This window comes from Fringilla coelebs (genome assembly GCF_963513975.1).
Source record: "Fringilla coelebs genome assembly, chromosome: 11".
Classification (NCBI taxonomy): Eukaryota; Metazoa; Chordata; class Aves; order Passeriformes; family Fringillidae; genus Fringilla; species Fringilla coelebs.
Genome location: NC_140037.1, coordinates 15,323,942 through 15,464,772, shown reverse-complemented (window position 1 = coordinate 15,464,772; position 140,831 = coordinate 15,323,942). Strand labels below are relative to the sequence as shown.

The 140,831-nt window shown below is 46.1% G+C and overlaps 9 protein-coding genes across 16 annotated transcripts; 5 read left to right on the top strand and 4 right to left on the bottom strand.

Annotated features, from left to right (window-relative positions):
• Window positions 1-34,390: 34,390 nt before the first annotated feature.
• Window positions 34,391-39,885, top strand: PGRMC1 (progesterone receptor membrane component 1). The gene is made up of 3 exons (XM_084213144.1): window positions 34,391-34,785; window positions 36,633-36,788; window positions 37,932-39,885. The coding sequence occupies exons 1-3, from the start codon at window positions 34,464-34,466 to the stop codon at window positions 38,030-38,032; spliced, it is 579 nt and encodes a 192-aa protein (XP_084069270.1). The 5' UTR covers window positions 34,391-34,463; the 3' UTR covers window positions 38,033-39,885.
• A 2,747-nt stretch (window positions 39,886-42,632) lies between these two features.
• Window positions 42,633-49,159, bottom strand: LOC311157907 (A-kinase anchor protein 17B-like; the record flags this gene model as incomplete). Its single annotated transcript, XM_084212957.1, is given in 5 exon segments — window positions 42,633-43,871; window positions 44,367-45,876; window positions 46,703-46,909; window positions 46,915-46,939; window positions 49,074-49,159. Coding segments are annotated over 5 exon segments (1,965 nt in total). The 3' UTR covers window positions 42,633-43,734.
• Window positions 49,160-56,579: 7,420 nt separating this feature from the next.
• Window positions 56,580-72,262, top strand: SLC25A43 (solute carrier family 25 member 43). The gene is made up of 5 exons (XM_084213165.1): window positions 56,580-56,949; window positions 59,353-59,594; window positions 60,606-60,778; window positions 70,701-70,835; window positions 71,897-72,262. The coding sequence occupies exons 1-5, from the start codon at window positions 56,678-56,680 to the stop codon at window positions 72,098-72,100; spliced, it is 1,026 nt and encodes a 341-aa protein (XP_084069291.1). The 5' UTR covers window positions 56,580-56,677; the 3' UTR covers window positions 72,101-72,262.
• Window positions 72,263-75,021: 2,759 nt separating this feature from the next.
• On the top strand, window positions 75,022-77,049 carry SLC25A5 (solute carrier family 25 member 5). Its single transcript, XM_084212908.1, has 4 exons — window positions 75,022-75,209; window positions 75,326-75,812; window positions 75,928-76,068; window positions 76,660-77,049. Exons 1-4 carry the CDS (start codon window positions 75,099-75,101, stop codon window positions 76,815-76,817), a joined length of 897 nt encoding a protein of 298 aa, XP_084069034.1. The 5' UTR covers window positions 75,022-75,098; the 3' UTR covers window positions 76,818-77,049.
• Window positions 77,050-82,379: 5,330 nt separating this feature from the next.
• Window positions 82,380-85,902, bottom strand: STEEP1 (STING1 ER exit protein 1). The gene is made up of 7 exons (XM_084213236.1): window positions 85,713-85,902; window positions 85,402-85,519; window positions 85,213-85,254; window positions 84,963-85,101; window positions 84,356-84,445; window positions 84,152-84,244; window positions 82,380-83,434 (listed from the first exon to the last, which is right to left on the bottom strand). Exons 1-7 carry the CDS (start codon window positions 85,834-85,836, stop codon window positions 83,372-83,374), a joined length of 669 nt encoding a protein of 222 aa, XP_084069362.1. The 5' UTR covers window positions 85,837-85,902; the 3' UTR covers window positions 82,380-83,371.
• Window positions 85,903-86,804: 902 nt separating this feature from the next.
• Window positions 86,805-95,681, top strand: UBE2A (ubiquitin conjugating enzyme E2 A). The gene is made up of 6 exons (XM_084213284.1): window positions 86,805-87,108; window positions 87,397-87,477; window positions 87,587-87,612; window positions 92,706-92,795; window positions 93,784-93,872; window positions 94,256-95,681. The coding sequence occupies exons 1-6, from the start codon at window positions 87,065-87,067 to the stop codon at window positions 94,382-94,384; spliced, it is 459 nt and encodes a 152-aa protein (XP_084069410.1). The 5' UTR covers window positions 86,805-87,064; the 3' UTR covers window positions 94,385-95,681.
• Window positions 95,682-97,573: 1,892 nt separating this feature from the next.
• NKRF (NFKB repressing factor) lies at window positions 97,574-106,907 on the bottom strand. The gene is made up of 3 exons (XM_084212811.1): window positions 106,465-106,907; window positions 102,356-102,477; window positions 97,574-100,310 (listed from the first exon to the last, which is right to left on the bottom strand). Exons 1-3 carry the CDS (start codon window positions 106,665-106,667, stop codon window positions 98,323-98,325), a joined length of 2,313 nt encoding a protein of 770 aa, XP_084068937.1. The 5' UTR covers window positions 106,668-106,907; the 3' UTR covers window positions 97,574-98,322.
• A 735-nt stretch (window positions 106,908-107,642) lies between these two features.
• Window positions 107,643-134,009, bottom strand: SEPTIN6 (septin 6). Of its 8 annotated transcripts, none has more exons than XM_084213217.1 (11): window positions 133,882-133,925; window positions 127,659-127,773; window positions 120,625-120,820; window positions 119,319-119,505; window positions 118,937-119,098; window positions 116,474-116,570; window positions 116,040-116,208; window positions 115,005-115,137; window positions 114,292-114,482; window positions 112,354-112,397; window positions 108,163-109,591 (listed from the first exon to the last, which is right to left on the bottom strand). In XM_084213217.1, exons 1-10 carry the CDS (start codon window positions 133,912-133,914, stop codon window positions 112,394-112,396), a joined length of 1,287 nt encoding a protein of 428 aa, XP_084069343.1. In that variant the 5' UTR covers window positions 133,915-133,925; the 3' UTR covers window positions 108,163-109,591; window positions 112,354-112,393. The 8 variants fall into 8 exon arrangements, with proteins under 8 accessions (XP_084069342.1, XP_084069343.1, XP_084069340.1 ...); XM_084213218.1 differs by lacking the exon at window positions 108,163-109,591 and adding an exon at window positions 110,115-110,636; XM_084213216.1 differs by lacking the exons at window positions 108,163-109,591; window positions 112,354-112,397 and adding an exon at window positions 107,643-108,153.
• Window positions 134,010-136,676: 2,667 nt separating this feature from the next.
• SOWAHD (sosondowah ankyrin repeat domain family member D) lies at window positions 136,677-137,687 on the top strand (the record flags this gene model as incomplete). The annotated part of the gene is made up of 1 exon (XM_084212995.1): window positions 136,677-137,687. The coding sequence occupies one exon, from the start codon at window positions 136,677-136,679 to the stop codon at window positions 137,685-137,687; it is 1,011 nt and encodes a 336-aa protein (XP_084069121.1).
• Window positions 137,688-140,831: the final 3,144 nt, after the last annotated feature.

The window sequence follows — 140,831 nt, the reverse complement described above, 5'->3', positions numbered from 1 at the left end:
ACACAAGCTTACCAGATTGCTGGGATAGCACCAGACTGTGTGACAAACTAGACTGTAAATCTAAGAAACCAGAGAGTGCTGAGCATCTGTCATTACACTTTCTTCACCTCTATCCATCTGCCAAGCAGAGTTCAACTAAGAGTCTCTTTGCCATTTGCTTATCTCTTCTAACAATATTTTGATAGTGGCAAATGCATTTCTAAAGGATAAAGCAAGATGACCTTTAAAACACAAACATTTAAGATGATTGCAAAACATTAGCCAAAGAAAAGACAGAAAATTCAAATGGTGTGACAGCCACTTCTCCAGAGATGCTCCAGACATGATGCCATTCCTCATATTCAAACTGGCAAAGGGGATATCCTTTAATGTAGACAAGTCTGGCATAAGATATTTTACTTTCTTGCCTATTATTCCATCCCCTCACACTGTTTGCATCAGACCATGGCAGCAGATTAAAGAATAAGTAACAAATGGCTGCCTGTGGCCAGAGGCAGAGAAAGAGAGAGGCTGCTGGGGGTCTGATACAGCTCCCACAGACAGAGGATTGTTCACAGGCTCACCTCCCAGCTCTGCAGGATCCACCAATGCAGGCACAACGATCAGCCCTTCCAGCTCTAACACCCTGCTTTCAAAATCCAGGGCAGAATCAAAAGGAATATCCTCCAACAGGATATGTCACTCCAGCACTGCACATTAAATCATCTTTTCCATAACACTGACAGCTGACAGAGACACACAGGATTTTCTTTACACTACAAGAGAAGCCCCCCAAAAACAGCACTGCAAAGCAGGTCACTACAGACCTGACTAATTGAAGAAAACAAATCTTCCAAATCAGCTGTACATTCAGAGAACATCTGCTTACCTGTGCACTCTTCCACTGTGTCTCCAGGTGACTGTGTGACCTCTGTGGGCCTCGTGGCCATTATATACTCACTGAAACAGAGACGAAAGCAGAAGTTTAATTTAAGTCCATCTCCCCAGCAGAATATGGTCCCACCCAGCATGAAGAAAGAGCACAGCTGAATCTTTTCTAAAACTACATGCCCAAATGTCTATCATAACCATGCCTTGCACACTTTTGTGCACTTTGGCCACAGAACTTTTCGTTTTCCAGTGACACTTACTTCTCCAGCCACAACTAACAATCCAGTCTAATCACTGCCAGCACCTCTGTCTTGCTAAGAGACCAGAATCAAAGCTTGCTTTCAGGAAAGATGCCATTACACTTGCCCAGCAAACACTGCAATGCTTCCCAGTCTTAGAATGATGAACCTTTGCTAGGGAGTGACAGCTCCACACTACTGTAAAAAACAGAAGGAAGTGCTCAGCTGCCCAGGGTTCATGCATCACAGTGTCCTCACAGCAGGCACCAGTCTAGTCTGTCATCATTACTAAAACCAGTTAAGCATCAGCACTGAAACATCATTCCAGGCTATGCTACATTTGTGGAAACCAATAGATCAAATTTATTTTGGATGCAGTGCAATCAGCTTTTAACCACGAGCTCTGAAACCTTATCGCCAGCAGGGCTATTGATCAACCAAATTAGCTGATGGCATCATCTTCCTCCCTGATGAAAACAGAAGTTCAGCCTAGTTTTAAGATCATTCAGTGGTAACTGGCTCCACTTTGTATTTTCCAAATGGGTGTCTGTCACAGACAAAGGAATGAAGCAGCAGACCACAGGAGCTGTGGTACAAATGTCAAGCAGCAATGGAAATGTGACAGTTTGGCAGGGCAGCTCATAAATGCTGTCCTTTGTTCTGGAAGGTACCTCAGTGATACTTTTATATAAATAGGGGCTCCCATGTGCTGCCAGGACTCAAAGAGTAAGAATCTTTACAACCAAATCCTGCTCTCTTTTCTGCATAGATCACATCTAACAGTTTTCCACACTTAATTGGTGTAACAATACAGCCAAGTCAAGTATCTCAACAGCAAACAAGACTGGGGCTCTGTACCCATTTGGCCAATCACTAAACTCTTCCATTTCTTCTGCATCACCCACATATTCTAAAATCTGCCATGCCCAAAAGCACTGGGACCTTTCTACGAGCCCACATCCTCAGAGAGCCTTAAAAGACGAGGTGCACAAACCCAGGGGCAGAGGTGTGTGTCGGAGGAAAGAAAGGAGCAGCTCATGGAGCGAAAAGAGGAGGGCTCCTGTGACAAAAGAGGCCATGGAGTCAAGAATTCCCTGCACTGGCCACACAGACATGGCAACTGCAAAGCTGCTGCGCTCTGGGGAGGAATTGGGGAGGTACAAAAGAGAAGCAAAGTGCAGTCAAACAGATCCCCTGGGAGCACTGGGCACAGGAGAGCATCAACACAATCTAGCTCCAAATAATCTCACTTCTGCTTGTTAAAAACCAAGGAAAAAGTCACTGCAACGACCAGGACCGATTACACTTTTCCTAACTGAGATGCACTGAGGTTGTTCTTGAAACAATCATCAGACAATATTGACAAGAATAAAAAATAAAATTTCTACGTTTCCTTCGGGGTGATCATAACCATTCATCCTTTCTTCCCCTTGTGTCATCAATTATCTATGAAAATGTTTGCATTTCCTGCATACTTTCTTTAAAGCAGTAATCAGCAGACTTTCTTATAGACTCTTTATATTACAAAGAAATTTGGTTCCAATTTTTTCTTTCAACTTTATACACCATGCACATTCTATCAAATTTTTCTGAGGTAAAGGGAAATGCATTTGAAAAAAAATATTGAGAAAGCATTCAGCAAATTTAAAAGGACAAACTGATAAGTCTCCAGACTTGAGTTTATTTTCACAGAATGTGAATGGACCTGGAATTTGGCTCATCTAGATATCTAACTTCTGCTTTTTCCACCTTCAGTGAAACCAAAGCAAGAAAAAATTGATGCTTTCAGGTCCAGATTTGTTTGCATCAGTTCAACATTTATTTAACTCAATGATCTCAGCTGCTCACTCAGAATCCTTCCAGTCTTTGAAGATGTTTTGACTGCAGTGTTTATTGTAACTGCAAGCATGTATTTACAATCTTTTATACAAGTAGAGCTTCAGCTGCAAAGCAGTTCAGCTCTGAGGCAGTTTCTTTACAGTCACGTCAGCTCCAGCATTAACTCAATTTTATAGTTGAGTTCTCTGGGGCACATGGAGCTCAAATGTCAACTACAAGGGTGCCCCATTTAGGACCTAATGGTTTTGTGCCTTTGTATACCTCATGAGCTTTTTCCAGTGAACTGAGCATCACAGATTTTCTCAAGCTTTGAGTCAGTTGAAGTAGCTGAATTATGGGGGAAAAACCCATATAATATATGGTGTATATATTCCAGCAGCAAAGTGGAGTTTCCATCATTAAAAACCTGATGACATACCTGGAGGAAAGTTAGCAATTAGGTGACATTTAGACTTCAAATTCTGGTGGCAGCGAGTTGCACTTTACAGAGAACAGTTAGCAAATGTTCTGAGCCACAAACCCTAGCCTGGAGGTCAGTGTAATGGAGAAAAAGAGGACAAAACCCCATCAATACAAATCCACATGAGTGCACAGGCATTAACCAATCGAACCTCCAGACATTCAGCACTGCCAGGCCTCAGTCCCAGCAGACAGACACAGGGTCAGGATGTATCAATACCCTGTGCACCCCGTGCAATCAGCTGTACTAACCCCCCCTGAGCTCTCCCACAGCATTACACCATTAGAGACAAAGTTTTCAACGAATACTGTCTGTGTATTGATTTCCAGGGACAAAAATATCAGGTTGAATATCAGGATCATTTCTGATCCTCCTGAGGTGCCCCAGGACAGCTGGGAGGAGATGCTCGCAGAGGGATGCAGGAGGCTTCTCCTCCACGTGGAACAGTGGGTGCATTTCCCCAGTCTGCACCTTGCTCATATGTTCTTAATCCTCTCTCAAACAGCATTTGCAATCCCTGCATGTGCACAGACCTCCTGCTGCAGAGGCACAGGGCACACAAGGTGTTGAATCTGCCACACCCCTCAAAAGCCAGACTGAGCCACAGCCAGTAAATCCACAGCATCAATTCCTATGTAGGGCCACGGAAAAGACTGAAAGCTTACCAAAGCACAGTGTTTGCCTCTCCCTGCACAGCATGATGGGCTGATTACCACAAATGTGAATTAATTAACTGCTGGCAAAGAGTGGCTTCCTATGTAGATGCAATCACAAAAATAATACTGACATTGTTAGACCCCATTCACTTTGCTAGGGTGTGCTTTAAAGCAATTAAACTCCTACAAAGTTGCAGGGTTTGCTTTGCCTTCAAAACAGAGAATGGAACTTAGCAGTCACCACTAGCCTCACTTGGTTTGATGTTTAAGTTCTGGGCTCTCTCTGCTACCCCATGTAACATTTCCATTGATAACCCCACTGTGCTGCACTCACTCAGAGCTCCTCAACTCATTACAGGAACTAATGAGGCTGAAAAGCAATAAGAAATCTCCAGGAACAGGAGAATGTCCTTGTCTCCCCTTTGCAAACTGAACCAACTGGACAAATATTTGGAGTACTCTATAGGAGGGCAGTGATAGGGCAAAAGAAATAAAGTTCCAGGATGGTGTTCAGACCATTTGCTTTGCTGAGCTGAACACGACTTAATATGTACATGGGGGGTAGAGGGGTGAGAGAATCTCACCAAATGGATAAAAGACAATTCCCTTTCACTGCTTGGTTTGTGTATTTAAGGACTCCTGGGAAGTTAGCTTTGTACAGGACTCAAGTTTCTGTCATTCACCAAAGGTCCAAGAGAAATGCTCTCAGAAAAGGGACAGAGCCTCCTTGCTGTCTCTGCAGTGGAGCAGAAGACTTGGACACTGCACAGCAGGCAAGCTCCTAGCCCACCTTCAGTGCTTCTTCAGCTTCAGTCGTGGTTCTGCATGAGCATTCCACAAGGGCTTATGACAGAGAGATCAAAGGAGATGCTGAACCCTGAACAGCCTCTTTCTTATCAAATAAATGCCTGAGGAAATAAAGCCTCAGGAACGCAAGGCGCTGCATTCAGTCAGCATCTTCATGGCATATAGAACACAGACAGTGGCAAGCAGCCAAGAGAAAGAGGTGAAATTTTTGCCTGGGGCGTTTAAAGACCAATTTCCTCCACGCTACAAAAATTATTTGAAATCAAGCTTATGCTCCAGATTTCAGGGCACACACTTTCCACAGCAAGAGGCATCAGCACAGGGAAATGGAGCCTGTGGACCCCATCTGGTCCTCCAGGTCACCACCCTGCAGCCAGCCTCCCCCAGAACACACTTCAAGCTACTGCAGGACCTCAGAGAAAGCCCCTCTATTTCTCCTGAAAACCAAGGTTCAAAAAAACACAGAATGCAGGATGGTTTCATATTCAGATTACATTCTACAGCAAAAGGTGAATGAGAGGGTAAATTTTCTTCTCTCTTATTAAAACACATTAGAGGACTTTGTTCTGACAAAATGCAGTTGATGGCTTTCCTCTCTGGGAGCCCAACAAGCTATCAACGAACTCATTAATCCAATAACAGCTAAGTGAAGTAAAGTTTACCCTCTGCAACTTCACTGAACAGGATTTCAGAGTCAATCATAGCAATAGCAAAGCCCGATTTCAATTCCATTTTCACATCCCTTGAGCATATCAGAAACTCAGCAACCAAAGCTCCCTTTGCTCTCCAGGAGACGGGTGACCTGCACTTCAAGGCCCACAGTCACAGAACATGCTGAACAGTGTGGGATTCAACAAAACAGCTTTGTTGAAACAGGGTGCAATCCAACATGAGAGGGGGAACCAGGCTCTGACCTTGTGCAGCTGATCTCACTGTGCTCCTCTACAATGGAGTGTTTCTAGGAAGGAATTCCCAGGTTTTTTTGCCAGTCCCTGGCTGGTATCTCCCGTGGGGTCCCCCCCATGTGGTCCTTCCCATGACTGTTTAATGTGAGTATAAAAGAGTGGCACAAACAGCAGTTTACACCAGGATTCTTGCTACTTTCTCCACTGGTAGTGGGGAGGGGAAGAGTTTATGAAGTTAAAGAATATTGATCTTGTAATTTTCACTGAAGGAGGGACAGTTCAAGAAAGTTTAAGATCCTTTTACAAGGACCACAAATAATAAATACAGCAATAGTACCCACCAGGACGTCTGGACAAGCATTTAGATAACATTTAATATCAAAAAAATACTCTCTCAGAATCAAGCAGGGGGTCATAATTCCCCATAGCAACAGACAACATTCAGCTCCTAACCTTGAGAAAATATCCAGAGCAACAGCCATCTACATGGAGAGATCTGTTCCCAGCCCTCACACCTTGCATTCAGACAATGCCCCCGACCCCCCTCTGTCCCCACACCTTGGCTCCTCCGTGAAGACTCTCCAGAAGACAGGTCCCAATGTGCTGAACTCTTGTTTGCTACAATCTGCTTTGAGAAGCCTCTGCCTGACAGCAATTCTGAAGGATTTCTGCTGTTCACCAGTGCCTGAAGCATTATGTTCTGCCCTCCTAGTGAGTGTGTGTGCAACACTAATGGAAAGCAGCTGGTGGGCTGAAGCAGACTTTAAAAAAAAAAAGTAAGAGGAGGAAATGCCTTTCATACAGTCACACAGACTCATTCTGTAATTGTGTGAGAAGCCAAGAGGATAAGAAGGGGGAAGGGTAAATGGGAAAAATTCATATGCACTCAGTTAGCAGTCCAGAAACTGAGAGAGTCAATTCCTCTGTGCCCTGCTGCCCCATCTCCCCTCCCTGCACTCCTGCCACTTGCTGATGTAGCACTGGGGAAATGTGTCCCTGCATGTGGGGACTGACTGCAGCACACACCTGGTGCCCTAAACCCGAGGCAGGTACCAGCAGCAGGGCAGCTCTGGTTTGTACTCAGCTCAGGAGGACAAACTCAAATCCCAGCTACCAGAGCTCTGGAACACTTGGCACCCACACCAGACAGATGAACTTGGTTTGGTTTGGTGCCACTTGGAGCTGTCCTCACACACCCAATTACTCTGCTGTGCTTATTAGCAGGATCTTGGGGAGCTGCTGTCTGTGCAAGATCTCTGCTGCAAGTTTGCATCAGCTCAGACAGTACAGCAAATATCTGTGTACCTGCTAGCCAAAAGCCAAGGAAAATGGTTCTTGTAAGCCCATCCCTAAAAAAAATTTATCACAGATTTTACAGTGCATTTGCAGGTCAGTACCAATCAGGAGAAATGTGACAGAAATTTGCCCAAATCAAGACTGGCTCTAACAAATTCACAGCAAGATTTTGGCCCCAGACTGTCTCCATTTTAAAGAAATGGCCAATAAATGACCCAGTTAAATTCCACCACTTGGCATTAGCATAGGAGTAAGCTTTTCCCATGTAGTAATTCTTTTTCTTCACACCAACACACTGGGGAAATTTCAGGAAACAGCTGGAATGAGGATCTTCTCCCACTCTTCCTAAAAAGAAGAAAAAGAATAGCAAAGCCTTCCAGCAACCACACCAAAGGAACCATTTGCCAGCAGCAGGAGATACCCTTGACAGGGATGTATTTGAAGTAGTTGTGGAGGAGGAGGAACATGCATTTAAAAATCATCAGGGATGTAACCAAAGGCTGCCTTTGCCAGCTGGGAGCTGCTCCCAGAGAGCATCACTGCCTCTGGAAATGGTCTCAAGGCAAAGCAGCAGGAAATGTCCAGCCACTATCACTGAGCAGCAGAAAAGCCTCATGCCAGCAGAGCCAAGGTGTCAGAGAGTCAAGTATGGGAATAAAAGCCAAGCTCACTGTCTCTGCCTCTCCAAGTGGTAAATTCAACAAGTAAGTGTAATCTTCCATCCCAGATTTGGAGGTGGGCATATTTCCAGCTTGTGTATGTGCTTTTTACCCTCTCTCCCAATTCCTAAATAATTTTGTTTTCCCTGGAGCCTTCAAGCATCAGTGACTGGGATGTGACCTGGGGTGTGCAGAGCCCTGGGAGTCTCTGGGCTGCTTTGTAGGGATCAGCAAAAGGTGGCAAAGAAAAGAGGTTTGCCATCAGCTGGCTTCAACATGCTCTACAGGGGCTTGAAAGACTGTGAGCCTGAGAAAAATGGAAATTCTGAAGGTGACAAGTATTAGTTTAGACAGCAAAATCTATGAGACTAAGCTTGTCTTTTAAACACATTCTAGCAGATGGAGACTATTGGGCTGGGATTTGGGTAAATTCACTGGTTTCCCTGGCTCTGTCATTGAATAGCAGGGCAAATTAGTGGATTTCTAACCAGAGCCAGGTTATTAATCACTCAGCCATGAGCTTCTTTACCTGTGGAATCACCATGGTCACACTGAACTCCTGCAAAGCTTCATGAGCCCTGTGGGAGAGTTAAGTATCACCTCTGCTGCAGGAAACCAGCATGCTGGAGCTCTATGGGCTGACACAAGTGCTAGAAACACACAGAAGGTAAATCACAAAAAACCCCTAAATTTCACAGAAGGAATCTGCATGTCTGCCTTGCCCCCATATTTGAGTCACAGTGATTTCCAGGATGTTATTCTCAGAAACTGGGAAGGATCATTACACCCTGGGCCTGAAAGAAAAGAGTCTGGAGACATTTTCACCAAATTAAGCTGTCTGACTATTGCAGGAAAAATAAGGCTGAAACAATAGAGAACTGAACACCAAAATTGAAACTTTATGGAACTTCAGTCTATATCTAAAGCTTTCTCTTTTTTTAATGTTTTTCCAAAACACTTATCCCTCAACTTTTGGTTAAAGAGCTGCTTAAAAATGGGGGGGGAAAATTTTCAGATACAATGAAACTTCTCAGGACAAGAGATAATAAAGACATTTAATGGCCTAGAATTCAAAATGCATTAAAATAAAAAAAAAAGGGAGGCAAACAGAAAATTCTGAGAGAAACTGTTACAATTTTTCTCTGAAGATCAAAATGCCATAAAACCAGCCAGCCATCTTTTGGCTATAAAGAAGCAAATAAAACACAGGCTTTGTGGTCTCAGAAGCTGCCTTTGGCAGGAAGCTCAGGAAATCTCTCTTCATGTGAAGTCCCAAATCCTATTTGTCAGTATCTACTGCCTGCACACACAACAAATAAAAACAAGGCCAGCTCCTTTCCAGTTGAAACACAGTGTCTGGCTGGCTCACCCCGAGTTCCCACTGCCCCTGGGCATTTCTGCAATTCTGCAATTCTGACTCCTGATCAGGGAAGGCCAGAGGCAGCCTCTGTGCTTGCAGAGGGAGCTGTGTGTGAAGTTTGATGGTTTCCCTCCCTTCTCCCATCCTAAAGGAAACCTCCTGCTCTCCCTGCTCTGCTCTCTCTAGAGCCTCGAGTTTGGCAGCTCCTGAAGTGAAATGGTCTTGAAGCACAGGGAGAACTCTTGGAGCCAAGGGAGATCATCCACGTGCTCAGAGCAGTTCCTGAGCCATTTCTGTCCCTAGGGCAACTCCTGACCTTTTGCTCTAGCATGAGCAACTACTAAAAAGGGATCCTACTTCTCTGGGATTCCAGACACAAATACCTCTCTAAAACAGGATCATCTAAAATAAGATTATCTGAGCTAATGCTGTTTTGCACCAATGGGGTATCAAGCTGAATTCCACTTTTTCAGGCAGTGGTACAGCAGCATCAGAGAGCAGAGATGGCACATGACAGCAGAAAATGACACCAAAGACAACAAGAACTGCAAGATGGGGTGGTGACAAGCAGGCACATGAGGGAGAGAATCAGATGAGGATCTTCACAGGCCAAGGCTGCAAGAAAGGAAGCAATAAGACAATTGGCATCTTTTTAATTTAAGCTTTTGAAACATTCTTTTCACTGAACTGAAATGATGGAAAGCAGTTTGGCTGCTGGAGTGAACCAGCAAACAATTCCTCCACACCTCTGTCAGGTGTGTACATAGATAGCTTGATGGTTACCACCATGTCTCCATCCTAACTCTGAGCTGGACCACTCAAATAATCTCATTTGCATCAGAGCTACTGTGGGGATCACAAGTGCCTTGTTAGATGAGTGATACCTCAGCAGCAGTGCACAGTTACATATTCCTGAGAATGCATAAGCATAAATGAATTCATCATGAATACAAGTCAGACATTTAGTTCACTAATTAACACCAGATTCTTGAAACTCAAGGCCAAAAGGAACCACCACCACAAAATTTTGAAGCTGGAATGTCGCCGTGGCTCTGGATGGGTGGTTAGAAAACAAAATCAGGCAGCTTTGTATGCACAGCCAGGTTTCCCTGCTCGGGCTGAGAGTGCTACAATGCCCTCCAAGAGCACCCTGCTCTGGGCTGAGGTAGAATTAATTTTCATCCTAGCAGCTGGTATAGAGCTGTGGTTTGGATTTGTGCTGGGTGCAGTGCTGATAACTCAGAGATGCTTCCCTTAGCACTGAGCAGGTCTTACCCAGAGCCTTCCCTGCTCCTCAGCCCACCCCAGCAGCGAGAGGCTGGGGATGCACAAGGAGCTGGGAGAGGACACAGCCAGGACAGCTGACCCCAACTGACCCCAGGGATGTCCCAGACCATGGGGCCTCATGCTCAGCACAGAAATCTGGGGCAGAAGGAGGAAGGGGGAGCATTTGGAGTGATGGTGTTTGCCTTCTTGTCACCACCACATGTGACAGAGCCCTGCTGTTCTGGGGATGCTGAACACCTGCCTGCCCTGGGGAATAAATTCCTTGTTTTGCTTTGCTGGTGTGCATGACATTGCTTTAGCTATTAAATTGTCTTGATCTCAACCCACGATTTTTCTCCCATTTACCCTGGGGTTCTCTGTGCAAGTGAGGGAGTGGCTGCTGTAGGGCTGAATTGCTGGGGCTACAGCACAACAGGCACAAAGATACCAACATGCTACAGCATGGAGACAGGACACCACAGAGCACAGAATGCCCTGGCACCTGGACACTTCTCCAAATGCAGCAGCACACACAGGTGTAACAGTACAGCTAAAGAAATGAATAATGATGTGTGTGGCCTTTTTCACACACTTTGTGTTGGAAACACTGGGCTGTTGGCACAACCTTGACTTTTGGCACAGTGATGAGCAGTGACAGCTCAGCATCTGCAAGCAAAATCAGACAGGATATCAACTGACTGGGGTTTTTTTCTTTGTTTATACAGTAACTCCCCCAATGGAGGCCAACTGCAAACTTGAAAAAAAAAATTGTTAACAAAATAATAAGATAAACAAAATAAAAATATGAGAGTTTGCAGTTCGTATTTGCTGTATTCAAAATAATATTTAAAACTACCCAATCCATAATAGTTTCACAAACCTGGAGACTGTAACAGATGTAATGCAGAACTATAAGCTTGAACCACATTAATGTAGAACACTTTGTGCTCAACTGTTTTCTTACAGCAGGAGAAATATGGGGGGTGGAAGGGAATCAAGCATGGAATTACCTTAGGTTTTTCTCCTGTTTCCCCATGGACAGACTTATCTCAGATTTCCTCAAATCTGGCTGGTAATCAGCTCCAGCTGCCCTACACCAGCTCAGGTAGGTTATCTACCGGAAGCACAACCTGAACCCACTGCATTTTTGTCCCATGTATCATCAGATTTCAGCTTTTACATCCAATTCTAGGCCTCCACATCACAGCAGATGTGAAAACCTAAAACTTTGTAGAACTCTGCACAAGGAGGAAATGACAAATTAATCTCTCCAACTGGCTCTAGGGGTACAAAGCTAGACACTTGCAGCAGCAGAAGTTTCTGTCTAAGAAGAGAACACAAGGGGAAATTATGACAAGATGTTTTCATGGCTCAGTCTGGCAAAATCATATAGACAAAAAACCTGATGGTCAAAGGATGCAGAAGAGCGAAAATCACATTTAGGAGATTGTCCCAGCCCAAACTTCTGCTCCACTGCAAGTGATGTAGGACAAGCAGCAGTGGAGCTTGATTTGACAGCAAATCAGCCAAATACTCAGAACCTTGGTGATAGCAAAAGGGCTGAAACCAAATAAACAGGCCTGCTTGGAATTCCTCTGCCTACAGCCAGCAAACACACTGCACCACTGTGGCTGCAAAAACAAACACCATCCAGAGAGGAGCACGAAGAGAATGAGGAGATGGGAGTGACTCACTGGTGCACTAAAGCAGAATTGAACTTCTTGCACAAAGATGAGTCAAACAGAGCGAATCACAAAGAGAAGTAGTTGATTTTTTGGTTAATAATACAGCACCATTGTACTAACAGTGCCCAACTGCCTGCAGTGCCACGGCTCTGACACCTCCTAACTGCTTTTGTTCACCCTCTCTGCTATTTTTGAATAAGCAAACAGGAGTTAAGTCTCTGTACATTTAATACCAGGCAGAGCCCTGAATGACTCCTGTGGGCTGAAGACGAAATGCTCACAAGTATCCAAACACTGTATAATTGCCTAATACAGGAACATGCTCATAGGTTGTGCACAGATTCCTCCAAGAGACTCACGACACCAGAGGAGTCTTTCTACCTCAGCTCACACTCCCTGATTTGGCTTAGTGGGGAGAGCTCTCACCTGTTTCTTGAAACTGATCCAAGGATTGTCTCTGCACAGGTGAACTTGCTTTGCTGGGCAGAAACCACCTATCATACTCAGTTTCATCTCAAAATGCCCCAAGACTGAAAAGCTGTTAATGAGGGATTCTTGCTCTTGTTGTGAAATAATATGCTAAAGTGATGTACAATAAAAAGACATGTAAACAGACATATTTAGGAATACCAAAGTGTTTATGGGAAGCATTTCACCTCTCCTGAATTCATCAGCCACACAGACAGATCCCAGATCATCACAGGGGCAGTGCCTCTGCCACAGCTCCCAGGAAGCCTGCATGATTCCAAAACTGCCCAGCCTTCTGCCAGCTGGGGGATGCCACGGGCAGGGATGGCCAGGGAATCCAGGGTCTGACTTTAAACAGCCCTGGACTGTTGGAGAGATGCCTCATGTCTAAAACAGTGCCAAAGAGCAAAGCATCATTCCCTGCAGTCAGTCATCCCTCCTTGCAGTCAGGCTGCAGCAATGCATCCCTCCCTGCAGGCAGTCAGGCAGCAGCAATGCATCATTCCCTCCCTGCAGGCAGCAGCCATGCATCATTCCCTCCCTGCAGGCAGCAGCCATGCATCATTCCCTCCCTGCAGGCAGCAGCCATGCATCATTCCCTCCCTGCAGGCAGCAGCCATGCATCATTCCCTCCCTGCAGGCAGCAGCGCCGCTCCTCAGCCCTGCAGCAATCACAGCCTCCAGAAGGGAGGCAGGGGAGGCCGATGAGCTGCTGACAGAGAGGAGCCAACAGGCTCAGCCTGCCCCGGGCCAAGTTGCTCCTCCAGTAGCAGTTGGAGGAGCTTTAAAGCACTTCCCATCCACTTGTCACTGTCCCAGCTACAGCAGCCGCTGCTGGCTGCGGATGGGGAGCCAAAGGCTCGAAGGACCACACAAACATGTGAAAGTTGTAAAAAGTGTAACTGGCTGCAAGGACAAAGGGATTTTTGGGATTTCCACCACCCCCTATGAGCCTCTTCAACAAGAAGGCTGGGGTGAAGGTGCAGGGGCAGTGAACCTATCCATCAGGTGGGCAGCTCTGTACCATCTTCAGAATAAACCCAGCAATCACTACAATCTCCTCCTGACACTCATCTGAACAGGCAACTACACAAAATACAGCAACAGCACCTAACCCAGAGAACACATTTTACTCAATTTCATGGTCACAACATCATTTTAGACTGGCAATTGCTTTCATCTCAAACAATCTAGAAATATATTGAAAATCCTACTGATACGTTCCTTGATCAACTTGCTTTACCCAAATGCTGAACTTTGCAGGATAAAAGTGCACATCAGCATTTTTGACAATTATGGAATATAAGAAAAGAACACAATACCCCACTGGAAGTGCAAAGCTTGGCAAAGCAGAAGACACTCAAGCTGAAATGTCCATAATTCTGGGATTGTTTGTGAAAAGCACCATGAAATCCTGAGTGACCACATTAAATACAGTTAAATACATTTTCTTATAGTCTGCTATAGAAACCAGACTGAGCTGGCACATAAAGCCTTCAGCCAAATATTTTATATAGCTTCTAACACACTATATTTATCTTTGGAAATTGGCAGTTTGCATTGACCATCAGTGAACCTTACTATTCAAGCAACCACATTTTCAGCTCATAACAACATACTTGGCTAGTCCCAAAAACTGAGGAGCACATGAAAAAGATTCCTCCACAAGCTTTAAGAAACTTTATCATATTTGTTCAGGTTTAATATTTTTTTCTGGCACCATGCTTGGGGCAAGAAAGAAACAGAACTCTGCAACAAGGGTGATGATAAACTTAGCAGAACAATTCAAGATTACTCAGGTTGCATATGCTGGCTAAAGAGAAATATGAAATCAATTTAGAAGTTTTATTTCAGTGAAATAGCAGCCAAGACTGAGACTGTGATGAAGAATTACCTGGATTAAGCTTTGGGTTCTTTTTTTTTCATTTCATAAGAGGTCATTAGCAAAGTACAGGGACAAGACTACGTGTATGAAATCAGATTCAGCCACACATTATTACAGTGCACCAAGGCAGAGTCTTTACTTCCTCTTGCAAAATGGGGCAGTGGGGTAAACGTGCCAGCAGCAGAGGAGAGCACTCCCTAAAGCAGATTTTAAAACACTCCAGGTGCTTTAGCTGGACTCAGCAGCTCAAAGCCCTGGAGGGAACCCTTCCCCAAAGTCCATGGCAGGTTTCCTGGCAGGCACTGAGCTCCAAGTCACTTTGGCCAAATTCCTACTGGTATCCAAACCAATTGCTTAAAGCATAAAAGTAATTTCATTCCAAAAGAACTTTCATTCAGAAAGCAAATTAACTTCTACAGGTCAAATGACCACGCGAGAATTTGGGGAAGTTGTTCCAAGGACACGTTTGTCCAGAAAGACAAATACTCCATGTTAAGCTCCAAACAAATTTCATTGAAAATTAATCTCAGGCTAAAAACATCACTATTTCTGCAACTGGTGTCTTGAACTCTTTTAAGTGCCAATAACCACAGCCAAATCAGCACATAAAATCTGTGAAGACTGCAAAGGGTTAGTAGTTGTATTAATTCACCTGGGAACACATCACAGGGCTGAAATAACAGGCTGAGGAATATAACCTGTGCATATATATCAAGTGTAGAGACCTAACTGAAGAATATAAAAAAAGAAGAATCTGTTGAATTAAAAAAAACCTGCTCCTCATAAGTCAGATGGAGATTGACCAGGAAAGAAGAGATGGTTTACCACATGTGTCCAGCCTTTATAGCCTCTCTCTGAATTTCAAATTTGTCTTAAGTGCTTTAGATTCTGAAGGACTTGGTGGGGGGGGGGGGAAAATCAAACAATGTAAATTTACTACTTTTTGTCAATTCAAGTGTCAATCCACCTACCTTCATCAGGACTCACTCACAGCCCTTTTGCTAGTTCTGATGGCCCACCCTCCCTTTATCTAAAGCAAACTTCTCTGCCGAACATTAATTCCCTGTCACAAATTTCAAAGGAGGAAAGGAGGCAATATGGGATGGAAATGCTAACAGAAATCCAGTAGGAGCTGTGTGCCTTTGAAAATGCACATTTCCATCAGAGTAATGTGAGACAAACTTGGTGTGAGGGATCAACCTTTGGGAGAAGGAAAAGGAGTCAACTGCCAGCTGCACTTTTGAGCTATTTTCCTCCCTCTGCTATCCAGGACTTACCCACACATTTAACTATCAGTATTCACATCTTAAGCCTCAAGACACAATTTCACTTGCCTTCCACTGAGCATGTTCCCTGTCTGTAATCTCCCACTGGGTGCAAGAATAGAGCCCTCTGCAGTCTGCTGGTGCAAAACATGATTTAACCACTCCTCAGGTTTGGCAGCAGGAAATTTTGTTCCATTCCTCAGCAGGGAGAATGTCAAAGGAAAAGCAGAATGCATCTTCATGGTGGCTTAAAGCACAAATACTAACATGCATTCTCTCATTCTCTTTTCCCTTGACAGCCTACTCCAAGAGAACATGCCAGCAAAGCAATTAAAAAAATATTTTTTTAAAAATACAACCAAATCTCTCAACAGGGAGCAATTACAGAAATAAACCTCAGATTGCTTATAGAAAAACTGAGCTCATCAAGTTCTCAAAGAGCATTTACTGCCAGACTTCTAGCTGAACATTTCTTAAAAGCCAATGTGAATTTCTGTATTTCTCCTTTTTATGTGTTAATATAGAAACAATACAGCTAATCTCTAGGGAAGAGGGAATTTTCCCCCTTGCTATAATTAAACAGGAAAGAGTTCTTAATGCCTTTTCCAATATTTCATGTTTATACCTCTGAAGGAGAAAAAAAACCATGACCAATTTTCACCAAACTAATATTTTAGCCAGGACTTATTTTTTGCACTTTTGTGCTCAGGCTGGCACTTCAGACCCCAGGCAAACCCACTTTGTTCAACTCTGCAGCTGCAACACAACAAAGACAGAATTTCAAAGTACCCACTAGGCTCAGCTCCCTTTGGGAAGGTGCAGGGGAGGGCTCAGCATGGCACTTACTTTTTACTTTTCAGGCACCTGTAGAACCCAGCCATGGTGCTCCCAGGGAGGTGTGTGTGCATCTAATTCATTCCAGGGTGGGGATGCCAGCCCAGGGAATCCGTGCAGAGCTCCCCACTCGCCCACGGGCGCACGCCAGAGCCCCGGCGTGCTGCAGCAACCCCGGCCACACAAAGTTCCTGATCTGAGGCACTCAGACTCTGCTGAACTGGGTCCAAGGAGGGCTGTGCCTCCTCCATAAATGGATATGAATTGTTAACTCCCCCTTTTCCTGTCTCCTTCCAGCTACTGGTACGCACAGCATCCGAAGTGTAAAATACCATATGGCATTGGATTCCGTCTCCCTGTGGGACTAATGAGGGGCTTGGCTATAATTAGGATGTGAAGAAGCCCTGAGGAGATTAATTGTTATTTTTCAGACAGAGGAAAGCTGCAGAAAATACTTGCAACACCTTTGAAATAACGACTAAAAGCTGTAGCTGTTCTCCAGCACAAAAGGGGTGCACAGGATCTTTTAAAACAGCCATTCTCCCATTCACTGTAAATCACAATCCATTCTAACCAGCTATTCTGCACATTAACAGGAATAAAAACCCAAACAGCTGCATCCCTGCAATATTGCAAGGTCAGGCAAAAAGCTCTAGAGTTTAAATTAGCCAGAATGGCAGAATGACTGCCTGGTGATGACCTCTGCCAATTTACCAACACTTGTTACTCACTGTCACAGCTAAGGAGGCACTCACTGGCTGTGGGAACAGGTAAATGCTGGGGAACACAAACCTCAAGGAGCCTCATTCACAGGGGTGACCCAGGTCCTGGGGACAATATAGCTGTACACATTTCTAGCATTACATTGCATTAAATTCATATGGAAATGAATTTGCATCGTGGCTATCAATGGCCTCTGTTGGGGCAAAAGCAAAGAGGAGGCAGGACATTGCTGGTGCTGCCTTCACACAGGGAGGGAGCAGCAGCAGCCTGAGCCTGTCCTGCAGTCACACGGCCTGCTAAGAATATCAGCTCCTAATTAAAAATTGCACGGCTATTTCAAAGTAGGAGGTTCATAGCTCTCATAATTGCAAAGCAAAGATTTACAGTCATTCCTAGAAGATCAGAAGAAAACCACATTTATTTGTATTTCTCAGCTGGTACAGAGTGTTTAAATACTTGGGTCTGGCAAGCCAGTAGGAGGGAGTTTTATTAAGTATTTTTATATGAGTTTCTTAAAGACATTTAGTAGAAATACCAGATCTACAGTGGAGAAGTCCTTTCTGAACACTTGGAAAAAATGCTTTAATACCTTTTTCATGAGAGACACATGTAGCTTGAGTAATGGACCTCTGGTGAGGAGTCCCATCAGTGGCTCAGCTACAGCAGTTCTCTCACAGTGCAGAAGTTTGACATGTGTGAATGGACAACTCCATTTCTCAATTTTCTATAAAGGCCCCTAGACAAAGGAAATCTGTCACAGAAATATCAGGTGACAACAAGTGCAAGGGCCATCACAAACAGGAAACAAATCATTCTCTTCTCTAGTTTCCCACTTAGCTGGAAAGCAAAAGCCTCTACAAGCAGCCAGCTTCAATGCCATCATCAGAGTGCATTTGCATTTGCAGATCAAAGCTGACCTCAAGCAGATACAACACATTTTCTGTCTCTTGGGAAAAGACAAAGCAGTAAAAATACAGTAGCACTAGTGGAAGTTGGACTGGAACGAGTTTCACTGTTGGGAATTACTGCACTTGTCACGATGACTTCACACTGAACCCTTAATCCCAGCAGAAAAAGGATCGCTAGAGAGCCTTAATCTCCATCCATCAGACAAAGCCCACAGCAAAAAAAAAAAAAAGGGTAAAATCAAGGCTTCAGTTATTGGGCAACCACCACCAGGAAGGAATTCCTGGAGATTACTGGAGAAACATTCTGACTGGCTTAAAGCACAAAACCTTGGATGCAGGACTGCATCTGAGATCTGCCTGGCATTTTGCTCAGAAAAATGCTGCCAACAGAAACATTTGTACTACAGTAAGAAATGAAGGAGACCTCATGAGAAATTCACATTTATTTTTAAAATCAAGAAAGATCAAATGGCCTTCCAGTGGGAAGGCACAGTCCCTAAAGCTAGTGGAAGGGTGTAATCCTGATGATTTTGGAAGAATTTCATCACTTTAACCGGCATAGAACACAGCCTGGAAGCTTAAAAAAATCTGCATTTTTGCTAACATAAAGCAGATTTCCTGCCTCCAAATCTCCTCAGATGGCTTGTCTTTGCTTCCTTTCAATATTGTTTTTTCTTTCATGCATTTTTGTCTCAAAGTTACTTACCTGAACATGCAAAACTTCATCTGTTGGCTTCCATTTAGGTCAAACATAGTCCTGTTCTCAGCAACCAGCAGCTAGCAACACACATTGCACCACCTCAAAACCCCCTTACTTTCTAAGAAGCACAGACTAGTAAACATTCATTAAAAATAATTATCCCACCTCAGGATTTAATACTTTTTGATTCTATATCTTCATATCATCCTCCAAGGCACATCATGCTAGATTTATTATTCATTCCTCTGCCTCTTTATCACCAGCATGGCTTCAAATGGCTCCACACTGAGAGTTTTGGGTACAGCCCTGAAATCTTAGATGTTGATAAACATCACATCTCTGTGTCCACAGGCAAACCAGTGCAAGCAAGCAGGCATGAGCTGTACCTGCTCTGAGAAGCAGACATCACTGCACTGACATTTCCTCCTCTCTTGTCAAGTGCTGAAGTGAATGGGCTGCTCTACTGCCAGGTAATTATTTGAAGCTGTTTTCAGCTGGGGGGCAGAAGAACACCAAACAACCACAGACTTTGGCAGAGTAAAGATGGTTCTTCAAAGATACGGAAGGCAGCAGGTCTGAACACCTGAAATTTCAATCAGATCTGGATTTCCTCTAAAGTCTGTGGCTTGGCTTGATTGAAATAGACATAATTTTCAAATGAAAGTAAGCCTAGGCTGGGCTTTCTTCAAACTCACTGTCATGGATTTCCCTCAACAGCCCAACATTGCGCAAGCCCCCTGCCCATCCAAATCACTGCAGATCCAAATGATTGTCCATCCAAATCACTGCCCATCCAAATCACTGCAGATCCAAATCATTGCCCATCCAAATCACTGCCCATCCAAATCTGCCTCACTTTCCCTGCAGGGAGAACAAGCAGTCCCAGGGGCAACCTGCCCTCCCACACTGGTACCAGCAGCAAGCTCCCAGAGCCTGGTAAACTTCCCAACAAGTTGCTTAATTTCTCTAAAGGGAATAAGGGAGGCAAGACTGAGCAAGGTGCAGCCAGCCAACAATTGAGAAATCCCTGCACCAAAATACAGCTCCCAAAATCATCAAGCTCTTTGTTTCACATGCACTTCAGTCATTGCAAAAAGGCCTCCTCAACTGAAGTAACCAACAGCAATCACTAATCCAATGGAGGAAACTCAAACACACAAATATTACAAATACCCAGGATACATGCCAACAGCCTGAGAGCTGAGGTGTAAGGAGCTACACACACAACCAGCAATCCTGAATATATTTCATCCAACAGAGGTACAGTGTTTCTTGCAGCCTCTTGCCACTGGATCTCTAAGGGCAAACCCCTCCCCAGCTCCCTGACTGCAAACACTTCACGTTTGCAAAGTGCTCATCCAAAGCTTGCACGGCAGCAGGAAGGGACCAGAGGTCACACAGTAAGGAAATCACACATTTCACAAACTGTGTTTAAGCAGGGGTGTTTGGCTTACATTTTTAAAAATTTATTTTCAGAAAGGGACAAAAGTTTTGTTTGAGAATTTCACTAAACAAATTTAGGGGTAGGAGTAAAAATCCTACACCAAAGTGATGACTGTAGCATTTCAGATTTCCATTATATTTGGATGTCTCTAAATTGACTTCTTAGCAAAGTAAATGCCACATTGTGATAGGGTGAGCCCTCATACACTGATCCTTGAGCCACTTGGGTTTTATGGTATGAAGATTCTGTGTGTTCCTTAGAGCACCTTGCATTTGTACCCCTAGCAACACTATGCAGCAATGTGCCAACACAAATGTGGCTCTCAAGAACACTTTGCTGAAGAAGAAAGGGATTCAGCTTTCCAACAAGTGAAATTTACAGGCTGGCAAATTGGCCAGGCTTGGAAATTTTCTGTGAAAACACTCCAGTTCTAAAGAAACAACTAAACACACATCACTGTTAAAAGCTGCACCATCAGAGCTTTAAACGAACACAGTAGTCTGCAGACAACAAAGAAGTGGAGATAAGAGGATTTCTGCCTTGCAGAGTTTGTACATCCATCTGTGATTAATATTCTGAGGAAAATGAGGGTCAAAGCCTACCTCTGAAACTGAAAGTAGAGAGTGCAGTCAGAGGCATCCAAATATGCACTATTTCAGCTTTTTATTCATGCATTTGTTTATTTATGTACGAATAAATTCTCCATGCCAGAGGAATTTGCCATGATACTTGCTCTGGAGTCTAATTACTCTCTGTGGCTCTAATAATGTGTGTTTTCACACTTTGTGTATAACGTGGGATTTGGGGGATTTTTGTTGTTGTCATTCCCTGTTAGAGGGACTTCCTGCAATCTCCTTCAATAATAAGAATATTTCAAAGACTGCAGCAATAATAAAATCTCTTTGATTCCAGTATTTGGTAATTTTGAGTCTGCATTGTTTCTTGCAGTTTATCACAAACACACTGTCTTCTCCTTTGAGAAAGAAGTGAAGAAAAATTTTGGTATGGGGTATCCCAGTGCATTACTGAATTCTAAAATATAACCAGAAAAATACTGGCACTCTAAATCTATCCTTTATGTCCCCCCAGCCAAATATGAGCTCTTCCTGGATTAACTGGAGATGAAGGTCAGGCCATGTGTCATTCAAAAGGTAATTTCCCCTAGATTTGCAACAGGATCACAGATGTAACCTCAGACTTCAGTGACAGAAAATATCAATTGCCTAACAAATAATACAGATCCAGAAATAGAATTGTTTGTTTGACATTTTACAATCTACAAGGATTTATTTGCATATAAATATGCAATTTATTTTTAGATAAGTAACAGCATCCCTGTATATACAGACCAGACCTCTCACATCTCTGCTTTTTTTATCCAGGACCATAAATCTAAAATCTAAGATTTTAAATAATCTGAATGAAAAACAGATTGTTTTTGACACAGAGGAAGAGATGGTATTTCCTGTGAAAATACTAGCATGGTCAATATTTTATATACTGAGAAACTGTGGTTCTTTTGTCCTGGTGGGGTTGGTGCAGAAGTTGAACAAAGGAGCTCTATTTCTGCACATTCTGACTTAAAAAAATACCATGTTAGAGAATATTAAGTTCCAACAACACAACTTTTCCTTCTCGGTGTCCAGGCAGGCACCAACACACGAGACCATCTGGAAAGAAATGTGAGAACACAGTGTGTAGCTACAGGCACATGGAGCACTGCCTGCTCTGAGTGTGAAACATCAGAGGTAACAGTTACTGAGTCCAAACAAATATCCTGAGATGATGTGAGTAATGAATTGAGTTTTCTACACACCATTCTTCCCAAATTCCCCTCTAGGGATAGACCCAGTCAATGTCCTCCAAACACTCTTGCCAAGCTCCCTTGGACACAGATCAGACCAAGGCTGCCACTAATGCCTGCACTGTGAGCAGCAATCAGGCTTAATGACTTCCCATGTATATTAGTTTAACACCAATGTAGGCCCACCTCCTCAACAGACTTATTTCTGATTTGTTTGTACAGGTATAAGCAAGAGGAGAACCATGGGCTCGCACATCTGGAATAATATTCCTAAAACCATCAACATTCTGGATTCCAGCTGCCACTGAAATCAAACCTCAGAAGCAGAGGTCATCTCTGATACCATCTCAGCAATAATGCAGGAAAGCACGGAAGCACAGCTCTGGGGAAAAGGCTGGTTGGCTCCAGTGCCTGCAAACACAAGGCTAAAGATAAGGTGACCATTAACCTTCAGAGAAAGGCAGGGAAGTCCCACAATGTCCTGCCTGCAGGCTTTATTTCTCCAAGGGGAAATAAACAGAAAAATAAAACTCAGAACTGCATACTCTTGACATTTAACTCAAATGAGTATGCAATGGTAACATACAGTGTTTTCTCTGTTACCTTTCTTCTGTATAAAGGCATGAATACAGTACCTGGTTCATTCCTCAATCAGCAAAATAAGTGAAAATATTGAGTAACAATAAATTTATTCCTGCCACTTGATATCTGTGAGATATCAGACCTGTGCCCCTCTGTACAAAATGTATTTATTATTCCATATTGCAGATACAGTGGGGAGAGCTGAGGACAAGTAATTCAGTGGCTGCTCCAGAATCCATAAACTGCAACTGAACTCAAAAGTTTCTGGTGACTGAAATTGTATTTTAGAGCCTTTCCCCATGATTCCTTGCTCAATAAGGACAGCCAGAAAGACCCTACAGGAATAGCCACCCTATAAATATCCAATATAACTTTAAGTTCACTAGCCAGCCTTCAGCCATGGGAACTCCTACAGGAATACTGGCATCAAAATGCTGAGTTCAATTAGAAATCAGTGACTGCACAACATGATTTGGCCCCGGATGTTGAGAGTTTTAAAATCATCACATAATAAAAAATACCTCATACTGAGCCAATTTCAGAGTATACACATAGCACATCAGAGTTCTTACACAGCAGCCTAACACATTACTCAGACAAGTTCTGGCAATCTTTAAATATCCCATTGTGCTCCCAATTGTCTCTTAAATACGCTGGCACTGTCCTCACAGTAGTGGGAAGGGAAAATATCTAATATATACCCAGAGGCAGGAAATAAGCTAATTGCAGAAGAATTTTACCTTAAACTGTTGAATAAACCACAAGTCTGTGTCACTAAGTCACATCATCCCATGTTTAAACTGAATCTCTGCTTGGTGCTTCCCAGCCACAGAGCCTGGCACACATTTTAACTATTTGCTGAGCTGATGGGTGTGTCTGATGTGTGATCATCCCAGGATCAGTGGTGGCCAAAAAAGCTGCAGTTAAGAGATATGTCAAATTTAAGTTCATTGTTGTGGTATCTCTCTGCTTTACCATGGAGTTCAGGGAATACCCACAGCTTTCCTAGGATAAATGCCACTGTCAGCCTCACCACTCCAGCCCCTACAGCTAACCTTTAAACAGAACATACTTGAGGTCTACTGCTATTGGCATCAGGTGTTAAATTATCCTTGCTACTAAGTGGATCTTTCCACCCAGGTGCTCATGCAGCCAACACTGCAGGTCCAAACAGAAAGTGGAGCAGCTGTCACCATCCACCACGGAGCTGAAAAGTCACCTACCCCTTCTACAGATTTTATCAACACCCACCCAAGAACACAAACTCAGCTTCTCTCATGGAACAGTTGCTTTGGACATAACGCAGAGGCCAATATAACTGATCCTTCCTGGCAGGGTACTGATTGAGTCCCCAAGGGACTCTATATATTGCCTGGAGATAAACACTCCCTGCTCTTAACAGGTTTCTGGGAAGTTATACTATGGGTCTATAGTTTAAATTTATAGAGAAACTCTTGGATCATTTCTCAAATGTCAAGCAAACCACACAGCCTACCTCTACTGTTTCCTTTCACTTGTCCTTTCACTTCCTCCTCCTCAGATAATGAAATCATTATCATATAAAAAAAACAGGGTAAATTCAGGAAAGCTCAGAAATCCTGACACTCTTGGAGACACAACAGGACCAGAGAATGCATCCTCTCCAAAACTTCCCCTTCCTGTCATTATCACTACTTAGGAAAATACAAATAGCTTCTTGAACAATGGGATAAAATTTATCCTGACATTGTGAGGAAGAGCCTTAGATCTCTGTTACCTGGCTGCAGCCATGTGCAGTGAGTGACAGAACTGGGAAAAAAGATCAGTTTGGGAGACACAAATGTCCCCATATTTCCTGGTAAGGGCTGCAGCTCAACTCTACCAAGCTACACATCTTTTAAAAAGAAAAAAAAAATCACAAAAAAAAGTCTTGGCACTCAAAAGAGCAAAGACAGGCAATGGGCCAGCCAAATCCAGCAGCTTTAACCCTCTGTTTGCTGGCAATTACCCTTCCCACTTAACCTAGTGGTATACAAAAATGGCCTCATGCAGCATTAACTGGGAGACAAGAAAGGACACATTTGACCACTACAGGCACCATAATGTGATTTGCTGCAAATTATACCAATAATATTTAACAGACTCCTATGAATGATGGCAGCCTTTTTTTATGGGCAAATATCTGTTAATTGTAAGAAAAGCACGTTCAGCAGAAAGAAAAACAAGTGGAACAGCAGATGACAAGAATGGCAGTAAATGACAGGATGGGCTGTGTGATTCCTGGACATGCCATTTTGCTGAGGTTAGCCCTAAAGAGGGTGTCAAAGTTGTAAGCAAAATGAGTATGCACACTAAGCTCCATTTCCCCCCACAGGCTTTTAAGCAGCAATTTCAAGAAGATCCTCATTCCTTCCTACAGTTTTAAGAGCTTAGAATAGTGCAGCCACCCCAAATTCAGCATTCCCAAGTCAGCTAAATGAGGAGACAGCTTAAACAAGTGGGTATATTGGAAATAATGTCTGGTGATCTTTTCATTTTGCGCTTCTGAATCATTAAAGATCCTGCTTTCAAGCTTTGTGACTGAGTATGTATTTTGGCAGTTTTACTGCACTTTTGGTTACTCAGAATAATGTTCAGAGCCTTGCATGATCACTTGGCTGTGTGAGCTATGGCCTGATGAGATCTTACGAGATTTTGGGGGAGAACTGCAATAGTCAGCAGGAGTCAGAGATGAGTAGCAGTTGAAACAATCCTTGTTAATAACATCAGTGAGTGTCTGCTGCTCGCCAAAGAGGTGGTTTCAAGTTCTAACCTGTAGCACTCCTTCCCATTACACACAGAAGCTGTCAGCTGAAGACACAGAGATAAACCTCTCCAAATGGAGAGGAATCTGTTTATGTTTAAACTACACAATAGATTGAACTTAGACAGAAGAACTGGCATAGAAACTCATCTGAGGGAATGATGGGAACTGCCATTTCCACTAAACCCAGTGTCAAGTACCAAAATCTCATGCAACGTGTTTGAATTCACTTAGATGAAAATGATGAAATACAAATGGCATCTCTGCTTGTGGCATTGGCACTCCTTTCAAACTTTAAGAGGATGTCTATGTACCTGTGCACACATGACTCAACATGATGCTGGTGCCACTCCAATAAAACCAAGCCACTGATTCCTGAGTTTGGGCCATATCCAGAGCTCATTAAAATCAATGACACCCTTTCCACTAAACTCAACTCTTCAGATCACAGCTGTCAGCCTGCAGACTGATGTACCACAGAGGCTGCAGTCACACTGCTTTGTCCCCTGTTTGACTTACAGCACAGCTTGATGTTTATGTTACATAACTAGAGATATTGAGACCAACCACACCACGCACACTGTCCACAGCACAAACATAAGGATTACTGAAAATCCTCAGCAGAAAAAAAAAATCAGCTCTCCAGTTTAACATATACCATGTGTACTTCCTTTTCATTTATATACAGAGAGACTTCATCCAAATCAATAAATATCTATGAATGAATGCCTAACACACTTCAACAATATCAGATACAGGAAACATTCCAGTCAAAGTTCTGGAGGATTTTACCAGATATTAAGCAGGAACAGCTAAAGATGTGATTGTTTTTATTAAATGTATCAGAGTCACACACACACAAATTATTGTTCCCTGAGTACCCATTTTCACAGCTGTTCAAAACTGAGTAACATCTTAGCCCTTTTCTTAATGCTTATGCAAGATTTCAGTATTTGCACTTGCAGCTACTGCTTTCTTGTGAAATATTCTAAGTACCCAGTGATCTCTAAATAAATGTATTTAGGATTTAAATTAATGGGCCTGTATTGAGCAAGTCTTTGGACCAAGTACAGCTTCTTGTTTCTTCTCTGACTGCCACACATCATCTTCTGGAGAAAGAAAACATAGCTGTGCATTTGTGTGAAGTAAATTCCCTGACCAGCAAATTAAGAACCATTACAAGTGGAAAAAATATTAACTTTGAAACAGAAACCAGTGCCAATAAAACTTCTTAAGTGATAAAATTTAACTTTGGATAGTTGTCTGCACTTAATTGCTCCCAGAAAAACTAAAAAGAAGTCTAAAGGAGGATCTACTTCCCAAATGTCTGAATACAGTCAAAACCCCTGGACTATAGGTTCCAAAGGACAAAGAGTTTTGAATCATCAAATCTGCATTAGGCATGTCTCCATTTCTGTGGTCACAGGAATCTGACATTTCATTTTCTGAAAACTTCCATCAAATCTTTGACAGAATCATAAGCAAACAGCTTATGTAGAAAAGTCTTCCAACTCACAGTGATCTGGAAAAAATTGAGGGATTTATTTTTTGTTCATATAACATCCAAGTAATTTGGGTTTGCATATTAGAAAAAAAAAATTATATACATAAATAAATCCCCTAAATATCTAAATATATTCTAAATTTGAGTCAAGTCAGGTCAAGTCCAAGGTAAGAAGTGCTTTGCACTTTCTTATACTATAGTGAGAACCAAGTCAACTTTTAAGTTTGCAGATATGTACCAAAATTCTACATTGGACTGGACAGTTCTGGAATCCTTGCAAACCTCACACTGCCTGTGTGATAAGGCTGCATTTCCTTGTGACCAAATAGGAGCTCAGTCTGGAGAAGTGTAGCTTCTTTTATGTAGTGTGCTAATCTTGATAAGTCATCTATTTATGACAGGTCTTCTACTGACATCCTTTGGAAACAGATGAGCAATTTCACTAAGTCAACATAAATTTTCTGGTACAATATTCTTCAGGAACTGGCCTGAAGCATCAGCAATGTCCTGGTCCATGTATTATAGAGCTAGAGGTCCAAACTATAAACAACCAACTGAACAAGCAGTGCAAAAATTTATGCCATGCTGGATAAAGCTTTCATTGTATTTGTTGTTCAGCAGCAAGATAAATATAAATTTGCATTTTCTATCTTACAATGGATCTGCAAAGGTATTGGAGTTCTAATTATCATCTATTATATTGTGCGAGAGAAAAAGAAATAATAAACTCACATTAATGAAGCTGTTAATAAAAGATAAGGCCACCAAGCTTGCCTTTCTGTTTTAAAGGTTTCAGACAGTACACTTCAAGTTACCTGTAACTGCTTTCAGTTTCTGTCAAATACCAGAAAGACTGCATGAAGTGTAAAAGATCCATAGTGGCTGTAATCCCAAGTGGACCAGAATGTGTGGGTACTAATCCAACTCTTAATTCCTCCAGTCTGCTACACTAGGTCTGACATGAGTAAGACTCCATCCAAATGTGCATCAGACGAGCTCTGCTCAGCACACAGCTCTAGGCAGAGAAGTCCACTCAGACAGCTCTCCACAGGATGTGCTGTAAGGACAGCACAAGGGCTGGAAGGGAAAAGGGTCCCTTTGAATGGCATTTTCAAAAGAGGAGTTGAACTAGAGAATGGAAAAGACTGCAGGTGGTTTGCTGGGGTTCTCAGATATTTTGTGCTCATAGCCTGTCTGCAGCTTGTCACCTGGGTGAAAGCACTTGCCCTTACCTCAGCCACTCTGACTTGTACAAGTGCAGTTATCATAGAAAATTCATCAAAGTTGTTACACGATTAAGGCTTTACTCCTGCTGTTTGTTAATATCAAGCAGTTAAGTGTATCAGCAAAATAATAATGAAAGAAATGGCACAATGCCTTTTCATTCTACGACACTTTATGGATCTGACTCTTTACAAGACCCTGCTACTTCTCTCACGTCACTCCTGCACAGAAGCTCTGAGATCACAGGGATTCCCCCAGTCCCCCACACCAGTGCTAAGTCCTCACACCTGGAAGACAGCCACAAATTCCAGCAATTCTACCAACGACGGTAAGAGACAAAATAAAGTCCAGCTCACATTCACAACCAGCTACCTAACTCCAGCTACCTAACATAGGTTAAAAACCTGATTTGGAGCATAAAACGTAGAGATCCGACACTGGAAGACTGAAAGCCTGTGAGTTCGGGATGAGGATGCCCATGTAGCCGCCAGCCTCTGTGTTCGCAGCCGTAGGGAGCCGAGACTGCAGCGCTGGAACCAAGAGTTCCGCTCTGCTGCGCCGGGAGCAGCCGCCGGCGTTATCCCGGCCCCGCCGCCGGCCGGGGCTCCGCGGGGGCAGCGCCCGCCCCAGAGCTGCCCCGGCACGGCGGCTGCCGAGGGGCCGGCCGGGCTGCAGCCTTGCCCGTGCCGGGAGCTGAGCCCGTGCCCGGCCCGGTGACCGCCCGCCCTGCCCGGCCCCCGGCCCCGCCGCCACTCACCGGCCGCCGCCCGCGCCCCGCGCCGCGCCCGCCGCCCCGGGCGGCCCCGCCCGCCGCCGCCCAGCGGGCACCGGGCACCGGGCACAGCTCCCGCCGCCGCCCAGCGGGCACCGGGCACCGGGCACAGCTCCCGCCGCCGCCCAGCGGGCACCGGGCACCGGGCCCACCTGTCGCGCCCCGCGGTAGCACACACACCCCGGGCCGGCCCGAACCCCGCTGAGAGCGGCTCTGCCCGGTGGCCAGCACCGCTGGGACGCGCTGCCTCCGCCCGAAGCTTGCGCTGGCCTGGGAGAGCACCTGAGACAAAACACTTTGCCTTTGACGCTGATGGAATTTTGGCTCTTTCTCAAGTCTTTGTGGCCTGGCAAGTCCCTGCTGCCTCCAAGGCTTCCTACTGGTTTGTTGTCCATGGAATCGTACAGGCTCCAGTCTGAGACACCTGTAACAAGCCAGCTGTGAAGGCACAACCATGGTGTGATTACAGAATCACAGAATGTGCTGAGTTGGAAGGGACCCATCAAGATCATCGGGTCCAACTCCTGGCCCTGCACAAGACAGCCCAAGAATCACATCCTGTGCCTGAGAGCATTGTCCAAACACTCCCTGAGCTCAGAGAGCCTTGGTCCTGTAACCACTTCCTCGGAGAGGCTGTTCTAGTGCCCAACCACTCTCTGGCTTTTCCTGGTATCTAACCTAAACCTTCCCCGACTCAGTTTCATGTGATGGTAGTGACAGTTTTTGGGGCTCAGCTCCTGAGACACAATGTCTCAGGAAAACATTCAGCTTGACCTAAGTCAGCACTCAGCACATTACCTGGAGGGCTCAAGGCACAGTGAGAGGCATCCTCTCAGCAACGTGATTCAGGTAACCTTGTTCAGGCTGTGGGATGACTTTGAGGGTCTGAAAGATTTCCCCACTGAGGGCATTGGATAATAGAAATGCATCAGGCTGGGAAATGAATGGGGAGCTTCCTTAGCCTGTTGAAAACTGGATTCTACCGGATCACTATGTAGTGTCTTCGTTTGTGTTAAATCAAGTTTGGTGACTAAACCAATTTCAGCTAAATAAACTGAGATGAGAATCCATCCATCTTGTTGCATTTCTGCAATAAAATGCTGCAAGGTTACACCTGGGAAAATGCAGAGTTTATTGATAACTCCCACCTTCTAACCTTCGAATCTATCACTGTTGAAGTTGGTTACCAATTCCCATTGAAACAGACTGACCTGCTCTGTTGCAGAAATGGCACAGAAGTAACAGGCCCTCCTTCAGGGATGCAGTGACACAAGTGAAGACAGCTCATGTGTTCCCAAATGCAAAGTGAGTGTCTCCAGTGTAAATAAAAATATATGCTTGTGAACAACACGTGTACATGCCAGGAATAGCATTTCCACATCCAACACTAATGGAGCAGAGACAACATTTCCTAATCCCTCTAACAGTGCTGCTACTGGTTTGACCTGATCTGGGCATGCATCAATTTTCCTTCACATCATCCAGTTACTTCTGATATATAAAATCCTTCTGGTTCATTAGACCTGGAAGGAAATCCAAGTTGTTGTTTTCAGGAAGTCAGGGATTTAATTTATTTACTCTTTCAGTGTCAATGAGTGTGCTTCCTAGGGATACTAAGACTCTTACACTGCAAGATTCACATGTGGATTTATATTTTCTTTTTTCTTCACCTCTTCCAGAAGTATCTGTAGCTTGTGCAGATTGGTTTTGACATCTGCTGCCTTTCAAAAAAAGGAGCCAATACTGAGAATTCACACTTGGATTTTCTTCTGTAGTTAAAATACACCTCCAAAACCTCCCAGTGAGGTTGCTGTACATACTGATCAACCAAGCTTTCTTGTCACAGTGACTGTCAGTCCTGTTTGACATGATTGAACTGAAACCAATAGTCCTGGAAAGGAGGAAGATGAAGCCAGCAAGGGAAAGATTTCAGCTGCAAGTTCACAACAGGATATTTCTGAGGAAAGCAATTCCCCAGCACAAACAGTCTGTCTTTCCAATACCCCTTGCAGACACATTTCTGAAATTTGGTTAAAAGTCCCGTCTGGAGCTGTTTTGTGCTGCAGATGTTTACACACTTATCTCCAGGAATGACAGGATCTTGATAGCCTTCAGTATTGTGTCTTCTTCACATTCCACAGCCCTTTCTCCTGGCACATTACTCGATGGAGAGCAAAGCTAGAAACTCAGAAGATGCAACTGAAAAAAGAAACAGAAATGTGATGGAGATGGAAATAAAAGCTAATTTAAAAAGCAAGTCCAGCAAAAAGGTGTTCTGTGTTTTTGATGTGAGGACTAGGTGTAATTCAGGGCATTGTTGGGTCAGGTGCCTGTTCCACACCTAGAACAGACCCACTCCATGTAAGAAGGCCATTGGACCACAAGGCAAAAACTGGCTCCCTTTGGCTACATGGTATCACAAACTGTTTGTAATGCAATCCTACAACATGTTCCTGAAGTCTCAAATAGGAGTTACAAATCAGACTTCAGTGTGGGCAGCAAAGATCTAACTTGCCAGTGATTTTATTCATCACCAGTTCTCAGTAACTTAAAAGACTGAGGTACCTTCTCTCTGCTTTGGAAACCCTGGGTCCTTGCAGGTCAAATAAAACCAGCAATGGTTTTATTTGTTTAGACAACCACTTTGTTTAGAATCATTACATTTGCTCTAAAAGATGCACTAAGTCTACCAGACAAGATACAAAGTGGAAATAGTGCAGTAGGAAGAATTGTGAGGTGTAGCAGAGCTGATTTTTCTTCATCTCTAACAGCTCTATGCTGTTAATTAAAAAATACAAGCAGGAGTATTTTAAAACTGTTTTAACTATCCTGACTTGCAAGGATACAAAAGCTGTCAGAGTTTCAGTGTTTTCTTCAATGAATAAGAAGAGAGCATTATGCTAGAACACTGTGCTGGAGGCTATCAACCCCTCTCATAGATGCAAGCAGAATAGTTTCAAGGAGAAAGGTATTGTTGTCTACAGAATGGAGAGGGAAACCTGTGTGGGAGCATAGCTAATGCCAGTGGTGTTTAACTAGAGCTGGGACCAGCTCCTCTCTGACTAGAAACCTCAGTTCTGTTTAAAGGAATTACCAAGTAGGCTTGCTAGAAGGAAATGTATAACAAAAGGTTCATGAATTTAGGTATTTCCAACCGATGTATTATCATTTTATTCACACCCTTTTATCTCTAAATATATGGTCTTATTTTTTGCTTAAGATGCATTCTAAAGCATATGAATTTTTTTTATAAAGGGCTGAAAAGTTGGGCCACTTCCAGTAGCAGCACTAGCATGGCAAATAACTTGAGATTCTATCAATCTTGGCAGTGTTTCCTGCCCCTTCTTAATCTTAGAATGAACTGTTCTTGAATCGTTTCTCTTGGATATTAGGCATAAACAAAGCTTCTTTTCCCTGTCTTAGTGTCTGTTTCAAGGTCAGATTCAGGGCTGGGGTTGTTTTGGAATCTTGGGGTTTTTCCCCCGCTGTTGAAAAAAAATGTAAAATATCCCTCCAAATTTCTGCTTTTTTTCTACATCTATTCCTCTACAATGTAATATCAACACAATGTAGTGTAACAGTGTCATATCTACACTGAGCAGAATTAACTAGGTAATACAGCTCCCAGTCTGAATAATTCTGAAGTTTCAGAGATTTCTCTAGTATCTGAAATAGGGTCAAAATGCAGACCTACTTTATTAACAAGTACAAATCTCAGCTGTCAGATCAATGAAACAAGGAGTCGTTCAAGTTACACAGCAGGTGGAAGCAAAAGTCGGTGCATACCACGACAGGAGAGATCTAAGTGCTGATCTATAAAACAAGGAGCTTCCCAAAGGAGACAGCAGGTGGAACCAAACACCAAGAGCCAACGTGTGTAAACATCTTAGCACTAAAAGTCCTCGCATGTATCACAAAAGGCAAAGCTTTATCCATATCTGCAGTGACCCACTGGGTTCAAAATATTCCTGGGAAGAACTATTATTATTATTGTTGTTATTGTTTGTTATTGTTATTGTTGTTATTGTTGTTGTTGTTATTATTGTTGTTATTGTTATTGTTACTTCTGAGAACTAGAAAGTAAACGAAATGCACTTCTTTCAGTTTTCTGTAACTACACGTCCCAGGGCTGGGTTCAGTAAAAGCTGCCTGCTTACCCTGAAGCAGAGATTTGAACCATCTGCCAAGCTATAATGGGAGATCAGGTTGGCACGTGGTGATCTCAGCGGTCTTTTCCAACCTTAATGATTCCATGATCAAGGCTGGTACACTGAATTTCTTCTCTACGTGTACCCTGAGGTACTGACTCACGTAGAGAGAATGATGATATTCTGGCAGGGCACTGGTTTGTGTTCTTTTTGAAGGACACATTTTGCAGAGCCAACTACTCAGACCTGAAGCATCACTTTATGCTTTCTCACACTTGATACCGAGGAGCAGATGCCATCAGTTGTATTGTACCGGTATTTGGGGCTCCATTTGCTCCACCATATGAACACCATACCAAGTAGATACATCCAAGTTAGCATTTCCTTCAGCTTAAGTTTTAATTTACTAAAGCCTCTACTGAGAAGAAACATGAAAACAGAACTGTGTGACAGGACAATTTTCTTTTTCATGTTATATTAGGACATTGTGGTTGCTGCTTCTGTAGTTTTGTGGGACCTGGAGGTAATACCTGAATTAGAAAAACCCAGAAGTTTGGTAATTTCTTCCCTTTTCTTCTACGTTAAGTTTGACATTTCTAGAGTACTCGGAAAAGTCACTGCCTTGCCAAGAAAGCAAAGATGTGCACCAGCACAGGGGGAGCGAGTGTAGGGAATGACAGAACGGGTCAGGTTGGAAGGGACCTCAGCGGGTCCAACCTCCCTGCTCAGGCAGGGTCAGCCCGGAGGCGCAGGACTGCACAGACCGTTCTCGAATCTCTGCACTGAGCGACACTCCACGAACTCTCAGTTCAATTGTGTAGTCACTACACAGGAAAGAAGTTCTTCCTCATGTTCAGGTGGAATTTCCTGTGCATCAGTTTCTGCCCGCTGCCTCCTGTCTCAGTGTTTGGCAGCACGGAGCTGAGCCTGGCTCCATCCTCCATGCAGCAGGGTGGCTCGCACAGCGCATCGCGGCAGCCCCGACACGGCTCTAACGCCACCCCGAGGTTATTTTTTCCGGCATTTCTGTGGAACCGAGTGTCGCAGCACTGGCCTGGCCTGACCCGACCTGGGGAGCAGCGGCCGGGGAGCCGCGGGCACGGCTGGGCCGATCCCGCACCACCGCCTAGCGCCGGCGGGTGCCGAGCCGCCGGTCCCGCACCACCACCTAGCGCCGGCGGCGGGCGCCGAGCTGCCGAACCGCCGAGCCGAGCCCGGCCTGGGGGCGGCCCCGCGCCCGCGCCTCAGCCCCGCCGCGCCCACCGCCCGCTCCTCCCTCCCGTCCCGCGCCGCCCCTCGGTCCGCCCCGCCGCGCCGGGTGTGCTCCGTGCCGCGCTGCGCGCTCCGAGCCCGCGGAGCCGCCGCACAGTGCAGCGCCATGGCCCGCGAGGAGGTGGCGGTGGCCGGTGAAGAGGCGGCGGCGGGCGAGGGCGGCGGGCTGCTGCTGGAGATCGTGGGCTCCCCGCTCAACCTGAGCCTGCTGGGCCTCTGCCTCTTCCTGCTCTACCAGATCCTGCGGGGCGAGCGGCCCGCGGCGCCCGCGGGCGAGGCGGACCCGCCGCCGCTGCCCAAGATGAAGCGCCGCGACTTCACGCTGGAGCAGCTGCGGCCCTTCGATGGCGTGAGCGACCCCCGCATCCTCATGGCCGTCAACGGCAAGGTCTTCGACGTGACCCGCGCCAGGAAGTTCTACGGGCCCGGTGAGGGCGGGGGCTGCGAGGCGGGCCCGGCCCGGGCACTCCGCACGCTGTGCCCGGGGCCGCCGGCCGGGGAAGCGCGGGCGGGTCAGGGCCGGTGCTGGCCGGGAGCGCCTTCCCTCGGCGGGGATCGGCGCTCCTGCCTGACCCCGTCCCGGCCCCGGTCCCGATGCGGAGCTTTGGGAAGGGCTCCGTCTGCTTGCCGCCGCGAAGGCTGCGCGCCCCTGCGGCGCTGGGAGAGCTGCGTGCCGGTGGGCGGCGGGCGGGGTGACTGCTGCCGCTAGGGCTCCAGAGTCGGGCCCCGGCGTTGTAGAAACTCCGGCTTTGCCACTTCACGTTGTTTCGTTATTTTCGATGTTTTCCCATGGCAGGCTACACGTACAGTAAGAGGTTGGGCGGCTTTGTCGGCCTGGGTTGCCTTCGCCTGATGGCAGGCAGCAGAAGAGAAGTATTCTCTCAGTATTGACGTTCCGTTCCCAAATTTTAGTGTGTATCACTCAATTGCATAATGTTTATACTAAATACTTGGCAATTTAGATTAAACCAGCTTTCTGCCAGGAGCATAGTTCAAACGTGCAAAGATTGAATAACCTATGCTCGTGGACAGCCAGTGATGAGGTGGGTGGGACTATGTGCGCCCGGATGAAAGAGTTTTATCACCTCCACGAGGCCATGGGGTTTTATTTTTATCAGAGGTTGCCTGTTAAAACTGCTCACTGAGGCTTGCTGATTTGTACCAGGATCTGCCTGGCATAACCACTCTTGAGCTGTCCAGACAGCCTGGTAGGTGCAGGAGCGAGCTGACAGTGCTACTTTAGAGACAAGGAGAAAAATGCAGGAGACACCATGTTTTTGGAAGTGTTATCAGTTACTGCTTTTGGCCAAAACATAGACGAGATTGTCACTGAATTATGCCAGGCTGTAACTTTGCATTCTGCAGCAGTCAGGATGATATCTACAGTGAGTTAGATGCGCAATTCTGTATTTGCTCTAGCTAAAATCCACTTAATATAAGGTCCAAGCTTTAGATGCTGCCTTCTTTGATGACAGTAAAAGCTGTCTGTTGCATCTGATTTGGTAATTGCTGAACAGCTCACCATAATGTTTGGCTAGTTTGATTTTCATTTTAATGGAAAAGTAAGATTCTTTTGATTAATTTAGGAAAAAGCACACTCTGGAAGCTGGCAGGTGCTCTACAATAACCAGAGTTCACATCTAACTTCTTTAAGCTCCCTTTAGAAGAACTTTCAGTCTAGTTGAACATGCAAAATCTCAATTTTTGGTTTGTCATGCAAGCAAGTCAATAATTAATGAAGTTTAGCAAGAGTTTATCTTCATGTCTCTTATCTGCTGTGAGTTTAATGTTTTGATCACTTGAGTTCATCTTGCATTTTGTTTTAATAGATGTTTTCTCCAACTTGATAATTTCTAATAGCTCCATTAGATTTTCTGTCAAGCCATCCTTTCATCTCAAATCAGAAGTATCCATTAGAAAACTTTCATTTCACCCCAGACATAGAAATCCTTCCTCTGTTCCTTATTCTAAGGATGTGTGTCCCAGTCTGTATGCTTATCCTTACCCTGTTTATTTGTGCCATGCACTATTGTGTGGTCCATTGTCCTGATGTTTCAGCAAACCTCAGTATCCTTCTCCATTATTTTGTTTCTTGTTCTCTTCCTCTGTTTTCTCTTATTACCAATTAGAATAAAACTTTAAAGCATTTCAGAAGCTAGAGGCACCTAAACTCATAGAAACTCATAATCTCTTTTAGTCTGGGGACTCTGATCCGTGAAGATAACATAGCTTCCATTGCCTCTGCAATAATGCTGCTTATGTTTTTATTTTAAAGAGGGCCCTTATGGGATTTTTGCTGGAAGAGATGCATCCCGAGGTCTTGCCACCTTCTGCCTGGATAAGGAGGCACTGAGGGATACCTATGATGACCTCTCTGATCTCAACGCTACACAGCAAGAGACCTTGAGGGACTGGGAGTCACAATTCACTTGTAAGCTATTTTAACCTGTTTACAAAGTAGTTAACTGGTAATAGGAGAAGCAATAGTTACAAGGCTGTAACCAGCTGGAAGCATCATATATATATATATATATATATATATATAAATAATAGAAATTGCATAGACCAATAACCAGTATACTGGAAATAAAATGTATTTTCTTTTTAAATCTAGTGTTGAAAGATTTACTATAACCAGCTACAGTGGAGTTTTCTCCACATGATGTCATTAGAAATCTCCGTCCTGACCTGATGTGCCCCTACTATTTTGGCCCTCCTCCTGTTTTAATTAAGACTGTTAATCACACCACACTGAATAGCTGTTTTATTATGCTAACAAGCTTGTTGAAGAAACCAGAACTGTGCTATCAAATGTATGACTTGAGCTACTGTTAAAATCTACCTTTACAAGTGTTCAGCATCAGGACTGGCAGTGAAGTCCACTCTTTTTATTACTGTGTTAAATATGGCAAATAGTTGCTTTAAATTGTTGTAACAACATTGCTAGTCTGAAATACCTGAAATCAAGGGGTTCTTTTGCTTTGTTGAAGTTGACAGATAGGCAACATAATATAGCTCTCAGTCCTTAAATGTCTTGGCATTTTTACATGCTCAAAAGGAGATATAAAATAAATCAGAGAGTTAATCACATAATCGGATAACAGACCCATCTCTATCTTTGGGAGAAATTATCTCCCTTCTGTCCTATTGAATATTTGTAATACACATTACAAAAAATCCAAGCTGTGTATATGTGTGCACATATGTATGTGCATGTTTAATAATGTAAATATTCTAAAAATGCCTTTGGTTTTAACATTGGCAAGAGAAGTAATCTAATCCAGGATTCTGTTTCCTTGGCTGGGTGAGTCCCTCAGTTTGTGTTTATTCATCTTTTGGTTTAGGCAATAAAATGAGAGTTGCATTCACTTCACATGATTCTTATAACAGCAGTAATAGTAGTTCAGGTAGTATTTGATTTCAGCTTTTCTCCTTTCCCCCAGTGTTTGGAACAAGTTGCTCAGAGCTGTTTTATTGAAATATAGTCATCCTGTTCATTCAGAAAACAGTTGGAGGAGTTTATAAATGTGTCTCTTCAGGGCAGAAAATTACTTGGATTTTTTTTTCCCCCCAGTTAAGTACCATCATGTTGGTAAGCTGCTGAAGGAGGGGGAGGAACCCACTGTGTACTCTGATGAAGACGAGAAAGATGCCCAGGATGCAAAGAAAGAGTAGATACTGCAGTGTGGAGCAATCTATTTTTGAACCATAATGGATCATTTGTAACATTCCACTTCTGTTTCACAAGGTGCAGCAGCAGCCAGGCTTACAAAAGGTCCAGAGGTACAGTGAATGGTTTCTTTTCAAAGATTTCCTTTTCAAATTCAGTGGGAAGCTTCTGAAGGTCAATGATCTGTCTTCCTTTAAATCCACATAATAAGTATGCATGACAAATGTCTGTGCAAAAGTAAACTGCAATTTTGGCAATAAAGGACTGTTTTCCTGCTATCACCATTTAGTGCAAAGTAGATCGAAATCAAGTTTTTCATTACCAGCCTATCACTGTGGAGACAAGCACATGACTCACTTCACATACGTAACACAAACACCACTAAATCTTCTTTTGTGTTAGCTTCTGCAGGATCTGGCAGATCTTACCTGGATTGTAACTCCTTTAGAAAAGGAACTATATTTTGTTTGTCCACAAAGCATCATACTCATTTGTTGTGCACTGTAATTCATTATTATGTAAGATAATTTGGCTTTTGAGTCATTGCATTAGCGACTTACAGATGAAACACTAGCTGCTTTAAAAAAGATAAAGAATTTTTATGAGGTTAAATCACATTTAAGTATTTAATAAAGACTGATGAATGCTTGATGTATTCAACATGCATAATTCTTCATAGGCTCATTCTCTGTTCACTTTTAAAGCACATCTATAGTGTTACAAAAGTTTAGATAATGAGTGGAACTAGGCATCCCTAAAGGTACACCATGGAGTGTGACTTGACTATTGGTCATGTGATTTTCTTCTTAGTAAAGAGTGCTCCTATTAATTTTAATGGAATTATATTAAACATGGAAGATCAGCTGCTCTTGATTCCTAGGCCTAAAAAACAAGAAGTTGCTGGTATGGCATGATTAGCAAGCGTTCTTGTACATGCACCTTTACCTAGCAGAAAAACATTACTGGTCAACGTAACTTACATAAGTTTACTGTACAAAGTAAAACAGTGTAAGCTGTTTCTGCATTGAGGCCTTTGTTGGTTTGGAATGTTGCCATTAAAAGAAATTACACAATCTCATGCATAACCAGCAGTGCTATACCTGTGGACCTGACCTTTGAGTTGCTTTTTACTTATTTGCTCTCTTGGCTTACCTCTATGCTTAATTGCTAGGATTTTTCCTAAGTGACCTCCCTCCTACCAGAGTGGTCTGGGTAAATGGATGTGACCAAGGAAAAATGTAAATGTACATCATCCAAAATACTTCTGTAAAACTTTCTTATAAATTCCAAGATAACTAATGATTTGCTGATCATTTGTGAACTTGTTTCTTGTCCAAGTGATTCTGCTAGTGCAGAATTTCCAGGGTGCCTGTCTGGTGTAGTTCCCTCTGTTTCATTTCTCTGACTCGACTGTCTGGTTGTTTCAATTTGGCAACATGACCAAAATGATGAACTGAGTCCTGAGTGGGAAGGTGCAAACTAGGCAGAAGTGTTTGGAAGTAGAGTGTTGCACAACAGCAGCTTTCATAAACAAAATAACACAACCTATTCAAGTGCCTGAGACCATCTGTGGTGAGAACAACTGACTCTCCCTCAGTCCCAATACTGTCCTGGGATTTTCTTTTGGTTGCACTGGGCCTTCCAATGAAGAGTGAGGTTGTTTGAGCCAGAGTTGTGTGAAGTGGTACTGTATGAACTACCTGACAAAGGTCTAGAGACACATAAAGACCTTGTCATGACCTTTGTGTTGCTGTTTTATTTTTAGAGACATTTATACTCTTTGCAAACTACTACTAATGGTTTACCTCAATTTGGAAATGTGCTTTTATTTGTTTAAGGCAGAAAATAAAATACTCTTGCATAATGGTGGAGTTTGTTTTTATTTACTGCAACCAAATGTTATATTTTATTATCATATTTAATACTCCCCTAATGTTTCAAGTTTTATATTGTCTTTCTCTGATCTGTCACATTACCCAATGCATAGATTGAGTAAAATATGTTCTAATGGAATGATTGAAAGTGCAGTTTGCTAGTAAAATTTTGACAGAATATTAAATAGAGAAGATGCTCTACTGCAGAAAAAAACCCCAAGTAATTGTCAACGCGGAGCAAAAGCTGGAGCTTTGGAAGGCTGTAACCTACCCTTAAGTGGACCCAACCACCTGACTCTAAAGTTACTCTGTAACATCTTCCAAGGAACTGAAAACTATTTTAAGGATTAATCTGTACATCGGAACATTATGCATCTCAAAGAAAAATAGCAACAAAAGTGATAAAGAAAACAGGCAGTAACACAAGACAAAGCTCATTGTTAATACTTCTTGGGGAGGAGGTATGACACTTTGGTAAGATTGTTACTTTTTCAAGGAAAGCAGAGAATTTCTTGTGAAAGGAGAAAAAGCATGTCATAAAAGCTGCTCATAAAGCAGCAGGCATGGGTTTTACTGCCTTCCAAAATGCTAAAGAAAATGGATGGGTTTTAGCTTCTTTTTTTAGTCTGTCCATTACAGCTTGAACCCTTCCTCCACCAGTGACTGGCAGCAATGACTATGCAAAAAGAATCATGCCAGGCAGCTTATCAGGCTGTACATTAACCAGGTAGGACAGGATGACCAATTCAAGGCAGACAATGTCACTAATCTCCCTCATCTGACGTGTCCAACACCTGTCACAAAGATTTACGCCAGGACAAATCAAAACAATTGAGTTATATCTTATTTTCAACCATACTGTTAACTGCTTTGTAAAATTCAGATATTCTTTCACCTGGATTTCACCTGCCTGTAATCAATCACCTTTATTAGCTCTTACTTCCTGGTTAAACAAAAAAAAGTTCAGTATTGGATGCTTCTGTTGAAAATTACATAAGGGGTTTTATGAAAGGTGAGGCATTTCTATGCATTGCCTGGAATCCCTGGATTAAGAAGAAAAGGCTTTATATCATAATTGCTGTATTGTATTTCAAGCAGATGGACTGATTTAATAATGGGCCTTATGTACTTCTGCTTTCAAACCAGCCTGTAGGATTTTGACTTTATCATTCAGCACAAGGTACAACCCACAGGGTCACATACTTTAAGTAACAAAGCATTGTTCAGCCCACTTCTCTTCATACCAGCTCTGTGAGGAGACATTTTCACTAGTTCTGTACAGAAAATTAGATTTGATAGCAAGATCTGCAGTCTCAGGGCCCAGCTTCATACATGTCAGAGTAAACAGTGTTTCCATAAAAAGCACCCAGCCTCTTGAAACAGCAGCTGGGCACAATAGCACAGTTCAGGTTCAAACTGAAAGGTGTGAAATTATACCAGAAATGTTTTACATTTCCATTGCTGAACTATATAAATGCTGCTTTTGATGCATCTTTTCATCTAATAAATGTTTTAATTGCCAAAACATTCTGTAACTTACATACGTGGGATGGGACATATCTATAACAACTAAAATCCAATCTACAAAGTCATGCATTTTAAAAGTTTTAAAGCAAGCTGCTACATGTATCTTTAAAGTTTAGCCTTCAGGATAATAAAATCATATTAAGCAGGCCAGTGTATGAAAAGGTGGGGCTCATATTAAATGTGCTGACAGGAAAAAGAAATTCTTCCCTGTGAGTGTGGTGAGGCTGTGGCAGAGGTTGCCAAAAGAAACTGGATGCCCCATCCTGGAAGTGTTCAAGACCAGGCTGGACACTGCTTGGAGCAGGTGGAAGGTGCCCGTGCCCTTGGCATGGGGGTTGGAACAAGATGGATTTTAAGGTCCTGATCCAAACCATTCTTTGATTTTGTGAAAAGTAAAATTATTATTTAGACACCTGAAATCAGGTCCTAAATAATGTCAAATAGGAAACACATTAGTTCTCTTTGGGTATGAAAATTCCAATGATGTCTCACATTTTAAAGTGCATGCATATTTTATTAACTAACAATGCTTTACATGGAATGAGGACTTGGGAGACAAAGTAAATCCTCTGTCAATTTCAGCCAATACAGGTGAATGCCTGAAGCAATTACAGAAATTGAGTATTTATTTGTTATTGGTTATTGTGACAGCATGTTGATAAAACACCGGAAATTTACACTGAGGGAAATCTTCAGTTCCTTCTCCCCCAGATTAACGAAAAGAAATACTTCCTCAACTGTCACCAAAAGGCCTGTCTCATGGGAAGTGGGTATTTATGGACACAAAACTGTGTAAAGACTGACAGGGGGAAGTTTTGTTATCTTTAATCTGCAAATATTGCATAGAGAAAAAACACCCTTGGTATGTCACATAAGTGCAACTGAAAACATTTTACACTGTCACCAAATACAATAGTCCCTCTTCATTATAACTGTATAAAATACTAAAGGAGAGACTTAAGAGGGAAGTAAAGGTTCTTCAAAATAGTCAGAAAATATTTCTGTCAAGAAAATAACATTTTTTTAAATAAAAGTAATAATTAACAGTACTTTGAGTAGCAACCATTTGTCATTCATGACCCTGAAAAGGCACTCAACATCTGAACATATGAACAGAAAGACTGATAAAACCTGGCTTAGAAGCCTGTAGGAATCACCAGTATTGAAGACTGGGGGAAAACCTATCTACCAGGAACAATTACAATTATTCTTTTTTATTACTATTTATTAGAGCAGAAGTTACAAACATGGATAAGATCTTACATAATGAAGGCAACATTTTCACATTAACTTCATCTACTGACCTGTAATAAATAAAGCATAATAAATGAAAGCTGTAATGATCAGTGTATTGAACTTCAAACTCTGTACCTTGATAAGGGACTTTGTCCAAAAGCAATTGTGGCTGTCTCCTAGATATAGCCAGATGAATAAATATGGATATAATTCAAGCTCCTAGACTGCATTTTCCCATTCTTATCTACATGCAGCACAACTCTGACAATATTTCACAACTCCTCTGGAAAGCATTTGTAGGCAAACTCATACTAAACAGATACCTCACTTTATGTGCCTTCAAAATTTTGTGAACTGTCAACCTGCATTTACATGGGGACTGTCAGTAGGCTGAGATGCACTGCCATTTCATTATCTAACACCCAGAGCTTTGCTGAGACAACCATTCAGATTCCTGGAAGCCCTACACTGAGCATAAATTCAGTGAAATCCTCCCAAAAGCCAGCAAGTTTTCAGAAGCACCTCTAGAACTATAGATAGAAAACAAGGATTCTTCTTGTGTGTTTTTTCCAGAAGATGGGACTTTTTTCACATTTGGAAATCGATTACTTCTCAAAATTGAGTATAAATGTCCCCCACACCTTCCAGTCCCACCAATATAACAATCTGATAGAGGAGGCACTTCATATGCTTGCTCTAGGATTGACAATTAGGTTTTTTCCCAATGACTCATTATTAGTAAATACTGTAATTTACATGATTCTCTGCATTCAAACAAAGTGTAATGCTCCAAGATCTTAGTCTGTGTCCTTTTAAGTTCTTTAGCCACTAGTCCATGAAAGTTCGTTCTGGCTCTGGGGAAAGTTTTGGTCCAAAAGTCATCCAAAAGGCAAACACAAATTCTGCTTCTGCGGCTCACTTCACCAGTAAGATATTCTAACCAAAGGAATTATGTAAGAAAAAAAAAAAAATCAAATACCAACCCAGTAGTTCATATACCTTTTAATGATCAAAGTGCTTTCTTCTCCTACTTGTTTATAAAAACTTCAGAGCTATAATACAGTAGCTGTTCAGCATCCTCTTCTGGGCTCTCCTCCACAGAAAGTATCTGAGAAGGGGTTTGTCTGAATTATCTCAAGAGGAAATAGAGGGCATCCTCTGACATCTGCATCCAAATCTCTTCTCAACATTAATTTCCTCTCATGTCCTGTAGATAAGAAAAAATTACCTGAAATTAGTTTGTCAGGCTGTAAAGGTATTCACCAACCAACTGGGAGCATAGTAAATTGTAAAAAAGACTGTAAGAACAGCCAGTAGCAATCCCATATGAAAATGAGATGTATTTTAGGTGTGTAAAAATTTACTCACCTGAGACAGTACTTCCTACATAGCTGTGCCACACATTGAATTGTCTATCAATGTTCTAGTTGTCTAAAGCAGGTTGTTACCAGAATAACCACTATCTGCTAATGCCCACAGATACTGTGCTAAGTTAGACAAATATTACTCTTGAGCTGCAGCTGTGTGTTTCTGAGCTAAACTAAACAAACCCTTAATTGCAGGGTAGTTGCACTGATTTTTTTATGCCGTGCTTATACCTTTTAAAACCAAAACCATTCATCACTGTAAGAACTGCAGCAACCTCACCTGCCACAGACCTGTCAATTGCAGTCCCCTTAACTGTGGTGTCCCCTTCTCTCACCTCTCCTCTGGAAGGTCTCCTGAAGGGGCGAGCCATCATGAGGGGTAACATGTGGTGCTGCCATAGAGGTGTGATGTGTCTTGAATTTCACTTTTTTGTGCAACATTTTCTTACATTTTCTCTGTATCTTTCTGAGCGACTCCAGCTGCATGCAACTGTCCGTCTCTGAAAAGCCACATTCATCAGATAAAAGATTAGAAGAAAGCTTTTTTCGCTTTTTCTTCATTTTATGAGCATTTTTCTCCTTTTCCCTGGATTGTCTCTCACTTTTCTTTCCTTCATATCTTAATTTACTACTAGACCTCTTGCATGACTTTTTAAGTTTACGTTCACACTGCCTTGCCAAGCCCTCATGAACAGAATTAGAACAGGAGTTACATTGGCTGATTTCCTTCTCTTGACCTTCCAGAGCTACATTTTTATGGCAAACCAGTAATTCTCTTTCCCCAGCTCTTGCAGACAAGCACCCTTTATTACAACTGCTGTAAATTTCTTCATACCTTCTTTCTGCTCTCTTCACTGAGCCGCCACATGCCTCTCTAAAGTACTCAGAATCACTGATCTCTTCCAACAAATCCTTTAATCTGCAAGCAGATCTAAATGTTCCATATGGTACAGTGCCTTCATCTCTACCATCTTCTTGTTTGAACTCCTCATCATGAGTAACAGTAGTGCACTCCAAAGAATGATTCAGTCCAACATGTGGTACAGTATCAACAGTGAGTGAGTCATTCCTCTGCACCTGCAGCTTTTTTGCAAGCTTGCCCCCATGGACCTTGCTTTCTAACACTTTGTCTGTTGACTGAAGTTCCCCAAGAGTGATCACCAGCCTATAATTACCATCACTACTACAATTTCTCTTGTGGAGGCTTTGTAGAGGACTCAATTCTCTGAAGTGCTGACCATGTTTGTTACTCAAGCTGCTGTCAAACCCACTACCACCATCAGACACCACTCGCTTCCACCAGGACTTGTTGACAGTGGTTTTTGGCTCTAAGCAAACACGTGCATAGTGTGGTGTCTGATAGTAGTTTAGTAAATAATGGATGAATTCATCAGTCTCATAGACCTTTTGCTTTCTGCAATCATCTTCCTCAGACACTGTCTGGGTGTGAACTACATCCAGTGCTGGGTGGTGCCTTCCACGGAGAGGTTCGATGACCCTGCCATCCTGGGTGACCGTGATCAGCAGAGGCGCACAGCCTCTGGGGGAGGAGTTGCACACATCTCTGCCAGGCAGTCCATCAGAGCTCAGGGCTGCAGAGGGGTCATTTAAAATTGTCCTGACTATGTGACAAGCAGGTGCATGGAAGTTACTCACATGTCCTTCCTCACAGCATAAAGCACTAGCTTTTTGGGTTAGCGGGCACTTAAACTCCTTACGTTTCAGCTCTTTGTGCGTACGATAAAGGGAGTTAATCAGCTCCTGCTGTATGTCTTTAAATGCAGTTTCAGGAAATGAATTGTCCTTCTTTATACCCAGTGAAGGATCCACTTTTTGACTTGCCAACTGCGAAACCAAGAAAACAGAAATTTATTTAACACATCACATTCGTAATTAAGAAGGGCAATGTCAGATGTAATGGGGCCCTAAAATTCACACAGAATGGCAAGGGTAGCCTCTGACTTCAACTCATAGTAAATTACAGTCCCTTAGAAATCTTTTACATTACACACTTGTTAAAAGCTGCAAGCAAATTTTTCTTTGCAAATAGTGGAGATAAAGCCATGTTAGAAATTAAAACGCCTGTTTTCATTTGAAACCTTTTTTTGCCCAAAGCACTAAATTAAACTTGCAAACATTAATCTGTGTGTAAAACACTCAAATTTTTATTACTTCTCTGCTGACTTTCTCAAGACATTATCTGAATCAAATAAGCCTGGTAATGAGTGCTGGCCAAGAAAAAGGAAGAGGCTATTAGAAATCCAAAGGGTATAATCTGTGCCAATTTAGTTCAGTCACTTGTAGACCTGAGACGAAAACAAGCAGAGAGAGAGAGCATCACTTATGTCCCCACTCCAAAATTCCTTGCTTGCAACACTAGATCGAGTCTAATAGAGCTAAAACAGCCTTTCCAGACCTATTTTTCAGTCAGTAAAGACAAGGTCTTGAAAAAGCATCAAAGGCAAAGTTTCTGGGTGAAAATGCACTATGTTTGCTCTCAGGGCAAGACTGAGAGCAGACTGTCACAAGACATGGACTTCAGGCCTTCTCAGTGTTCAGTCAGCCCCAAAGCAGTCTTCTGAATAGCATGAAGATATCAAATGTCTAGTGAATTATTCAAGCTCTAATAGATAACCTTAAAAGTTTAAAATACATTTTAAAATAGTCTTACTTTCACACGATTTAACAGCACTGTAAGCAGTCTGACAGACTCCACTCTTCTCTGAGCTAGCAGGGATTTCCTTTCTTCCCATTCAGGCATATTCTCTGGCCAGTGCTGTTCTTCAGCCGGTACCGTCTGCTGCTTTGGGGGGTGTTCCTCATCTCCATCTATCTGCCTCTCTTCTCTCCTCTTGCGCTTAGCTTTCCTTTTTCTCTCTTGAACTTCTTTTCATCACCACGTCCTTTTCTAGGTAATTATCAATATGGGACAATTTAGATGACACTTGTTTTACATTGTGCATCCTGGGGAATTGGATGTAAGTCTTTGAAGCGCTAATAATAAGCAAACAGTCATCAAGAATCACATGTGGCTAACAGGGAATGGCCTTTGCTTAAATAACACGTTTTAAAAAAATATAAATTACACACACCCAACTGATCCCCACAGTTAGTAAACTGTCTCTTCAAATAGTCTGTACTCTTGGGTTTTCTATATAAGCACTGCCAAGACAACAGCATCACATGATTGTTTGTCCCCAAGGACACAACTAGAGACTAATCATTTGGATCTAACTCTTAAATTAACAAATCTCCCCTACAGATTAGCATGAGGGTCCCATTTAAGAGGTATTACAAGAGTAATTCAGGGGTTATCACTGAGCAAGGCTTACCCAGAGCCAAGGCCTTTTCTGCTCCTCACCCACCCCACCAGTGAGGAGGCTGAGGGTGAGCAAGGAGATGGGAGGAGGCACAGCCAGGACAGCTGATCCCAACTGACCCAAAGAATATCCCAGACCATATGGCCTCATGCTCAGCAACAAAGCTAGAGGAGGAGGAGGAAGGGGGGGCATTTGGAGTGATGGTGTTTGTTTCCCAAGTCACTGTTATGTGGGGTGGAGCCCTGCTGTCCTGGGGATGCAGAACACCTGCCTGCCCTGGGGAAGGGAGGAATGAATTCCTTGGTTTGCTTTGCTTGTGTATGCTGCCTTTGCTTTACCTATGAAATTGTCTTGACCTCAACCCTCAGTTTTCTCACTTTTACCTTTGTGATTCTCCTCCCATCCCATTGGGGAGAGGGGGAGGGATTGAGCAGCTATTGTAGGACTTAATTACCAGCTGGGGTTAAACCTCAACAGGCTATCACCACTTTTTGGACACTCTGCCCTGTAGGAAGTAGCTCTACCAAATAATCAACATGACACATCACAAAAACCTCCAGAACCTTCAAGGAACAGTGTTCACACAAATGAGTGCTTAAAAACAGTTTTTTAAGAAGTATTTGAATAAGGAAGAATTAGTAATGCAAGCATAGCAGTGCTTTCAGAGACTTAGCATTAGATCCACTATGCTCTGCATGTTAAGTATCTGTTTTTTTCAAGAAGGTGCAAAACATGATTGATTACTAGTGACAGTTTAGGACGCCATCCAAACACATTATCTAAAGAATTAAAACTTCAATATACTACTATTACTCATATGCAAAATTAAGAACACTGCACTAAAGATATCAACATTAAAAATGGGTAAAGACAGAAAAGTATTAATTTCATAGCTTTGGACTTTCCAGTCAACTGGGAGGTACTGAGAAATGTACATCACATTAATTTTATTTCAGGGCATAAGAACATTGATTTAAGATATTGCAGCATAGAGTAATACAAAAAGTCCACATGCAGAACCTTAAGGAATCGATCCTCAGAATAATTCCAGAGCAACAGCTCTCTGATTTCACCATAGGCCCACAGAATCATAGAATAATCCAATCTGAAAGGGACCTTGGCATATCTCCAGCCCAACCTTTCTCATAATCCAGACCCCTGCATCTGATGCCTTACATGCAGAATTATCATTATGGTTTCTTTCCAATATATAAATTAACAACTACATAGGATAGTTTCAATTTCTCCAACTCCTATTTCATCAAAGCCTGGATTTTTACACAGCCATTCTTCCTGTATTTTACTTGGTATGAGGAAGTGTAACAACTCTCAAGAAAATGGGACATTCTCTAAAAATATACTCTCACCTTTCAACCCCCTCTCTTTTTTTTCCCCTTTTTTGAACATGCTCCTGTTCTTGCAGCTTTAGTCTTTCCAGGCTTCTCTGTCTTATGGCTCCTTCACTAAAAATGTCTGGTTTGTTTTAAAAGCCACCTGTCACAGAAGAAGCAGAATCAGACGTAGCAGCCCAGTTTGCTGTGTATCTATACAAACACAGACAACCTGCTGAGCAAATGAGAGACCCCAGGTGACACCAAAATACCACTGCACTCCTGAGAATGCCTCTCTCTACCCTGACATAGCAGAACTTCTGAAGTCCATTCTGGGTTGTCAATCCAGCTCAAACGTCTCCTCCTCAGGGCTCACAATCTGCCATTATACCTTTGAGCAAACCCATTCCTGGTAGGTTTTTCTGGGGACTCAAAGTTCTGCATGTTCAGCACAGCATTCCTAGCTGCAGGAGTCATGCAGTTCTGCCAAAACTAGAGTTCACTGACCCTTAGTGCAACATATTTTGGATCAAATGTTTGTTTGCTTGCTTAAAAATTGATGGATTCTGTTGATGTGTGCTGCATTTCATCAGCTTCAAATGCCCAGATGTGAGCACATTAAAAGAAAACAGTCAAGTAAGCTGCATCAAGATCTATTTCTACAAAAAAAAAAAAAAAAAAAGTAATAGGAAACATTATTTCTAGCATAAAGGGATATTTCAGGGTCACAGTTTAGAAATTACCAGCTGGGAGAAAAAAAATGAAACCCTAATAAGTGCTTATGGAGGTAAATCAATAGGCTGCTGAAATTAAGCTTGCAGGTTGCATTTTCTTTTATAATGCCACACTAGGCATAACACTTCATCACACCATCATTCACGAGGATTCATCTCTCAACATACTTAAACAAAAAGGTGCAGAGAAGAGAATAAGTACCTTTTTCTAGCCAATAATCACCAGGCAGCTGCTACATCTACGTTATATTTAACAATAAGAAACTAAGTATCTTTCAGAGTCTCATCAGTTCCTGAGAGCATCTCCGAGTTTCAGTGCCAACTACACTGAAAATATTGACAATTTTTAGCTTACCAGAGAAATTTTCCAGGAAATCTAAACAGTATAAGGCTGGGTTTTAATTAAAAGAGTTAAGTTCAGATACCTGAACTCCATATATCAGTATACCTACATCTAGTACAAACAGAATAGTCACACTGGGTTTATTTGCCCCTCACGTGGTTAATTGTACAAAAAGTTTGCAGAGAGGCTTCCCCTGGTTATCAAGGACTTTTCAGGCCTAAATTCAAGGGAAAATAAACAGAAGTTGGCAAACCACCATATGTGCCAGTTTCTTCCACAAAAGCTCAGCACCTAGTTACAAGTAAAGCCTAGTATATTTTAATGCTGTCCATATGCTTTATTTTTCTTTATTTTATAGACACCATTTTAATATAAATACAGACTAAATCAAATGGAGGAAAAAAGATACATATACAAAGAGAACTGCAAGAGTGCCACATAAAAGCTTCCACTGAAGAAACACGACAAAAAAGTTTGTAAGATGGTTTTCACAGCAGTTTTTAATACTGTTATTACTTGAAAAATTCCTGTTTCCTTTCAGCATGGGAATTTACAAGGGAAGACAAGAACAGAAACTGTTTGATAAAAGAGAGTGACTACACTTTTTTGAGAACGATGAAGAAAAAACCCCACGTTTGCACTGGAGAAAGAGCTAGTGCAATTAACATTAACATAAAATAACCAGGAATCTCTGGAAGCAGCAGCTATAGCACAGACTGCAGCACTGAATCACTCCTCTTAGGGAACTGCAGCCAAATGCACTCAGAATTAACTGTAAGTTTGTCAGGCAAGGCTGAATCTCTCAGGATCAATCTCTGCACACAGCTGTGTATGTACACAGACACACCTTCAGTGTCTCATGTAAGCAAAGCAGATACACAAAGCACTTGCTACAAAACTGAAGCAGTGAGTAATCTCTAGAGTCCTTTCTGCCCACTGTGCATTAAGATAAAAAGCTTTCCAACAAGTTAGTGCCAACCAAACTTCTGCTACCCCACTAAGATTTGTGGTGCAGCAGGTTAAAACCTCCAGGACTCTGTTGTTACACCCTGCAGAGATATGAATGTCAAACCTACAGACCACCTGGTGTACAAAAAATCTTGTTGAGTTCTGCAAGTACATCTTCTATTAAACCAACTGATATATTATCTTCCTCTTGCAAATCTTTTTTACTTATATCCTTACACCATCACAGCTGTAGCCATCTTCCTACTACTGCAATAAATCACCTAAAAGCACTTAACTCTCTTCATAGAGCTGAGTAAGCTACAGTGGTTTGCTAGTGCACACCATTACCCTCGCTCTTCCCCACTTGTGCTCATAGCCAAGAGCTCTTCAAGCTTCAGAAATTTATTTCTCTCTACATAACTGTGAGCAAGGCACAGAATTATTTACTGGCTGATCCACTGAATTGCTGTTCAGCAGTATCGCCTTTTGGAATCAACCCTGACATATCAATAAGCCACTACCTTAACTGCTGCAACTGACAAATCACAAGGAATTTGACTTTCAACCCCTTTATCAAATTGTTATTTCCTTTTGGCCATGGTAAAAACTTTTGGAACACATCTACCCTTCACTAGGATTTACTACAATAACTGAAGGCTGAACTGTCCTTAGCTTAAAACACCCTAAATTGTGTCACCTAAGTTCGTCCTTTAAAACAAACTTACACTTCTGGGAGAAATTAACAACCTGGCAATATCTAACCTGAAACACTCACATAGTCCATTTGAGCAACTTGCAAGTAGTGGGAATAATTGTTCCAAAGGCACCCCTCACATTTTCTCACTGTACTGCTAGCTCGAACAGCTCTTACCATCCCCAGTTTCCCAGCTGGTCACTCATGCCAGGCCCTGGGCCATCACAACAGAGACCATACCATCAACCAGGTCAGGATAAAGGGTTATCTTGAAGAGAAAAAAAAATCATATTTTCCTAGGTTACTTTTCATGCTCTCATGGATAGTGTAGCTCCTGAGCTGTCTCACCAGGAGAAGTGAAGGCAAGCTCAAGGCAGAGGAAAAATTTTAATTCTGCAGAGGTATGTAGGAGCACTATGAGCTAATGTAATGTGGCACCTGTATGTATTGATCCCCAGCAGCAGAGTTCATCATGCAGGGGAAAAACACTGAAGCTGTTTAGCCTGGAGAAAAAGAGGCTCAGGGCCTTAGCCTTATGTCTCTCTACAACCACCTGAAAGGAGGCTGGATCCAGGTGGGGGTAGGTCACCTCTCTCAAGTAATGTGAGAGGACATAGCCTCACATTACATCAGAGGAGGTTTAGATTGGATATTGGGAAAAACTTCTCCACTGAAATGATGATCAGGCACTGGAAGAGGCTGTGAACACCATCCCTGGGAGCCTTCAAGTGGTTTGTGGCTATGGCACTTGGGGGTATTGTTTAGCAATAAACACGACAAATGTTACAGGTTAGACTCTGTGATCTTAGAGGGCTTTTCCAACCCTAGCGATTCTATGACAAGCACTTACCAGAAAGTCATTCGGGGAAGTTTAAAGCAGAGCTTTAAACTGATTTTTAACAAATGAGTTTATGCAGCCCACTCTATGCAAAATTAACTGAAAAGGAGCGATGATCTAAAGTGCCGCTGCTCTCACGAACACTGCAATAAAGGAGCGTTTTGAAGCCAACACTCCCAGCACCGCTGTGCTCCACGCTGAGGTGAGGATAAAACAAACCCCCAGCCCAATGGATGGAGCCACTGAAGGCCGCGGTGCCCCGAGCTCCGGCAGCGCCGGCCGAGGGCACCCGGCGGGCAGGGCCCAGCCCTCGGCGCCTTCAGCGGGAGCCGCGGAACCGCGACCCGGGGCCCCGCTGCCCCGCCCCGGCTGCGAGCCCCGGGCAGGTGCGGACCCAGCTCGGGCTGCCCAAGCGCCGCAGCAGCCGGGCCGGGCCGGGCCGAGCCGAGCCGGGCCGGACCAGCCCCGCGCCGCGAACCCCCTGGCCCAGGCCCGCCGCGCCCTCCGCACGGTCCGGGCTCCTCCGGCCCGGTCCGCCGCCGCCCACCCAGCGCCGGAGCAGAGGGAGGGTCGACCCGCCCGTCCCGGCAGGCCTGCGGGCTCCGGGCAGCCCCAGAGGAGCCGCCGGGAACCGCCCCAGCAGCCGCGACAACTTTCCCTGGCGGAGCGAGCACCGCGGCCCGGCTCGCCCCACTCGGGCCCGGAGCGCCCTCCGCCGGCAGCGCCCCGCGCCCGCTCCCCGGGCCGGCCGCCCTTACCCTCCGGCCGCCGCGGCACCGCCAGCCCTGCGGCCGCCACCCGGGGCGGAGCGCGGCTCGCCCACGGGCCCGCCCCCGGGGCGCGGCTCCTCCGCTCCGCTCCGCCCGCCCGCTCCGCAGCGCGGCCGTGCCCGCCCGCCGTGCGCTCGGTGGGGCTTCGCGGGGGCTCTGGAGGAGCGATTCACGAAGGGAGTGCCAGGAGGTGCCAGGGGCTGCTCTTCCTGCCCGGCCCTTCGCCTCTGACCGGCACGGCCTCGGCTGCAGCCGGCATCCTCGGTCTGTGGGCATCGTGTGTGTGCATTGTATTAAAAATGAGCCAAAGAGAAAAAGTTACTCCTCGGAGCTGCCTCGCTCAGGCAGAGCAAAGGCTTGGTTGTGGTGCAAAACTGTATTTCCCTTTGTCCTGTAACAAAGGTAGTTCACGAGTGGTAGGTAGGATTTATGCCAGACTTCCCCTGGTTTAGCACTGGCTTGTTGGTGTTTTCCTGCTGGGAAAGCGCTGTCTCTGCACGGTACGGCTGTCGGCTCCCAATGGTGCAGCGCTCGCCCATGTGCTGCTGATGGTACCGTCCCCACTTCCTTGGTAGCTCTGAATTTAGCATCCCCGAGGGGATTCAAGGTAGGCCAGCCATTTTTTTCAAATACTCCCTCAGATTTCAGCTTGGGTTTTTGTCTGCAATTGTACAACCTTTTTTATATACATATACATATACATATACATATACATATACATATACATATACATATACATATACATATACATATACATATACACACACCTTTTATGTCCTTCATCCACCTTGTTCAAAACAGACCTTTTACCTCTTCTGGATCAATACAGTTGTGACTAGGGTGGGCGGTGATTGTGGGATACACACGGGCCTAGGGGCTGCAGGCAGAGGGGCTGTACCAACCATTTCCACTCTGCAATGGTCCAATTGCTATGTATGCAATCACAACCTGAGACCAATGGGTACACGTATATTTACTGTGGGAGTGTACTTCTGTTACAATTTCGTGTGCCTAAAAGCATGTCTGTGTTTTCTCACTGTACCAATGGATAAGACAAAGATACTATGTTTACCTACTAGTTGTTGTTCTGGTCTGGATGCCTTCTCCACAGTTGCTGCATCTTGTGCTTCAGCTTCTATGCTGACATTTGTTTGAGGAGTTTTTTATCTTAAAAGATAAAATTGTGCTTTGGTAGTACAAATTTACAATATACTCTAAGTTATGTGATTTTTTTTCCTTCTGCATAATTTTTCCAAACCCAAACAGGCAAACTGGCATTTAAGATCACTTTGCAGCAGCAGAGGCATTGTATTCCCCTACTGCTTTTCCAAACCTGCAAGCTGAGAAACTTCAGTGTTTTAGCTCTTGAATAAAAGGTTTAATGTAGCCATACAAAGCTATTTCTTTCAGGATCTGAGAATGTGCCCCCTGGATGTAGGAAACCTGTTCCTTGCCTGTAATTAAGCAAATTATATGTCAATAGAATCTATTTTATATTCTGTATTTCAGGGAGCAAGCCACTGTTAACTGTGGTCTTTTGCCATTGTGGAATATCCTGCCTGCTGGGATCGAGCACAGAGCTGGAGCAGTGTGGAGAGTTCCTGGGAAAGGAGTCAGGGAATGCCAGAGCAGCATCACAACCAAATGAGTTTGCTTTAAAGCCTGGCAACCAGGGCACATAGACAAACTTCTCTGGAAGCTTCAGGATTAGGCTGGGGAGGAAGATGGTTGGAAGAAACTCTGAACATGAAGCTTGTTTAAATACATAAAAGCTTGTTTAAATACATAAAAGGAATACTCTTGGCTATGTTTCTGCTTGTGGCTTGGTAATGTCATTCCAGGAATTATATCTGAATGTTACATACTGCTTAAGCAATTTAAAAGCTAGGATAACTTTCCTGATTGAGAATATACGTATGGATCCACTACATCTAGGTTGTACAGTCTGTAGGAAAACCTAAACCTCAGAGTTGTATTTAACTTTGAAATAGAAAAATGAAACCTGTTCCAAGGGATAGTAAGAAAACTTACACAGTTTCTTTTTTTTCATAAATAACAATGATACAACATTGCTTGTATGTATTGTAGTAGGTGATTTTGCTTAGAGGGAAAGAAGGAAAGGAAAGAAAGAAACTACCTTAAAGATCATCTAGTTCCAACCCTCCTGCCATGGCCACAGACACTTTCCACTAAATCAGGCTGATCAAAGCTCTATCCAACCTGACCTTGAACATATCAATTTTTTCAGTATATGACTGGTTTTATTTTGGCAGGTCCCCTTACAAAGGAGAAAAAATAACAGACTCACACCAACCACCTCCTTCTCCACGGATTGCTGCAGGAGGCTGAGGTCAACTGGTGATTCATTTTATCAGCCAGAACAAGTATGGAAAAACTTGCCCCAAAATGAGTAATGGAAATGGGAAGACTGTATGGAAAAAGCAGTAAGAATCTTAAGTTGAGGCTTGTCTTGTGCAGATGAGCAACAAAAGAAAAACCCTGGAAGAAATATCAGCCTTTTCTTTGAAGTCTTGAAGTAACATTTGAAATCTTCTGTTTCCAAGCACTAATCATGTATAGCAAGTTACACCCATTTATTGTTGTTTTTCTCCTCCTTGATGGTTAAATGCCTTCTTCTCACCAAGAAAATACAATACCATAAGTAGCTGAGTTCCTGGAGAGAGATGTAATTCTAGAGAGATGTCTTTTAGCTCTTTTATTGATCTAGGAATAGTCCATTGGATCAGCAGCATAGCATTCTTGCCAGAGAATGCAGACTGAGTCATCTGACACTGTTCTGCTGGATGCACTGTAAGAAGATACTGAACATAGCTTTCAGTTTGACCAGAATTTTTCAGTTGGTTCTTTTTGTTGGTTTGCGGTTTTGTTTGGGTTCTTTTTTTTTTTTTTTTGGGGGGGGGGAGGGTTTTTGTTTTATTTTGGTTTGTTTGTTTCGGGGGTTTTGTTACAAGAAACAGAACATCCTGTTTTGGAGCAAATCTCTGCTACTACCTCCGTACTGGCTGTTATCTCCTCACCCCACAGATTCTGGTCTCAGCTTGTATCTCCTTTCCACTTTCGTCTCTCCCCTCCCTGTGCCTTTTTTTTCGCCCTCTGGCAACGCGTCAAGAAAACCTGAAATAATTGACCTCGTAAATCTTATTAATGATGATCACTCAGTTACTCAGTTCCAGCATCAACACAGAGTGCTTCAGGAGCAGAACTCGTTGTTTTTGTGTAGTCGTGCCGTTGCCGCGTTCGCTCCTGTGGAAATACATTTAATTGTAAGGAGAAAGGTGTGCATTCGCTCCCTGTGGAAACACGTCTAATTGTAAGGAGAGAGGGTGTTTCCTGAGGGCAGCGGGGTCCCTGTTGCGAGGGCGCTTTTTTCCAGCTACATTAGTGGCAGCAATGTAATAATCCATGAATTCAGGGGCGAGCAGGGCTAGGGGCACCGTCCGGGCAGCGCCGCTCCGCTCCGCTTCGCTCCGCTCCGGGTTTTCCTTCCGCCTCCGCAGCGCGCACCCGGGGCGCGCGGAGCCCCGCGCCACAGCGCCCCCCGGCGGCGGAGGCGGGCGGCGCCGCCCCGCTGTGGCCGCTCCGGGCCGGGCCGGGCCGGGCCGGGCCGCTCCGTGCGCTCCGTTCCGCTCCGGCGGGACGGCGGGGCCATGGCCACCCTGCACCGGGACGGCCGGGTCACCGCCCTGCAGCGCCTGGGCTGCGCCGGGCTGGCGGGCGCGCTGAGCCTCAGCCTGACGGCGCCGCTGGAGCTGCTGACGGTGCTGGCGCAGGTGGGCACCTGGCACTGCCGGCGGGGGCTGCGCGACGGCGGGCGCTGCCTGTGCCGCACCGAGGGCGTGCGGGCCCTCTGGAAGGGGAACCTCACGGCCTGCCTGCGCCTCTGCCCCTACAGCGCCCTGCAGCTCGCCGCCTCCCGCCGGTAAGCGACCGGCCCGCGCGGGGCTCCGGGGGCTCCGGGGAGCGGCGCTCCCGCACCGGCCGTGACAGCGGGGGGAGCGGAGGGAGAGTGCCGGGTTTAGTCTGATGGCTCTGTCTCTGCTGGGTGTGCGCCCCTTCTCCCCAAAGATCCGGACCCTTGCTTGTGATTTTATTTACCTAATTTGTTCAACGCCTAGCGATTGTTAGGGCCTGGGGATATGCCAGCAATTGCTTCTAAAATCATAGGTATTCTTCACATGATGAAGGGTTGATGGTCTGTTAAAATTCTTTCGGTCCGATTCATTTAGAAATGAAGTTACAGTGCAACCTGCAGGTGTGGCTGTCACATCTGTTCTTTGCAAACAATTTCTTTAATTAATTTGTTCACTCTCAAGTATTTATGTTGTCTGTATCAAAGAAAATAACAAAATTACAAGTCAGATATTTTTACCCTATCATGCAGGAGTTGTTAAGCAAATTTGATAGTTTCTGACGTTGATATGTGACGTTGTTTGTTCTAAGACCTTGTTTTTGATAACACACAGATATTAAACTAAGGTAAGTGCTGATAGGCCTGCAGCAGGATGAACATGGAGCAGTGCTGATGGAGCTCTGCCAGCCGTGCTGTTTCCTAGGATTCCCTTCTGCTGCCAGTATCTCTCAGCCTTTCTAGGGAGTGCCTGACTGTTTGCACACACCAGAATGTTTTGCCACTCTGGGGGCTGGGCTTCTTGGTTTTTTTTTTATTTTTTTATTGCAGTCAGCTGTTCATGGTAGCACATGACATTTGCACTCAGCTGGGTGCTGAGTTGTTCTGTTCTGGGCAGCAGCACAGCTGGTGCTGCCAACCTGCTGGGTTTGTCACTCATCTGTCCCAGCAAGTCATCTGCCCATTACTGCCTAGACCCTTCAGGAGACCACAAAGGAAGTGACCCTAAACTGGGCAGTTTTTGTGTCATAATAGACTCAGTGGTCAAACAAAGAGCAAGATAATGTGAGTGGGAAGGTACAAACAGTAATTTAAATGTGATTTAAAGTTCACAGAAAAGGCAGTGTGTTGCACCAACATACAGCAGTTGATTTTGAGCAAAATAACTTCATTGTTTGTTCAACTTGAAACAGTGTATTCCTTTTGCAAAGCTAAATTTTGTGTTTAGTTTGTACAGGGTGTTCTGAATTATGGGTGGAATTAGGCTACCAGGAAATTAAATACAAGGTGCCCATGCTTAGTTCTGATATGCTATTTTGGGGTTTTGGAAAGTCCTTTCTACTGGGAGAATGGTGTACATAAAGGCAAGAAACACAAAAAGAGAAATGTTGCAGGGCAGCTTAGGTAAGCAGTCCCAGGGGGAGCAGGACTGAGCACAGTCAGCTCCCCCAGCAATTACTCTGCACAGCCTCTTGTCTTTCCATGGCAGTTTTAAATGTTATCAGGTAGTGCCTAGAGACACCCCACCACCTTCCCCATGCATTTGTCCACATGCAGGAAAAATAGGCTGTGTGGGTTTAGGAACTGCATAAGACACATAGGAAAAAAAGTTTATGCCCTTTTGCTTCTGCTTGGCTGGACTTTCTGCCCTGGGCACTCCCAGGGCTTGAGACAAGTAGATGCAGGGGTTTGTCATGCAGTAGGAAATGCACATGCAAATGAAGAAACATTGACTGAGCGAGCAGTGACTTGTAAAAATTTGCACATTGTTTTGCTCTACACCATGCAGATTAAATGTAGATGTGCTGTTTAGTAGATGTTTTAGGTAATACTACCAAAATAGAATAATATATTTCTTTACCTCCAGCTGAAACTCTGGTGTTTTTACTTGCTTCTTGAGGACATTGCTGCCTGATGTAGGAGTTTCCTGTCATAGAAAAGTCTTTCAATGTATGACTCGTGTGTAGCTTTTAAAACTGTGCTTCGATTTCAAATTTTCCAATTGAGACTTAAACTCCTGAGCATAAGAGTGCCTGGACAAAAGTCTTCTCTAGAGGTGTGTCCCTGGGAACCTTCCTGTCCCAAGATAAGTAACAGAAGAAGGTTCATTTGCTCTCAGAAGGCCTGTGATGTCATTAGCTACGTATTTCCTCTTACATGATAACCTTAACTGGCAGGTTGGACCAATGCCTTTAACTGATGATCAGATAATTTCTTGCAGATGTGTTTTGAATCATGGCGGTTTTCATCCTGTATATGGAAATACAAAAGAAAGATTTTCATCCTGTAGGTGGATGCTTGTGTGATGTTACGTGTAATAAGATCTTGGATGAATCACATGCTGAAATTTCAGTTCCTGCTGCTGAAGTGGCTTGTGGACAGGAGAACATTTGCATCAAGAATCATCTGCCTTAATTTTTCATGTGTTTTTTTCATAGTATCATTAATAGTACTTCTTTTATGTGTTTGCTTTAGATTTGTTACCCTTTTCATAGATGAGCTGGGCCATATTTCCCGCTGGAGAGCCATCATGGCAGGCAGCCTGGCTGGCATGGTGGCCACCACCGTGACGTACCCCAGCGACGTGGTTAAAACTCGGCTCATCGTGCAGAACCGGCTGGAGCCGTCCTACCAAGGCATCCTTCACGCCTTTCACAAGATCTATCACCAAGAGGGGCTCTGTGCGCTCTACCGAGGTGTTTCACCAGCAATATTAGGTAAAACAACACTGGGGTGGAAGTGAAACCTCACTGCCTGGTTTTTGTTGCAGCTGTGCAGTGTGTTCACTTGCTCACTTGATTTCAAAAGCAAACAGGAATGTTTTCTTGTAGAAGATGTGGAGATTTGCAAGGCACTGCAACACTGCTAACCTCTGCTGCAGCTTTATTACTTCAGATTAGGATCAAGTGTGTAGCATTTTATGTATGGTTGTGTTCAGCAAAGTACTCTTTTCCTTCTTTTATGGATGATCATATTGTGTTTGGATGCACAATTTTCACCGTTAAACTCTTAAAACACATTTATACACACACACACACACACACACACAGTGCTTGTAATTCCTGTCAAGTGTGAGAGTGTCTCCTGAGCTGTTCAGTGAAACCAGTGAGCTCTCGTGTACAGTAGGTGTGAAGAATGAAGATAAATTATATTCTCTCTTTACTTGAAATTAATTTTTAATTATCTATTTACTCTGCATAGCCTTTAAAAATGCCATTTAACTGAGTCCATGTTTTTATATAATGTGACATTATATAAAATGTGTAATAACAATAATAATAAATGTATAATCCCCTTATAAAACTGATGAGAGCATGAAACAAGCCAAAGAGGCCAGAAGTATCCCTCATCAGCCTGACTGAAGACATAGCTCTGTTCACTCTGTTCAACTGCTAGGGTTGGGTTGGACTGAGGAAGAGCTTGTCACAGGAGAGAACCTGGAGAAACACCTGACCTGTCATGAGACTATAGGAGTTAATAATTCTGACAACGTGCACATTTTAATAGGTAAATTTATGCCCCTATCAGCACATCTAGATGGTACAATATGGGTGTTTGGTGGTAAACCAGGGACTAAAGAGTAAAGTTCTTCAAAATCTGGATTGGGTTTGTGGAATGTGAGGTGTAAATTGGCAGCAGCTCCTCCCATCTTTCTAGTTATGTGATGGGCAGCTCTCCTCTTTTAGTGTGCAGTGCGTTGATATAATCCTGTCTGGTTTGCTTTCTAGGTGCTGTTCCATTTTCTGCAGGCTCATTCTTTGTTTACACCAGTCTGGACACAATCTGGCAAGAACCCATAGTTCGTTTCACTCCTCTTCAGAACTTTGTAAATGGCTGTGTAGCAGCTGCTGTGGCACAGACACTTTCTTTCCCCTTTGAAACTGTCAAGAGGAAGATGCAGGTACAGAATATTCATGTTACCAGTTCTTTGTCATAGGTGCTTGGTGGAAGAGCTTGGGACAAGACTAGCCAGGTGATCATGGGTGCCACTTTATTTCCATTACCAGTAGGCTACAGAGACTTTGGTTTTGGTTTTGTTGGGTTTTTTACTTGTTAGAGGGTTTTTGTTTGTTTGTTGTATTTTTTTTTAAACTCTGGAAATCATTGCTTCAAATGGGCTGTTATACCTTAAATGTGAGTTCAAGTACTATCATGGGATATGTGTATGCTCTCAGACTCCATCTCTGTAGCTTTATATCTTTCCTTTTCCATAGCAGTTCCATCAAATTGTCAAAATTCAGAATTGGCAAGCCTTCAGTGAAATACAGACTGAAAGTTAGCCAGCTGAAGAAATTCAGTCCACTTGGTGGTAGGCAGGATGAATGAGATCCATGTGATTTTCAGAGCCTGTGTGTCTGCCATTTATGCCTCACCACAAAACAAACTTGCTCAGTATTAAGTCTGAAGGATCATTATCCTTGTTCTTATTTCTGACTCCTCTGGTTAACAAGTGACTTACCAGCTGCAGGTGCTGCTGTTTTCCTGGAGCATCAGCAAAACAAGAGTTACTGTATCTTCCTGATCTTTTCTCTAGAACTTTAACCATAGTCATCTAAAAAAGACCCAAACCCCACAAAACAACCACTATGCCACAGCTTCCATCTCACTGACATAATTCACTTGCTGATGATGACTTTTCATTAGACCTTCATCAGTAGAGAGACAGTGAATAGCTTTCATCATGTGGTCATTCTCTGGCAGGGGCATATGAGTTTGGGTTTTCAGCCTAGTTCCTGGGAATGCAGATTTATGGGAAGCTTGTGATCTTATTAGAAAAATGGTCACTAATTGTGGCAGCCTTATATAGGTCCTTGCCCCCTTCATCAAGTGGTAGCCTGGTTGGCAAGTCACAAGGTAGCAGAAGGTCAGTGAAACTCTGCATTTCCCTCTCCTGCTCCCCCCGTTCCCCTTTTCAGGGTGCAGATGCTGTCACGGAAGCTTTCACTACCTTCACTCCATCTTGTAGCAGAGAACCTCAGCAGGAGGAGTAAGGGGCTTTTATCACACCAGCTCATGTAGCTGATGTGTTCAGAAGTCAAGGTTTAAACTGAGCACTTTCATCTTATGAAATATTTCAGACAAGAAAGATTCTGAGCATGAAAACTTGATCGTTTTTTCCAGCTATACCAGTGGGTCTAAGAAAAGCAAATACTCCTTACAAGCCTTCTTTTACTTTAAATCCTTAGGCTTACAGCAACGCTGTTGCCCTGAAGAATAAAAGAAAATAAAGGCATTTGCTGTGCTGTTTCGCTTTTAATATTTTCTGTCAATGCAACAGTTACTTGAACATTCAGCTTTTGTAATCAGTTCAAAAGCAGGTTTTGGCTGTAACTGGTGCGATGTGTTGTGTCGGGCTGTGTCGTGACAGGCATGTGAAGAAGTGGGACAGGCCCTCGTTTAATTTTCTTGCCACTAGGCCGTGCTCTTCCACCGAGGGGAGCTTAATCATCTGCTTGGCACTTCCAGCAATACGGAAACTGGATTTATTGCCTAAATACGTAGGACTTGGAGAGGCTAAAAATACTTTGCATGAAAACAAAAGGCTCATCAGCAGAGAGGGTTTTCCTCATAAGTGCATTGCAACACCGAATAGTGATTCTCTGACCTTAGAGAAACACCTCCTGTTCAGTGATTTATTCTGAAGGCATGGGAAAAGGCAAAGATATTTCAAAAGAGCAAGCTCCCCAGGTGTGAAATTTGTTGGGTACTGGAAATTAGTTAATTCATGTAGAGTTGTCCAGAAAAGAGACCTGTTGTTGAAAATTGCAGCCCATGTTGATACCAAGAGTGGACTGGAACTCCTGCGAGGTTATCCAAGAAGTTTGGATTATCCAATTAGCACCAGGGTATGGCCCAGCTCTGCAGAGATCAGCTCTGCTTTGTGCTTGCTGGTCTGTGCAGTTTGTAGGGTGCTGGTCAGAAGAGAGAATTGCCTAGTACAGCACCAGGAAAAGTATCATGAAAAGGGATGGACCTAGAAAGGAGAGAATAAAGAACTTCAAGACTGTAGAAAATAGGGGAGCAGATACTTCTGATCTTTTTCTCAGACATCTTATTCTGAGCAGCCTCTATTTAGTGATTCAGCTTTCTGGCTGATAGGAGGAGGGGGCTACCAAAGCTTTCAGCTACCTCTGAGCCTCGTGTGTGCTCTGCAGTGCACATGGAGAAGTGCTGGGCTTCTTTTGAAGCAGTGAATGCTGTATGGTTTATGGTGTATGAAGAGGAACCCAGCACACAGTGGAAGTCAGTATCAGATCCTTTTTCCCTCCCTTTTGTTCCACCATTCTGACAAATGGAGGGAGGATGTTGCTAAAGAAGATTTCCAGTGAAGCTGCTGGTGACGGGGAGCCAGGGAGTTGTAAGACAATCTCAGGAGCTTCAAAAACTGAGAAACTAGGACAGAAGGTTGTCTCCATTGATTCTGGGGTAGAGTGCAAGCATGAGACCAGGACCGTTCAGATCTTTACCTGATGTGCTAGGCAGGTGTAGAAGAGTTAGCTCCATTCATCTCCTCATCTGGACAATGCTTGAATTTTTTGCATAGACTAAGAAATGAATTCTGCTATGGGAGAATTCATAAGGATAAGGTGCTATTTTTGATCTCCGTTGTAATAATTTTGCTTCCTCCTTTCTTAATTTACATATCTGAATCCTACACTTCTGACGTTGGCTGCTTCTGTCACTGACAGCTGTGGGAGTAGGAGCTGACTGTCAGCTCCTACTATCTCAGCTCTTCTGAGGAAGAATTGTGTTTTGGTGATGCTTTATGATGTCAGATTTGTTCTGTAACCATGGCTTCTTCCACCTTTGCTGTTAGAATTAGCTTTATCAAGTTTTGGTTTTTTTAAAGATGCTGTGTTTGCTATATTATACTTGAATGTTTTTCTTAAAAGAAATGTTAATTAATATGAGTGAGTCTTACTGAATATTTGAGTCCTCTATATTGTGCTTATCCTAATTTTATTCCTTTGTCTTCCCTTTTTCACTTTGCTCCTGATTGGCATGTTAGAGAATTCAGAGGTACTGTATGCATGTTTCAGCATGGAAATACGGCTTTTATTGTGCATCTGTAGAATGGGATTAATGAAAGAGAGGGTTATGTTCTACAGTAAGTGTTTTCCTGACTTACTTTTATGATGTTTCAATTTCTGAACAAAATCTAACTGATCTTTATATCATTCTGACTGTTATTCTTGGCTTTTCTTCCTTACCTCACAATATAGTAAATCCAGCTTCTAAGCCATATTCAAGTACTGCCCTTTTTACCTTGCAGACTTGCATACAAGAACACTTTTTTCTTTTTCATTTTTTTTTCTACCTTTAGCAGGGAAATATTACTTTGAATGAGTCTGGGTCTAAGGAAAATCCCTTATTTCCTTTTTTACTATATCTGAATACTTTGAACTACCTGCAATTTTCATTGTTTCATTGATGTTGTTACAAAGATATTTTATACCACTTTCTGAAGTTATTGCAGAAGGCCTGTCTGCTGCTTAGGGAAGTATTTGGTCTGGCAAATGGTTGAGACACTGTTTGAAAAAGCTATGGAGCATAATGTAAGCTTTGCCTTCTGTAACAGCATAGATCAGCTTTTATGAATCTGAACAAATCTCAGAAGTATTTCTCTTAGATCCCCAGACTTCCACAGGAGAAAAGCAGGAGGACTGACTGTCTGGCAAGTTGGAACACTGAACAGTGTTAGTTGGAAAACTGGATAAGAGGAAGAAATTGTAGATCAAGAATTGGAAGCAGGACTGGGCTGCTTTAACTGTGAGGTCTGCCTTGAGTCTAAACCTGTTCATCCAAGAAACTGTGGTGTGATAATTATGTAATACCTTGAGGCAGATTAGCTTTGCGCTGCAACACAGTGGTCTGCTGAAGAAAAGCAGGAGAACACATTGCACCTGTTTGAAGTGCAGGAAGTCTGAGGGATGGCAGAATGCAATTCTCTCCAAATGATCTCCCCAGACACTAAAGTGGCCACCATGCCCCCAAACTGAGATTTGGTAATGCCAGTTGATCATATCTGCCAGCCTCTTACAGTGCCTCAGCTTTGTCATCAGTGTGGTGTGAGTGAGAGCTCTTTAATCTGCTTTGGGACAGATCAGATGGGTTAACTCAGCCCACCTTTTTAAACTCCATAAGCTCACCCAGCAGACAGGACCTGACACAGGCTGGGTTTGCTGCTGCTCACACACAGCTATTACTGACATAACCTTAATGCAATAATGTCTCTGGAGGTACAGCTATTACTGTTACCCCCAACGTGGGTACTTTTGCATCAGTTATCCAGGACAGCCTTGTATCCATTTGTCTGTGCTTACAGTGATCTACCTGTGACATGTGAGGTGACTAATTATGGAAAACACTCCATTAACAGGAGCTAGAACTTGATCAACGCTCTCTTGATGGCCACAACGACCCCCTGCAGTGCTACAGGTGCTCAGGGGACAGAGTGGCTGCACAGTGCCCAGGCAGAAAGGGACCTGGGGAGACTGGTCGACTGAACATGAGCCAGCAGTGTGCCCAGGTGGCCAAGAGGGCCAGTGACATCCTGGCCTGTATCAGGAGTAGTGTGGCCAGCAGAGCCAGGGAGGTCATCCTGGCCCTGTACTCAGCACTGGTGAGGCCACACCTTGAGTACTGTGTCCAGTTCTGGGCCCCTCAGTTTGGGAAGGATCTTGAGATCCTCAAAGACATCCAGAGGAGGGCAACAAGGCTGGTGAGGGGCTTGGAACACAAGCCCTGTGAGGAATGGCTGAGGGAGCTGGGGTTGTTCAGCCTGGGAAAAAGGAGACTCTGAGATGACCTCATCAGTCTCTACAACTCCCTGAAGGGTGCCTGTAGTCAGATGGGGGTCAGTCTCTTCTCACAGGCAACAACTGACAGAATGAGAGGACACAGTCTTGAGACTGAAACTTTCCCCTCTGCCATGGGAAATTTAGGCTAGATGTCAGAAAAAAATCTCTTCACTGAAAGAGTGATTGGGATATGGAATCATCTGCCCAGGGAGGTGGTGGAGTCACTGTCCCTGGATATCTTTAAAAAAAGACTGGGTGTGGCACTTGGTGCCGTGGTTTAGTTGATGAGGAGGTATTAGATCATAGGTTGGACTTGCTGATCTCAAAAGGTCTTTTCCAACCTAGTTCATTCTGTGATTCTTTTATAGGTGATTTATTTTGATTTTGTGTAAATTCTTACCTCATCCACATAAGGCAAATGAAAGTATGACCTATGAAAAGCCCCAGTCCTGTTAAAAATTAGTTTTCTCCTCAGTTCCTGGATAGGCAGCAGGAGATGCAGGAACTGGCATTGCCATCCACTGTGTGAAGTGTGGGACCAAGCCAGTCTGCCTAGGGGTTTGCACCATTAAATAAATTAGTGTTAATGTGCATGAAAATGATGCACCCATTTGTAGGTCAGAAGCTGAACCATCATGAGGCGTTTGGAAGCCACCCAGAGCTGCCCATGCAAGGGGTTTGCACTGCCTTGAGGGAAAAGACTTCTATATTCTCCTATAAAGACTTCTTCACACAGCAGGTGTTAAAGCAGAGGAAGCTTAGGCTCAGCAACAGAGGAGGAATTCTGCCACAAACTGTGGAGCCTCAGGGTGCCACAGGCCTGGTGATATATATTTAAAGCAAAGAGTCAAGCTGTTGACCAGGCATGAAGCTGTTCTGCTCACTTGCTGCCATTCTTCCCAGAAAGGCATGATTTGTTCCCAGTTCAGGTTACAAAGGAAGGGACAAGGTGTTCCTGGAGCGTAGGACGCTGGAGGTCAGCTGTGCTGTGCTGCCCTGAACTGATATCCTGATAGCTTGCCGTGGTTTACCTTCCTCTGGGCCTGAATACCTTGGGGTGGACTTTAACCAGGGGTAAGGCAGCATTACTAAACCACTGACAGGGAATGACTGCTGAGTAAGGCTGACCTTTAGGAGGAAGAATTGATTAAGCCCAAGAGGATGCCTTTTCCCCCAAAATATTAACACATATATACACATTATTTTTTTCATTATAGTGGAATGAAACACTCTTTCAAGCATCCAGTCTTCACTTGAATGAAATTTCTGCAGACTGGAGTGGCATTAACTTGAATGAAAACTGCAATCCTTGACCTTCAGTTTCCTTTGAACTACAGCTACACTTGCCTGTTGCATGTGCCCTTATTAACCCAGACTGCAGAGATTTCTTTTTTTAGCTTCCAGATTAAGAGTGTGAACTCTTGAGCTGTGTGTAAATTGTCTTCCTGTACTTTTGATCTTGTACCAGTGATCAGAAATGTAGGACACCTGAATCTGTTGAAAATATGTAAATAACAAGAAGTTTTTCTCTATCCACCATCAGGGTAGCATACCACTGATGACAGCTATTCACTGTCAGTTATCTTCCATATTCTGTGCCAAGAGTAATGCCTACTCAAAAATAAATAGTAAATATATGTAAAGTAAAATATGTAAAGGTGTATATATATATGTATAGTAATAAATGTATATATGTAAACTAATATATGTAAAGGTAAATATATACCAACAAACTTTATGAACAGGGAAAAGGGGGGAAGTACATGAGTTAAATACATGAATTCATAGTCTCTGATACATGTGAATACAAATAATTGCAAACTAAAGTGTCCCAAAAAGCAAGTGAAAAGTTTTTATCTGCACAGGAGAGGGGCTGAGGGAGGTCATTGAAAAGGTCTGTGAGATCAATTCCCAAAATGGGATTATGTTGTTCTGGCAGTCACCTCGTAATGCAGACAATTGGAGAGATGGTGTCTGAAGAGTCTTCAGGTAACAATTACCTATAACAATTAACCTGCAGTCATGACACTGCACCCTTATTTAAATATTTTGTTTCTTTTAAAAGAATATTGTGTGCAGGTAGTTGGGCATTTTTTGGTACGTCTCTCTTGGGTTTAGTGTTGCAGTAGAACAGTGGAAGTGTTGCAGTGACAGATTCAACTTGGTGGGCTCTGGATGTAAAAATACTGTGTTTGTGAGAGATCAGGTGGAGGCAATTCTGCATTTGATGTGTTTTAATCATTTAGAGAGCCCACTGTCCATCAGAGGTAAAAAGAGAAGCAACTTAGCCCTGCTACTACTAGGAGTAACACCTTGGCTCTCTGTTACCAGCACAGGGAGCTGTATCCCCAGCCTCCTGCAGTTTCAGACAGCTACAGCTGGGAGGAAGGAAGTCTTCAAAAGAAACAGGTTTCCATGTAACAGCCCATAGTGTCAGGGGGTGTCAAAAGCAAGGAATTCCAGCTGCTTTGAGGTGCATGAAATTCTCTGTCATAAACCTGACCTTTTGGGGAAGAGATTAGCTACTTGATTTGTATGTCATGGTAGGTTTCTGCAAAAGAAGTAGAAAAACCAGTTTGATCTGTTTTGTTCCTTCCATTTTCTGGCTCTGGTGCCATAGGGTGGTTGTGAGGGTTGCAGTGTGGTAGACATGCTTAGATAAAGGACCACCAAAACCCACAGCCACTTTTTTTCATGAACAACAGTGCCAAGTGAAACACATTTGCAGTATTATTCTTTTCTTACTGCATTTTAACTTCATTTAGCTATGTTCCAAAATACTGAAGTTTTAACTACAACACAGTTTTTAGTTTTCCTCTTGCAGTAGGTGATTCTGAGATTCTGTGAGCAATTGTTATTTAATTACTGTGTGTAGGGTCCTAGAAGCATACAGCTCCTGTAAAGCAGAAAGGCTGACAGCACAGACTTTATTTCACAGACTGAAATCTTAGAAACAGCTCTATCTATGGGGAATGGTGCTATAAATAATTTCAGTAAATCTCTTAAAAGGTCAGTGTCTATAGGCAGATTGGAAATCTAGAGGCTTGACTTACCTGTTCATTTTAAACTGCCTTTTGGAGGTGTTTACTCTGTTACTGAAACCTGCCCTGTGCTTGTCACTTCTTTTGGTGTTATAGGCAGGAGCACTGTAATCAAACCTTTGATCTGTGCCTTTGCAGTGTGTACAGTAATGAAGGGGATTAAGTCAAACTCACACAGTTAAATTGTGCCTACCACAAAGGGACTGAAAAAGGAAGGGAATCACATGTTAATAGCATTCTTGTGTTCTTGAAACATTTCAGAAACCTGTCTGTCTTTACTGCTTGGCTGCTTATAATTTCATTTACAAAAAAAAAACCAAAAAACTTGTGGAACCTGACTGACAGTCGAGAAAGCAGAAAAGGGTTTTGAATCCAGTTCTCCTATGACTGCTGTTGCATTTTTAGGGATACTTTAATAATTTTAGTTTTCTTCTAAGCATTGCTGGTGCTAATATCACCATTCTTATGGAACTGGTTTCTAAAGTCTTAGTTTGAGCACTCAGCATCTTCGGCAGTAGAGACATGAAAGTCTTCGTGCAGGTTTTTACCTGTTACCTGCCATAAGAGGTATTTCACATGCATTTCAATCAGGCAGAAAAAAAAAGAGAAAAAATTATGATGTGTGTTTTTTTTAGACATGAAAGACATGCCCTCAGTCTGGGGGATTGACAAAGAAGACATGCCCTCAGTCTGGGGGATTGTCAGGGGTTTTTTTTTCAGCCTTTAAATTTTAACAGTAGACTTGCCCATCACTATTTGATTAGCAATTTCTCTTATATACATAGAGTGTGAGTTTTGATCTATTTGCCTTTCCAGGATCTCAGTTGCCAAGTACTTGAAATGCTATAGCTAAGGCACCTAGAAAATCTCATCACCACTTGTCAGTTGATGAGGCTTGTCATAGGCTTAGCAGCTCTGAGAAGCTACAGGCTAGTCTAGAGAAGGGGTGAAAAATTGCTGCACTATGTGGTGTTTCAGATCAATGTGGGGATCACGATACCCATATTCATCCATCAATTAACTGTACAAGCCCCATTTTTATCAAAGTTCTGCCTTAGGATGATCAGTTTGCAAGGCATCAATCTATGTCCTGGGGCCCTGACACTTAAGTGTCACTTGCCATGTGTTTGAGTGAAACCCTAATTTGTCAATGCAAAATAAATCCATGGTTGCATGTGCACAGATGGATGAGGATGGGATTATTCAAGGTCAGGTTATCCTGTCTGTGCTAACGCAGTAGGAGATTAATGAGGAAAGGATTTAGCTGTTAAAAATGACCAACTACACTTCTTCCATGTGAACAGACACTGTAGTGCAGTTGGAAGTTCAGCTGCCAGCCAACAGGATTCTCCCCAGGTAACTTTAGCTAGTCCCTATCAACTGAACACATTGATGTGGGAGCATGGGCACCAACTGCTCACCTGCAGCCCTTGGTGAGCCCAAACAGCCTGGATGAAATCTCCATCCTTCCATTTCTGCTGGGCTGCTGCTCCTCAGCCTGTAGTACAGCTCCTGCTTGTCACAGCAGTGCAGACACAGCCTCAGCAGCCAGAGACAAGTCAGCTGGTTTGATCAGAGATACAGGAAGGCAGTGTGGCTCCAGCCTTCCCTCTCATAGTGTTCCACTGCCAGGAGTGTGAAATATCTCTACCTGGACCTGAGCAGCTGGCATGGGGCCAATAGGATATGTGGCTCTGGTTCAGATGGTTTGTCCTCAAAAGAGTGGGATTTATTTCTAGTAGTGACATGGTACAAAAGGAGGCACTGTGTGAAATTACTGTTCACTGTCATACCTATCAAAGAGTGAGTTCTTTCCCTTTTTAATTTAAATTTTAATGCAAATTAGATACTTTTGGGAGGAATCCATATCTGTCTGTTGAAACCTGGTGTTGACTGTTCCTTATATAGCAGGATGGAGAAAATAATTAATTACTTTGGTTTTCTCTGCTTGTTCTAAATCCTTCTGGGTGTCTCTTGACAGGCCCAGAGTCCTTGGCTTCCCCACTGTGGAGGAGTTGATGTCCATTTCACTGGCATGGCTGACTGCTTCCGGCAAACTGTGAAGAACAAAGGTGTGCTTGGACTTTGGAGAGGACTCACACCCAGTCTGCTCAGGGTGAGATTTTGCTTTCATCCCAGTCAAATACTATCCTGAAGGAATCAAGAGAGTTTTGGGCAGCTGGGGATAGAAAACTTGTTACATACCTTTGTACTTAGTAGCTTATAGATGACAGAATCAGTGACAAGACAGGTTATAAACCAGCCTTGGAACTTGGTTTGGTTGTATTTCCCCAAATCCAAGCTTGGCTTCTAGATGTCACCACTTGAAAGTTCATTTCAACATCTTTGAAGAAGTGGGTGCTCCTAGCACAATAAGGTGTGGAGTGGATGGGGGATTGCAAGCAATCCACTTAGGACAGCTAAACAAGTTGTCCTTCTGACCTGAGCTTCAGTCATTTGACATGTTGTAGTGAGCTGTAAAAAAAAGTGTGCTTGTATAAGCTACTTGGCCAGAAGTCCAAAGCAGTGCTTTCAGCCAGCTATTTGATGCATGTGTATCAGTTACTGCAGCCTTTGCTAAATTGAAAGCATGAAATAAAGCATGGTAGCTTAAACAGAAGGTAATTTAATTTACATAAATACGTTTTATAGTGCTGTGATGAGGATTACCTACATGGAGTGCTACAGGTCAGCTAATGAGTGCTAATTGAGTGACAGTAGGATTGATTGTGATGGCCTGCCTGTGACTGCCTTACCTTGGCTGATACAAAGCCAGTGGCTCTGGAGCTGCTGGTTCTGCATGGGGCAAAAGAAGAAAATGGTGGAGTCACTCCAGTGTATGTAGAATAAATTCCACATTTCCTGCCAGGATTTGCTGAGATTGCTTAGGATGTGCTTGGGTATTTGACAAGTTCTGGTAATCTATTGGGTAGCATAGACCTTCTTCCTCCTCACAATATTGCTAAAATTAGTTATGTAACAACAATAAACTCCTACTTTTAGCACACTGCAGCTGCCAGCATAGCTTGAGATGAGACTGATTTTATATAAATGAGGACAAGATCTATTATTAGATGAGATCTGAAGTCCTAGAAGTTCCCTTTTTTTAAAACATCTAAGCTTTGGATGCTGCCAGTGAGTCTAATTTTTTTTTTTCTTATATTGCTTTTTTATCAGATTGTGCCATACTTCGGTGTTATGTTTAGCACCTTTGAGTTCTGCAAGCGGGTTTGTCTCTACAGAAATGGTTATATTCAATCTCCTTTAAATTATAAGCTAACACCTGGTGTTGACCAGAGCTTACACCCACAAGAACTGAGAGAATTAAAGCACCTCCGAAGGGAAAATTTTAAGCCAAGGAAATCAGCGCTTGAAAACTGACATCAGAGTGTCCACTGCAGATACAGAACTACCTTTCTTAAGGAACTTTGCAAGAAAGACATCTGAGCTACAGGTACTGACATCTCAGTGGACTGCTTGTCCACTGACACCTGTGACAGGAAAAAATAAATCTGTATTGTATTGCTGAATGGAATTAAAGAATATGTCTGGCAAGCACATACTGAAGAGGAAAGATGCAACTAGTTTGAAAACTCTGTACTACTGAACTTGAAATGGCATTATTTTAGGTGCTTTTTAAAACTGAATAGCCATTTGAGATTAAACCAGGTGCAGAAAGGCAAGAGGATAGAGATGAGAGTATAAATTGTCTCCAAAAGCATTAGGAAAATGGATTTTCTTAAAGCAATCTGAGATACCAAGTCAGCCAAAAATAACAAAACAGAATAAAATACATGCAACATGCAAGAATTCCTACTGAAATCTCCAGGTGTTTTAGTGATACTGTGTGGATCTGGCATTCTGCAGAGTCAGAATTAGTCTTAGTTCAGAAACACTCCCAAATCCACTCCTTAGTTTTTGAGATGTACTTGAGAATAATATTTTTGTCTGAATCTCCAACATAAAGATGAATGTATGCTGCTGCAACTGTGCTTTTGCTAAGACAGAACTGTAATGTGCAAAATGGACTGTAATACACTGGAATGACAATCTTTCAAACTCAAGTGCATACTCAAAAATATTCCTGCCTTTCTCATGCATTGTTACTGCATGTATGTGAATTACTTCACACTTTGAAAAATAATTTTCCTGAAGTCCTCTAACTGAAATATTTCCTGGAAAATGCAGTTCTTAAATGTGTTAGATATTTCAGAGCCACAAACTCTGTCATGTTGTTTAGGTACTTTTAAAGCTCTATTTTTTTATTAAACCACTTTTTAGTTCCAGTGCACAGACGTAAGCCTACTATGCTGCTCTGAACTTGCACAGAGAATAACACCATGCACAGCACCTGTGATTGATCCACTGGAACCCTGTGCTCCAGGGGCTGCAGACAGGTCCTGTAGGAAGGAACCTCTGCAAGAGCACCAGGCTACTGCCAGTGCCACTGCCACAGATGGGCCTCTTGGGAGCTTTTGGGCAACAAAAGATCATCTTTGATGTTAGTGTTATACCTGAGGAACCGTGGTGTCGCTCCAGTTCCTCTGTAGAAGTTCAGCTATGGAACAGCCCCATCCCAGTGCCTTCTGATAGAAAACCCAAACCCCATGTCCATGTGAGAAGCTGGCTGTGCCCCTGGCAGCATGGGAGTCACAGCAGCTCAAAAGGTGTGTGCACACTGGCTCCAGCCTGAGCTGCAGCAGCCTGGGCTCAGCACAGCATTTGCTGCTTTACACAGCTCCTCAGCTGTGTTTTTGCACTGTTTATAGCCCCTGATGGGTGGAAATAAGTAAATCTCAGAAAGTGCTTGGTTAGAACATGTCACAGCAGGATGAGGCATTGGCAAATCCATGCAGGAATAGTCTGTAAATGTTTAGAGAAACTTGCAGAAAGATTTGGGATAACTGTAAGGCCTGCCTTGCACCTAGATTGTTGATGTATCTTACAGCTGAAGTCTTGCAGTGTCTCTCTTAATGGACTTGCTCTGTTCTGCTGCAGTGGTGCTTCATACTGATTTTTTTCTCAGTGAAGAAATGCAGGCATAGAAAGCAAAAAATTAAGATGGTAGAGAGCAGATCTGGTGGCTCATGCATCACACTGAGGCTGTAAGTGCTTTTGGTTCTAATCAACCTGCCTAGTGATCATGTTTCTGTCTCTGTGCCTCAGGGCACAGTACAGGTAATAATACTGAGACTTACTGGGCATTTACGGATGTGGAGATGGAATTGTAAGCATGTTGGGGAGGAAAGGATTTCTTGCCTTGTCCAAGCATACCTGTATGTTTTTACTAACACTGTATTTCTAAATAGATTTTAAATATTGAATGGGTACATATGAATGTCTGATCAACTCTTCAAACCTTGTAAGAGTCCATTGAGTCAAAAAGTTATCTCTAATTTGCTTCTGATGTGCTACTACCACCTTTGTATCGTAGTGCACTCCTACAACCTATCAGGCACTAACTAGCCTTTTATCCACCAAGCCTGTCCTTTGTAATCACAAATACACGTGATAAATCCCCAAAAGGCAGCACTAAAATATTTAAGATGTCACTGAAAGAAAGCCCTTCATCAGTGTATCACTAACATGTGCAATGGTGTATGACCATGAAGAACCAGTCAATAGCAAGGCTAAACTCTTGGACAGGTGAAGTTCCACTCGAGAGACGTTTGGCTGCCGCTGTGGGATGGGGGGCGGGTAGTACCGGCTGGGCTGTGCTGAGCATCTCAGCTGAGCTCAGCACTGGGACTGCACAAGGACATACGCGATCTGGAGCTCGGTCACTGCTGTGTGCAGGGTGACAGCATCCCGAGGGCAGAGAGCGGGGTCTCAACGTGTCCGTAGATGAGGCAGTCTCAGAGCCCGCCCCGTTCCAGCGTGCGCCGCGGCTGTGCTGAGCCGGCTGCTCTCGCCATGGCATTGGGATGGTGCAGAGGGGCCGGATGGCCCCGTCACCGCCATGTGCTGTGCCCGGCGTAGGGATAGGGATAGGGATAGGCGGTGTGACCGGGCCGGGGCCGCATACGTGTCCTGCCCGCGGTGCTGGTGGGATCCTCCACGCCGTGATGCCGCGTCCTGGCGTGCTTTATCCCGGATCTCCCATCCCGGGATGTCTCGTCCCGGTGTGCTCCATCCCGGGCTCCCCGCGCCGCGCTCCCCGGTCCCGTCACCGCGGCCATGTGCCCCCCACCAGTTCCAACGGCGGCCCCGTCCCCCTGCGGCGGCCACGCCCCCTGCCGCAGCCAATGGGCGAGCGGGACGCGCGCCCCGCCCACGCTCGCGCCCCAGCCCCTATATTAACGGCCATTGCGGCGCCCCCCTCAGCGCCGCCTCCCGCCTCCTTCGCCCGGCTTCGCCTCCCGCTCGCGCCGCTCCCGCCATGACCGATGCGGCCGTGTCCTTCGCCAAGGATTTCCTTGCCGGCGGGGTGGCGGCCGCCATCTCCAAGACCGCTGTCGCCCCCATCGAGAGGGTCAAGCTACTGCTGCAGGTGAGCGCCGGCGGCCGGGGCCGTCCCAAGGTCGCCGCAAGGAGAGGGGGGGCGGCGGCGCTGGGCCGGGGGCTCGCGGGGGAGCGGCGCTGACGGCGGCATCTCGGCCCCTGCAGGTGCAGCACGCCAGCAAGCAGATCTCCGCCGACAAGCAGTACAAGGGCATCATCGACTGCGTGGTGCGCATCCCGCGGGAGCAAGGCGTCCTCTCCTTTTGGCGCGGCAACCTGGCCAATGTGATCCGGTACTTCCCCACCCAGGCCCTCAACTTCGCTTTCAAGGATAAGTACAAACAGATCTTCCTGGGCGGCGTGGACAAGCGAACCCAGTTCTGGCGGTACTTCGCCGGTAACCTGGCATCCGGGGGTGCCGCTGGCGCGACCTCCCTCTGCTTCGTCTACCCCCTTGACTTTGCCCGAACCCGCCTGGCAGCGGATGTGGGTAAAGCCGGGGCCGACCGGGAGTTCAGTGGGCTCGGTGACTGCCTGGTCAAAGTCTTCCGCTCAGATGGCATTCGGGGCCTGTACCAGGGCTTCAGTGTCTCTGTCCAGGGTATCATCATCTACAGAGCCGCCTACTTTGGCATTTACGACACCGCGAAGGGTAGGTTGACCCAAAAGGCACAAAAACGGAGATGCTGGGCTGCGGCAGGCGTGAAGTGCATTTCGATAGTGCTGGTGGCTTACCTGCCATTCTCATCAAAGCCTCTCTCCTGCAGGCATGCTTCCAGACCCAAAGAACACCCACATTGTTGTCAGCTGGATGATTGCTCAGACCGTCACTGCAGTCGCTGGTTTGGTCTCCTACCCTTTTGATACGGTTCGTCGTCGCATGATGATGCAGTCTGGCCGGAAAGGAGGTAAGTTTCTTCCCCCTGTATAAGTTACTGGGCATCCCTGAATCAATAGCTGGTGGTGGAGCTGAAGTGAAGGCAGAGTGGCTTGGCTTTCATCAGCCTGTGTAGATATCCTCACCTCTTGTAAGCAGGGGTGTAGGAGGGGCTGTAGAGGCAGGTGACAGGAAGGGGCATGAGGGTCTGCACAGCACACCTGTAAGGTGGCATGCACAAGTCAGGTATATGTCAGTAGGTAGGAGCAGCAGAACTCGCCCTTGGATGTTTCAGGCCAGTGTCTCTGGGACAAGAAAAGACAGCCTCCATAGCAGGCACAGCCTGGCCAACTGTGCGGTAGCTTTTGGGTTTGGAAGTGTCAAAGTAAGGAGTTGCTGCATTCTGCTTGAACTGGTCCTTCCAGTGTCTGCCAGAGACAATGCAGCACCAGCATCATCTCTCCTGGGCAGTCTTGTCCTCTGATGTGCTAGTATTGAAGAAAGTCAGCCAAGAAATGGGATGCAGTGGAGATTGTAAAGCTAGTAGATACATGAGGCTGTTTCTGACTTGGATGTTGGGGGTTGGGGGCATCCAGTTCCTAAAGCTGTCTGTCTCCTGCAGCTGACATAATGTACACTGGCACTCTTGACTGCTGGCGGAAGATTGCCCGGGATGAGGGCTCCAAGGCCTTTTTCAAAGGTGCATGGTCAAACGTACTCCGAGGAATGGGTGGTGCTTTTGTCTTAGTCCTGTATGATGAAATCAAGAAGTATACATAAGTTGTTTCCTGTTGTGAACTGGCATGTTGTTTTATGTAGTCTATGACTGTTCATGGACTTGTTTGAAAACCATCTAGTTACTAAACAGTGGCAGCTGATGTTTGTACAGGTTGGCATGGGGCAGGGGTGACTGCTTGCCCTGTCTTTATCAAACTATTCCCCCTGATGGGACTCATGATGGTTTCTATTTCAGTCACTCCTGCTTAAAAGGTACAGAGAAATAAAAATCTGAAACCAATTTTCTTCATCTCATGTTTGTTCTTACAGCAGTTGAAGTATGAGGGGGTTGGGAGGCTCAGCAGTTGTAGAGAAGGAGGAAGATGAACAACCTCCATCCTGCAATCCTTGGTACCTGCTAAGTACTGGCAGGTAAACACAGTGCAGGCTGCCAAGGAAGCTAGGTAGTGTTTCCTCCCAGGGGAAGCCAGTGGTGTAGGCTGGAATGGGGACTGCAGCTCTGAAGGGCTCACCCAGCTGACCTCCCTGAGATGTCACGAACCAGAGATGATGGACTGAGTGTGTGCCATAGTCCTGCCTCTGTCCTGTCTGCTCCTTGGAGCTTGTGAAACCTGATTTTGATGGTACCAAGTGCCTAAACTGTCCATAAAGCACAGCACTCCCTATGGCACTGAATGCCTGGGAGGCTGGAATGTCTAAGGGGGCGTTTGCTGCTCCCTGGAGGAGCAGAGCTTGGCGTCATGTTCTCTGCCTTAGAAACTGAGCTACCTAATTGGGCATGTAGGTAGCTAGAGGACACAAGTGCAGTTAATTGCTGCTGTTCTGTAGCTTCCCTGGCTAGCCTTGTTCTCACAGAGGGTTCTGTGGGGGTGCAGCAGCTGAGCAGAGACAGTTTCTGTACCAGCTGTGCTTGCCAGGCAGGGAGGTGCATTCCCAGGCTCATTCCTTACTCCTAGAACTTAAGGTTCAAAATTCCAAGGGAAGGGGGAAATTCCTTTATGCTGCTGGGACAATTTGGGGAAAACTGCAAGATGGGGCAAGGTGTGTGGTGTGGCCTTTACCCAGATATCTCTGTAGGTCTGTGAGTCATCCCAGCAAAGCTGCCTGGTTTATACCTGGAGATCTGGAGTGGTCAGGGGATACTCTCCTGGTCTTCTGCCCTTCAGATCAGCAAGTCTTCTCACTTCCCCCATGCCTTTGGTCCTTTCTGGCTGCCCAGGCCTGCTCAAAGCAATTTATTTCAGTCACTGAAACCAATCTCAGCTACTGCCCAAGGCAGCTAAACAAGACCTTGTGTTGCAAAGGGCAAGAGTTGTTTTTATTGCTGGAATCTCAGGGCAGCCAGGCATGAGAGCACAGCACCTTCCTGCTGCAGGTGGTATTGGCTTGCCAAGGTCCCTGTGAGTGGGCATGGGCCTTCCTGATGGGAGACAGTTCTGTGCCTCACAGCTGAGCCAGCTGTCCTCGCTGATGATTTTTAACTGCCCCTGGGCTGCTGCAGTGTGAGATCCCTCACTGCCTGCTGTGGAAATGAAACAGGCTGTAAAGGTGAGATGTGAAGCAATGCCACAGGCAGTGGGCAGTGCTCGGGCACAGGCAGCAGCTTGGCAGGGGACTGAGCCACAGGGCAGCTTTACCAGGGAGCCCTCTCCTGTTGTACAAGTGCCAGCTTATTAAATAAGGGCTCTCAGCCTCCTGCTGCTAAGCTCTCCTGGATTTCAAGGGCTGTTCTGAAATGCTGCTAGTTGCTGAGCATGGGGCATCCTTTCCTGTCCTTTCCTCCACAGGGATTGCATGGCCAGGCCATTGGCACAATAAGGTAAGTGCATCATCTCTTCCTGCACACAGTGGTGGGTGACTGAGGCACTGAGCTGGGCTGTTGTGCTAGGCTGCAAAGGAGCTGAGCTGTCACATCCCTAACTCCTTAAGACCTACAAATTGTGCACTGGACTTGGGGTGCAGGGCTGGCACTGAGTGAAATGAGTTTTAGCTACCTGCCCTATTGACTGCTTTGGGAATTCAGGAAACAAGAATGTGTTTCACAGCTCTTTTTAGCTCTGGCAGGTGGGAGATGCAGGGCAGAGTCCACAAGGGGTTTTTCCTGCTCTCCACTGTTGGGTACTACAGGCTGGCAGGCCTTCTGCGGTTTTAACTGTCCCCCCTCCTGGTAGCTCCCTGGGAGCAGCTTTATCTGGGGACCAGGCCAGGGGTTCAGCTGCTGCTGTTGCCTGCCACAGGAGCACTTTGTACATGGATTAAGGGCTTTGTTTTTGTGGGGAAACTGAGGCATGAGAAAAGGACTTAGGCCAGCCAGTGGCAAGGCAGCAAGCTGAGTGCAGTCCCTCCAACACAGCATTTTGTCCACTGGACTGTGCTGCCCCAAGAATGACATGGATGGGGATGGATTTTCCTTTTAAGTGTGATTCTCCTGTGGGAAGGGCTGAACATGCACACACCTTGTGATTTCCTTCACAGGAGCTGTGTCCAGCCTGGTGCATCAGCTCCTTTGCTGGTGAACAGGGATGGGTGAATGCCTGTAATGCTGCTTCTGTCTCAGCCCCTGGCCCAGCAGCCATAAATCCAGGCTTAGGAGGTGTTGACGCGTAGGGGATCGTGTGACACGCCTGTCAGTGCCTGGGGCAGGTGGTGACTGGTGTGGCATGGCTGGAATGGCTCAGTGTGCACCAGCCTGCCCCAGCTGGGCTGTGCCTGGCTGTGTGCTGAGTCTTACAGTGAAGAGCATCCCACCCCAAAGACTTGACTTGCAAAAGACCAGAGTGCCAGCTGATCCACTCCACCATCCCCTTCAGCAATTGTGTCACTCCAGGCTGTATCTCTGGGCTTTGGATGGAGCCAGGAGTGCCCCTGCCTCTATGTCATTGTCACCCTTGGCAGGCATTGCCCCAGCATCCTTTATCTGCTGCCTGCATGACTGGCAGGGTCTGCTGCAGAGGAGCAGGGGAAGAGGCAATGCTTTTTCATGCAGGGTAAAAATCAGTTGTTCCCAGTGGGATTGCTCCTGCCACTCCCCAGCCACGCAAGGTGACGCCATCAGCTGCCCAAAGCACATGCATGGTGGGCCTGGCTGTGGGGACAGAGCTGTGCCCACATGCCTGCGAGGACACAGCCCCAGTTCTGCACACTCTGGAGCCATACTGAGCTGCTGGGGGTGGTTTGGGAACAATGAGTCCTCAGGACCTGCCAAGACCCTACACCAAGACTGGCAGCACCAGGGAGTATCTGGGAAGTGCCACCCCTCCAGTGGTTTGCTGGTTGTTGCTTTCTGATCCTGCTGGGATTGACAGGAGTTACAGCCCTGGCTGCTGGCATGGGGATGGAGTTTTTCCGGCTGACAACAAAAGAGAGATTGGCCGCTTGTGCCTTGAAATCTACCCAAAACCCCAGGGTGCTGTGGCCAGCTAGGGTCATAAGGATTCCTCAGCAGGGAGTTACAAGGCTTCCATTCCATCCTTGGAGCCCAGCCCTGGAGCCTTTTAAACAAGCCCATAATTTTATACTTTTAAAATGCCTGGATGTGGCAAAGCCCCATGGCCTCTTTAGGGTAGCACCAGCAAAAGCTGAGACTGCGATTCAGGCTGATCAGTTAGTGCTGCTCGCAAGCTGATCACTTTGTCATACACATATGTGTACTTATCAATGTGCATTTATCAATGCACCAATCTATAGAGTCAGGCAAGCCATCTGCACATCAGTCAATGAGTAAAATAGTACAAACATGGAGCACAAGGAGAGCTGTAAGGGTTGACCAGAAACTTCCCCTCAGGAGGCAGGAAAGAGAACTCCATGTTGCTCCCCAAGCACAGCTGTGATTAACACCGAGGAGGTTGGATTCACTGTTACCACTTCTCTTGAGTGTTTACAAACTGTGGGGAGGTTTTGTACAGGTTATGCGGAGCCAGGCAGCATTGTTACATCCACAGCTGTTCTGACTTGGTAAATCAGACTAGAGTTTTGTGAAGGTGCTTGGAAACTGGTATGAACTAAGTAATGAAATACTGTAAGGTCTGTCCATGTGTGCCATTACTTTTGTAAGAGACTCCCCCCTTCACTTTTATTTCACATTTTGTGATACCTCTACATCTAGACAAGTTCTTACATACAACATGGTGCTCAGTTAAACAAACAAATCTATCACCTGTATCTACAGATTTATAAAGCAAATGTTGACTTTTACATGTCTGACTGTAACATGAAAGCTGACTTTTCTTTGGTCTGAACTCTGCTACAGATTGCCCATTTACTACCAGGGTATGGGAAACCCTGCAGGACAGCTGGTTTTATCTATTTCAACAGGACATTTCATCAATTATTGGAACTTGGTGACCCTGCTTCCTGTTGCTACAGTCAGCTAATATATTTTAATTCATTTAGATCTAGAAATGAAAAACCCAGCTTGATTTACACTGTTGTGAACTAGCTCCAGTTGAAGTAAGAAATACATAATAATGCATTTGATCAGATTCTTTGTGTCAGAGTTGTTTCAGCCATGGCCTGCATAACTAGAGTACATCAAAAGCACCTCAGAAGATGCAAGGCACTCCCCTTTCTGACTGGATCCATGCACAAGTCCTGAGCCAAACTAGGCAGGCTTCCAATGATAGGACAAACACTGATTGAACATGGACTGGCCTTCCAGAAGCCTGTGCTGTGCTGTCAAAAGGCTCCAGGAGGCAGCTGAGGAAGTTCATGGCAGTTGGTAACAGCTACTTAGGACAACTTGTGCTGAGCTGGGACACTCACCAGATTTTCTTTGTGTCTCAGCAAACTGCAAAGATGGTCCTATCCCCACCTGGCAGCCCCTTCACAGCCTGTGTAAGCTGAAGCCTTTTGTCCTTGCCAGCCTTAACCCTGACAATAAATCCCACCATCCCCAAGTCAGCTTGTTGTTTTGGTGTCACCTCACTTCAAAACCACAAAACCACACTTCATCCTTGGACAACTGGAGACTCAGCATCTGCATCCCAGCACCTCTCACATGGTTCAAAACCTATTTTCAGATGTCAAATTGTTTTACTCTTGCTTGGGAAAAAGTCTCAATTGTTAGAGAGATCGACATGCACTTACCCCAGGCTTGGATCACTCCCAGAGGAACCCTGAGGCCCTTCCTGGCTGGACTGTGCTACCACCCTGGGAAAGGGGTTAGTGTACCCACACAGCCTCCTGCCCTTCCCAACTACTGCACACCACCACGGGCCTCTGGCCACAGGCTTCTGGAAATAGGCTTCAGATTAGCAGGTGATGAGCACCGAACAAGGTCAGCACTGTCTGAGTTAACATGAACACCTGCTTACCAGCCTGGCATTAAACTGTCCCAGGATCTACCAACCCATCTCTGCTAGCTCTGGGCAGAGTTCACTCCCTCTTTTACTCCTTGTTTTCCTGAGAAAGAGAGGATAGAGATCCTTAGGTACACAGATCTGAGTTTTCCCAGTCAGGGCTATAAAGCCAGATGGAAAATCCATTGATTATAGGAAGTTTTGTATAATAATTGCGGGAGATGGAAGCATCTTGTTCATTGCTTGCATTTTATCATGCATTTACTTGGTGGAGCAAGAACATATCAGGAGAGTATTTTTAGTTCAAATCTGTAACATGATATTTAATCCAATGTAAAGCAATGAAGACATGGGCTAGAGAGCACCGTTATTACATCATGAGAGAGGCACAAAGTACCATTACCCAAACAAGGTTTAAAAACTGGTGTGTAATACTGTCTATCCAAGGCCTTAGTGGTCAGTACATTCAAAACAATTTTTCCTTCACATTTCACAACTCCAAATACTGATACTGTTTTGCTCAATGGGCTACTTCAGATGTACAGTTGTATTCTTTAATGATCACTGGCTGTATCAGTAACTTCCAACCATGTATTTGAACTCATTAGTAGCAGGTTTTATTTACAGTAGTTTAAAACAGGCTTGGATTTTACACTCTGATATATGTCTGTTGTGACAGTGTAATTCTGTACAACTGCAGCCTTGTGATGTTCAGCAGGAGCTGAGACTGCAGTGCAGCAGCCCAGTCTGTGCTGGCAGGTCAGGGTGAGCAGCAGCACGATGCCCAAGCCTTGCATCCCAGTCATTCCAGATCATGTTGGAGTGGCATGGCTCAGGCTGCTGCACCTTTTGTACAAGTTTAAAATAACAAAATGAACAACAGGCATAGAGCTTACTTTTATAAGGATTTCTTTGTTGGACCTGTTGCCCTAATGTATTCAAGGAAACACATTTGAAAACTACAAAATAAAAAGACAGGTATCTAAAGGTGAGCTTGGGAAGGCACCGAGCAAAGATTTTCTTGAAAGTAAATATTCTACCTGGAACAGCCTGCTCATAACATTGGGTCTGTAGAGAACTGCAGTTTGAACAAAGTCTCCAGTTGGAGTTGTTGGAGTTAAGACTGGTACCCAGAGTATCAATTATACAGAGGGATCCAGAGAGGTTCTCATCCTCCAAGCTGGCTGCAGCATAGTGCAACTCTTGAACGCTGTCTGTTACTTCTGCTTTGTTGACAGAACTGTGATAGCTCTTGGTAGTTTTCTGCTGTCTCCAAATACCCAGCAGATACACAGCACTTCATTTGAACTGGTTATCAATCAGGGTTCCTTTCATCTTGGCTTTCTTGGCTTCCAACTCAGCCTGAATAGGAAAATTAAGGTAGAATTAAATCATGTCTGGATAGTTTTCCCTTCAGTGCTCCAATTAAGTTCGCTCTTCTTGTCTGACCAAGCAAATTTTTCAGTTCCAAAACCAGGAGCAAGAGTAGCTCAAGTGCTTTGCTGATGTTCAAAACAAGGACCATCTTTAAAATTGTAAAAAGCCCAAGAGGCAATTTTATACTTTCTATCCTCAGATGGAAGCTGCACATTTCCTCCCCCTTTCCATCTACTACCCTCCTGCCACAGGAGGTAAGATCAGTTGTGATGTTCCTGCCATTCATTCTTCCAGTGCCCCTTGCAGCAGCAGATGTGCTGCAGATTCTCCACAGGAGCCTTGCCCTGACGCCTCATGGCAATGACCTGCTCTGCCAAGCAGGCATGGGAGCACAGGCTGGCAAAGGCATGGCCTGATTTCTCCTTCCCTTGTTCCTCGTCCAACAGGTCACAGAAAGCCTTCCTGCAAGCACTCTTCAGTTAGCTCTCCAGGCAATGGCAGGCAATTTTAAGTTCAGGGGGACTAGGGGGACTAGAACGTCTTTATAAAACTTGTAAAGGAAATCTCATCCTCACTAAGCCGCAAGCTGCTTGTGACTATACCAGGACCTCTCTGTAACTGCAGTCTGACCTGCAAGATAGCTTTTGTGTACAAAGCCAACACATCTCAGAGCTTTGTGTTCAGCACCAAAGAAAAACTCACCAACTCTTGTAGCCTTTTCTTGCTCATGCCTTTGCGTTCCAGCTGCTTCTCAATCACTTTTGCATTCTGTGCATACGAGTCTGCGATCTCCCTCTGAAATACACACACACATCACCTTGCAACAGCAAACCCCAGAGTAACAACATCTCATCCAAACAGTGACACCATTGCTGGCTCTGCCCACTAAGGGCATCCAAAACTCACCGCTTCAATCTCCTCCTCCTCTTCATCAATTGTGGAGACTGTGACAGAACTGAACTTGCCCATGTCTTTGGTTCGTTTGGTCATCATCACCTGGGAGAAAAACGAATATTTTGTTGAACCTTGGCAATAGTTGTGCCAGTAGGGATTGCTTCCTCCTTCCAAAGGTTTTAAGGCTTCTTATGCAAGCCATCAAGATTACCTGAGCTCTGTAGGTGGCAAAGGGGAATTATGCTCGGTGATTCCTGGGCTTAAAGGTGTCATTACCAGAAGCAAGCTCACTGATATACAGTAGATGAGCCAGACTTTAAGAATCACTGTGCAGACCACCAACCTGACCTACTTACAATTAGAAACTTTCTGTTAACTGAGCCTAAACATCAGGCACAGTCTAGATTTTAGAGTTGATTTTGCTCTCCTTTAGTGCTAGGACTCCAAGCTGCAGGGACCCCTGTCAAGGAAAAGTTAAGGGAGACATGGACAAGACACCAAACTGAATTGTTGTTCAGAGATCCTTTTCTTTTTCTTTTCTCTCCCCTCACCATTAAGCTATTTTATGCACAACACCTTTAGAAAAGCAAAGATATCCTTGTTCTCGAAAGCCAATCACCTTTTTAGGAGGTTCTTGTTTCTGAGTATATATGTTTGTTTTCCCAAAACCCTGGCCAAATTTGACCACAGCACCATCAACAATGAATGTCACGGGAGCATTTTTCTGTTGGTGTTGATAAAACAGCAGCAGTCCACACCTGGAAACAGAAATACACATAGCTGAGAGGAAACCTAGATTCTGGATTCCTAGAGTTTCCTCATAAAAAAGATTTTAAAAGTCACTCAAAAGGCTAAAAAAGGTCACTCACTTGCCACACTTCTTCCTGAACTGCCGCTCTATGCCTTCGGGTCTGGGGGAGAGAGGCAGCGCTTGAGCAGAGCGCACGGACACAGGTTCTCTCTCCGTGCCTGGCTGGCGGCTCCCAGCCGGGCGTGGAGGGCAGCGCCTTCCCCGGGCCGGGGCTCAGAGGGACGGGGGATGCAGAGGCCGGGCCCACCTGCGCAGGAAGACGCTCTCCTCCTCCTCGGCGTTGCAGAACTTGTGGGCGTGCTTGGCCGCGTCCATCACGCGGGCACGGTCCCGCGGCCGCATCGGCAGCTTCTCCAGCTGGCAATCTGCGGGCAGCGAGGGGCCGGGCTGGCGGCGGGGCCGGGCGGGCACCGCACGGGAACCCGCAATCCGCACCCCGCATCCCCAACCCACACCCGTATCCCACACCACGCACCCGCAGCCCGCCGCCGCCTTCCCGGGCCCTCTGCGCCGCCGGGCCGCGGCCTGCCCCCCCGGCCTACCACTGCCCTGGCTCACCGAGCACCAGCACCATCTGCCCGCACAGGCAGTAGTAGACATGCAGCGGCTTCTCCCCATCGTCGTACTCCTCGCGGTCGCGGGTGTCGGAGCACACCACGGAGCGCGACACCACCTTAGGCATGGCGGCGGCGGGCTCGGAGCCGCCTGGCCCGGCCCCCGCGGCCCGGCCCCGCCCGCCGGGGCGGCTCCCGGAGCTCCTGCGCCTCTAAAGGCCGGGCACAGGACCGAGCTGTTCTTGACGAGCGACCCGAGGTCGCACGGTTCTCCCTGCGCAGGCCGGTACAACGGGAAGGGTCCGGAACGGCAGTCTTGCAGGGCGGCCGTGATGACAATGTTAACTTTCTTTCACTGGGTTTTCTCCCGTGTCTCTTTCTTCAGCCGCCGCCCCACGCAGTTGGGTTATATGAAATTACAAGTGAGGATAAACTCGAGAAACACAGCCCAGCTAGCCTGCTTTATACAACAGCTGAGAGATTCTTTACTTCCAAAAGTCGTTAAAGAAACGTAGAAAATAGCTTATTTTTCCCTTGAAAACACTCTCGGGGGAAGCAGAAAATGCAGTGTAGCAGGTTGTGCTGGAGTTACTTTTCTTCGCAGTAGCTGGTGTGGGGCTGTGGTTTGGGTTTTTGCTGGAAACAGTGCTGATAACTCAGAGATGTTTTTGTTATTGCTGAGCAGGGTTTACCCTGAGCCGAGCCTTCCCTGCTCCTCAGCCCACCCCAGCAGTGAGGCTGGGGGTGCACAAGGAGCTGGGAGGGGACACAGCCAGGACAGCTGACCCCAACTGACCCCAGGGATGTCCCAGACCATGGGGCCTCATCCTCAGCACAGAAATCTGGGGCAGAAGGAGGAAGGGGGGGCATTCGGAGTGTTGATGTTTGCCTTCCCAAGACACCATTAGGTGCGAGGGAGCCCTGTCTGCCCCGGGGAGGGGGGATGCGCTCCCTGCTTTGGCTCGCTCGTGGGCCCGGCCTTCGCTTTCCCCACTGAACTGTTTTGATCCCGCAGCGCCACCGCCCCCTCCGTGACGCCACGGCTGACGTCACACCTCCGCCCTCCGCCGCCGTTGGTGCCGCCCCCCCCGTGGTGGTAGAGGCTGGGCCGGGGGCTCAGCCACATCCGGCTCCGCCCCCCTCTCCCCGCGCCGTTGGTACATCCCGGGACCGTCGGGCTGCCGGCGCAGGAGTCGGTGCAGCCCAGGCTCCCCCCCCCCGTGCCCGCCGTAGTGGTAGAGGCCGCGATCGCTCCTGTCCGTCAGCGCCGCCGCCGCCTCAGTCGGAGCTCGAACCTCAGCCGCGCCCGGCGCTCCCTCCGGCAGTGTATGCCTGAGCTATAACCCTCAGCCCGCCATGTCCACTCCGGCCCGTAGGCGCCTCATGCGGGACTTCAAGAGGTACCGAGGCCGCGGGCCGAGGGGAAAGGGGCGGGCGGGCGGGAGGAGGACGAAGGGCCGAGCGCTACCGGGGGAGGAGGGGGCAGCACAACATGGCGGCGGGGCAAGGCGCGCTCCGCTGGTTGCGTAGCGCGGACGGCGCTGCCTGCCGCGGGTTACGCCGCTTGCGCAGGCGGCCGCTGCCGGGCCGGGTTACGCCGCTTGCGCAGGCGGCCGCTGCCGGTTCGCGTTACGCCGTTTGCGCAGCGCGGGGGCGCAGGCCGCGCTCACCGCCCCTGTGCCCCGCAGGCTGCAGGAGGATCCCCCGGCCGGGGTGAGCGGGGCCCCCTCTGAGAACAACATCATGGTGTGGAACGCCGTCATCTTCGGGTGAGTCGGCGGGGAAGGGGGCGGCGGGCCGCGGGGGCCGCTCAGCCGCCGGGGGGTTGGAGCCGGGCTGCCAGCGGGGTAACGCTGTGCTTTGCTTTCCCTTCTCCAGGCCCGAGGGGACCCCTTTCGAGGACGGTAAGTGCGGCGTGCGGGGCTGGTGTTTGGCTTTCTCGGGGTAAACTGCTGCGGTTTGACACGGCCTTGGTGTCACTGCCGTAGAGTCCGCAACAGGTGCGGGCCTGGAGATGGCGGGGGGGGGGGGGTGGGAGGTGGGAAGAAGACGTGGGTGCATGTTCACCTGACCACACACGTGTGCCTGTTTTATGTAAATATTATTTTTCTAATCCTACTCTCAGAAAGCGTTGTAGATTTAGATTGCCGTGTTGACTTACAAAAAGACACCAATTAGCTTGTACAGTCTTGTATGGAGTCACTACATCTATTGTAAGTCATTTTAAGGGTCTCTACAAACTTTTCTGTTGAACTTTGGATCATGCTTTTAGGGACATTCATGTTTGGGTAACCGTCAATAACTTGGCACAGAACTGTTGTCTTTTGTTTGAGTTCTGTTTTTTTCTGATGCTGGAAGTGTTTTGTGAGCAAGTTCCAACATGAGTCAGCTGAAGTAGGAAATGGGCTGAATGTTTGAGGAAGTTCAGAAGAGTGGCTTTTTCTTGTCATTTATTTTGCTCTGCTACAATTGGTATCATTCAGGGCTTAAGATTGAAAAGACTCTTTAAGTTTAAAAACTGACTAAAGAGGTCCTGGTGACATACCTGTTGTTTCCATCTGACCTTACTGACTTTGATAGGTTTACTGATGCTGTATGAGTACTTCAGCATCTTGTGAAAACCTGTTAGACATGAAATACTGTCTAACTGAAATCAGTGATGCATTTTTTTTTTCAGGTACTTTCAGTGTAGGCTATAATTAATCTTAGATCTCCATGACTCATGACAAAAGCATAGGAAAAATTCCTTAACTCTTATGTTGTTCTTGGCTAACTCCCTTGTCTTTGTTTATCCATGGAGGTAGCACCTGTGGATGTGCCTCTAAATTGCAGACTGTATTTCCCCGTGAACATTTTGAAGACCTCAAATATTTCATGCCTCAGAAAACTCCGAAGACTCACTTCTTTTTAATGTATTTCATTAGTTAAGAAATTTGTTGGAGTAGCTGCTTCAGCAGTCTGATGTTTAGAACTTGGACTTAAAGCATTGCATAATAGAACAGCTAGACTAAATGTATTTTGCTGTCTCATCTGGTAACCCTTAAAGAAGGGCTCACTTAAACTTCTGTGGGGGTTGCTAGAGCTGCTTTAGGCTCTTGGAGCACTGCTGCTAATAGAGTGATTCACTGTTTGGAGCAGAAAGCTGTCTCCTTGCAGTGTGCTGAAATGCAGGTTCTTGCCATGCTCAGGCTCTTCCAGCTCAGCATGTGGTTAACAGATGCTCTAAGGGCTTTTTTTCCATATATTTCCATTTAGTTGCAGAAGGCTGAGGACTGCTTTTGAGAGCCCTGACATATTGATTTCCTCTGTGCTTCCTGAGGCAGCATTGTGTCTTTATCTTGGATACTGAGGACATGTTGCACTCACAGCAGTTTGAGGTTCAGACAGATGCTTGAGGCTGCTGCTGCTGTCCTGCTGCTTTGGCTGATGTCATAATGTAATCTCAAGGTGTGATGGATTGCTCTTTTCTTAGCAAAGTCTGTGTTTTCACACTGTGTGCTCAGGAAAACAGATGTGTCTTGTGTAGCAGGATATCTGCTTATCTCCTCCCCTCTGGATGTATCTTACTTTCCTAGATAAAAAAGCACTAAGTGGAGCCTGCAGATAGGGCTTGTTGGTGCCTCAGCTGTGCTTTCCCATTCAGTGAGTGAAGTAGCACAGTTCAGATAATGGCAGTGCAGTCCAAATGCAGTTCAGCTTCATGTAGGTAAGAATAAGGAAATTTTAATTTAGCAGCACATTAGTTTGGATTGGCTTTGCAACTGCACAGGCCCTTGTGACTCAAAGATACACTGAAACTCTATAATCTTTCCCATGAAGCCTTTGCAGGTCAGTGTTCTTTTTCATTTTTAGGCTCTTTCACTCTGTGGTGATACTGCAAAACTTCAGATGGCTTAGTTCTTGTAAAAGTAGCCTGTGAGATTTGGGGGGATTTGTTATTCTAGAGGTATAATGATGCCAACATTGTGAGAGTTACTGTTTTTTATCCTCATTCTGGTTGAGGCCCTTCTCTGCTTGCAGCTTCTGAGGTGCTGTAGTTTGTCTGAGCTGCAAACCTGAAGTTGAAGCACATTTGTTTACTTGCTGTGCAGCATTCTGCAGCTGATATCCCTCCTTCTCCACCCCCAGACTTGGAGGGTGTTTTCACAACTCAGTGTGCAGGCTGGCTTAGCTTAGGAGCAACCACTAATTTAGACCAGCAGCATAACTTCCATCTTCTGGTTTAAGAGGATTCAATTGCAGGTGTCTGCAGTAGGACCCTGGGGATATTTATCCTCCCTTCACCATATTTCTAAGAATCTTTGTGTAGGGCATCTAAAGTGGTAGTGGTGGCACAGCCATGGAAATCCAGGCTGTCCCAGTCCTGTAGACCCGTTTCTCTAAAGCTGGGTGATGATACTGTGGTTAGTGGTATTCCTGGCTTGGAGAGATTTAAGTAGTTCAGCTATTGTATCCTGCCTTGCTGTGATTGTGCAGGAGGCTTGAGCAGAGAACACAAGGTATTTGTCTTCTGTGTGGTTTGTGCCTTGCTCATGGAATGTGGATCCTGTATCCTTGTGCAGCAGTGAAAGAGCTCATCCCTGCTTTTTGGGCAATGGAATGGAGGGGTTGCTCTCGGGGGCTGCTGTGTGGGGGCCCTGCAGGGACATGGGCTCTGCTCTCTGAAGTAGCTGGGGCTGGTGCACAGGCTGTGCAGAAGCCTCTCTTGACTGTCTCAGGGTCTCAAATCCTGAGGTAGGAGTGATCAACGAGGTAAGTACAGGACAGAAAAGAGAATGTTTGCCTAAGATTAGTGCTGAGCCCAGTATCAATAATGACAGTAAATATGATAATTGATGGTTTAAAAATGTCTGTCTAGGGTAAGCTGTGAGAAATACCAGTTGAAAGCATTAAAATTAGTGACAGAAGGAATGGACCCTGAAGGCCTGATCCCCAGCAGTGTGTTGTGATACCTGTTGTGGGTTTTCAGCGTGAGTGACCCTTGGACTTTGGTGCGTCAAATCTCTGGATTTGCCCTTTAATAAAGCTCAATAGTGAGGGTTTGCATACTGTGGAGCATTTCCAAAGAGCCATTGCCACTCTGGGCTCTGCCTTGGAAATCTGAGTAGGTAGATACTCCAGCTGGATGAGCCCCTTGCTCAGATCTGTCTTAAAAGTAGCGCTGTCCTGTCTCTGGTGGGACAATAGCTTCCCTTTCTTTCAGGAGTTTTAAATAGATTCTAAGACCAAACTGCTTCTGTTACTCTCGAACCTGTGTGGTGGTTTGTGCTTGGTTTTCAGCCTACTGCTTGCTTAGTCACTCCTTCAGGAGGAGGCTCCTCAGAACCAAACTGGGGCAGGGAGAGCTGAGAATATCTAGAGTCAAATCTCTAAGCATTTGGTTCTAAGGGGCTGATGTTTGCAGCTGGTAGAAGTTGTTCCTAACTCCCCAGTCCTGGGTTTCAAGCTGATCTCAGACCTGGCTCTGTTCCACTGGACTAAGCTGGAGTAAACTTGAAAACCCCACTGCAGACTTCCACTAATTTGAACAATCCTAACTCTGCTGTTCTGGCTTGTTTGTTTCATGGCGAGATAGCATAGTGTTGGCTCTCTGCTGTTACATTGTTAGGCTGCTAATAAAAAAACCAAACATGCATAAACTTATTTTTAGGGTGTTGAGACTTCCCACTGCTGTAGAGAAAAGTGCTAAAGCATCTGTGCTGTGTCTTCATTTGCTAACTGGAACATCAGAGCAATGACCTTCATTTCTTGCAACTCAGTGTTACAGTTTATCTCCTTATAAAGAAAGGAGTCCCTGGGAAATCTTGCAGGTCCTTGCTGATCTGAAAAAAAAAAAAAAAAAAAAAAGCCAAAAATCTCTTCTCTGGCTTACCAGTTACTGGCACATGTTTGCTAGCCATAGGAATAACTTCATTATAATAGGGCTGGAAAACTCCCTCACAATAGGAAGCAAGGACACTGTGTGTGAGGGGGATGTGGGGAACCTGACTCATCCATTGCTGATACATAAGGATGCCCTTTCCAAAAAGGCAATATGCCCCACCAGCAGCTTGTTCCAGCTGTTGGTGTCAGGTGCAGTCCTTCTGCAGGAGAGCTGTGTGTTTATATGGATGTGCTTCAGCTCTTCTCTCTGGGCATACCCAGGAACATCCCAAGCTGCCTCTGGGGCCAGTTGCTCTTGCTGGTAGCGTGGTTGGGAGGAGCTTGCATGGTCTGCAGTGGAGTAGGTAGAGTTCCTTGGTTACCGAGCTGAATCAGGAGTAGTCCTTAATCCCCTGAACCCATATGTGCAGCTTAGTTGACAGACTTCTTATTCTCAAATTGTCATAGCCTGAGGAGAAGGGCTAAAATAACTTATGTTGGTGCAGGCTGTTAAAATGGTTGGATTGAGCCTCAGCTCAGTTTTCTGTTTCTGCTCAGTCAGTCTTTCACTAAAGATGACCAGTTAGCATGAAGTAAATGGTCAGGTTTATGTTTTGAAGTGTTAGATTTGGATGCTGCATTCAATACTACTTTTCTGCAAGACTTGATTACCTTACAGTTGTTGAGAAATAGGCCTCTTTTTTCTAATTTAGAGGAAATAAATTACAAGGTCCTTGCTATGACAGCATATTCCATAGATAGGACTCACCGAATGACGTTATGTTACACAGATGGTTCTACACCCACTGCTGTTGTCTGTACAGTGTACTGGGATTAGGCTCTCTGGAAGAAAACCCCAAGGGGAGATTTATTTCCCTACGTAAACCTTTTGACTGGTTTAGTAAAAGTAAGTTACAGGAAATACTCTTGTACCAGTACTGTCTGGGACTTCAGCGTTAATGATTAACTCCACGAGAGTAGAGGAATTGCTGTGGGATTGCACAATGTGTGTTCGTATCCATCATGCCTGTGTGAGCACAGTAGTGTCAGTGTGTATTGTGGGGGAATGCTACTTACTCATCCCTTGTGTAAATTCATGCTGAATAAAGGTTGCTTATCTCTCTTTCAACTCCAGGAACTTTCAAACTAACAATAGAATTCACAGAAGAATACCCAAATAAGCCACCTACTGTCAGATTTGTCTCTAAAATGTTTCATCCAAATGGTAAGTACTTACAAAATGCTTGGGTTTAGTTTTGCTGCTCTGTTGGAGGTTTGGTGGGGGGGAAAAGAGGGCTGGGGTGTTTTTTGTTATAGCTTGCTGTATAAAAGGTCTATTTATGATAAAAGTTTCCGCTATCTAATAAGGCAGCACAATTCCAGTGTGGTTGTGTAGTTTTGGTGAGGATGGATATGTGAGCAGTGCTCAGGCTTGAAAAGAAAGGGGCAATAAAAGGAGCCTCTTACCTTTCAGGTGTTACAGCACAGTACTGATGAGACACTCAACTGCCTGTTAAGCCTTACAGAAGAATGTTTTGTTCTTAAATAGCAGTGCTTTGGACTTCTGTCTGTATGTATTGTAGACATAGCATAGTGACACCGGTGAATGCAGCTGTCATCTATCACTTCCCCAAAATGCCTGTAAGAATGATATACCATGAAATGCAGTGTTAGGGTCCAGCTATAGCCAGTGACAGTAAGATTGTTTAATTAATCCCCTTCCTTGGTAACTAAAGGCTGGAGAGGTATTCCTTGCCTTTGTGCAGAAATACCAGAAACCTTCCAACATGGCAAGTGTGGGTACAGTGCAGGGAGGGAAGGTTCTTATGTAGCTGTTGTGAGTAAGGTGACGACTCTGTTGCAGAGATTTCATGGGGAAACCTTGAGTATTGAACAACTGCTTGTGGGTGTTCTTTGTTTGGTTCATTTCTGGGTAGCTAAATTTTTTTTTGCCCTAAAATTTGTTCATGGCTTTCCACAGCTGTAGTTGCAATGACACAGAGAAGTTTGTGAGAGAATAACCAGGGGCTGAGTTTAAGTACTTCAGGTTTCTGTTGGTGAGGAGCTTCACTGCTTCCTACCTAGAGGCCTGTTTGCAGTATGGACTGTTGCAGTGTGTCTGTACATAGGTTTTCAGGAGTGGGCAATACCAGGGAGAAAAGCCAGTAGCTGTACAAATTGTGTTTTAAGCTGGTTTTTTTGACCCTTTCCAGTCTATGCAGATGGTAGTATATGTCTGGATATCCTTCAGAATCGCTGGAGCCCCACTTATGATGTCTCCTCCATCTTAACATCCATACAGGTAAAAGAACTCTGCATGAAGAACAGAATTACATTAGGATGCTTTGACAAAAATAGCTCAGGAAACTTTTCCCCCCTCTCCTAAGAGCCAGTATAGCAGTTACAATACTGGCAAAGTGTGACTCCCTCCCAGGTGTAAACTGGCCAGGCAGTGACACAGGTGGTCACTGCAGGGCCCCCCAGCAATGCTTGGCTGTCACAGCAAGTCACCCGCACTGTGCAGGGGTGATGCTGGTGGCCAAAGCCTCTAAAGCCTTCCAGCTGCAGGGATGGAGTGTGCTGCACCTGGACTAACAGCTCTGCTCTGACTAGTATGGGTAGTTCAGAGGATGGGATGGAAAACTGTACTTTGCAGTGCCTAAGGATCTTTTTCTCTTTGCACAGTCCCTATTGGATGAGCCAAATCCGAACAGTCCAGCAAACAGCCAGGCAGCTCAGCTATACCAAGAGAATAAGCGGGAATATGAAAAACGGGTTTCTGCAATAGTAGAACAGAGCTGGCGTGACTGTTGACCCAGGATGATGCAAATGAACACTCTGTTGATGAGGAAAATAAACAAAGTGTCCGAGTCATCTTTTTCCTCCTAGCATTTACTTTGCAAGCAAAATAGCTGTTGTGCTGTTGCCACCCTCCCTTGCTGAAGCTTCTTCTCCTTGGACATCAGAACGCACCCACTTTGAAGTCAAACGTTCTGTACTTGGGTTACTTGCAAAAGAGTTACTGATGCTGAATTCATTTTCTGTGGTCCCTCTCCAGTCTTAGGGCAGTATTGTGCATTTCTGTAGTGTACACTAAGCTTTTAATTGTAATTGTGTTATACACAGTGATGCTTATGTGTAGCTTGATAAAAGGGATGTTTATATACATACACATTTTTTAACTGATATTAACTAAAGTGCTGATGTGTCCAGGCTGGTCACTTACCTCTACTATTGGTTTAGACCCCACTGCGTTTCTAAGTACTGGGTGAAGCAATCATCTTTTGTTTCCCTTTTGTATTGGTTTATCAACTCCTTTACTCATGTTAAAGAAATCAACTCTTTGATTGATTCCAATTCAAAGATTTAGTAAGACCCTGGAATGCTTGTTACTTCTGCACTTCACACGCAAGATTTATGTACAGATCTACATAAATCACTACAGCTGTGGTACTTGGATCTTTGCTGAGGGTGAGAAACAACCCCTTTTTTTTAATTACTATTTTAAAGGACACGCCTACAGAAACTGGCAGTAGGTTTCTATAGTCCTGTCACCAAGGCATTATTGGACAAAACCAGGCAGAGCTGTGGTACTCAGCAAAAGGCCTTCCACATTAAGGAAGAGGTAAAACCTGACCTGTTCCAGCGATGGAATTACTCTCCTTCGGTGTCTTTCTCCTGCCCCTTATCTTTAGCTGAGAAAGATAAGTTGTTTGGGATCTAACTTTGTCTTGGGGGAAGTTTGAATTAAGTCCAGGGTAGGCACTCGAGTCTCTGCAGTTTCTGCTCGTCATAGATGACGGCGTGGTTTGTGTGAGCTACTGCTGCATGCTTGAGTTCGTTCCCTTCAGTTTTATGGAAGTATTTTTTCAATTCTGAAAAAAACATTTGTAAGTCCAGTCACTTTTTTTGTAAGGCAAGTTTGTACCTTTGGATACAGAACCTTAAGCAGCAGTGTGGGATGGAACCTGCAATTGTGTTGTCCACTGTTCCAGTGTCTTTTGTGTGCACATTGGTCTGTTAGTTGAAAAGTATAACTTTGCACAAGTAACCCATGTAAGAAACTGTACATTTTTCAGAAGTTGTAAATAAAGTGTAACCTTAGTGCTTATTGTATAAATAGGCAAGAAGTGTATAACTGTACTTATTTAACTGGGCTGCCAGCAGTTGGGTGTGGGCTGAAGCTCCAGCACTGTGATACTTCCTCCTGAGGGCAGCAGGGGGGAGAGGCGTGCCTGGGGTAGTGCAGGGGAGGGGCAGTGACAGAGACAGGGCTGGCTCAGTTATTACAGGAATTGCATTTCCTTTCCTCCTGTCTTAGCAGGTGGAGAACAGCATTTATGATGAGTGGCAGATAACAAAAGCTGGTTTCTGTACAAGTAGCTGGGCTCTTGCTGGGCTCTTTCAAAAACCTTAATGCAGATTTGTACCTGCAGTGACAGTTTGTACCCTGGAACAGCCTTGTGCCTTACCTGGAGCAGCTGTAATGCCACAACCCTTCCTGAGGGAGCCAAGTCCCTCTTAAAGCCACTGAGGCCCTCACAGCAGTCCATTCTTGTGTTTGTTTCTCTAGTTTAAAAAAAAAAAAACAAAACAACAGCGTGGACTCTTACTGCAGCCAGAAAAGAGCGGCACAGAGCTCTCACAGAAAATCAGTCCCACCTTCAACCTTGCTCAGGCAAGGCCTTTAGCCACAGACTCCACCATGGCCCCGTGGTGCCTCTCCTGAAGGCTGAGGCTCTGCAGCCCCCCAGGCACAGCTACCGAGCCCCCACCAGGTCCTGCACAGGCACCATCTGTGGCAGAGGGGTCACAGCCACGACCCAGGACAGGAAAGGCAACATCCTGCACAGACTGGGCCAGCTGCCCCTGCTGAGCTACCGTGACTACAGCCAGGCCCCACCAAAAGAGGCATTTTTCATCTTGAATAGCAGTGGAACTCTTGCTGCCTTCCTTGGCATCACCAAGCTCTAACCACGTGGTGCATACCCAAGCTAGGGAGGAGGAGCTTCATTTCTTTCCCTAGAAAGTACCTGGCTTCTTCCACTCCTACAGCACCATCTGCTGCAGTCCAGTGTTCTTGAGAGCAGAATTCAGACACAGGGAGAAGAAATGCACAAAAACCAACCCCAAACAAAAGGGATAAAAACCCTACTTTCAGAATTTACTGCCATATTATTTCTTCACAGCAGCAGCAAGTTATTTCTCAGCAGAACAAGCAAGCAGCAGCTGTGCTGCAGAGAGGAGAGGACTCTTCCTCTCTGCTTCCTGAGTCTCACCTGCAAGGGCAGTCTCTCCTCTTCCTCATCACCCTGCAGGGATGAAAATCCCTCTATCTGCTCAGCACCAGGACATTCAGAGGTTAGGCATCCTCACCTCAACCCTGAGAGCATTTAAAAACAGAACAAGAGGTGGGAAAAAAGGTAGAGGTGGGTGTAATGATTTGGAGAGGCAAATATAAGCAGCAGAAAACAGCAGGTGATGGCTGAGACACGGCCACAGGAGACCTGACAAAAACACTGCATTAGGGCTGGCTTAGTGGTACAGAAGCAGCTGCAGACCCCACTGCTGACAGAATAACCAGCACCTCTAGGCATGCCTCACTACTGGCTCTTCCAAGGTCAGCTGCTATCCTTTAAGCTTCCTAAGCACGAAGGCAGTGTTCTCCAAGGCTCACAGAGCACTGTGTCCCGTAACCCTGCCAGCAGAGCAGTGCAGATGGACGTCAGAGGCCGCTCCCCATAAAGGAGGGAAGCACTCCAGCCTCCCAGTGGCATAAGCCGGCCCTGGAGGGCTCCCACACACACATGGTCAGAGCAAGGCCAGAAGTTTCCTGGGGAATCACCCTCACCAGACACAAGCACCGGTACAGGGATGGAGCAGAGAAATAACCAGGCACAGATTCAGTTTTGTTCAGGATTAAAGAGCTGATATTCCAAGTAAAAAAATAAGTTATATAACAGTCCCCACAAGCTACATGAGCATCTTTGAGCGTGGGCTCTGCATTTACCTCCAGTTTTTATATTTCACACTTCACCATGGTATCTGCACATGTCAACCATTCTCCAAGGTAGAAACGCTGGAATTCTCTCAGTCCCATTCGCTGGCAATGAAGGCGCCGTCAGCGACTCTCAGAATGGGAGACTCAAGGTAGAAATCTATGAATAAAACTACTACTAAACTGGTTAAGGTTTACATACTGTACATAAACACAGCAGAGACAAGACCTTGATATATGCATTTCTCAAGAATAATCAAGTTTTCACACTTTTTTAATACAAAGTGTGACAAAACCTTTTTTTTCCAGAAATAAAACTTTATTTTTGTTGTAATTAATACCAATTTTACATACAAGTTTATGCCCCCAGACTGCATTTCCTTTGCTTTTTAATTTTTTTTTAAAAAAGTTTTTTTTTTTTCTTTCCTTGCTCAAGAAGAGTAAGGGACCTATAATTTTAAATTATGTCAAATTCCTTCTCGCTGGACATGTGTGTTTGCTATTACAAAACTATTAAAATGTGAAGGAACAAGTAATATCAAAGACACATACAGGAACAGCACTACTGCTTTTGGGTTGTGCTAATGCGCTTGAACAGAATTCGGTCGGTTCTAAACACCTAACAACATTTTAGAAATTATATTGCCAAAGTAAAAGACTTAATGTCATTATTACCCACAAGAAAAATGCAGCATCTCTTTCTTTAGTTGAGTGTCCAGGAAACTCAGTCTCTGCTCAAAGGGGACACCTCACCTTAGTTTGCCTGGGGCATGATAAGCTCGTAATGCCCAACCTGGCCTTCCTGCTTCAGCTGGTCTAACAGATCTTCCTTGCGCCGCTTCCTGCTCACCACCAAGTATCTGTTGTGTCCCTGCCCATGGGATTTACTTTTAAGACCGTATTTTTGGGCAATTTGATGAATCTGCTTCCGCTCATCCATGGTCAGTTCTCTAGAGAAAGTCAAGTCAATGTGACTGTCTGAACGTGCATAGTTTCGAATGATCTCTTCAATATCTCTCTTAGCGATTCTGTTCACCCTTTCCACATCAAGCCCAAGTCCTTCCCTTTTGAACTGCTCCTTTACTGAAATAGGCTCCCTAATTCCTTCACCATCTTTCCCTAGACCACCACCTGTCCAGCCCATCTTTCTTAAAATTTGGTTCCCAATGTTGTCTTCTTTGATCTTCTGTTTGAAAGCCTCTTCTGCTGATCGACCTCTAATCTCATTTCTGGAGATGACGTCTTCGACAGTGCCTTTCTTCAGGTTATTAACAACAGTTGGCTGAGTCTTTTTGAGGATTTTCACAGCTTCCTCTGCTGCCTCATGCTTGACAGATTTCTTCACTCCAACTGCTTCTGCGATGAATTCATCTTCAAGCATCACCTTGCATTTCCATCGCATGCCTGTCATCCTCTCAAAGACGTACTCCACCGTCATTTTGTTGAACTGGGCGGTGTCATTCAGGGTGCACACAGGGTTACTGGAGTTCTCGTAGATCACCAGGTCCTTCAGGTCTTTCTTCCTCCCAGAGCCCCGTGATGAGCAGCCCACTTTCTGCACCTGGGTCACTTTGAGGGATGCTATATTTGACTGCATCTTCTGCAGGATTTTCAGTGCCTCCTCAGCTGCCGCATGCTTGCTGGTCTTTTTTGTGCCAAATCCCTCAGCCAGGCAGTGGTCTTGGAGATACACCTGACAACGCCACGAGCGGTTGGGCATTAATTCATACTTATATTCAACAGACATTTTGTTATATGAGGCAGAATTGTTAAGTATTCCTATTGCATCGCTGGCATTCTCTGTGAGGACAAAACTAGTCCAATCTTTGTTGGCATTTGTGGAACCCTTCATGGATTCAGTACCGGGCTGCATTGGGACACAGTCCCTGTTGGCAACTACGAACTCCTCATGAGGTTTGAGAGCAGGAGGGAAATCTGGGCGACACACACCTGCCTCACACACCACCAGGTCCTCGTGGTAGGTGTGCTTGAACTTCCGCTGAACAACTCGAACTTCCACGGATTTCTTCAGCAGCTTCACTGCCTGCTCCGCGGCTCGGTCCCGGGATCCGTTCTTGCTGCCCGCGTAGCCGGTGGCCAGGTAGACGTTCTGACATCGCACCTCGCAAGCAAAGCCGTCTGTCAGGAGCTTCTTGCTCTTGGGCAGGTCAGCAGGGGCAATCTCTTTCAGAGGAACATAAATATATTCAGGGTTTGTCTTGCATGCCTGAATTGAACGCGTCAAAAGATACGTGAAGTTAATTTTATCTGTCCCAGTGTTTGCATCTGGATTAGTAAGATTTTTCCAGACAGCTGCTGACAGTTTCTCCATAAAGCTCTGCTTCAGCATTATTGCTGATGGAGGGAAAGTCTCTGATGCAGACGGGGCAGTTGAAGGGGAAACAGAAACCTGCACGGCGTTGCTTGTGGTAGAGTCCACATTATTCACAGCCTTCTTGGCTGCTGCTGCTGGGCCTGTAAAGCCAAGCCCAGCTGAGCTAGAGAGCTGGGGATTCACCTCTCGTGCATTCACAAAAGAATTTGTACAGTTTTCAGCTGGCTGTGCCATGCTGTTTGTATTTGCCTCCTGGTTCACCTCCTGCCTTTGGTTATCCAGAGAATTGTCCTTCTTGCCATCCTTCTCAGCACTGGTGACAAAATGTATGGGCTCAAAGCGTGGTCGCACTCGGAACTTGGGGACCACCTTTTTGGGTGGCTCAGGAATCTCTTCTGGCTCTGGACCTACGAGATGGAAGAATATTACACAATTACCAATATGTGCTATGACAGGGAGACAGTGTTTTCAGAAAGTGATCTGCAAGAGGAGTCTGCAGGATCTGAACACAGGACTTGAATTCCTTGGCCAAAACCTGAAAGGTTTCCTTCCAAAAGACATTCACAATTCATCAAAGACAGCCAGTCATTCTTGTGCAGGTCACTACAGTGGTATTTCCACTTTCACAGCTACCACACAAAAATCTCTACATATCTGGTCACATGAGGCTGCCTTCCAGCATTGCCCACTGACCCATCTGTTCATTTCTGAAGTTAATCCCTTCAAATCTACTAAAATAAGTAAAACTATGGTTAACAAGACAGAACACCACAGCAGGACTAGAACCTCAGCTCTGACTCTGCTGCAGGGTTGCAGGATGATGTCAGATAAACTACTTTATCATCCTGTCTCCTCATCTGAGGTGGAACACAGTAGTACCAAACCCTCCCTTCCAAAACACACAGGGCTGTTACTGACTTAACAGAAGCACATTTTCTCTCAGTGTAACTGCTTTGGGCTAAAGGGCAGCACACATGAAGAAATCTGCCTGAGCCTCAAGGGACAGCTGCAGCGACTGAGGGCTCCATTACTGACAGACCTCTTGTTTCTTCACCAGAAGAAATGCAAATGAGACAGACTATCCTGGTGTGCACAGCTACTGCAGAAGGGGAGAATCAAATAGCTGACAAGCAAATATGTTACATCTAAGAGATGGTTACACAAGGCTTCTCCTGTGGAAGATTCAGCACCCACATGCTGACGTGGTACATGTGTGTAATTTCATTGGAGGAGCAAAAGGCCAGCTCAGTGCTGGGAAATGCTGCCTAATCCAGTGCCAGTGTGTTGGCCCTGCTGTAGGTCAGGCTGTCTAGACATCAACCACCACAGCACAGGTATCACCACCCAGCTCACTGCAGGTGAAAACAACATCTGCACACAGCACAAACAGCCCTTCCTTCCTTCCTACTGAAATCAGGTGACAAAGCTCTTAGGCATTAAATCCGTTGCCCATCAGTTCTGATGAATTGTGGCAAGGTTTGCATTTCTTACCGTCTGTTTTTGATGGCTGCACTGCAGCAGCACCTAAAGGCTCTTGCCAGCAGAACAGCTCATTACACTGTCTGTGCAATGAGCCCTGGAGAGCCCTCAGGGCTGCTGCCTGTGACAGACAAAACACCGAGGAGAACAGCAACTCCTCAGCTTTGCAGCTGCCCCGTGGAATCACGGAAGACTGCTGGCTGTCAAAGTAAGGGAAGCAACTTTGGCAGAGCTAGAAATTACAGCCAAGCCCAGAGGAGTCCTGTGCTTTCTGGCCATTTGTGCCTCACACAGGCACACTGCTGACTGACACAGGGGCCTGCCCGCAGCCAGGCACAGTTCCCACCCCTCTCCAGAGCTCTGAAGGTGCCCTGGAGCAGCCAGCAGACGGAGCCATCAAACTGCCAGCACTCTCTGCCTGCTGCAAGCCCTCCACTGGAAAGGCTACAGCTGGAACACTGATACCTAAGACCACGGACTGGGCTGACATATACAGCACTCTTCCAGGCCCAGTAGGGGGGAAAAAAACCCTCCAAAACTACACATTGTGTCTACTCCTCATCCCCTCAAAGCTCCAAGCAGGCTGTAACTCAGAATCAGTGAGCTGAACATCACTATGTACATGTACAACCCTTCCTAGGGTCAGAACATCACATCTCACCACAGCAGACAAAGCCAGACAGGTATTTAATTCCAAACACCATTCCTAGAGGAAACCAATTACCTGATAATTGAAATAAAAAATGGTATTTTCCTAAGCAAAGCCAGAACTGTGTGTGAATCATGCACATGGCAGAGGAGAGGGAACTACTCTGCAGTCCAGCAGAGCCCACCACAGGCATCTCCCCTCCAGTTTGCTGTGCCAGCTGTCCCAGAGGCAGCCCCGCGGCACACTGGTGTCCCCCTGCTCCCAGGGCTGCCCCCCAGACAGGGACAGGGAAGGGAAGGGTCACTAACACTGAGATGTACTCACTGTCCGATGGAGAGCGGTATCTCTTCAGCTTCTTGCTGGGCACCAGCTCGTAGGATCTCGTTTCCCCAATGTCGATGCCTTCAGCCATCTTGAGAACCTTCTCCATGACCTGCACACCGTACCTGTGTGGGGTCAACAGCAGGACACCTCAGAGCCAGCCCCAGGGGCAGCACACAGGCACACACAAGCTTCTCTTATGTAGAACAAGAACAAAAGCTGCCTGAGACACAGCAGCTGGTGCAAGGGAGATGCTCCTCTGATCCTGCTGGAGCAGAGCACAGCACTGACCACTGTCCCCCTGCCACAGCTGCTCTGGCACAGGCACACAGCCACACACCAGCTGACCTGGCTCTGCATGAACCCACTTCTCATTAAACCATGCAGCCACCACACTGACAGTGTTCTAAACTGAAATTTAAATACATTATCTGACAAAACACAGTATTTGGCAGAGCTGCCAGGAGCACTACTGAACACTGGGGTGTGAAGGAGGAGCAGCAGCTTCAGTGAACCAAACACAGGAGCTCAGACTGGCACTGGAGTCCTGTGTGGGGCAGCAGCCAGAGCCTGAACGTCACCAACACTGCAACTGCCATGTCAGGTGACAAAGACACTGCTCAGCCTTCATCGACCACTCTTTAAAAAGCCAAACTAAATTCTGGCTGGGTGCTGCAAATGAAATGTTTTAGGTTCCCGAACCACATGAGAGGTGAAGTGGCTGTGACAAGCTCTGAGCAAACCCTGACCCTGCTGCAGCACCCACAGTTCCACACAAGCAGGACATGCATGGCACAGCCCTGTCCCATCCCTCTAGGCCCTACATCCCCCACCAGCTCAGTTTCCCATTGTTCTGGGATCTGTCACATCATTTCGATCCATTTGCATGCTGAGGCTGAACAGGAAAGAAACCCAAACCTTTCTATCCAAGGAGAGCCTACAAACACGGCCTGACACCAGCCTCTGACAGCTTCACACCATGGTTCAGAAAGGAGGAAGAGCAATGTTGCACCTGTCCCATGGTATGCTCACCTTCCAAAGCCAGAAAGCATCTGTGGGCACTGCCCACAGAGAGGAGCCCACAACTGTCCCAACAGCCAGAGCTGCAGTGATTGGCACCAGCTTCTAAATACTGCTGTTCCAAGGAGTCTGGAAATCTACTCAAGCTCCACTCAAGAAAGGTTTTTTCTGCTCCTGATTTAGAGACCAAGCAGAAATTAGATCCATATAAACTCCTGGGAGAACTCTTGAGCACAGAATACTGCAGACTCCGCTTCAACATCACAGCTCAGCCCTCAGTGGAGGCAGTGGAACCAGGAATTGGAAGAAAATTCCAGAAGGGATCAAAGGGAGATGAGACAGTGGTGATACCTTGGGGGTTAGGATTTTACCTTTTGTTTCTTTCTCTCATGGAATTTTGTCCCATCTGTTACTAAGAGAAAATAATAACCAGTATTTAAGAGAGACTAAAGAAATGGCCACGGTGGGGGAAGTGTGCAGCTTGCTACTCTCTTACCTGGGGGGGGTTTCTCTTCGGAAGGGCAAAAATGCCATGAGATTCTGGCCAGGGGATGAGGAGCTGGGTTCAGCTCCTCTCCCCATCTCGCTGTTAGCATGGGAGGAGGACAGCCCAGTCCCTTTGCTACACTTTAACCCTGCACTCCGCGTCCACCCAAGCCCGGAGCTCCTGCCAGCGCTGCACAGTTCCTGTTACATTTTGTTTGGTTTGGTTTTGTTTTGTTTTTTCTTTGCCCCCCCAGGAACCATCGCCCCCTGCCGGCCGTGCCCGGCCCTGCACCGCGGGCGGCGGGGCCGGGTCACGCACGGACACGCAGGGCGCGCACTCGGGGGTGACACACACCCCGGCAAAGAACTGCTGCTCCTTCCCCACACCTCTGCCTGAAAGCCTCGAAATTCAAAGTTATAATAACTCAGAGGGAAGGGATTCACATTTTCCATTCCAAGGGAGGTTCCCTCCTTCCTTCAAACCAGGACATAGCCCCGTCCTCTCGCAGCCAAAGGAGAGAGCAGTGGGAATCTGTTTCTCTCTCTGGCTGTTACCAGGCATTACCTGTGATGGGCAATGTCCCTTTCCAGCAGGGTGCAAGAACAGCGTCAGATTTGACACCTGTCATTCTTGGGGATGGACACCTTTGGGGCTCATATTTCAGCTGGGGGCGGGGAGGAGATCAGCCAGTCACAACATGTGTTTGCCTAACGCGGCCAGAGGAACCCAGTGCTTCCAGAACCTCACTGAAGTCTCCCTGCTGTGACTTCAACAGGTTACCACTTATCCTGATCCCTGTAACTCTGGAGCCCAATGCTTTCCTGCACCACTGCCCCCATTCTCAGCCACCTTTAACTATCTGGGAACAGGGACACCTTCTCTCATCCACACCTAAACTAAATGAAGCCTTTTACTTAACCCCTTCCTCACAGAGCATGTTTTCTGAGTCTTCTGGATGCTCTCCACATCATCTCCCAGCAGAACACTCTGATCTGTTCTTCACAGAAGCACAGAACAGTCTGAGTTGGAAGGGTCCCACAAGGATTATCGAGTCCAAGTCTTGGGTGAATGGCCCACAAGGGGACTGAACCCACATCACCATCATTATCAGCACCCTGCTCTGACCAGCTGAGCTGCTCTGACAAACAGGCTGTCTTCAGGTGGCAAGAAATCAGCATTAGGAAAGCAAAACAAAACCCCAAACCAAACACCAGCCAACAAACCTAAGAGAAAACAACAAAAATCCCTCAAACTTTGAAGCTATCTACTTGATAAATCAACATCTCCTCCCAAACACCAAAGGCAGTTCCAGGGAATGCTGCAGGTCCCTTCCTTCCCCAGCCAACTGTAAGTAAAGCTAGAATTGTTTAAACAGTACAGAATGTTCCCTGCAGTGCTCCCAGCCAGGCACACCAGCTCTGGGGAAACATCTTCACTGATAATGGCTCCAGACTGCATCCTGCCCAAATCTCATCTGCCCTGAGAGCTGCAGGTGAGGGAGTCCATCACAGAAAGTATGTGCACTGACAGGCTTAAACTGCAGCAGTTTTTGGGATTTGAAACTTCCCACAGTTTTTCACTTCTATTAGCAGCACCCTGTAACAGCTTATTGCACCATTCCCAAAAGCCCTGGCACAGAGGTCCCCATTAAGACAGCACACAAACACATTAAGATGGACCACTGTATATGACTGTATATGAAGAATATATGTATATTCTCAATTTTAACATATGGCTCAAGCTTTGGAATTTAAAACTGTTTAAAATATATGTTAAATTTTGGTGCTTGCAGGGCAGAACAGTTTAGTACTTAACCCAGGGGAAAAAAAAAAAGGAAACAGGCAGATGTGCATTTAAAGATACTGATTTTGCTCTGTAGAGATGACACAAGCTATTCTCCCACAAGGCTGCGGGATGGAACATTATTAAAAGCCCATCTATGTGCCATAGTTTGCAGAAGTTGGTCGTGAAGCAACTACTTCCGTCCAGTTAAAAACAATCACATCATTAAAGGCGTCTGTGGAACGCGGGTGACATTTCTGCAGATCTCCACAACCTGGCTACGGCCGGTACGCCTGGATGAAAGGATTCCCGTTCCCTGTTCCCTTCTCCATGCTTACTTCTCCCAGAAAAGTTGAGCCTTCAGGGGACTGTACAGGCTGCTTTGTGCTCAGAGGGAAGCTCTCTCCTCATTTAAATGACACAGCACAGCACCGCGAGCTTAACGAGTCCTGGGGGCGGGACATCAAGAACTACTCGCAAAAGACACAAACTTTTCGAGTGGCTTGCTCCTCTCCACATACAAACACCGGCATACTCGAGCAAACCAAACCGGCCAGGGACAGAAATTCTTTTGCCTCAGCCCCTTACATCCCAGCTGTTCTGCGGCCACTTTCTATAAAACGGATCTGGGGCCGAGATTTGGTCACCACGGGAGCCTGAGCCCCTTCTCCCCGCGGGGGCTCCCGATCCGCTTGACTTCACCGGCTCCTGCCCACAGCACGGCTCGTCCTGCTGAGCGCCGCGACCCGCGGTGTCCTGCGGGCACCCCGGCTGACAGCGAGCGCCGAGAGCCCGCCCGCGCCCCGCGGGCCCCGCGCCTCACCTGCAGCCCATGAAGACGTGGTTGGTCCAGAGCACGGAGAGCGCCAGCAGCTGGTCGATGGCGCCGCCGGGGTACGCGGGGAGGTGGCGGAGGATGAAGCGGCGGCGCAGAGCCCATTGCCGATCGGTCTCGTTGTACTGCCGCCACTGCTCCAGCGCCGGCTCGGCCACCGCCTCCGGCTGCGGCTCTGCCGGCGGCGGCATGGCGGGCAAAGGCCGCGGGGCCGAACCCCGCCAGGGGCGCGCACCCGCGGGGCCCGGGCGCGTACGGCGGGACCAGGCCCCACGTGTGGACCAGGCCGCGGCTCGCTGCGGGCCACCGGGAAGCGCCGGCCCAGCCCAGCCTCAGTTCCCCCGTCACCTGCCCCGCCCCCGGCCCCGTTCCCTGGCGGCCCCGCCCCGCAGGCGCCGTCCCGGTTCCGCTCCCGGTTCCGCTCCCGTCACTCGCGCGGGGCCGAACGGCGCGGCCCGGCCGGCGCCGCGTCACGTGGCCGCGCGTCATGATCGCGCGAGACACCGCGAGAAACAGCCGCCATGGCGGGGCCGGCGCGGCGGGCCTCAGCGCCCCCTGGCGGCGGCTGCCGGGAGCGGGGACGCGGCCCCGGGGCAGCCCCGGGCCCCACGGTGCCCTCCCGGTTCGCCCCCGGTTTCCCCGGTCGGTCCCGCTCCCGCCCGCCCTCCCCAGGGATCTGCCCCAGGCCTTGCCGAACAGCCGCGGTTGCCCCAGGGGCCTAGATCCGCCATCCCGACCGGGCTCCGGCCTCCCCGTGACTGCCGGGGCTCTGCGGAGCGCCGGGCCCAGCGAGCAGCGCACACACACACAGCACAGCAGCCGCGCTGGCTTTCGTGTTTTTTATTTCAAATGTACATGAAAGTTAGAAAGGTAACAGGCGGAACAGTGCAGGCTCCTCAGCGGTTGCCGTGTGGGTACCGAACGCGGTGCAGTTCTCCGTGTGTACGAAGCAAAGGAGGCCGGGCCGGGGCTCGGGGCGCGGCGGGGCCCGGGCGGCCCTGGCGCCGCTCACGGAGCTCGGCCTCGCACCGCCCGGCACTGCCGGCTTCCCCTAACTACAAACAAGAGCGGGCGGCGTTAGGAAGGAGAAAGCCCCACTTGACTCACGTCCACCAGCCAAAGGGGCTCTGTTAACGGGATGGTGAGACACAGCAGGACACCAGTGAGAACACACAGTTCTTACTTTATTTCTTTGATAAAATTAAATATTTCGTGGCTGCCAACAGAGCAAGTTGCACCATGTTTGTATTTCCTTTGACTCTGAATGCAAAGTTTCCAAAACCAATCAAACCACCAGCATATTGAAAATATTCCTTAGGCTTCACACCTTAGGGAAGCCCATGACATTTATATTATTAAAGACAACATTAGAAAAAACATATGCCCATTACAACGTTTGAAAATGTATTCGCTACATCATTAGTCCCAACACCACATTTCTGTAGCTCTTCAAAATTCCAGGTCATCAGTTCCCCCCGCATCGCCCTGTCTTGTCACACAAATTACAAGACACTTCAATTTTAAGTATCATGCAAGTCAGTAAAAGAGCTTCTTTCCAAGACACTAACACTGAAGATTTGTTCCCCCCTCCCCAGACATAAGACCCTTAGACTCTTCTAGAAGTGGCAGTCTTCTCCCTCAGACACAGTGCAGCTGGCGAAGACAGATTAAAAAAAGCTACAGAGAGAGAAAAGGGGAAAAAAGAGAAAAAACAGAAGATTAGCAAAAAAGAGAGAGACATTCAAAAAGCAAGAAAAAGAGATGCAACATGGAAACAGCTGACAGAGGAGAGATGGAACCTCCTTGTGGTATCTCAAGTACTTCAGCGAAATCACACAAGTAAAAACCTTTCTTTCTTTAAAGTCTTTAAAAAGATTTCACATAACTTTAAATAACATTCTAACAAGGCAAATGGTCAGGAAGAACAGACAGTGATCTGCAGTATGGTAAAAAATGTCACATTCATTTGTCCTTTTAGCAGATAATTAGAAATCATTGACAGATTAATATTGACTGGTTTTGGGAGCAGGGAAACATTCAAAAGTAGAGGAAGAAGAAAATATTCAAATTATTTTGCTAAAAAAATCTCAAACAAACCACAAAGCAATCAAAGAGCTCTATGGGAAATGAAATGGTATTTATGGTGAAACAGAATACCTGAGGAAATACATTGCAACCAACAGTTTGGGCTGCCCTGAGCGCTGGGAACGGAGGAGCCATGGTTTGAGCTGGGGCTGCTGCTGTGAGCAGGAGCCAGGCTGACCCTGAGCTGAGACTGCTCCTGAGCCCTGGCACCACGCAGAGCTCTGCTCAGCTCCAACCCCAGCAGGTAAAACCTCAGCAGCAGCTGGCACTGAACAGCATCACCACCAGGGCTAGGCCTGAGTGTGCTTATCTCCTGAAAGCCCAGGATCTGGGGGGTTGTGGAGGCTGGCTGGCAGCACACATCTGATCTTTCAGCAGGGGCAGGATGTGTGGATTCAGCACACACAGAGCCCCGAGCCCACAGTGCTCTGAAGGATGGGGCCACAACAAACAAGTCTGAAATGGAAACCAGGATTTACATGCTAGTCTTCAGATAGCGTGAATTAGCAAAAGAAAAAAAAAAAAAGCAAATTTAAAAAGATGATGTTGTGAAAATGATAACAAATAGAATGGGAAAAGAATGTTTTATCTCTGAACTATGTGATGATTAAACTAAGATGGTGTTGCCATTTTAATGTCATCAATAAATATATTTAAACTGCGTTGTTATTTTGCCAGCAAAAATAACTCACAGAACTTATTTTCATATCCCTTATTTAGCTGGGTGGATTGAGACCAGGAAAAAGGGGAATCCATTAATTGTAGGGGGGAAAAATGGCAGGATTTAAAGTTGTAGCATCCAGAACCTTGTTATGACTAATTTTACATTGTTTAATAAAAGCAATAACCACCAGTACATAGCAAAGACAGAATCACAACGAGGACATAGGAGAGAGCAAGATAACACCCTGGAAAGGTCACAGCTGAAATGCTGTCATGTTTTATTAGACCCTCCGATTTAACAAGTAAATGAAGGTCCATTCCAGGCCTTGTATTCAGGGGTAATTACTCAGTACAGAGCCATGGGTTACTGAAAAAGAAGGGCAAAAAAAACAAAAAACAAAAGAAGTAAATGTTAACCAGAATTCACTGTCCGATGAACTCTTTATTTAAAAACAAAACTCAGCCAGAAATACAAAGAGAAGACACTTGCAGGCAAACCACAGTTGCACTTGGCCAGAGTGAGCTCCTGGCCCAGTGAGCAAAACCCCCTCCTTTTTAGTGCAAATCTTGCAATAAAAACAAGGCTTTTGCTGAATAGAAAATATGAGAAGAAGCCTGTCAGCATCTGTACAGTTCCAAAGAGATGTCAGATAAAAAAAATAAAGGTAGTATTTTTTTTTTTGCATTAAAACCAGAAATTGTTGGAATCACTGAGAAGAAAGTCAATGAAACAGCATGGTCTTTCTTCAGAAACACTGATATGTACAGCAAGGTGACCAGCTTTCCCTGAGATTGGATCCAGGATGTGCATCCAGGTCAGCACACTGAGAGGGAGACCAGGCAAAAGCTCCTTCATGACCCCTGCAGCATTCAGAGAACACTTAGTTGCAAACCATGGATCCAAATTTGAGATTTCCTCAAGCCTGGGAACTAGAGGTTTGGACTCAGGTCCATGCCTGTGAGGATGTCAAGTTTTGCAAAGAGTCCTTGAAAGTTATTTGAGTCACACATGGCAGTACAGGGGGTAATGAGGGCTTAGGAACAGCAAATAAACATGGGGAGAGGGCAGCCAGTCTCTGGAGAGAGCACATCCCACCCCACAGCAGGAGCTAAATGCACCCCCCGAGCAGCTCTGAGAGCACAGAGCGGGGAAAAGCTGAGCAATGGGACAGGGGAGCCTCGCCCAGGGGCAGTGGGCATCCTGCTGCTGCCCAGGGGGCAGGGGGAACCTGGCAGGAGCCCCCCTGGCCAGCAGGGTCCCTCACAGGAACAGCCCCAGCTGCCGAGAGCTCTGGTTTGAGCCCGAGCGGTGAGCGCGGGAGGGGAGCAGTGGGAAAGGTGAGCGAACAGGCACAGCCGAGGGTGGGGCATTTGCCTCTGGGGCCAAGGAAAGGTTCTACAGGAAACCCGAACTGAAAATGAAAGAAAAAGGCAGGTTAATGGTTTTATGGATTAATGACAAAAAACAAAATAAAAATACAAGTTTTTCTAATGTGCGCACACACACACACAAAAAAGAAAATGTTGCTAAGTGTTAATAAGATTTAATCTGACTACAAAACATGCTTTATGCAGACACACACACACACACTCAGCAGTGGGATGAACCAAATTTATTTTCTAAAACAACCCTTTCACAGTTTTGCAAGCTACAGGACTTATCAACTGTGACTTGTTTGTATGCTTACAAAACAGTGAAGCCCTGCAACACTTTATGGATCAATATGGAGAGTGTTTTTCTAAATCCTGGAAAAGTACCACATATACATATTTAATTTAGCAATGACAAATGCCCATTGAAAAAGGCACTGTCTGCATTTGTGTAGTGGGAACAAAGAACTTCATTTGATTCAAAGCCCAGCACACAACAGTGTACAGTTATGAGGACTGCCAAAAGCAATCCAAAACCAACAAAAATCACTAATGTTCACTCTAGCTGCACTTTAGCTGTGCCTTCGTACTCAGCACCAGAATGAACACTGTTATTCTTTGAGCTTATTTTTCCACATTCAGAGCCTGATAAGCAGAGAATTGTTCTTTCCATTGTTCTGCAGTTACCGTTGGCAGCAGAGACATTCACTCAACTGGACAGCTCAAGACAACTGCAAGCTCCAGTTCGAGGCAGTGCAAGACCCTTCTGAGGCTCTTCTGTTAAGTGGAAGGTCCCATTTAAATTACATTCAAATGCCTCTCACTGGCAGCATAATGTTTACTTGCTTTGCCATTTCCCTTGGTGGAGTTAAGAGGGAAGCACTCCTGGAATCAGCTTCTACCAGTTTAAGGGTAGACTGTAATTTAGTTTGGACTATCCAGGAGAGAATGTCAGTCTTAGCTTTGTCTGCAGGGAAGGGTGGACTCAAGGATGAGTTTTTAGGGTGTTTTATAGTTTATTTCCAATAGGGTCCCTTCTCTGAGAGGCCTGTGCACCTCAGCCCCTGGGGCACTGTCTTGGATAATGAGTATTGCTGCTCTGTCAAGAAGCAAGACATTCCTGTGGGAAGTTTCCTCTTCCTCTCACCAGAGAATCATCAGCAAATTAAAAATGCTCAATTAAACTCACTCAACCTAGCTGTAAGTAGACCACTGTCATTAGCAGTTTAACTAATAACCCTAATGAGGATGACAGAAACTAGTCCTGCATCTACCTTCACTATAACCACAAGTTAATATTACAGCTTGGAGGAGTGGGAGGGAAGGAGGAGCAAGGAAAGAGAGGCATTTTCATGGCTAGCTGGGCTGTATCATCAGCACCACATCTCCATAGCAATTGTTGCCTTAGTATCAACGTGGCCTGTCTGATTAAAGAATATAATTTATTTTTAAGGGAGATGGAATAAAGAGAACAGAGCTAATGAAGTGCTGGGGAGACTTAAGGAAGAAGACATAATCCTTAATTTCCTATGTTCCATATCCTGAGTCTCTGAATTAAACTTTGCAGAATCTTTAAAGATAATTACATACTTTTTCTACAACTGCACATGTAGAGAGTGACTGGTAGAACACATATAGTGGGGTGAAAGCAGGGGAAGACAGAGACAATATTTATAAGCTTCAAGACTTGGACACAGTCTCCTTTTTTAGAAAGGTCAGTGATCCCACTGTGAGGCTCTATGAGTTAATGATGCTTACCAGGACAATGTGCCTCATGCACCATGCAGCCAAACAGCAGCTAACTGTAAAACAGCACACATGTGAGGCCTAATAATGATGATAATGATGTAACAACAACAACAAAAAAAAAAACTGAGTAATGATTAGTGCAAATTACAGAGCTTGGGTTTAAACAAGTCACCTGCGAAAGAAAAAGGTTATTGTACTGCCAGCCAGTAGTAAACAAGCTACAATTAAGCTCCAGCTCGCAAAATTCATGGATTGTTAGGAAAAAATTATGATCTAAGTACTGAAATCCACTATGAAGGACACTCAGAGCAGTTACAGAGCAAAGAAAGCAGCACCATTTCTAGCACAGCAATTTTCCCAGAGGCCAAAGAAGCTTCCTATTATCTTCCCAAGCCTTACTGAAAGCACTGACCTATGTCTGTCATGGAGTTTTCTGTGCCCTTAACTGATAAGGGCAGTACTAAAGCTTTTCCATATCAACATGCTTGGTGTCAAAGAGATGTTCTGAGATGAGAACCACTTCAAGGACCAAGAGTTTGACTTGGGCCACAGCAACTAATTGCTGATACTATAAGGCTGTTGCCTCCTTTTTCTGTATTCCTGACCCTGACTGATCTTAAGGCTGAAATCTGCAGTCCTGAGTGAGCAGATGTGTAAGGGCTCTAAGCATGAAAGAACTCAGCTGGGTATTCCTCACACAGTCCAGCCTGGAGAGAGAAGTCTGTCCCAGTCAGTCTCAGACTCCTCAGTATGAAAAGACATTAGAACCCCCTGAAGGTGATTCAAATGAACAAATCAAAACAGGCAGTGGAAAAAGGAATGGGTGCAGCACTAATTGCTCATCACAAAAGAACATTCATGTTTAAGCAGCTTCAGCTTTAAACTAAAAGACTAAATCAGGATCTCATTCTTGTAATTGGGTCTTTCCTCCTCTGTCTCATTTGATCCCAAGCTTAACAGGCACAGGTTTTTTCCCTGACAAACAGTGCTGTCAGCACTTTGGGCATGCCCCATACTGTCCAATTTAACAGCACTTCTTCATGCACTTAGGACTGCACAGTGCAGGCAAGGACTGCCCCAGGGCTGTGCAGAGGGGGGATTATGGCAGTGGTACAAAACCAGACCCCTGTTTGTCTGCACACCACTCTCTGCACACCTGCACAGGTGGCACAGTGCTCCTTTTGGGAAATGTGCCACAGTGAGAAGGAAGGGAACTGCTCAGTGCTGGGACAACTGGGAGAACTGTTTCACTGTACAGCTGGCTGCCCATGAGCAATTGCAGAGATGCAGGAGCCTAGCACAGGCACTGCAGACAGCCCAGGTCCCAGCCTGGATCCTGTCACACCAGTCCCTGGCACTGGGATCCCCTGCTACAGCCATGCAGTATCTCCCACTGCTTCTGCAGAGGGAAAAAGGCTGATTTAGGATGGGAAAAGAGTACTAGTGCTAACAAGGTGCTATGACCTGTCCTCTCATTTGGCAGTCTTTCATTCTGCAGATTCCAGAATTCAAGACTGTTAGTCTCCCTGAAAAATTTCCACAATTTTCTCAAGATAAAAAAGTAAGAACCTGAGCTAAAACACACTCCTCTCTGAGGCTAATGGGACACCTCTGCTATCCACACCCTAGCCTTGGCAGCTACTATGGTTTCACTTCTTTACAAGCACTGAGACACCAAGGGAGGAGCAGGGAATCTTGGGGAATAAAAACAAGTTCATCCTCTCCCATGCTGTCAGAAAGCAAAGAGGGAGGTTAGTACTGCTCCCTGCTCTTCAGGATGACAGCAAGTGTTACATGCTTCCAGATACTGCTCAGCCTTACTAGGGTTTAAATCTGGCTGCAAACCTTCCCCTGATAAGGACTGGCTGTGTTGGAGGGAGAACACCCAGAAAAATAGTAAAGAAGAACCATTACCAAAAAGCAAATACCTCTGGGTTAGCAACTTACTTTTTCCTTTCCTTATCCCTTTTAAGAGTTTGTGATCCTCCAGCCTGCTGAGCCTGTGACTGAAGCAATTCAGCTGCTGTCTTCCTTTGTTTAAATGCATTTACTTCATCATCCAGAGACTTCTTCTTATCCTCCAGCTTCTTCTTTTCATCCTGGTGCAATTTCTTCAGGCGATCAAACTTCTCATGCAGCTAAAAGGAAAGGAGAGAGGTGAGCAGGATGTGGCACTAGCAGACAAAGGGCAGGGAACAGCCTCCTTCCACAACAACTTACAGGCAGTGTTCTAGTAATGCATCATTGTGCAGACTAAGAACAGAGGATTGGGAGAGCATAAGTGTAAAAAAAAAAAACCCTAATCCATCTTCAGGGATCTCTGCCTTATTCCTCTTTAAAGGTCAGTAAATTCATGGATTTTCCACAATGCTAAGAAAGTTGTATGGGTGTATTTTTTGTAAAAAAAGTTCATTTCAAGGGCTGCTTCTCTCCTTGACTTTTACCACACTGCACCTCTCCATCAGAATTAAGATTCTGGTCCTTTCCTGGTGCAGTAAGTTGCACAGAAGCACTGTGATTCAGTTTTGTCCTACATCTTAACATCCCCATCCAAGTTAAACCTTAGACTTCTTGGTAAGAAAGTGCTTTGGCAACAACTACCTATTTGGGAGTAAATCCATCACTCACAGTCAAGAAGACACAAGTACTGCAGTCTTTACCTCTTTTTCAGCCTCCTTCAACTCAGCTTCTTTTTCTTTGACCCTCTGGACAAACATCTGTCTCATTGCCTCTTCCTTTTTCTGTAGTTCTCCCAGAAACTCATTTCTTTTGGCTTCGTAAGTTTCTTGCAAGCTGAAAAGGAAGGAAAGGCCAGTGATAAGACTTGGGACAAACTGCTTTCCCTGACCCTCTGAAATCAGACCCTCACCATGACTATGCTTTGCACACAACATGTTTGCTACTCACTCACCCACATGTGCCCAAGGTCTTCTTTATCCAGTGATCTTTGGGCAATTCAAAGAGACCAGCTGGCAACAAACACTAGTTCAGAGGAACACTGCTGTTGATGCCTTAAGGTTTCAGTCTTTATATTTTTTTAAATCCTGTACTGCATTAGTGCATAATTCTAAACTCCATAAAAAGTGTTAGTTAACTGTCTTCACATTTTGGTCAGACAAAACAATCCCTCTGGGCCTGAGATCCAAGGACAACCCACAGCCTCAGGCCCTGAAATGTATAAACAAAAGTGAATTGGGGAGGAGCATAAACTGGGGGTTTATGACTTTATTACCTGAAGCTGTAATTGGAGGATTAAGGCCTGATATGCAAACAGACCAAACTTATGTCTGTCTGAAAAACTCATGACCGTCTTCCATTCTGGGTGTAGCCCCTTGGGGAGGCTTCATCTGCCCTTATTGTACCTGGAGGCCCTTCATCAAATATATCCACTCTTATCCTTTTAACTTTGTCTGGCCTCTGTTTCTAGGTAAGCTCAAAATAGGCATCACTGTCTTTCTGCAGCACAGACATTTCTACTCCCATACTTGCAGATTCACAGTCAGTCCTGCACATCCTCCCTGCATTTTCACCTTCTCCCAGTCAGAGCTTTGCTGAAGTCTGGATTTATCTGACCTGGCAGTTTTTCTTGCTGCATTGGTTTTTTCCGTGCTCCCCCAAGGACACACACACACACAAGCACACAGTGCATCCACAATGCCTCTCTCGAGCCCTCCTGTCTCCTCCAAGGCTCTCACCTGAAGGGCTTGCTGTCTGGATCAGTGTCCTTGAAACCCATCTCTTCCAGTTTACATCTCCTGTAGAGCTCGTAGTGGCGTGTGTGGGTCTGCTCACGAAGGTCTTCCATGTTCACGCGGATCAGCATCTCCCGCAGCTTCACGAAGTCGCAGTGAGCTTCGTTCTCCACTGCAGGAATGCACGGTAAGGAGGAAAATGGGGACAGAAACTAAGATCTCTTCTCATATTCCTCAATTGTCTACTCCTGCAACAGGTTTAACAGCCCTTTCAAGCAGAGAAAACTGGCACTATAGGCCTGATACAAGGACTTAACAAAGGATAATTCCCCATGGATAATCATGTCCAGCAGGCCTTTGCTTTTTTTATGAAAGCCCACTGCCTCCTTGCACAAGTGTCACCATTCATGCCATGAAAATCCCAGGGCTCAACTCACCCTGCACTGTGCCCCAAGGGTACTGACGAGCTTTCATCATTTTGTTTCCTATTTTCAGCTCCTCCGTACTCCCGATCACTGCAAATGGCAAGTGGGCCTGGAACACATTGGATGATATCCACGTTAGTCCCTCTCCCACCTGGCTGACCACCAGCACACAGAGATGAGCACAGCCACTGAGCAAGACAGTCATTATGCACATGCTAATCTCAGGGAGTCTAGTCACTGGCCACTAGTCCAAGACAAGGAGTAGCAGGGTGGGTCCTTTTTTGAAAACCTTGTTAGTGCTACCACTCTATATCCTCTACCTGGCTGATCCTCCCAGCCACAGAGTGTCAGGTGAGATGAGCCAGTGCAAGACTGGCCTCAGAGCGACAGCTGGAACAGAGGGCTGCGGCTCGGCCTGCGGTGCTGTCCCAGGGCTTGCCGTGCCTGAGGAGAACATCTGCACAAGCACAGAAGCAGTATGAGGTCTTGGAGCCTTCTTAATTTTATCCCCCCACCATTCCTTCAGCTCATGCTGGAGCACAGGACACCTTGCTCCATTAGATCATGAGGTGGAAGTCCATCCTTCACTCCTGGAGTAACAGCTCCTTCCTTCCTGCTTGTTTCTGCCCTGGTGAGGAAGGGGTGAACATGTCCCCAGCCACTGTGTCCAGTGTCACCCAAGGTCACACTCTTCAAGCTGAGATATGCACTCCACATTACAAGAAGGCTGACTAAGAACAAGAGGGATTTGCTTTTCAAAAACTCAGAAATCAGAAATAGTCACTTCTTAGTAAAGATGATCTCTGCAGAAGGCAAAAAGAGACTTTCCCAGTGCAAGCTCAGCAAAATTGGAACGGAAACCCTCCCAACACCTATCTAGGCTCTGAAGATCTCACCTTACAGTCTTCTCATTTCCAAAACTCAGGCAGCCAAGCAAACCCCCCAGACACTGCTGCACTGGGGGAGTGAGATTTCTCCCCACCTCCCTTGCTCCTGGGAACTGTACTGCATTCTGCCGAGCTGCAAGGAAGTCAAGTGCAAAGCTTCAGCACTTTGAGTTCCCAGGTCCTTGCACCAACACTTTCTGCTGAGTTATGTGAAGTGACATTTGTTAGGCAAAGCTTTTAAAGTGCACCAAATTCTGAACATTGAAAAGGCCTCAGGAAGCCAACTACATGGAAGATCAGTGACCCTGGATTGCTGTCAGGAGCAGGAAGTGAATTCCACAGGTTATCCAAAAATTTGGACAAGTTCATGACAGCTGGTACAAGTAAAAGATTTCAGAGATGATGTTTTTGCTTTCAGAGTGTGGCTCATACAGTCAAACTGCAAACAAAGGAAAACTGCCAGCAAGCACTCACAGAGATGGGCTCTTCCCCCTATATTCCTCAGCCCCCTGCTCTCACATGTGACACACACAGAGTAAGAGTATTATCTGTCTTATGTTTCTAATAATATCAGTATTTGGATACAAGTTTTCCAGACCTGCAAAATTGCCTTGGTCAAATTCTGGCCTGCTTAGTCCCCATAAACCTGGTAATTCTGACTGTAATAGAGGATGTAAGAATTGATTTGTCTGTGCAGCAACTGACACAACCCAGAATGTCTGCAACCCAAGACAGCAGTTCCCTCCCAGGAGACAAGTAAATGGCTGAAAGGAAAGACAAGCAGAGGTTCATTCCACCCTCAGAAGGGCTAACACTGAACTGCTCTGACCAGGAAACATCACTGACAGCTCCAACGTCAGGACAAACTTCATGTTTCTTTCAGGCCTCTCCAGAACACTCTACAGCTTTTAATACTTAATCAAGAGGTGGCACAAATGCACATCAGCTAGATCTCTACTACACCCACAGCAGTAAAACAATCAACTTCCCCTACTTGATCTCCTGTGAAAAGCCTTCTGGAAAATGGTGCCATGGTCAGGATGTGCTGCCAGAAAGGCAAGGGACAGTTTGTTTCATCCTCAGGGAGCCACAGACTGGCACCCACGATGCTGGGGAGACCAGAGCCAGACTGGGAACCTGCAGGCACCTCAAGGCATGTCTGGCCCAAGTTGTGTATTGTTTTTCACACCTTACTGGTTAAGCTATATAATTCCTTGCCATAGGATCCTGGAAGTTTACTGGTGGGAGGCCATCAGGTGATGTACAGGACAGGAATAATGACAAACCCTTGAGCTGAAAAGGATTTAAACACTGATTTCTTATACATCCCTCAACAGATACACACAAGGACAAGGAGGGTATTAAAAGTCTGTTTTCAGACTAGAAAAGCCCACCAGAGAGGCAGCAACCTACCACAAAGCTCTCCTGGCCTAAGATGACACTACAAGGATGAGATTCTTGTCAAATCCTCTATTTTTAAGAAACAAAATAAAAAGGAAAGTAGATTTAAGAAACATCCCAATATGGGCCACCAAGCTCTATGCTGACAGTGCTGTTCTGGGAGAGGAGGAAGAACTGAGGCACTTACATTCATCGTCCCATTTATCTCTGCCACTGATTCATCATCTGTTGGGAACTGGTAGATCTGCACCCCATTACTGACCAGTTCACTTGTGATTTTAATTTTAAACTTGGTCAGCTCACTCTTGGAAATGGCATCAGATTTGGCAATGATGGGAATGATGTTCACCTAGAAAAAAACAGAGGTATGAAGTAATCAACTTCACTCCTGGGAGTTTCTCTAAGTTTAAAATACAACCTTCAAAAACTTGTAAGTGCTCAATAAATCTAGAGAATCATCTGCCAACTCAGCCATTTCCACCATTCAAGGTGGGGAGATGTCTGGAAAACCAGCAGCCTTTCTATTATGCAAAGAGTAAATCTGCCCAGTAAGAGTTCCTTGTGCCAACCTTGCTGTCGAGCTTCTTCATGGTTACCAAGTCCAGGGATTTCAGGGAATGGCCGGTGGGAGCGATGAAGTACAGGCAGGCGTGGATCCGGGTGTCATGGTAGTTGTGCAAAACCCTTCTTATCTTCAGCTCTTCCTGCAAGTAGGCTTCAAACTGAGCATCAATGAACTCAACGATGGGCTTATAGCTGTGGTGAAAGGAAAAAAAAGAAGCTGTACATCTCACAGTCAGAGAGCTAAACAGATAGGACAATGCCCCTTGGCTTGCGTTTAAGAAACAAGCTGTTGATAGATTTCACTTTCCATTTTCCACTTTCTGAGACCAATTCTCTCTCTACCTCCCTTACTCCTCAACTGTAAGAAATTTTAAAGTTGCACTGCTGACAAGGAGACACGGTCCTACATCAGACTCTAGCAGTCTGTTTGTCAAAACCCAGCACTGAGGACAGCAGATGCACCCTCCTCTCCAGGGAAAGCAGACTCTCCTATTCTGAAATTCAAGGGTGAGACACTTTCTAAAGCAAGGCTAATGGAGACTCATTCACTCAGGGAGTGAATGGCTTGCTGCTCTCACAGCCCCAAGTGCTGCTGGTGGAGACACAGCTTCATTCAGTACCACCTTTGCCCAGTGCTCTGAGGCAGGAAATTCCTGCAACTCCCTTGCAAGGCCTTCTGAAATACAGAGCCTGCCAGAGCCATAATATAAAGGACATCAGTGCATCTTAAACAAACTTTAAAAAAATATCTAGCAGACCCACAAAAAAGCAATCCCATCAGCAATGTCTCTGCAGAGATGCACTTTGGAGACTGTCTGGTGTAACTGCACATCCCTTAACCAACACACTCCAGCCACTCTGGGATGTGAGCTGACAGAGACACTCCCCCAGGGTATCTCATTTATTGTGCTTCCTTTGGCTCTTCCCACGGAAGAACCCTGCCAAAAGTGGATATTAAGCCAAGCAGACACTAAACCACACTAGTGGTTTGGTCAGCAGCTTGAGGTCAGCACAAACCAAAACAAGCCCAGATGCCCTGGAGCATTTCAGTCTCCCCACCAGATGAATTTGGGCAGAAGCTTGCCAGCAGGGCAGAAATTGCTCTGACAGCATGAGAAAAGCTGCTTTATAGCTGAAGCAATGCTGACACTCCAGAGCCTTTATCCTCTCTTCTACATGTCCCATCCCAAAGAGGTGACAAGGACAACTCCTAAGAAGCAAGCAGGAAAACTGCAGTGCAGTTAGGCCCAACTAGGGCGCAGGGAGAATGAGAAGCCAGGTCACAATAGAGCCTCTCTCCCCCACACTCACCTGTCCTCTTTGTTGATCTGATCCCCAAAGCCCACTGTGCTCACAATAGTCAGCTTGAGGTTAACATTGCTCTCCTGCAGGTCATAGGTACTGGATTTCAGCTGGACCCCAGGCTGTGAGTGAGATGCTGGGTCACCTTCAAACTTGGTGTTGAAAAGGGTGTCCATGAGGGTGGACTTACCAAGGCCAGTTTCCCCTATTGGAGAAAAAGAGAGTTGAAACGTTCTGTTGAATATTAATATGGGTTGGCCTTTGAGCTTCCAAACATTAACAGGGGTGAAATTGTAGCAGATGAAAGCAGATCTCATGCTCCCAAGGGAGCGTCTGGTAAACAGAAAGCCATGAACAATGGGAGCTCTGTATTCTGGGCAAATTACATTTCACAGTCTAATGGCCATTAATGTCATTAGAAAATAGAGATGAAAAGCAAGAGGTGAAAAGGCGAAGGGGAAAGCATCGTTCAGATCCTGCTTAAACCCACAACTACACTACAGAAGATGCTGTTTTCATTAAAAAACAGGAGAGGAAATGGGGCTCACTGCCATTTCCAAAAAAAGCTGCTCCAGATCAATGTCTCTAATAAGCAGCCACAGAAATAGCTTCCTTCTGTGCAGAAACCCTGAGAGCTGGTTGGATCCCACAGCAAGTTGTGTAGTTGGTTTCTCACAACAAGTTGGACAATCAGCCTTCTACACTGGGAGAGGGCATTTTCTGTAATATCTGGGTTTTTTGTTGCTACCGTCAGTATTCTGCTAGTATTCTATCAGTACTGAACTGCTATTTGGCTTTCATTTATCAACAGGAAACTATTTCCTTGTCTGGAAGGAAGAGACAAATCCCAGAGACCAGTCTTGAATTTGTTTTAGATACATCCCAGGAAGAATAAAATAAATCCCCCTGTGCACACATTCCACAGGGCAGCCTCCTTTACCAGGCTCTGACAACAGAGCCAGCTCTCTGAGCTCACAGGACCTGACTTCCTACACAGTCTGGTCTGCTGCCTTGTGAGGGCTGCTGGGTTTTGGGGAAACAGCAATTTCTGAGCTGCCCAGACAGCTTTTGGAGAAACTTCAGGAGCAGCTGAACCCCACCCTCTGTGAAGGCTGCTCCTCCAGCCTGCTGTGGGACCACAGGGAGACTGTGTCTGGCAGCAAGAGCATTCCCCTCCTTCCCCCAGCTCCCAACCAAAACAACTTCACCATTTTCCCACTTTGCTCAGAATAAAAGGGCTTCTTATTTTTGTAGGTTTAGAGCTCTGTAAGAGATCCAAACTTGCATGAAATGCCCAATTCAAGAAGGGGAAGCTCCTCCCCATCCTCCCCCGTCCAAATGTCCAAATCTGCAAGCCTCACTCCTGCAAGCAGGCAAATTCCTCTTCTGGCCTCAGAAGGGATTTTCCTCACTCAGGGCTGAAGTACATGGCAGAGCAAGGCAAACACAGAATTATAACATCATAGAATGGTATGGGTTGGAAGGAAGATTGTCTAGCTCCAAGCCCCAAATCCCCTGCTCTGGGAACTGAGCAGTCCCTGATTGCCAGGATGACATATCCATACCTTTCCAGAGGCAGCAAGATCCATTAACATTTCAAAATCAATGTACACATTGAGCTGCAGAACTGCCTGGGAGCCAGCTGAGAGCTTGTGCTCCATCACCAACCAACTCCAACTGCAGCCAGAACAGTCACCAGGGCAGTTGCTCTTTGCACCCATCTGGTTTCCAATTCAAAGGGGAGAAGGAGGAGCTGGAGCTGGTGAGGCTGCTGTCCCTTGTGCCACCTCAATGCATCAGCTGTACCTACAACAGCACTGGCCAGAGCAAGGGAGGGGGACCCAGCAAAGCACAAGGTTACCTCTGTCACTGGAAGAATAAGCGGGTCCAACAAGCCCTTCATTGACCTGGAATCTCATTGCCTGGACTTGTCAGGGACCATTGGCCTCCAAAACAGAGCAGGTGCACAAATCAGACCAGAGCACTGCCATGGTTTGGGCAGGGATTTTGAGAGTTAACAGCCAACAGCCTGTATGACCTCCCAGGCCGTTCTCAGGGATTCCAGGAAAACAGCAGTGTAAAAACAGACAAAAATCTAAACAGCCTGAGAAGGCTGCAGCATTTCCAAAGCCCCTGCCAAGGGATGGGTGGGACAGAGCAGTGAGCTGGCTGCTTGCCTATGAATGCCAGGAACCCTGATGGGACATCTCAGGATAGGGAGCCCTTGAGCCCTGCAGTGCAGGAGCATCACCCACACAGTCCTGCAAAGGCTCCTCCTGTGGCACTGCCCCACAGCCTGGCAGACCCTGGAGCAGCTCCAAGGCTATAAGAGAGTGACAAGGGAGAAGCAGCAGTGACAGGGCAGGGAGCTGCTCTCTGCAGTGGACACACAAGGTCATCTGTAAACCACACTGGCTTCTGGGCAGACAGCACCCTGCAAGTCACCTCTCATTTCTGCCTCTCTCCTTTTGGGTGAAAGATGCTCATATGAGGCCAAGACTATTGTTTAAGCACATCCTGAACCTGTTAATCATTGCCTACTTAAATCCATCTCAAGTGTTTTTTCCAGCAGGAGCAACTTCAACTGTCAGAGGGGCTAAGAGAAGTGCTTAAGAAATGCAGAAGATGCTTTTACACCCCATCTCATGCCAGCTACACTGGGACAGCAAAGGCAACTTTGAACTCAACCACTGAGTTATTCCTTTTGGAAGGGGAAGATCAGAACTGTGGCATTTTTCCACAGGTGGGAGTTGCCCATCCAAACACCTTCATGACTAAAACATCCAGGCACTAACGTGGCATCTCATATGAAGTCTGCACTCCCAGCAGACACCCCTGTCCCTGCACTGTGTAACCCCACTGACTTGACACAGAATTAAAGCCTGCCAGGGAAGGCAGAGTAGAGAGGAAAGACTGTCACAGCTGAAAGAATGTTAACAGTAACAGAATGACATGAAATAGTAAAAGACTAAAGACACTAATAAAGTGTTCTGCTGTGTTAAATATGAAGGCCAAAACAACAGAAGGAAGAATATCTGAATCTTCTGGGAGTTTCTGCCTCACACAGAGGCAACTTTTTGCTGGCTGAAAGATGTGAATGGTGCCAACTGCTTCTTGTAAGGACAGGAGACCAGATGGAACAGATGGTCTGATAAAAAGGACAAGTGGTCTGTGCTTGTTGCAGCCAATGGCACTGGAATCTTCCCCAAAACCCAGAAATGATGAACAGGGATTAAAAGAGGCAGAATTACTTTGAAAAAAGCAGCAGTGTACACAAACTGAGTGAGAGGCATCCCTGGCAGAGAGATTATTTCCTGATGTCAGGCTTATGGACACATGTGATTCCAAAACCGTACTTAGGGATTATGCAACTCGACAGTGCTCTGCTGTCCCAAAACAGGGCTGACAAAGCTCTCTGGGGAGGACAGGGCAGAGAGAGTGACCTTTACTGGTAGAGATCTGCACCAGGAAGATGTGAGAGCAATGGAAAAGCTTGAGTGTTGTACCTTTCATCATGGGATGGAGATTTGCTGTTAAATATGACAATTTTCAAGGACATTTAAAAAAAAATGGCCAGAGCCACCACTGCAGCTTCTGGACATGCAGCAGCCCTACATCAGTGCTCAGAAAGCACCATCCACTCTTAATGCCCAACAGCCTGGCTGTGCTGGGCTCCCCACACATCTTCCTGTTCTCCTGAGACATGTTCCCTGCTCCAACTGCACGTGCACGTGGTACCTTCACTGCTCTGGGGAAGCCTCACCAAATCCCACAGTGATGGATGGAACAGTGGTGGCACCACTTGCAAACTTACAGCTGGGACAAGCTCCTAACTTCCCAAAGCAAGGCAGGCATCTTCCTGCTGAATGAACTGTCATGGCTTCTTTTCACAGAACTTTTTAGCATCCTAAGCAGCTGCAGCAGTGAGCTGAATTATACACCACAAAAGCTGTACCTCCTCCTTTTGTGCTTGGAAATTTAATTTGCTTTTCCCTAGCATGTGCTAAGTGAAACAAGAAACTGCTCACTGCCTCCCTTACCCACAACACTCAGGATTTAAGAGGCCCCAATCACATCATCATCAATCGACTCTGTGGGAGGACAGAGGAGTCCTTGGAGTATTTCCCTGTTCAAAGGAGGGAGCAGCTTTCACAAGAGCTTCCTTTCATGAGAGAGCAGCACCTGCCCTTCACAAGATTAACAACCGTGGCTCCAGATATCAAATAATTCAATTTTAAAGAAAATGTATATGCATGCACAGCCTTTTCATGTGTAGAAATGGAAGCTAATCCAATGCAGCAGGTTTGTTGAGACAAGCCCTGAGGCAACTCAGACTGATAAGGCCATCTCTCAAGGAGAGAGGGGAAAATTATTTGTTCCATCTGACAGGCAGGCAGAGACACCACACGACTCCCCACAGCCAGGCAAAGGCTGGGCTGCAGGGGCAAGGAGGGCAACGAGGGCTCCCAAAATACACTGAAACACCAGCTCAGGGGAGCACCCAGCCCCTGGCATCCACCCCAGGGCACTGGGCAGGAGAAGGCTGAGGAGACAGATGGCTTTTTGATTAGAGAAACTGTTCTCTCCTCAGCTGGTTGCACCAGTGACCACAGAAACAACCACTGGGCAATTTCCAGGCTGTACAGCTCATCACCCCAGAGAGCTGCCTGCTGCAGAGCACCAGGAATCCTGTGCACATCCCTCCCTCCCCCTCTCCTTCCCCCAGGGTGAGAGCTCCTGCACATCACAGGCTCACTCCTTTGGAGTGACAGACCTCAAACAGTCTTGGTATAGTCCTGAGGGAGAGACAAGTATTTCTGCCACAAAACAGCCTTTCTCATTGCACTGAATAGGCCAGTTAGAACAAAATCCCTGCGAATCCTGGGAGAGAAGGGGTAAAATCCTGCTTAAACTGGGATACTAGTTTAATGCAACTACAATCTACTCAAAAACTGAGAAAGCTTACATCAAAAACCAGCAGCTTGTTCCTCCTCTTTTTCCCCTATCTCACTGAGAAATACAGCCAGCACAGAAAGTCTCAGCCATTAAACACTTCTCCAGCCTTTGCACTGAAGTAAGAGGCAACAAAAAAATTTATCGTGTAAGGTTTAGGAAGAAAATGGTTGTGCTGAGAAATTAAAGATCAGAGAAACCATCTGCAACCCCTAACATCTAATGAGAGGTTTTCTCATTCATTCTAGCTTTGGCTCTAGACCCACAGGGGAGACAGCTTTCAGCATGAGAAGAGCTAAAAACTGCTCCACTCTGGACATGCTGCTGAGAGTCATTTCTGAAGCTTTCCTTGGCTTCTCCAGCAAGAGCTGCAGGAATTGGTGGCTCAGATCCAGTATGACACAGAGTAGAATTATCACTGGATTTTTCCTCCAACAGATGCCACACAGAGCTGAAAAATGGGGGGCAATGAAGTCCTTTTCTGTCATGCTTAGTGGGCTGTCTATGGGATTCTCATCTAATCTTCATTTGCTTCCTTATTCTTTCATTTTTTCATCCCAAACTCTGCTGTACAAGTGAAATCCAACAGAATAAATCAACACTGGAAATTTTTGTTTTCTTTCTCCAGGATATTTAAGTGTGGGGGCAAAGATCTGCAAATTTTTTCTTAATGAAGTATATTATATTTTCTCTAAATAAAATTTCTTTATTTCAAGATTGTGTTATTACTATTCATAAAAAACTTACATTAGTAACTAATGTACATTTATCTTGGTGAGTTCCTGTTATTCACCTCAACAAGTGATTAATGCATTCAATTTCTGCCCTGCAAAGAAGAAAGCACAGGCATTCAGCTCCTCTCCACACATCAAAGTGAAGATATAACTACAGGAGGCACCCACTGCTGCACCTAGAACTTGTAAAAAAAACACTGCAGCCCAGTAAGTGGAAAAGGAAACACTTTTAGACTTCAGTCCTGGGGACAGGAGTTTCCCTAGGTCATATCACATTCATGTACTGCGGAAATCACCTAGAGACTCAGCCTGACAGTGACCTCCACTTGTCAGCAAAGTTTATCATCTCACAGCAATGTAAGATGTGGTTGTAAGGAAAACTGTCTTCTCAGCTCCATTTAACAGGGCTCAGCTCTCCTCTCCTTGTTCCACTACTCTCGTTTCAGACTTAACCCTGTTCTGGGCGAACACCAAGTCCATACCACGGGCTGCATCTCTCATGGGAGGGGACAGAAAACCTTTGTGAGGATGCAGGGCTGACCACCAGCTGAGTCCCCAGGAGGTGTCCACAGCTGCTGCTCTGTCCCTGCCACTCCAGGGGGATCATCTGCAGACAGGGCTGGCTCTGAGCAGCCATGGCCATACAACCTCCTGCTCCCCAGGGCAGGGCACTGGCAGCAGCAAACCCATCAATTATTAATTCACTATTTTTAATTTCCTAATTAACTTTCCTAAACTATTGTACCAAAGCCGTACAGGGTTTTACTTCTGTTACCTAAGAGAAGGGATTATTTGGGATCCTAACCCTGTGAGATGGGCTGCAGGGACAGACACCAAGTCCTGCTACAGAGCCAGGCCCCAGCTGTGATCCACACCACATGGCAGCCTGGATAATTGTCAGAAGAGTTAAGGCTTGGCCAGACACTATCTTAATTCAAATATGCACAGAAGGGAGGAGAAAAAAATAGCTTTTAGTGATTTAAGAGAAGCATGATTGGTATTTTGTTAAAATAATTATAATAATAATTCAACACTAAACCAAACAAGACCTCTTAACAAAGTACTCTGGCATGAGTACCTATTTTCTTTTAAAAATGTGAAATTCAAACACATGAGGAAGAGAAAGATCATAATAACAGCCTGTGATTTTAGGCATTTTATTTCACTGCTTGGTAAAAAGCCACACTGCAGAACCCCAGTAGGGATTTCCCAGAGCACCAGAAAATCTTGTTACTGAAAATAGAACAGTTGGGTAAATTTAAATCAAAGCTACCTTGTTAGTGCTGTAAGCTACAAGCTACGTCCAGCTGCAGAAAACTTTTCTGCAAGAGAACTTCCCAAAATGGAAATACTCACCCACACACAGGATGTTGAAACAAAACCCATGATTAACTGACTTATTAACCAGCTGGTCAGGCAAACTATCAAATCCCACGTGTCCAGAGAGCGGGACAGTGCGACAGCCTTCACCCTGAAATACAACGAAATACTTGTGTCACTTTCAAGCAAAATACATTTCTCTGTATAAACCCTTTAGACCTCCCAAGTGGAATCAATTGCACAGTCCAAGCAGAGATTTGCACAGATCTATCAATCATGTCAGCATGCTTCACTCCTCTCTAAAACAATTCCAGAAGGCACAAATAGAACGTTTCATTTGTCAAATGTTTGAAGGTAGCCCTGACAGAATAACACTAAAATGTGCAAAACATGTACAGAAACAGCTGCTGAAATGAAGAGGTGAAAAACACTTGTTTCTTCAAAAAAAATGCAGAAACTCAAGTCTCACCTTATACTGAAAACAAAAAGAATCCTCTGTGCAAAGCAATGTATTAATGACACCGCCTCCTACAAGCCTGTTAGCATTCACTTAATGTGAATTGGAACTCACATGTAGTTCCCATTCACAGCTGCAATTACAGAAATTAGCTAGAAACCGTAAGGGAAACTGTACCTACAGGAAAACAAAGCAGAGAAAGAGTGTCCAGAACTGAGCTGCTCACAACCCCACAGGTCTGAAGGAGCCTGCAGAGAGGGTTTGGGAGTGGAGGTACTCAAACCTCCAGCTGGGGGCAAGGGCTGCTCCTGCCCAGCCAGCCAAAGGACTTCCTGAGAAGCTGCTCCTACACCCGGCTCCCTCCTGTGCTCAACACCACTAACCTGGTCCCCCCAGCCCAGCAGAACACGTGGTGCTCCATGCCCAGAACAGCCACGGGCTTTGGGAGGGGGTCAGAAACTTGCACCTGGCAAGTCTGTGCCAAGGCAGCCTGGGTCCCAACCCTGCCCAGCCAACAGTAAAACACAACACACAGAGGCTCAGCCTCAGAAATGGCACCAGGCAAAACAAAGAGCCAGTGCTGCACCCCTGCATTGGTGTGTACTGGAGAGCTCTCCTCCTGCAGCCCCAAAGAGGTATTTCCCTCTCTGAAGCAAAGGCTTTTGTTAAAAATGTATTTTTGTGTGAAAATCAGAAAATTCCCCTCTAGCCTTCCATCAATTTGCAAAAAATACTACAGCCAAAAGGCAGTAGTTTATAGGGTGTGATTTTGAATTTATTCTTTCACAATCATGCTTTCACATATCTTGAAAGCCTGTTTATAGGGACAGGAATACTGGTTTTCCCTCTTCTGCTAATGGCACTGGCATTTTCGGCTGGGAAAACATCCCCAAGGAGTACATTTACTACAGTAGCCTGTCAGTATGTTTTCTTGTCTTCTTACTGTTTTGCTGTTGTGGGTTTGGACTGGTTTTTTCAGATATGAGGCTCCAAATACACTTCAGTCATTAACCATATTTACCAGCCTGTGATGTGTAAATATGTTTCCCCTTAGCCATATTTTGTGTATTAGTCTGACTCTTCTTGACAAGATGTTCACCAAATATGGCACTTCATTAATTCCTGAGCACCTTCCCTCCTAATGACATGTTCATGAGGAAGGCACTCAGGCTGCCCAGCAGATTCTGGTTTTGCCTACTGACAATGCAGCTGTGATGCCCAGTAATGCAGAACCAGCTAAAGCAGAAGAAAGTGAGAGTGTCAGACACACTGATTCTGTGATGACACACTCAGACTCTCCTAAACTGCATTCACCAAAACAAAACCCCAGCCCTGGAGAATCTCATGGCAGTGTTGGATCTGCAGTGACAACCCCAGGTCCTGGTGAAGAACTGAGGGGGGGGACAGAGCCCACAAATGTGCAAGAGAGAACGACCCATGATGGCTCCTGGGGAAGGAGAAATATCAAGAGTATTTTTAATACCCAGCCCTAAAACCACACCACTGGAAGACTGCTTGAACACTACTCTCCCCAGGAAGCGTGGGCAGGAGTGTGGGCTCTCATTAAGAGCAAATCATCTCCTCATCCCTAAATATAAGTGTGATCCAGATGGAACAAAATAAATGGTGGAAGTTAAGCTGCTCTCAGCTAAGAGGAGGCATTTACCATCACACAGAATTCAGCATGCAAGTCATTTCCCGTAGGTTCTTTTTCTAGTCACCTGTGGTTTTACAATGAAGTTAAACCACACTTCACATCTGGTACAGGCCAGGAAACAACTACTGCAAAATGGGATTTCCAGTCACAGCAGCTAAGCCTCCATGTTAAGTACACAGCCATAAGGTATATTGTGCTACTCTGCCTAAAAATCTACAGCCTCCTTGGCCAAGGCATAAAGAGACTGGATGCAGTGGAAAAAAAAAAAAATAAATAACATTTTAAGATCAGCCTGGTTTTGACACTCATCAGAAAGTTGACAGTAATTACCAAACCAGTGGGGAGAAAATAAACATTTTCTGTGTGATCCTCCAAGAAACAGTGCAAGTCACCAGTCTTCAAGCACCAAGTGGTGTCTCTGTACAGGAGCACTGCTATATATAAACAGCACCACCATAAACAACATATGAACACACTGATTAGTCATCCTGGGTGTATATTAAATGTAGGTTTGGATCCCCTTGTTCAACACTGAAGGAGAATATGTTAAGCTTATAAGCTTTTTGCTGATAAGGTGTTCAATACTGCCTTCCATCATTCATCTTCCAAACCAGATCAAATTCAAAACATATAAAGAGGTACCAACAAGGTAAGCAACTACTGTATGCCTGAAGGCTTTTTCCAAGAGCATCAGTGAGTGCTGGATGGCTGAGAGTCCTTTGTGCTCTCTATTTTAAGGTTACATCTTCTTGGAACGAAGACAAAGATGGAATCTCTGGAAAGCCACTGTGAATACTGGCACCACACCAAGATACCAGATGCCTTCTTTTCCCCACATACACAGCGTGCCCCCTGCCTAGACAGAATGGGCTGTTGTTGCTTGGGAGGAAGTAAAGCGTGTTTGCCACAAACAAGATTAAAGAAACAAAAAGAGCAACACATTATCTTGCTGTATTATCAGGCAGGGCTATTGCAGAGTGAAAGTAAGGAGAGTAAGGAGCATCCACTTGGAGAAGCTATTTTACTTCTTCCTTTCTTAGAAGGATTTGTACAGCTTTTTGTAAGGGCTTCTCCATGCCACAGAACCCACCACCACCTACTCTAATTTTTACAGAAAACTATCCAAATCATATGGAAAATACAAAGATGTTATAATGAATGACCCCAAGCCTGAAAGCACCATCCATTAACCACCAGTTTACATAAAAGGGGCAAGATTAAGTCTTCAGGTGTTTGAATCACTCCAGGGTCCCTGGGATGAAAATACGATTAGAGGAAAATCTTGCTGAATGCACATCTGTGCTCTGATCTGCTTAGCAGGACAAGCAGGTACAGCACTGTCCCCATGTCCCCAGAGCCCTGAGAGGCCGCTGCCTCTCTGTGGAGCTAAAGCAGAGCACACACAATGGTGCTGCTCACTGCAAATGTCAATGCTGCATATTTGTGTCTGTAGCCATGATGAGAAAGGATTCCATGGCAAAGGCAAAGCCTCCACTTGGCGATATTCAGGCAGAGCACAGCAAAGAAAATAATGTTACAGCTCTGAACCCAAGAGACCCAGTGTCCAAACGAGGCCCACACAGCACAAAACTGCTCTTAGAGGCTGCAGAACAATACTTCATCTAGTTCAGTGTTTCTGTTCAGGACACTGACAACTGACACTTAGTACTTCTGACACGATGTCTCACCTCTTCCCACTTCAAACCCTGAGGCCTTGGAGACTCCCTTAGAAAGATTTCCAAACTGCCACAACCAACACAGCAGCACCATCCTGCAACAAAACCAAATAAAGCAACGCTCACAGAGCTCCACCACTGCTGCCAGTGCTCATAGCAGCCACCTCCTGCCCTCTGCTGCCCTTAATGCTGAAATCTGGGGGCTCAACCCCCAAACCTGAGACAACTCTTGCACACGAAGTGAAACGGCAAAGCAAGGCAGAACCTGAACTCAGGTTTCCACATCACAGTTTTTCACATCGTCTTAAGCCAGAACAACATCACATCCCTTCTTGAGACCTTGGAGTTATGGCATTCACTTCCCCAGACTGCATTTGGTTCTGATTAAACAGCAAATTAAAGCAACACTTGTACCAATTATTTCTCACTTGTGCAAGTATGTAATTCTCCTATGTAATGAAAGAATTATCCAGCAGACAGTGTAAACATCCTCTATGAGATAAACGTAAATCAGGAATGTAAAGTCTAGATAAAGACTGTTATTCTTCCTAGCTCAGCTGATAAAAGACCATCAAGAATATAAAACACCAGAAAAGTGGGAAATAGTTTTGAATCAGGCCCCACAGAAAGCAAGAGGTGTCTCACCAAAGGTCCTGACCATCAACCACCCTCTCCAGACGCACTGCATCACTTGGCCATTCAACATTCACAAACAGTCAAGTGCTTCCGAAATCTCAAATTCTGTCAGCTCTTAAGATTACACTTCTTTATGCCCCTGACAAAAGGCTGCAGAAATGCCAGGCAGTTTGGATACATTCCCAGGAGAAGTCAGCAGTTAGAAGATACATATCACTATCAGCAGTCTCAATAATGTTTCTGACCTCTGCTGGATACGGAGAGTTGGACAGTGCCTGGCAAGACACTCCTGTGCCCCCATCCTCCCTGCTGGCAGAGGACAGGAGAAGGGGCTCAGCTTGGTGGTGACAAGGCCACCCTGCCCACCTGGGAAGAAGGGGGTTTCACTGACTATCCCTGCAGTAAGTGTGGGCTTGATCAAGAGTTCTCTGGGACAATGGCAGGGTGGTAACCCCAGCTCCTCCCCAAACCCAGCCCCAGCTCTCACACCTTCAATGCTGTTGGCACACACAGAGCTCTCTGCACCACCAGGACATCACAGCTGACTGGTTCACAAAGCAGACATGACCAGATGCCCAAGACCTTGGCTGACAAGTTACCTGTTTGTAAAAGGACATTTTCAATTTGCAGCACACTAATTTCAAGTCTGCCTCACAGACAGCTTTCCATTTTGCCTCCAAAGCGAGGCTGTGTGGTACCATAAATTCATCCCAGGCCACAAGCAGATGTCTCAAACTCCTGTACATTATCTTAGGAAAGCATAACACTCAATTTCTTAAAAGACAGGGGAGCAACTGAGTCACTTTACATATTTTGGCAGTCATATACAAGGCAATGGGTATGTCCAGGAGGAAATAACATCACAAACTGGCAAGGAATGGCTACATCTACCCGTTCAGCAAGATTGGGTCCATGCTAAAACATACTGCTTTGAAGACGAAACTGGAAAGCATTCACCTCAACTATTACTTCAGTATTAACACATGGGCATGAAAGTTGGAAGCCCATCAAACCAAGACAAAACCTTTCCACATGCAAACGCGTTACAGATGCCTCCTTAGCATTTCCCTGACAAGCGCAGAGGTGGCTCAACTCCCTCTGCTCCTCTTCTGGATAATTCTCCGCAGACACACAGGGATCTTGTGCCGCCCCAGGCAGGCGGGCGAGCCCGGCAGCGGCCGGTGGCACTACCGGGGACCCTCGGGGACAATGCGCAGCGGGGACACGGTGCTGCTGTTTGGCTCGCACAGCTCCTCCGCGGCACACGGTGCCAACCGGAGACCTTCCTTTCCCGCATCACGCACTACCGAACACGGGCTGAGGGTTTCTCTGGGAGGAGAGCAGCATCTCCGGAGAGGCAGGGATGCCACTGCCGTGCCCGAGGGGCCCTCCGAGCTGGCTAAGGGATGCACGGCCATGCCTCCCCAGCGCTGCAGCCCGGCCAGCCCCGCGCAGCGCGGCAGGTCCGGCCGTGGCCGGGGCAGGACCCCCGGCCCGCCGCGGTGCGGGCAGACCAAGGTCGCCGGGCCGGGCTGCAGCGGGGGGGACCCCAACATCCTCTACCCCAGGTAACCCCAGCTCCCCTCGGTTCGGCCCCCAAAGCCGGACCCTCCGGGAGCCGCCGCCGCCGCTCCGAACCGAGTCTCGGAACCCGCGGGAGGCCCCAGGCCGGTGTCCTCGCAGCCCGCCCGGCGCCCCCTGATCCGGCCCCGCCGCAGCGGCCATGCCCGGCTCTCCCGCCCGCCGCCGCGGCGCTGCCCGCTCCCGGCCCCCGCTCCCGGCCCCCCGCCCCGGTGCAGCCCAGCCCCCGCGGTTCGGCGGCCCCGCGCCCACCCGCACCTGCCGCGCCACCTCGGCCGCCGCCATCGCTGCCCGCCAGCCGCACGTTCCGCCCCGGCCTGCGGGCGGCTCCGGGCGCGCCCACCGCGGCACCGCGCGGGGGGGCCCCGCCGCGCCCCCGAGCCCGCCCCGCCCGCGCTCCCCGCCCCGCCCCGCCGCCTCCTCGCCCTGCTCGGCCCCACCGGTCCCGCCGGTCCCGCCGCCGCCGCCGCCGCGTTCTGTGAGGAGCGGGGCCGCCGGTCCCTCCCCGCAGCAGCCCGCGATGGTGCAGCCCGGGCTGCGGGCGGGGCGGGCGGAGGTTCGGGGCGGCGGCTCGAGGGGCCAGGCGAGCGCCGAGCCCCGGCCTGGGGGTCCCGGGCCCCGGCCCAGCGGGTCCCTGCCCCGCGGGCTGCCCGGCCGCCTCCGCCGCATCCCGGGCCCTGCCCGCTCCCAGGGAAGGCCCAGGGGTACCCTTCCCGGTGCCCTGCGACCCCTACGGTTACACGGCCGGGGCCGGGGCCGAGCCGTGGAGCCCCGAGGCGGGGCTGGGGTTCGCGGTGTGGGTCCGTTCAGGTCCCCCAGGCTCAGCAGATGGGTTGCTGTTTCAAGCGCGGTGTCCGTGCGGTTCGCGCACTCGCCCTGTCCCAGGTGCGCTGGACGGTTCGGGCCCGCCCGGGCACCGGCTGAGTGCCGCCGTGCCCAGTTCCCTTCCTGGGGCACCGCCGCTCCTTCCCGGCCCCGGTCGTCCCGGCGGTGCAGCCTCAGCTCCCGGCCTGTCTGAGCACAGCCGCAGCTTCGAGGGTGCCGGTTGGGTTTCCCTTCATTTGATGGCAGCGCAAGCACAAAACGAGGCTGAGGGAGAGGAAACTCGGTCCTTCCCCTGGACTCCCAAGGTTGTCACCCTGATTATTATCATGGTCAGAGCTCACCAGTGTGTCCAGTCCTTAATGCAGGCATGACCACGGTGGCCCTAAACGGGAGGCTTGCTTTGCACCATTAATGCCTTCATTCCCCAAGAGCAGCTCCTTATTTCCCTCCTTGTTTTCCCCAGATGCCACCCAAGTGTTTTCAACTGTTCACCAGGATCTCATGGCTGTGTGGTTCAAGTTCTCTGCCTCCCTGAGCCCACAGAAGCCACCAAAATCCAGTGACAAAATCAGGCAGCTCCAGAAAGGGAACAAGGGGGCAATTATGCTTTCACCACCATTTGTTTGGGGTTTGAGATTATGCCAACTCCCCACACATCCCAGAAAAACTGGTCCAAGTGGTTGGAAAAAGGCAAAGGCCCTCAAGGCTGACGACCAGCTCAGGGCAAGTCAGAGCAGGGCTAAAGCTTAGGGAAGGCAAAGAAAAAGGCTTCAAGGGGCTGGTACGGCCTGACCAGCTGCAAAACCACCTGGTGACAGTTCAGCCATGGGTGTCAGACCAGTCATGGATAAGAAACTTCTGGAGAGAAAGAGGACTGGGAGCTTTTGTGGCAGAAAAATTAGTCCTGATTGTTAACAAAATTAGGATACAGACTACTGGCTGCAGCTGTCAGCAGCGTCAGGCTACAAAGTGGACTACAAAGTGGACTACAAAGTGGATCACAGCAAGAGAGGAAGGCCAAATTCCCGTGGGATGAAACTTTGGGTGGCAAGGAGCCAAACAGTGTCCCAGGCTGGGCTTCCCTTACATCAGAGAAACCCACCAGCCACTGGAACATGGCCTCTTGGGGCAGGAACCTGGGCCTTCCTGAGCACAGGACCAAAGAGAAGCATTGCAGCCATGGGGGGCTGTTTCACGGGGGCTGTAAGACAATTGCTTCAGTGAGACAACCTTGGGGTGCTGCTGGGGTCAGAGGAAGTGTCCTGAGACCAGTGTCATGGATTTACATACACCAGACAATGTAACAGGGTCTGACCCTGATAAGAATGCTGGGTTCAGGTGAATGTTTCCAATGAGTCTTTTGTTACTCCTTCAGTTACAGCTCAAGCTGGTGCTTCCCCAGCCCCAATTCACACCTCTCAGTTATACCCCCGACACTCATCACCCAATCCATGTCAATCACTGGCTGGCAGTATCTTGATTTCTTGCTGGGTTTCACTGGAGTTGGGCTGGCTGCCTTCTGATGTTACTTTATTCTCCTGGGATTGTCTCCTTGGCCCTTATCATCTCCATTCTGCTCATATCTGCTGAATTCCATGAGTGTTGTGTTAGCAGCATCATTTTATCAAAAGTTTATGTTTGGTCAGCTCTTATGGCCTAAGGCTTTGGCTACTTCAGGTGCTAATGCTGATCCAGCAGTGCTAAACGAGACTATTCAGGCAAGAGAATATAGTTCAGCAATTTCTGCTGTAGCGTCAGCACTGAGCTGCCCAGGACCTCAGTGCCTCCGTCCGGTCCCGCCGTTCTGCACCCTCTCTGTATTCCCACACGCTCCCTGTATTCCGCCACATTCCCTCTATTCCCTCTCCCTCCCTGTATTTCCTCACCTTCCCTGCATTCCCACACTTTCCCTGCATTCCCACACTTTCCCTGTATTCGCACACGTTCCCGCAGCCCGACCGCGCTCCCTCTGTGGCGGCTCAGGCGAGCGTGGCCGGGCCGGGGGGCAGAGCCAGCCCGGTTTGAGGCCGTGCCCGGTAGCCAGGGACACAGCGTGAGCAAAGGTCACCGCACCGCCCCGGCGCCGCCATGCCCTGCCGCCATGCCCTGCCGCCGTGCGGATCGGTTCCTCCTTCGCCAAGGGCCGGCGGGGGAAGCGCGGGGTGAGTGCGGGGGAGCGTGAGCCGTGCCCTGCTGGGGCCAGCCCTGCGACAGGCACCGCCATGGCCCGGCAGGAGCGGGAGAAGGGCGAGGCGGAGCAGAAGGTAGCTGGCATCTCCCGGAGGTTCTCCTTCCTGGATGCCGCCCAGCCCCGAGCGGGCGGCCTGGCCCGCAGCTCCCATCTCTGGCCAGCCACGCTGGGGAGCAGGGAGCGTTTCCATACGCTGCAGAAGATGGACACCAACAAAAGCATCAGCTGGGGCAGGCACAGCCTGGGGAGCTGGGGTAGGACTTCAGGCAGGTTCTCTGTTAGTCCCAGCAGTACCCGGAGGAAGGAGCTGAAGGAAATCCTCCTGCAGAGCAACGGCCCTGGCAGCACCATGCGGTTTGCCACTGCTCAGAAGACATCCAGCAGCAGCAGTCTTCCTGCAGGGCTGCACCAAGAGCAGAAGCCTGAGCAGAGCCCTGATCTGCTGCCCCTTGTCCTTGATCCCCTGGAGCACGCTTGGCTGCTGACAGTGGCCGAGGGTGATGCGGACAGCATCATCAAGCTGCTGGACCTGGATCCCAGCCTGCTGACCAGGAGAGACTTTGTGACAGGCTTCACCGCTCTCCACTGGCTTGCCAAGCATGGCCACCATGAGAGCTTCATCCAAGTCATCTCCCATGCCCAGAAGAAAGGCTACCCTGTCAACATGAACATCCCCACAGCCAGCGGCGGGCTCACCCCTTTGCACCTGGCTGCCTTGCAGGGACACGAGGTGCTCATCAAGGTGCTGGTGGGAGCTTACGGAGCAGACACCACCTGCAGGGACCACAACGGGCGCAAGGCTTGGCAGTACCTGCCAGCAGACACCTCCAGGGACCTGAAGGAGCTGGCAGGGGCCTTGGAGGAGGACTTGGTCCAGCTGCACTCTCACAACACCAACAACAACTGTAAGTCATCCAGAGAGGCTGGGGCAGGGCAGGACTGTGTGGACTCCGGGGCCGAGGGAAAAGCCCAGCACTCCTGGGGCCTGTCGACCCTGCGAGGCTTTGTTAGACAGGCCTTTGCTTTCTTCCATGAGCGCTGAAGCTCTCCTGGCTCCATTCATCAGTAAACCCATGCTAGATAGCAGCTGGAAAAGCCTTCAGGGAGCTGAGAACTTGGCTACTCAAAATCCTGCCCAAGTGAGGGTTAAGCCATGGTACCATGGCCACCCTGGGTCTTGTGGTCTTTTGGGGCTATTCCAGTATCTGTGTGGAGCACCATGGCCATTGGGAGCAGTACCTTGGGACTTCCAAAAAACTGCCTGTCTGCAGAGGGGGCTGTGCCCTGTGCCCCCGTGGATGGGGACTCCTTGCTTCATCCCAGCAGATTGCCATGGTCGGGGCTCACGTGTCAGCTCTGCTGTGGGGAGCTCCTCCAACACCCTGTGTGCCCACAGGAGGATGCTGACCCAGCATGTGAGGGTCTCATGCTGCAAACGCCTTCCAGCTTCCTGCAAGATCTCCTGATCTCTGCCATATGCACCTTCTCTGGGTTGATGTTTGTTTATGACAGCTGATTATAAAGCTGATTCTCAGTAGAGTAAGAGCTAAGGACCCTGTTTGTCAGAAGAGTCCAGGCCAAGAGAAGGCTTTCAAAATGCAAAGCAACTCACACTGGCAGCCCTTCCCCTGAGATCCCCATCCCAGGAAGCCTGAAATGCTCCACCTCATTAGGGATGGGGGCCAGAGCAAAGGAGGCAGGAAGGACACAAGGGGGGGAAGCATGTGGTGGCTTCTGTGGGGATTAGAGTTCAGGAACAGCTCTGGAAAGATGATTCATCCTCAGAAACTGTGGAAAAGGTATGTGAAGGCTGTGAGATTGTGATTATTTTTATTGCTACTGAGGTCAAGCTCAAAAATGAAACTCTGATGAACATTGCTGCAGCAGCATAACAGTGCATGTATGTCTCAGTCACTGCATTAAAAGGGCAAAGCCTCTGCTCGCCTGTTTGTGTTTTGTTCACCAAGTGAAGTTCTGCCCTGATGATTTCAACTTGCTTTTTACATTCTCAAAGGCCAGTACTGCTTCAAAATATCTTCAGAAAAACAACAGCCCCTTCCTCTTTCTCATCAGCATGAGACTATTCCTGCACCCTTAAATAGCAGTGCCGTTTGAGAAGTGCTTCTCAGACAGGAACTGGGGAGTTTCTGTTCCCCAGGGCAGCCCTTGCAGGGACAGCTCCTTTAGGGGGGCAGTTGTGGTTTTCTTTCCAGCTGCCTTTCAGGGGGCCTGCAGGGGTGACCCAGGGACTCAAGGTGATCTGGCCTGGCAACACAGGTGCATTTGCATCCTGATGCAGAAAGATACACAAAGACACACAGGTAACTTCCTCTGGGGAACTAGAGCTGGGGGGTTTCACAGATCCTGAGCAAATTCTAATTATATTCAGACTGCTTAGACACCAAAATAACCCAGTCTGCAGTAATGACACGTGGAAGAGCAGCCTCCACATGACTGAACAGGGATCCAGTGATTGGATAATGCCCAGTCCAGGTGCTGGGGTGGATATATAGATGTGTCTGGACATCTTAATCCTTAAGGTCAGTAGCAGATACATATAAAACACACTAGAACTAGATTTAATGCCTGATCTACAATGCTTTAGCTCTAATAGATTGAAGATGTTGTCAATGCAGCTCCTTCTGGAATTGCTGTGGCCAATGTCCATGCCATGGGAGAGCAGGCTGGCTTCTCACAAGTCTGCTCATGCCAGCTCAAACTCCACGAACAGCACTGGTGTCAAGTTCTGGTAACCAAAGTGCTGTTGATAAGACAGACAGGACTGACAATTTTTTTTTTTACCTATTAGTCTTCTGTTACCCTTTTACTGTCAGGGAAGGGGCACAGGATGGCTCCTACATCCTCCTCTGAGTAAGGCACAGAGTAAACAGTGGAATTGAGAATTTCCTTGAAGGAGCCATTTCCTTGGCAATAGTACCTGTGGCTTAGTCATGCTCCACCCAGAAACATGGACTTAAATGTTCCATTGGAAAGTAAAATTTGGCTGACAAATGCTGCACCTAAATACAACAAAATTATTTTCAGTTATTACCTCCTGTTGAGAGATAACCAAAACCCTCTAAAGACAGCTTTTGCCCTCATCCTTTGGTCATGGGTTTGACCCAGTATTCTGTGCTGAGACAAATTAGGTGGGGACTTCAGAGCAGAACCAGAACTCTGCTTCTCTATGTGTGTTACAACATCCTCACCATGTCACCCCCTGCCCTGGGTGGGTCCCTTTCCACTGAGAAAAAAAAAAAAAAAACAGATTTCCTTCCAGTGACCCACCCCTTTGTCTCGCTCATTAATTTTCATACCTACAGTCGATTTGGATATGGAGACGTGTAGGAAAATATTCCTCAAGTATACAATCAGCTCCAACTTTGCTTTTCACTCAGAAAATGAAACATATCCACCAAAATCAATGGACTAACATATCTAAATATTTTTTCTTTAAAGCTTCTGCTCATGTCTCAGTTATCATGTGTTAGCTCAGTTCTGCAGAGATTCCTGATCTCCTCTCACAGGGAGGAGAGGGCAGAGAGCTGCCACAGACAACAGAAAACATTCAAACCCAGAGATATTTGTTTGGTTAAGGTTCTGCAGAGGATTGAGTTTAACCCAAGCTCAATTTGTACTAAATTTACTTTGTTTTATCAGTTTGTTTTATCCCTTTGTCCAGCTTGAAAAGCAGATTCAGTCAAATAGGGAAAATAATACAAGGAGTTATTTTCCAAAACAGTTCCTTAGTAGAAGCTACTTCCATCTAATAAAAATATTAGTCATGATAGTAATAGAAGACTTTCTAATAAATAGTAATAAATTGTCCAATCTGTTGCTCAGGAAAGTTTTCCCACAAATGCCAAGGAAAAAACTGTCTCCATTCTCAAGTCCATAAAATTGCTGTTTTCCTCCTCAGCCAGATCCCCATAGACACAATTACAGAGAAACTCTATGAGCAGCTTTGCCTGCCAGCAGTGATGTGGAGAGGCCGGAGGAGGTAAGCTGGATGCCAAGGCAGAACTCCAATCCTCAGCAGTGCTGTTATTTCCTGAACACTCACTTCAAAAAGAGTGCAGGAAAGCTTTAAAAATCATTGAGGTCAGAGTGGTTGCAGCACATGAGCCTCTGTTCAAACACCTCTGGCAATGCTCTTTGCTGCTTTCCTGTTGCAGTGACTTACTGC

Coding starts and splice junctions, on each gene's coding strand:
- PGRMC1 (XM_084213144.1), top strand. CDS start 34,464: ATGGCCCGCGAGGAGGTGGCGGTGGCCGGTGAAGAGGCGGCGGCGGGC. Junction 34,786..36,632: donor CAGGAAGTTCTACGGGCCCG/GTGAGGGCGGGG, acceptor TTTATTTTAAAG/AGGGCCCTTATGGGATTTTT. Junction 36,789..37,931: donor CTGGGAGTCACAATTCACTT/GTAAGCTATTTT, acceptor TTTTCCCCCCAG/TTAAGTACCATCATGTTGGT.
- SLC25A43 (XM_084213165.1), top strand. CDS start 56,678: ATGGCCACCCTGCACCGGGACGGCCGGGTCACCGCCCTGCAGCGCCTG. Junction 56,950..59,352: donor CAGCTCGCCGCCTCCCGCCG/GTAAGCGACCGG, acceptor TGTTTGCTTTAG/ATTTGTTACCCTTTTCATAG. Junction 70,836..71,896: donor TCACACCCAGTCTGCTCAGG/GTGAGATTTTGC, acceptor CTTTTTTATCAG/ATTGTGCCATACTTCGGTGT.
- SLC25A5 (XM_084212908.1), top strand. CDS start 75,099: ATGACCGATGCGGCCGTGTCCTTCGCCAAGGATTTCCTTGCCGGCGGG. Junction 75,210..75,325: donor GGGTCAAGCTACTGCTGCAG/GTGAGCGCCGGC, acceptor CGGCCCCTGCAG/GTGCAGCACGCCAGCAAGCA. Junction 75,813..75,927: donor CATTTACGACACCGCGAAGG/GTAGGTTGACCC, acceptor TCTCTCCTGCAG/GCATGCTTCCAGACCCAAAG.
- STEEP1 (XM_084213236.1), bottom strand. CDS start 85,836: ATGCCTAAGGTGGTGTCGCGCTCCGTGGTGTGCTCCGACACCCGCGAC. Junction 85,102..85,212: donor TTCAGGAAGAAGTGTGGCAA/GTGAGTGACCTT, acceptor TTCTGTTTCCAG/GTGTGGACTGCTGCTGTTTT. Junction 84,245..84,355: donor AGGAGGAGGAGATTGAAGCG/GTGAGTTTTGGA, acceptor TGTGTATTTCAG/AGGGAGATCGCAGACTCGTA.
- UBE2A (XM_084213284.1), top strand. CDS start 87,065: ATGTCCACTCCGGCCCGTAGGCGCCTCATGCGGGACTTCAAGAG. Junction 87,613..92,705: donor GGGGACCCCTTTCGAGGACG/GTAAGTGCGGCG, acceptor TTTCAACTCCAG/GAACTTTCAAACTAACAATA. Junction 93,873..94,255: donor CCATCTTAACATCCATACAG/GTAAAAGAACTC, acceptor CTCTTTGCACAG/TCCCTATTGGATGAGCCAAA.
- NKRF (XM_084212811.1), bottom strand. CDS start 106,667: ATGCCGCCGCCGGCAGAGCCGCAGCCGGAGGCGGTGGCCGAGCCGGCG. Junction 102,478..106,464: donor CACGTCTTCATGGGCTGCAG/GTGAGGCGCGGG, acceptor GACCCCACACAG/GTACGGTGTGCAGGTCATGG. Junction 100,311..102,355: donor ATACCGCTCTCCATCGGACA/GTGAGTACATCT, acceptor TCCATCTCGTAG/GTCCAGAGCCAGAAGAGATT.
- SEPTIN6 (XM_084213211.1), bottom strand. CDS start 133,914: ATGGCGGCGGCCGAGGTGGCGCGGCAGGTGCGG. Junction 127,774..133,881: donor AGGTGGCGCGGCAGGTGCGG/GTGGGCGCGGGG, acceptor GTTGTATTTCAG/GGTGAAGGCTGTCGCACTGT. Junction 120,821..127,658: donor TTTCAACATCCTGTGTGTGG/GTGAGTATTTCC, acceptor TTTCTCCAATAG/GGGAAACTGGCCTTGGTAAG.